Source organism: Tyto alba, unplaced genomic scaffold, assembly GCF_018691265.1.
Source record: "Tyto alba isolate M040663 unplaced genomic scaffold, T.alba_DEE_v4.0 Super-Scaffold_18, whole genome shotgun sequence".
In the NCBI taxonomy this organism is placed as follows: domain Eukaryota; kingdom Metazoa; phylum Chordata; class Aves; order Strigiformes; family Tytonidae; genus Tyto; species Tyto alba.
This window is the reverse complement of record NW_024881280.1, coordinates 4,115,022-4,237,616: the sequence shown is the minus strand read 5'-3', so window position 1 is coordinate 4,237,616 and position 122,595 is coordinate 4,115,022. Positions and strand designations below refer to the sequence as shown.

At 41.9% G+C, this 122,595-nt stretch overlaps 2 protein-coding genes across 4 annotated transcripts; both read right to left on the bottom strand.

Annotated features, from left to right (window-relative positions):
* Positions 1 to 10,162: 10,162 nt before the first annotated feature.
* EXT2 (exostosin glycosyltransferase 2) lies at positions 10,163 to 86,735 on the bottom strand. 2 transcript variants are annotated; one of them, XM_042790929.1, is made up of 14 exons: positions 86,640 to 86,735; positions 84,180 to 84,771; positions 83,918 to 84,007; positions 78,749 to 78,865; positions 75,028 to 75,223; positions 71,516 to 71,655; positions 70,549 to 70,642; positions 50,291 to 50,422; positions 39,426 to 39,615; positions 25,896 to 26,062; positions 18,794 to 18,937; positions 18,131 to 18,259; positions 16,833 to 16,915; positions 10,163 to 10,621 (listed from the first exon to the last, which is right to left on the bottom strand). In XM_042790929.1, the coding sequence occupies exons 2-14, from the start codon at positions 84,713 to 84,715 to the stop codon at positions 10,483 to 10,485; spliced, it is 2,157 nt and encodes a 718-aa protein (XP_042646863.1). In that variant the 5' UTR covers positions 84,716 to 84,771; positions 86,640 to 86,735; the 3' UTR covers positions 10,163 to 10,482. The 2 variants fall into 2 exon arrangements, with proteins under 2 accessions (XP_042646863.1, XP_042646862.1); XM_042790928.1 differs by having other exon boundaries at positions 84,180 to 84,739.
* Positions 86,736 to 94,738: 8,003 nt separating this feature from the next.
* ACCS (1-aminocyclopropane-1-carboxylate synthase homolog (inactive)) lies at positions 94,739 to 109,946 on the bottom strand. 2 transcript variants are annotated; one of them, XM_042791158.1, is made up of 16 exons: positions 109,197 to 109,946; positions 107,437 to 108,050; positions 105,884 to 105,943; positions 105,039 to 105,050; positions 103,181 to 103,251; positions 102,562 to 102,631; positions 101,340 to 101,406; positions 100,789 to 100,886; positions 100,125 to 100,202; positions 99,037 to 99,137; positions 98,238 to 98,327; positions 97,155 to 97,200; positions 96,887 to 97,028; positions 96,137 to 96,279; positions 95,602 to 95,755; positions 94,739 to 95,327 (listed from the first exon to the last, which is right to left on the bottom strand). In XM_042791158.1, exons 1-16 carry the CDS (start codon positions 109,831 to 109,833, stop codon positions 95,029 to 95,031), a joined length of 2,682 nt encoding a protein of 893 aa, XP_042647092.1. In that variant the 5' UTR covers positions 109,834 to 109,946; the 3' UTR covers positions 94,739 to 95,028. The 2 variants fall into 2 exon arrangements, with proteins under 2 accessions (XP_042647092.1, XP_042647093.1); XM_042791159.1 differs by lacking the exon at positions 105,039 to 105,050.
* Positions 109,947 to 122,595: the final 12,649 nt, after the last annotated feature.

Sequence of the window (122,595 nt, the reverse complement as noted above, 5' to 3'; positions counted from 1 at the left end):
GGCTAAAAGTAATTCTGAGCACTGAACAGGACAGGATCATGCTGACAGGTTGGAGGTGAACGTCACCCCCCACCGGGCACCCCAGAAGCCACCCAGGGTCCCAAGCCGCCCAGGGACCGGTGGCAGGAGACGTTTTCCTAAGGCACACTGGGGAGCATGATGCTTCCCAGGGTCAGCGGGCCAGATTCCCGTGGAGGGAATCCCCGAGCAAGCCCAGTAACGTTCCTGACAAGGCGGGTCAGCCACGGGCAGAGCTGAGGAGCGGGCGGTGGGATGAGCGGGCGCGCGGGGACGGGGCCCCCGCGGCCCGCAGGTACCCAAGGCAGCTCCGACAGCAGGCCGCAGCCATGCAAGAGCTTAGCTGCATTCCCGGCTGAAGTTAAAGGGCAGCTTTTCCCCACAGCCTTCCACGGGGCCAGGATTTCACCCGAGCTGTCGAACAGCCCAGAGGATTAAGCGCTGCATCCCTTGTCTTGTTAGAGAGGAGCATCCCCTGGCAGCAGGCTTGGCATTCACAGAGGCTCGGCCCCCGGCTTTCTCTCACCTTAAAACCCACGTGCAAAGCACATGTTGGACTCACTCAATCTATTTTAAAGGCTACTGTGCGTGCCTGGCCCCCCGCCTGCCCGAAAGCATCACCAGGCGAGGGGAAGGGGGGGGACGTCGTGCCCGTACCGGAGCAGCCCCCCGTGCCCACCCCCGCGGGCCACGCTGGCAGGCGCTCCCCTCAGAAGCCTCCCAAAGCAGCTATGCAGGCAGTTTGTCAGCTACCACGCATCTGTACTTACACACGTTTTTAAAATTAATTTAAAAGGGTTTTTTTAAACTAGCTGTTAAATTAACAAGAAAAACTGTATAAATATATATATATACTTATATATATATATATATCTTAATCTAGCCAACCTGCGGCTACTGCATTTCTTAAGGGTCACAGGGTCCGTGCTGTTCCTGCAATCTCAAAGTTACCATGACGATGCCTTTTTTTTTTTTTAATTGTTATTATTATTTGAATACCTTTCAACTCTATTTATGACTTTCTTCTCTATTTATTTCTTATTTAGTATTTTACTCCATGTCCCACACATTGAGTTACGATCCCCTGGCTTGGACTTGCCTTCGAAGCTGTGAGCTTCGTCCCCAGCCACCGCCAAAACGCCCCAGCCGCCCCGACACCCGCCGTGCCCGGGGTGGCATCCTCTGTGGGTGCAGCACCCAGCCAGCCGGGCTCACCCAGCTGCCTTCCCCGGCCTCGAGGAGGTAGCAAAACGTTTCTCCGGCGCAGCCCCGGCCCTGGCTGTGCAGCGGGGACCCTACAAGGAGGTCGCCTTATGTTGCCCGTGGTTAGAAACACCAGAGACATCCCCCGAGCTCCGAGACTGGGCCATAAAGAGCGAGAGCAACACGGGTTCCCGGCACCGGCATAAAAGCAGTTGGGTACCACTCGCTGCCGAGCACTCAGAGGTGCTTCTTGCCTGCAAGCGGTAGTTAAGCGCTTTGGTAGCAATGGTGAACCAGGCTTGGGCTCGCCGGGCCCCGCAGGGTCCAAAAATCTTTAAGAGCTGCTGTGCCTGAACAAGCTCACGGAAGGGAGCAAGCGAGAGGACAGGCCGGGCCCCGGCGCATCGCCCAGCGCGGCCACCAGTGCTCCCAGCCGGCTCTCCAGCCAGCGGCCCCATCTCGAATAGGCCACCCAGCTCGGGTCCCGCTTCCCTCCCGCGGGTAGAGCCCGAGGAAGGGTTGAGGACCGAGACGGCGAGGCGAAGGGCCAGGCGTTGCAGCAAGCTGCGGCCCCGGGGACCCCGGGCAGGGCTGCCCGCGGGGGTCCCCCCGGGGCGGGAGGCGTTTCGGGCAGGGGGAGGCACCTTCCCCCCATTCCCAGAGTACGCCCGGACAGGGCGGCACGTTGTAAAACACTCTCCAAACAAACAAAGGCGACAAGGTAGTTTCCTGGAAAAGGTCTGAAAAATAATCAAGCAGAGGCAGAGCCCTGTGTTTATTTTGCTGCTCTGACTGACACAGCAAAAAGCAAACAGACCAAAGGAGAAATTAAACCCAAATGGGAAGGGGAGTGGAACTGGATGGAAAGTCTTTCAGCCCTTCGCCGCTTCCCAAAGGGAGCTGGGAGGAGGCGACGGCGCGGCCTTGCACCCCCTTTACTCTTTGCTGGTAACACGGTTCCCCACTCCCCCCACATAGCTAGGTAGGTAGGTAGAGCTAGGACTTTTATACTACTGATTTTGAAGGACAGTTTTCAATGTATAATAATATATCGGTTTAGGTGTGCAGTGTTTGAAAGAGACTGGGAGAAAGAAAGAAAACAAACCTCAATCAATATTATTTTTTTTGTTGTTGTTGTAAAATATTGTAACCTTGTATAAACACAACCTTTTTTTTTTTTTTTTTTTTTTTTTTTTTTCTTTAGCTTAACGGCCTGGGGTAGAACATATTAAAAAAAAAAAAAAAATAAAAAAGCTTTAAAAAAGTTCAGGAAAAAAAAAAGAATAAAAAAAATCATTAAAAATGTTGCCATGTGAGGTTTGTGCCATGCAATGTTATTGCCTATGCAGCCATGTATTACCAGTTCATTACAGTGGAATATTAAAAAAGAACAAACAGTCTTGCAGCTTGGTTCTTTTTAACTTTTTCTGAAGTAAGTTATTGCACTTGCAGCTTTTTTTGGGGGGGGAGGGGGGCTTTTTTTGGGGGTGGCGGCGGGGAAGTGAGAGGGGGGACTGGAATATCTGGGCCCCAGTTTTTATTTTTCCAGTTTTCCAAAGGAGTGGCATCGTTAGGAAGGACCCTGCTTCCCAGGGGCCCTGGCCGAGGGGGCACAAACACTGTTGTTGTTGTTTTGGTTTGCAATAAACTCCTTCTCTTCTCTCCTCTCAACTGCAATCTGGCTGGTTTGTTCCTGACTCACGACGGATGAAATGTGATCAGAGGGGGGGCCTCCAAAAATCTCACGTTAATTGAAGTTGGCAAAAAATACTAACAGTGCCCTTTTGAACTGCTGACGCAGTGCAGGACGGATTAGCCGGGGGTAGATTAACAACAGGTGGCAGCTCACGGGCCGCTGCCTCTCCCGTGCAGGGGAGGTGGATGTCGGAGCATCCTGCCGGCGGGATTTGGGAAGGACGCAGCCGTGCCACGGTCACGCCGAGGGGGCTCCTGAAGTCCCGAGAATAGACTCCCCCCACACCCCCCCAAAAAAACCCGTGCCTTTCGCCCACGTTCCTGTCGGCCCAGTCTCACTGCTGAGCCCCCTCTCCTGCCGCGGTTCCCCCAGGCCGCCCGCCCGCAGCCAGGCGCTGCTCACCGGGCCGAGCTCTCGGGGCTTCACTTCTCCCCGCAGCCCGGGGAGGGCTTGCCTCAGCCCCACGGGTTCCCGGGGCACATCTCTTCCCCCCATCCCAACGTGAGGAAAAGCGGGTTCTGGGAGGGCCCTTTCGGCCGCTTTCGCTCTGTGAATAAACTCAGCTGTGACCCCATTTCCTTCAGACCCTGTGAATCCACCAGCGCCGGCACCAGTAAGAGCCCCAGGCCCTGCTACCCAGGTGCTCGGTGAACTGGAAAGAGCCCTTCGTGTTCAGGCAGAGCTGAGGTGGTGCCCAGCAGCTGTCGACAACCCTCCAAGACCCAGAGAGCCCATCCGGCCTTTCCACCCCTTGTCTGGGAGCATCAGCTCAGTTCAGATGGAGCATGGCTGTTTTCCATCTCACAAAGAAATGGATAATGCAGGTGCTGTTGCAAGCTTATCCATTCCTCTCACTTGTAGGAGAAAAATTCCTTCCCTCCCCAAGCACTCAAAGCCAGATTCTCCAGATGTTGGCAGAGTTCAGACTGCTGAGAGCCCAAAGCCAGTTTCAGTAACATCCTGGTTGTACGGGTTTACATCAGAAATTGCTCCCGACCTGAACATTGCCAAAGAGCCAAAAAAAAAAAAAAAAAAATCTCTATAAACTCTAGATAGTGGCAGGGCCCAAATTAGAAATGTGCATTCTTTTCTTGAAGCTGCATTCTCCTACTGGCATCACAGGAGTTGTTTAAAACACATGGAAAAATTTCTCTCTGGGCGATGTGGCTTACAGCACCTAGGTTAACGCGTTCCTTCTCTGCTGGAGAATATGACTCTGAGGCAGGGCAAAGTTCGGGCAGTTTTAATGAAAAACAATTTTTTCTTCCTGTAAACTAAACAGATTTGCCTTTTTTCTTCCTCTTTTTAAAAGCAGGTTATTAACCTTTAAGCAGATGGATGTATAATAATCTTCTCATTGGCAAGGAAGGTAACAGCCATGCAAGGTGCATCTACTTATGGCCAGCTGGAGCCCACATGTAAAGGTGTTGCATTTAATCTGAGACAAACAAGTGTTTATTATTTGTGAAAGGATCTTCCACTTTCCCTTGCTTTTCAGTTCGTAACTTACTCACAGGGCAAAGACAGATGCTCCGAGTTAGCAATCTGCTCCTTTTGCTGTAGCCTTGCTGAATTCCTGGATCTCATTTTACGGTCCTTTCTGCTCCGAACCTTTTCCCCTGCCTGTCTGGAGGAAGCGTGGCAAAGGGGGTGCTGTTCCTGCCAGCCCTCAGCTGAGGGCCCCCAGCACTACCTGTGCCTAGCACCCAGCTGAGACCCGGCCCTCCCTTCCCAAGAAAGGTTGAAAAAAGAAGGACCTTTAAGTCCTCCAACGGCCAGACCAGCAGGTGAGAAACAGCGTTTTTCTTGAGTGTAGGGCTATACAGACACGCGGAAGGGAACGGAGAGCCTTTGGCCTGACAACCTCACGGAGCTTTCCAAGGTTTATTTACCGGACGAGCATGAGATGCTCACACTGGGCAGGTGGATATCCCTAAGCGGCACCTTTCAGTCAGTCCCAGGCTTTGGCTTTCAGTTTTACAGGTTGCCGTTGCTGCACGGAATGGGGGGTAGAAGAGATGAGCTTCATCCCTAAAAGCACAGGGTACAACAGCAATCGCATCTCACAATCACGCATGGAAAAATTCATGCCGGTCTCTAGAGCCTGAGTTCTTCACACTTTTGCTGGTCAAATGGTCCAGCTTTCTCCTTTTTCCAGTCCCCCACCAATTCAAATTTAGGTTAAAAATCCAATGCATGCAACTTAATAATTAAGCTGGCATTATCTTTTTCTTACGACTCTGTAGAAATAGTCACAATGTGGATTATTTCTCCTTACAGACACCTGGCTCTCCCCTGGCCCATCTTATCTGTTGTCTTTCCCCCTGCACACAGTCTGGTACTGAGCACTGATTCAAATTCATAGACCTAATGAAATCATGGCCAAGTTGCATCGATCACAGTCCACAGTCACTGAGGAGCTGTCACGCTTGTCTGGAGCAGAGGCACTTCCTATTCATGCAAGTAAACAGGCATTCAGAATGAGTAAAGGAAATTTGAAGGAGAATTACTGGATCCTTTTCCAGACAAATGAAGACAGCAAACAGGCAACCTGGCAGGGAGAACCTCTGAGCTGCACTGTTTTCAGTCGGAAAACTCCCTGTGTGCTGCTAGCTCCACGCCACTCCACTTAATTGCCTCAATTGTCGCTGTTATCCTTTAATGGGAAACATAACTCGCTTTCAAAGCAACCACAAGAAGCTGCAGACAGGGGAATCCTGAAGATCAGCAGAGGTGGGACTGCATTACAGCCATTTCCATCAGGCTGAAATTACACAGACTGCACCAGGAATGTCACTAAATGGCTTCAAGCCAGGGCAGGCTGAAGCCTGCTGGCACTGAAAGTCAAGGCTAACGGTCCTCTACCTTGGTGTTGAGCTACCCAAAACTCCAAACAACAGTTCAGACAAAAGCCTGTCAGTTCTGCTAAAACACGGGCTTGGGATCCTGGTGTTCAACCCTGGGTTTACCCACACATCTCCCCAGGCCTTGGGCGGCCCGACAGCTCCTCTGCATTCCCTTTCCTGCGGTTACAGGTAAGAGGCTGATCTTCCCCAAGCAGGAGGACCACGGAGCTCAGTTTATTGTGCCCAGATGCAGCAGTGGCAGGCAGCATAAAAAGAACTTATGCCATCCTACATGCACTCCCAACAGCATCAGATACAACTGAAGGGTCCACGGCTCAACAGTAAAGCAAAAACATTCTAGCTGATTTTTCTGCCACCTCTGTCTACACACCAATGTTAGCAAGAAGTGGCTACCTGCTCCTGGGACAACTTTCAGATGCAAAGAATATGGTGTTCAGCATTTTCTGGCACTTTTGGACAGAAATTATTTTTTTGGGCCTAAAAACGAAAAAGAAAAGACAATGTAAGTGGAACACTTGCCTAGGATCTGCTCTGTTCTTCCCAACTCTTCAGGATCAGACTGAAGCTAGCAGCTGGATGCTCACTTTCTAGCATATATTTAATCTAATACAACTTTTCAGAATGTTTTTTTCTTGCTTTAAGCACATGCGAGAGACTACCCATGATTGCAAGAAGTACCTGTAGCTTACATTTCAGTTTACAAAAGAACGTGCTTTGCAGCAGTCCTAGTAAAATTTAAACATGCAAGCCTTTAAGAAGAGTGATGAAAAAATTTATACTCACTCTGCCTGATCTCTGGCTAGGGCACTTAAGATCCATTTTCTCATCAGCACCATCAATTTTACTTTTTCTTTCCTGCATTGTGCTGTAGCCCTGTTACGACAGCAGCTTCCATGTGAAAGGGCTGGACAGAAGATTTATGCAGCATCAATTAACCATTCTGAGGTCTTTCCTGGTCAAAAGACGAGAAGTACCCAGAGTACCAGACGTGCATTATGGAGAACACTCATGCCAAATCTTGAAGGCATTTTGAACATTAAAATTGCCCACCTAAATCCATTTTCATGTGTTTCAGTACAGCATTTTTCCAGAGTGCTCGGCACTCACCAATACAGCCTAAAAGCAAAATGAGTCAGAAGTACCGAGCATCTCTTAAGTCCCACCTCACGATTATTTTGATACCTGTGTCTCCAAGGCTCTCGAGTTTAATAGGCCCTCGAACTGATAAACGACAGGCATAAACCAGCTGCTGCAGTGAAGCATATTTGAACCGCAGCAGCAGAAGCACGCTGGATGGCAGGAGGTTCAAGAGCAGGAGCTGGAGATGGCAGGAGAGAGTACTTCAGAACATCGGGGCTTGGATCGGCACGTCCTGTCATGAGATAGTGGGGCTGTGAGGAAGGAAAGCGTCAAGGCATTGCAGGGCGAGGTGGTGATGCTAAAAGCTTCCCCAAGGCTCGCCACGACTGGCAGGGCAGGTGCTGGGGCACATCCCACCTCTCGCTACGCCCAAGTAGCAAGGTGCATCGCCCACACCCACGGCCCTTCAGCCGCACGCTCCGCAGGGACTCCTGCTGCTGGAAACACAGAGCTGCCACCACATGGCATTCCACAAGCTCAGTGACTCAGCCAAAGCTTGTTTCTCAGAAGCGCAGTTCTCTAACGCTTGCTGTCTCTCTTCACAAAAAAGAGAAAGGATCTGTTCCCTATTTCTCCAAGATAAATGCTACTGTCAAACCTTGGCAGAAAATTAGAGTAACAACTGCTCTCCCCGAAAAGGTGACTGGGATGAATTCGTGCAGAGCAAACTTCTACTTCAAAGACAACCGTCCAACTCCAGTTATGGAAAAGACAAAACACTGACAGGTCTTTCTAAAGTACACTGTGGATATTCAAGTTGCACACAGATTTATGTAGCAAAACAGCCTGTCACTGCAATTCTCCTGTCTAAGCGCATCCATGTTTCCTTGTGCACCTCCAGAAGTGAAATACAACACACACTCCTTGGATTTACTTTTTAATATTGCAATATTAACCTTTTTTTTTTTATATATATAACATACATACAATGGAAAGTTTAAAATTATCTTAAAGATTGACAACAAATCCATTCCAAATCAGCCATACAGGTAACATTTTACCTTTACAGATTTTGCATCAAACACATCACAGTTATAAACGTAGAGGGGAAACAGGCCATTTTACACATTTTTTTTTTTTTTTACAGTCAATTGCCCAATTTTCTCCATGGCACAAAACGGAGACAAATTACCACTGAAACAAGATGGCCCTGTAAAAGCAACCGTAAAATGCCAAAGGACAAAACATGATTGACGGGAGTCACTAGGCATTTTGTGGAAGGGGAATTCACTCAAGATGCTTTGGGATGTGGGCACAAGGACCTGTCGTCTTTTTCACTGACCTGAGACTATAGATCAGTTTAGGAGGGTCGGTTAGGCTGTTCCCACCTAAAAATATTCCACCAACTATTTCAAATCCTCCGTGTCTTTGAAGACTCTGTGCAAAACGTGCACTTTTTACTGGCTTACTGAGAACCAAGAAATCACAGCAGCGTCACAACTCTGTGTAAGGAGGATGTTAGAACTCAGTTAAAACTGCTACGGCCTGCCAAAGCTGAGATCAGTCCCAACAGAACAGCCAAAACTGAAGTGACTACTGTACTGTCACAGCTACTCTTTTAAAGCAAACATCTCAAGGGAAATACGCTGATATCTCCAGAGGCTCAAGCACCACGACATAAATCAATGGGAAGATTCAGAAAGAAAGTTCACGAGAATGAACCCGAGAGGCTGCAAAGGAGAAACAGTGAGCGACAAACCTTTCTCTATCTTGTGATACCCACTGTGCAGACAGCAGTTGTTGTCACTGCAACAGCTATCCTCCTAGCTCCCCAGTGTCCCCTCCCACAGCAACTCAGGAATGAAACAAAGACTGCAGCAAAACCCAGTTACTGGTAATTAAATGTTCCCAGAGAATCGGACGATACAGCTCACAGGCACATCCCAGGGAAGTTATGAAGTGAAGCATCCCCTCAGAGCTATTGTTCCAATATGATTTTCATTCACAGCACATCCACTGCATTGGGCAATAAGATAAGTCTTAGTGGGGGTGAGACAAATAGGAGCAGATGTTTCCTGTTTCTAGCCTGACTTTCATTTGGTTTCTGTCACTGCTGCGTATCCAGCTTAGGAGAGGGGGTGAACCGTGATGCCTAACACTTGTCCTATTGTTTGGGGTTTGGCAAAATCTGAGGAATAAGGTTGCTTGCAGTGTAACAGAAAAACAGCCCATCGAGTAGGATGTCTCTGTAACTGGCAGCAACGGAGATTTCAAAAGGCAGTGAAATCATCCGGTAACAAACATTTTATCAGTGGAAAAGAGATTCCCTTCTCAGCCCAACTCGGGATCATCTTTAATATCAACGGGCAAGAGTAGCAGTCCAGGCAATTTCATTCCTAATTTGGTTGCATTTAATTTTCTAATTCAGGTTAATTTCAGTATTGAGAAACAATTCCAATGCTCGTAAGAAACGGAAAGCTTCTCCAAAAGCCTTCCTGAGCTGTATGTTTCAGTGGCAGCCTGTGGCAATGGGCTCCTTAAATTACAAGCAAAGACCCCACAGTTTTTCCAACAATGGTAATTTACAGAGGTGTGTAACTGTGTGTTAATAGTGTCACATATCCCTGCACATTGAAGCTATAACTGGGAAATTTTTGTAAATTTAAGTGTTTTATAAATCAGTCCTACACCACGCTGCTTGCTGAAGAGGATTCAGCTGTGAAAAACTTGCTTAATAGCTGTTCCCATGTATGGCTACGATGTAAAACTGCAACCTGACCGCTGTCTTGATAATGAGAATAAAAAAATATAGTTAGACCAAAAGATAAATCAGCTTCTGTATAATATAACTAGTTTTGACACAGAGTCACAGACTCTTGCACGGATGCAGCAGAAACCCTGAGATTTACATGGGAAGAAGAGGTGCAGCAAATGGAGTTCTGTCCTGCAGGTCTCTGCTCTGAAGGAGACCATCCTCCCAGCTGCCTGTGTCTCAATTCGCATCAAAGTAATTTAACACAAAATGCTTTGCCCTTTAAACCATGTGACAACACACAGATTTTTGTTGCTGATGTTGTAAAAAAATAAACATTTGTCTCACTATGCAGAAGAAAACGCTCCTTACACAGTTACTTAAGCCAACAATTAAGCTCAAAAACCAGAGGCCCACCAACTGCTCAGGCAGTAAGCTCCCCCCAAAAAAGAGCAGCTACACATTGCAGCCAGTTGCTTTGAACGGATGGATGCTTACAAACCAGAGAGCTGCAGCACATTCGACAGAAGAGGTCAGTCACGCCAATCAGACCACAGAGAGATTCCGTTTTATTCTTCCAGGTGCACAGCCTCCTTTGGAGAAAAGTGTTGGTTTGACATTTCTGGGAGGACCCATGAATAGATTCAATCCTCTATGAGCAGCAGAGAAGCAGTGGTTCAGCTTCCCATTACATCTTTGTGCAATGCAAAAGGAAGACAACATACCAGAATACAACATTAATTCCCATCTCCCTCAGATGTAACCCACTCGCTAGTAATTTTTTTCTTCAGGGCCTTTTTTTTTTATTCCTCACAGCACCTTTTCAGCTGTTGTTTTCATCACTCAGGTTTGCCTCACAGCTGCCTTTACAAGCTGCCGATATTGGGAAAGCTCTTCAGTTTCTCAGGAAAGTCATCTTTGTACAGCACAGGGTCAGCGCGGTGCTCCACCACTTTTAGAGGCATGGTCCCAAAGACAGAGGCAAACTTATTGATGCACTCGGATCTGGTGAAAGGGAAAGCAGTGTAATTAAGAACCACAACGACCGGGCCGCCTACCAGCTCCCACAACAACATAACCGGTAGAAACCTTCCCTCTTGCGCTTGGAAGTATTTCAGCTGTGCTGGCTACTAATAAATAGAGAGCCTCACTGCAGAGAGAACTGAAGAGAAGCTGGTGTTCTTTGATTTATCCATTTAATCACAGAGACGAGCAAGGGGATGCTGGCAGCAGCACATGTGCACATGGAGGTCAAAGCTTCCCCTCTCCCTCCCCCTAGAATTCCAGTCATTCTTAAAGCAATGTACATGCTGTAAACCAGAACAGATTAACTGCCAACATGTCTCTTAAAGGGCCACTGTAGGGTCAATTTGACTCATAACAAAGGTTTTGCAAAAACCAAGTTTTTGTGAAAATGGAGCACAAAAAAAAAAAAAAAAAAAAAAATCTGGGTTTTTTCAGGCTTCTTCAGCAGCTCTGTCTTTTCCCACAAAAATAAACATGTCTCAGTGTATAGACAGCACTGATTGTACTGTAACTTAAAAGTGAAGCTGAATTAAAACTATAAAATGAAACCAACTGCTTTATTTTCCTTGTCTAAATAGAGAGCTGTTGAACAGTAAGGTACCACATTAGCACAAAAGAAGATTAGACCATTGATGGCTCTTTCAGTTTTAATAATCTCAGGTGCCAGTAATGCTGTGGAAGGGAACAACCACGTACTTCAAAAAAACAGCAAACAGATGTTTAACCTTACATTTCTCCTTTAACTCTTTCATTGAGAGGCACGGTACCTGTGGAAGCACGGCAGGGAAAACTTGGCTCATCTCACCTCAGCCCCCGCTCAGCTAACAATTAGCTGCGTACTTTATAAAAGCAGCCTTTAAGAACTTCAGGCACCAAGAATCATGACAACGGTCCCCAGCACATAACAGCACAAGAAAACAGGTCACGTTTCTTTTGCCGTTCGGGAAGGAGAACAAAAAAGAAAGGAGTACTTCGACTCGGCTGCAGAGGCTGGCGTGCTGCAGGCGGTCCCAGAGCAGGTCTCTCGCTCTCCAACCACTGCACCCTCTCCCGACCCCTTCGAAGGGTTAGGGGGTCACTATGGCTCCAGGATAATTTTCCTCAACAGACCCGGTCAATCACACCAACTGACTGTGACAGTTTTGTGATGGGGACTGCTCAACACTGCCCCAAAACACTCTTTTGAAGTAGATGGGACAGCAAGACTGGTTTTCAAAATTAATTCCTCAGCCTCCGAGCTATCCCATGGCTCCCTCCTTAACTAGACTAAATGACTGGAAAACACAAAGCCCAAGTTGTTAAAGTGCTACATCTCTACATAGCTGTTTCAAGCTACCATGGCCATATTTCAGGCCACTTTCTGTCCCGAGCAAACTGTCAGAAAACTATTTCATCTTGGGTGATGCTTGAATAAAATATTTATACAGGTAAATGCAGATATTTCACTTTCTGCTCCCTTCCCATCCCCTCATACTTCCTCCTACCTCCAGATTCAAATCTTTGGACTCGGAAACAAATGAAAAGGAATTCAGAGTGTAAGAAGAGACTGTGTGCAGTAGGAAGCAAACTCTAGACCTGGCATAAGGACTATCTGCTCCAGGGTAGCACAGATCTGAAACAGCAAAGGAGTCGTCAGTCAGGACTGAAGCAAGAAGACCCAAGTAGCTGTTTGGTGTCCGCAATAAGAAGGTGAGGGTGAGCTTTGGGCCCTGGGCACAGAAGGGTTACAGTGACATGGAGAGCAGAAACTGAGTGTTCCCTCCCGGAATACTAAGCAGTGTCTGTTGCCTCCAGGAGAAGCCCAACATGAGATACCTTAAAACACATCTAATTTTCAGATAAGGTCAGACTTCCAAATCATCTGTTACTTCTGAGAAACGTCCAAGTTGCATGTATGGGAGAAGCCTCGTGGCAGGGAAAACCGCACGCAGACTTCACGGGTGAGGAGGCAGACGCGCTGGGAGATGCGCGTGTGAGAAGTCTGCACAGCTGCTGGCCCTCGCTGGTTTCTGGCATACAAGAATACTTGCAGTCTACTGGGTCAAACCCTGCCTCTGCCAGTAATGACTGAAAGACATTGTAATGTAACAGCTGCCCAGTGGCCGGTGTGAAATGAATTCGTTATCTCAGCCTGCTGCCGGGTAGGCAGGTGTCCACATCAGATCACCACCGGGACTAAGCAGCACCCTCAGAGCAAAAGCCAAAACTGAATGGATAGCAGAGACAAAACCGACCTCTTTCCTCCAGCGGTTTTACTCGTAAACCAAAGATGAGGTCTTATGAGAAAATATCAAGATGGAATCCTTTTCCAGCCAAACTTATTCTGGTGGCAAGACCATTCAAGCATACCGCTACAGTATTTTTGACCACCGTGAAACCACTTCATTGTTAAAGAAATTAAAAAATGAAAAATGGAAAAATCAGTTATGTTCTAATCACTCTGGCTGAATCAGGAAAGTTAGTCCTCAGGAAACAGCAAATTCAAAAATCAGAAACGGGCTTTTTTAGATGAAAGAAATGTCATACACAAGTCACAAAATGTGTTTGAAGGAAAGTCACCTCTTTCCAAAAATTTCACCTCCTGCACTGAACTAAATCACTTGAATTCCGAAGCCTTTGCCACTTTTGGGCAATCTAAACCAGAAAGGATATCTAGAACATTAAACATTCAAAGCTAGGTAGCCAAGAGAATGTAACGTCACCTTAATGCGGAGGGAAGGTATTTTTCTTGGCTGTGTCAACAGTTTTGCAAATCTGTACTAACAGAGGCACATTTGCTTCCAAGAATTGTTTCTTGTTTTCCTTGTTGTACCAACAACATGCAGTTGTGCTCAACAAGGAATTAAGATTGTGTGAACTCAGAAATTGAAAGCCCTCTTGCCCCTGGTAGACTGGGTGAACTCTGGGTCTGTTAAGGTTTATCTCTCAGTTTCTTTTCCCTTATAAGCCAAATTATTTTTGGCAGAGTAACTCTGCACCTGCAGCCTTTGCCCAACTGTTACCTGGTCACTTTGTCTCTAAAGGGAATGGCTTCCTATTTTGACTCTAACATGTCCTAAACAAGACACTGCTGTTAATGTTGCTGCAGAAGCAGCTCAGACCTTTGTTGTATTTACTATACAGGCAGTTGCCCTCTAGGCTGCATTTTACAGAGTTCTCCATTTTTGAGAGCCAGATGCAAAGATGCTAAAGGCTGAAAACTTGTTGCTACTTAAACAGCACCTGTAAATACAAGGATTATGAGATCCTCCTACAGCTTTTTCTGTGAGCTGATGTAAAGGCTAACCTAGGGCATGAAGGGGATTCTTGGTTCAAAGCTTTCTTTAGTTAATGCATTTTCATGATGGAGCTCGATAACCCTGGGGACTGAAGTCTTTTATTTATGTCAGAGAAATTATACAGCAGGAAGAATAGCGGTGTTGGCTTTCCCGTGATGCGCTGTAAATATCCTTCAGTATTGGTCAAAAAAAATCCCTTAAGAGACAGAATACAACTGTGCCATCTTTCCTTTGTCTCTGATGAAAGCGCCAAAAGGCCTAATGTCCCTCCTGGACAGATCGCCGCAAGTGACTTCTCAAACATTTCACACTTACAGGACAATCATCAGGCAGTTGCTGGGCATCTCTCTGCTATTTCTGAACCAGAAACCTAACACTAGATGTTGTGCGTGCCCATAACAACCCTGATAAACTGTTTGTTTCACAAACAGTAGACTGATCCCTGGATATCCAGGCAAGTAATTAGCTCAGATTACCTGCTTACTGTTTCTGAATGCTAAAAACCAAGAAGTCAGGCAGTTTGGGAAGCTGGTAACGGCTCTTTCCCTGATACCCCAGGTATTGTTCTCAGTACCCAACGCTGTAAAGTTATCTGTACAAAGTTATTCCTCTATAATACGACAAGGAATCCCTGATGCGTGCGCTTTTTCCATTCAGCTTCTCTCCTGACCCTGAAACTACCTAGTGTGTGTATACATACATATAAGCCATAAAAGCCCTGCTCACTGAGAAGTTAGGAAAATTTGCTCTAGGAGTTGCTATCATTTACTATCCACTTAAAACAAATAGCTAGCTTAGAAGGTTGGAAAAAAGAAACCATTTCAGATTTTCAAATAACTCCCTTACATTGAAGGTAGATAATAACAACACAGGGCAAGAAGGCATTAGGTGTAGCATGAAGTTTCAGCATGACATTAATGATCTTCAAAATGAAGCCTGAGTACACCCAACCTGTACATCTCCCCGGATTTTCTCCTGCACTCGGACTCTATCCCAGCACGGACTCCTCTGGCTGGGCAAATAAAAGTATGTAGATTTGCAGTCAACCTAACATTTCCCACAACCCCGTTATCTCCACTGTTGGAAACTACAGAGAAGCAAAATGACAGTTTAAACATGTTCTCAATAAACTGTCAATGATACTTTACTCTGAGGATACAAGAATTGCTACAGACATGGAAATGTGACCTTTACCCTGCATCATAATGCACTTTGGAGCAAAAAAGCACTTTTTCATCTTCTGTTTTTATAGTGTTTACCTTAATGAGAACCTAGTTCATGACCAAAATTCCTATGTGCTGTTGTAATGCTACTAGTATGATCATAGGGAAGCTCAGCTGGCTTCAGGTAGCCCATCCTGCAAGCCAGCACAGAATTGCTAGACACAGGACAACCTCCTGTGCTTCCCCTTCAGCTGACATTTAAGATCCACAAAAAGCTTCCAGCCCCCTACTTAAGAAGTTTTCTGCAGAGTAATTTTTACCATCTTAATGGAGTGTTTTATTCCGATTTGCATACCTCTCTTTTAAATCAAGTCTAATTACACATCCAGTCTAAGTACTTTGTCACTAACCTTGGCGATCATGCTCTTCAATACCTGGCATGCTGCTTGGTTAATAATCAATCAGCAAGCTATCTATGTATGTGCTTGTGTGTGTTGTGCAATGCGTGTTTACACATCAGACACATGTATGCACTCTTCCTGTAAATAAGCCCCTAGCCTACCAAGCAGTTTTGCATTAGTTCACTGTATTATTACAATACATAAACATCACTGACATTGCTGAATGCCAGTAAATGGATACACTTTGAATTTGCTGAGTACTGAGGAGGAGGACAGAAAAAAGCTCACTGTTAAGATGATAACTGGTGCAAGTTGTCTTGCTGCAAATCTGAAATGGACTATTTTAAATGCAGGTCAGATTTTTTTTTATTTTGTCACCTCTTCTGGTAGTCTTCCAGCACAATGGCCACCCCTGCTTACCTACTCCATCAATTCTATGGCTAAAAAGTATTTTTCCCAATGTTTACAGGAGAGATGCAATGGCCCAAGAAGCCTAAGGTGAAATGCCTTTGTCAGTCCTAGATCTCAGGTTAACTCCATCTACTAACTAGTATGTACATTTATTGTCAGATAGCCCTTTGCAAACATGGGTGTTGAATGACTTTGTAAAAGTGAAGAAACTTTCCCTTATTTTACACATTCAGAAGTCAAGGCAGAGGGAAGTTCAGTGCCGTGGTCAAGGTTGGGAAGCCATTTTGCTGTAAAGCAGGGAATGCTACTCTTGTGCTTACCAACTTTCAGTATTTCACTCTAAACATTCACTGTCTTTCCAAATACATACTTCATTTCAAAATTAGTTCTCACAAAAATATAATAATGTGGCCATTGTTAAAAAACGTGACATGCAGTTGTTCAAGCAAATGTTCTTCATTACTGGAAGTAATATGCTTCACAGCCTTTGGAGGAAAGACAATGTACAAACATTAATTGAAATAACATTATTAATTTATATCCTTGTTACTCTCTGGTAAGCTAGCAACTGTCTGGTTTGAGAAAAAAAAAAAAATCTCATACTCATTACCGTTGATGTTCCACAGTAAAACAGAAATGTGGTATTACTCAAAGTACTGCCAACAACCTGAATTTCACGTGTCCTATACGCTTCACAGCAAAGCTGCTAAAAACTGTGCCCTTCTGAAGTCCTTTCTTGTAGTAGTCCAGCTTCCAGTGTCACACCATCCATTGCAGGAATGACTTATGTTGATCAAATCCATGTGACATTCTTTCAAAATTAGCAATTTACAGAAATACAGTCAGTGAGCATTTTTGATTCTAATTTAATGAGACACAGAGTAAGATTCTAGGGATCACAATAAGGCAATTAGAGGAATAAAGGGTGGTCACTCACCTTTCTACCATATGTGTCTGGTCCAGCGATAACCCATCAATTGCTGTGCATTCTGGACATTTGAACTTCTTTCGTGGGGTCACCTGCAGAAAGGCACGCCAGATATCATCAAATATCAACAGAAGGGACATTAATCTCCTTGCACAGAGAGCAGTGCAATACCTCTGAACATGCCTGCAGTGTAAGCTGAGCTGCCTCAAAAAGAAGGGGGGGGGGGGGAGGTAAAAAAAAAAAAAAAAAAGCCACTCCATTCCTCCATTCAGCTCCATCTGGCCTGGCTGACTGCAAAATTCACAGGGGCCCAATAAAAACGGCTTGGAGGGGTTTTTCCTTCTGTAACTGAAAAGAAGCGGCGATGACAAGCTCCTTAATTCCTGTTTAATGACTGTTTTCTCACTGCCAAGGTCCCTGTATAAACACCATTTGTTCTTGCAGCCATAACAGCGATGAAATATAGCTTCCCATACTTCACCGTAACGTTAATCCCACAGACGCTCTTTTGCTCACTCCAGTTAATAGCTGACTGGCAAACCCTGCAAGACTCTCCGAATCGCACAGAGGTGCCAAATTACTCTGCTGTGCCCTCATACAGCTCAAAAACGTTTTCAGCAAAAACACACACTTTATCTTCTGAAGACTTTTCTAGGAAATGCAGCCACCAGTCTCCGTAAATGATGATGGACAGATGGGAAAATGGACCTTGCTAATTGAAGTAACGCCTGGTGGCCTCTAAATCTCATTCCAACTTGACACACTTTGAAATGAATGTACAGAGTGAATGTCCAGACCTGAAAACGTGTCGAAACATGTCAGGAAATTAATTCAGGGATAAAAAGTTCATTTAAAGCTGATCTTGCAATTAACATTCTTGCAATTAACATTCCTATAAATCAGCTGTTGCCAGGCCATGACAGAGCAAGAGCTGTGGACAGTTGGCAACTTCTTTCCTCTAGTGATCTCAAATAGTCAAAATATATGTATGTGGGTGTGTATACACACACACACACACATATATATATATTGAGCTATCATTTAAATTACCTTTTTCATACCTCATCTAGATGGCTAAAAAAACTACCAGAAAAAACTGGTAAAAAGAAATTCTCTGTTCCCAGCTAGGATCAAAGTCTTACTGAAAGGGCTTTCCTACCAGGGGAGGAGAACAAGACACCATACCAGGGCGAAATGAGAGAAAAAGGAAGATTAAGTGAGATATTGAAGCCTACTAAATAAATTTATATGGAATATGCACGTCATGGTTTTAAACTCTGTAAAGCTGAACTGCAGAAAAGTCCCACCTTAATGACTGATTTGCCAGTGACATTTGCCACGAGAAAATTCATAGCAATATCTTCACAATTCATATGAGCATCCACCCAATTCTTGATGTCTCCAGGCATTTTGTAGGTGTAAAGATAGTTGAAATACTGCAGAGAGAGAAGACAATTTCAAATACTGATGCAGTAACTATAAGACTCTATAAAACTATTTCAGTCACTGAACAGCAGGCAGCCAAGGATGGATTATGGGTAAAGTGCGATACTGCCTTCAGCCAAGGACTACTTTAGCAGATAAAAAATAATTTTTGGGTGCTTAATTGTACTACTTACTCCTTTCCTGACCAGCACACAAATTTATTTACAACCAGTTGTCTTTTCTTAAACTGCTAGCTACAAAGCCACATTCACTGCAAAATCTGCTATGCAGTTACAGGTCATGCAAACTGTCAAGAGTTCTTCTGTAAGTTCATGACAGTAGTGGTTTTATTTTACAGGCAGAGACAAATCAGTTGTTTTCACAGCAACTGAAGGAAGCTTAGGGAAAGTCTGCGATCGGTTCTCTGATGTTGTAGAAAACATATTCCTGGCACCACCAAACACTCACAGAACAATGACAGAAACACATACAGTTCTTTAAAAAGGTTCACGTTGTACATTAGTATACCACAAGTTGCATATTACCTTGTGATAAAATGCTGCCCCAGTGAGCACCATTGAGACTTCGTTGGTCCATTCTGATTCGTATTTCCATTTGTTCATCTCATGGTCCCAAAGGTGGAGGCGGCCTGGATATCCAACCAACCTGTCAGGGAACTCACGCCAAACCTGGAAAGAAAAAGACGTGACATACTGCTAACCGGGCCCGCCCAGCAAGCAAACGCAAATACAACACATCTGCTTTGGGAGGGTTTTGTAGAGTTTCAGAGGTGCAAAGACCACTTCAATTCTTCCAAGTCCCAATTCTTGGATTAGGAAGATGTCTGGAAGAGGAACAAAAAAGCCCAAGCTTGCTTTGGAAGGACCCTACAACTCAGGGAAGCCATACCCCAGAGCAAAAGGCCACTAAAGCAATACTAGCTTCATTTTTGTAAAGAAATACAACTGATCATTTGAAAAGATTTTAACACTAACTAAAACCAAGCAGGATTAAAATGGAACTTTTGATGTTAACTTCAGTAGATATGGCTACAATCTAACTACTTTCACAGCTGGCTTTGGATCCAATCAACCTGCTTCCTTTGATAGGAACAGGCTTAAAACAGGCTTATAGTTTAATATTTCTGGTATTCTTTAGTGGGTGCTTGGATGGATCTACTGCTGCATGGAAGGCCTCTCTGCCCTTGACTTGTTCCAGACAGCTGGATACAATCAAGATACCATCCTTGTCACTCCATACATTATTTTGTAGCTGACTACAGGATCAAACATAGTAGACAAGAACAAGGAGAAGGGCATCATTAGTGCAACCCCAGTTCTCCACACTGCTGGCCACATTAAATAATGGACAATTTTTGCATTAGGAAAAAAGGAAGAAAGGATTATAATTACTGAGAAGGGTCTGAATGCTACTTGCTTGCTAAATACAGTTTGTCTTTTTGCTGATCAGTAATGAAGTTACTATTTACCTGCTTTATTTGCAGACAAATTACTCAAAATTTGTCCTTTAATCCAAATAACTGTTAGGTTTGTTGGAAGAATACAAGTCTTGACTCTCCGACACACGGTGTTAGGTCACAGGAGTTTCTCTTTCAGGTTGGTAGTGAATAAACAAACACATGCCCAAATTTCATTGTGTATGCAAGATCAACGACAGCAGCAACAAAATATCTCATAAATCCCCAACAGCCACTTCACTAGTAAACCTTCTTTCTCTGTACGGAAGACAAGGGAACCCTACAGTTGAATTTGCAGTAAAGAAAGTGTTATCTGGAATTCCCCCATCCTGCAAACCTCACCTTGTCAGCAGTTCACCTTGGGCACTTTTTATGGGCCAGTATGTTTCAGTTGGGAGGCCTGGACTATAAGGAATCTATTTTGTCAAAATAGTTACTGGCTTCTATATCTACATTTCTGTGATTCTGCATTACTATATACTTTTTCATCTATACATCTCAACACATTTTATTGCTGTCAGTTAATATAGCTTCGGAATCCCATGATGAGAGCAGTTATTATTTCAAACGTACAGATGAGGAAACCTGCCAAAAATCATACAGGAAACAAGAATGGGAACCAGATCTTCTGATTCCCCGACTAATATTTTATCCAGAAATCAATCTTTCTAGACAGTTCTAGGGCACAAGTACCGGGACAGTATTTAGACAGGACAACGCTCTAACACAGAGGGCTCTTGAAAGCAGAGATGATTTGGAACTCAAGGAAGAGAATTCATAGGATGCCATTACAAGTTGGTGCCATCAGCTAATTAAAAAAATACAGACTTTTGGCAGGCAAGCCAGCAAGGGCTTGAGATACCTATTTCAATATGACATCAAAAACATTAATAAAGAACACACACCCAAAGGTATGGCCACTCCCTCTTCCAAAACTTTATTCCTCATTCTCCAGGACTCAAAAAATTAATGATTTAATTTTCTTATTTTTTAAACCTATTAAAATGCCCATCTACCAGCTGTTGGAAGGCACCGCCACATAAGCTATTGAGGCTCAGCAAAGGATTTGACAGAACACTACAAATCTGCACCACACTGGGCTAAGAATTCTTGTAGGGGGAACGGCATGCATATTAAAGGCAGCTGAAAGGAAGATTAAACTCAGCTACTGCTTCCCAAGGGATTTCAGTGCCTTCACAACACAGAACTGTAGATTCATACCCCTTCTAGTTTTTGCCCTTGGTGTCATCTTCAAGAGTGCAAACAACATAAAATAAAAGCCAACTATAAGGCACGTTACTCATACAGCTGTCTTTGTACCACTGATCAACCCTACCCTGATTCTGGCCTCTGAAAATTGTCAGTGTGATGCATCGAAAAAATAACTTATTGGCTTTAAACAAAGATTCCTTTTAAAAGTAATGCTATCAAAGTCAGTTGGAAAAGCTTGGGTTTTTTCCATAATGTTCATCACTAGCTCATTCAATGGTAATTCTGGAAAGGCTCCAAATAACCGCATCCAGCTCATTGCCCAGATCCATACATGTATTTTATGCCAAAATTAATATATACAGCTAGTGCTTATAAGGAAGCTTTCAGAATAAAAATAGTAGTAATGATACTTATACTACTCTATTTTGTACTACCGTCCATTTTCTTGTTTGATGGTTGCCTATAATTTATTAGTCTGTTAGGAATACATTCCATTTTAGCTAGTGATCTTATTAGCTTTCTCAGACTAGAGCAGGATAGCCTGATTTAATACTGGTAAGGGACACATCTAAGGAAAAACAGATTGCCAAGTGAAGAGGAGGTATGCTTCTTTGCAGACAATACTATTCCAGTGACTCTGCTAGACAACCCTGAAGATAAATACTTTTGGATGAAGCATCTCCCTGATGAGAAGTCAAACAGAAGTTCTGACTTGGTAGTTTCACTGAAAATCTTGTAAGAGACACCAAGAGAAAAGGATAGTAATTTTGCTTCCAGGTCGAGTTCCCCAAGCCTAGCTAAAACACCCTCCAGTCTCACCTCTCCACAGCTCTTTCTGCCTCCCAGGTTCAACTACCCTGTGCCATCAGCACAGCTGCCACAACTCATTCTCCACGTAGCCAGAAGGACGGAGAAGCACTTCATTTTCCAGAATATACTCCCACATTTATGCATTATATTCATTAGACTATATTAAGTCACATGCAACTTCAGGAACTGGTTAATTACAACCAGAAAATTTTTTAATTTAATAAACGGAAAAGGAATCAGCATTTCCAAAGCTACCGTAGCAACGTTGTGAAAATGAAACACTGACTATCCTCTCCGAATGAAAGAAAACCGAACCAAATCAGTATTCCTTCTGTCCTCCCAGAGCCCCATCCACTCTTAATCCTCCTCTGGTCCTCAAAGGGATGGCTTGTGCTATTACTAAAAAACAAAGCAAAATGTAAACACCAAGCCCATTAAAAGATAAGCAATGCTTCACATGCACACAATTTGTAAAATAACTACAATTTGAAGAATAGCTTTGAATGTGGCCAGAAGTTACCCATGGATAAGTCTTTTGGTAAGCAGTTAGATTATTCCTCCTACAAAGGAATGCTGAAAAATATACTTTTAATAGTCAAAATGGGTATGGAGGAATTTTTCTAAAGAAGGCATTCAAACTTTATGATGATTTAAGCCTAGTGAAATATGCAATTCATCAGAGAGTTGATTTTTTTTTTTAAAGAAAGCCAGAGACATGAAGTACTGAAAACCAGCTCTGAGACAGAATAAGATCATCTACTAGCAGAAGGCAAAATGTTTCCAACAGAAAAAAACACAAACCTAACAATGTACCAAACAATGTTTTCTATGAACAAAACCCATGGACTCAGAGCAACAGTCCCAATTTAGATTATTTCTATTATTGCTGTAATAAAAATACTTTGTCTTTGTAAGGACAAAGTGCTGCATAACCACATAATAAGAAATCTTCATGACCTTCATACTTGGAAACTGTTATCCCCACATTTCAGGGTGGTAGAAATGCCAAACCGTCTGCCCGGAGGCCAGGTGAGGCGCGGAGGTGAGGACACTACGTGTGCTTCCAGTCTCATGGTCAAACACCAAACACTTCAGGAGTCAATGGCACCACTTTATTTTTTTAAGGTTATGATAATCTAAATACTTGCTCCTTTTCTTGGGTCTCGCTGATACTCCCCCTGTGAACAACACCGTGGGGAAAAAGTTGTCTAGCCCTAACAGTTTTTTTTTCCAGAACCCCAAGTCACACCTGTGATTTCATCATGTAACTTAACAGAAATATTTTTTTCAAAGTCAGAATGTCATGAGTATTCTTCTGCTACCTTAATACAGAAGCACACAGGGACTATTTTTCTACTTGCTCCAATAGATTTACGCAATGTCATAAATCACTGTAGGATAATAGTTCACTTTTAACAAGTAAAAAATGTCTGACACTTTGAGTGTTACTATAATTTTTTATGGCTGAAAGTGTACAGAGATCAAAGTTTTCTGGGTTTTTTTAGGTTTGCTCTATACATTCAGACAAGTCTGTGACAGAGGGGGTTTTGCCACATGTTTAAATGCAAAGTTTCAAGGATGTCAGGAGGAGAAAAGGAAATTACTAAATGTCACGTTTCCAGCCCTTCTTATGACCAAAGCAGACACAGACATACTTTTAAAAGAAAACTTTCTAGTAACATTATATGCTGCTACTGTTCCCTCTGGATTCCCCTGCAAATGAGTCAAGAGCTTGAGAGATACTTTTCTGGTAACACACATAAACAGATAAATAAATTATCACAGGCTGAGGACAATTTAAACATCTGGGAGCCAGCTCAGGCCTGTCAAGCAAGTCACAGACACTCAGGGACAGGAAAGATCAATCTTCAGCCTCTGATTTCTGGGCCAGAGAGTAGGAACTACATCACCCACCCTATATATGGGGAAAATCATGTATTTGTAAAATAATCTGCTGTGCTTCTGTATTCAAAGACATTCATTTATTTTACAGAGGGGGAAAAAAGTGCCATCTCAAAATATAAGGATTCAAACTACCCACAGCTTTGTCTCAACTATCTGCTCAATAAGGCGTTTTAATTTTCCATCGATGTGGATGTGTAGCAAGCTGAATTTCCAGAATCAAAAAGGAATAGGATTTATATTAAAATGCAAAAAACTGCAAAAGCAATATTTTTTAGTCCGCCAGACTAAACAATCTCGTGTCCAGCTACATTCACACATGGAATATAAGGACTGTTACTCAGATAGTCCCTGCAACCAATGCATATGGTCCACAGAAGGCCAATAAATTAGCCAGCACAGTCCAAGAGTTAGACCTGGGAATGAAGAGCTTTAAGTCCCAACTGCCACCTAATCACACTGGCTACGGGGGAATTCACGTCGACTTTTCTTTGCTTCATTTTTTTTTTCATGAGGATAACCCCTTCTGGCCTCAGTGACCAGACTCAATATATGTGGAATTACAGATATTCTCCACTGAGGATAGTTAAATGAATGCTTCAGGCACACAAGCCCCACAGTTCTACTTCTCACAACTTCTGCCTGACACAGCTGAAACTCAGCTGCAGTTTGAATTTCTGCTTCAAAGCCCTCCAAGCCTTCTTTGCCAGTAGCAGACACTCATTTGGAACTACTTACACTGTCACTTAGGTTTTTATAAAACTTATTTTTATTTACTTTGAGACAGTTTGATGAAAATGAACATCAAACTGCAGATGGAGCCAGGATTTACACAGCATGCACGCTGAGGATTTGCTACCCTTCATCCCATCAGTTCACCCACAAAACTAGCAGTTACAAGCACCAACACAGACAAAAGTAAGTCAACTTGCAGCGCTGGCAATGCTTGATTGCTCTGCTGTTGCAGAGCAGTGCTTAAAACGCTCAGTGTAGACAACAGAGTACAGAGAAGGCCTATGTGGCCAAAAAAAGCCCCGCTCCTTCAGTTGTCTTCTCTTCACTCCATCTTTCACACTTCACATACTAACCCGTTACTCTTAACCTGGCGAAGGAAGTATTTCCTTTCTGGAGACACACATGATAGATTAAACCTTTGTCTCCACTACTTAACATCTTTGTTATTACATCAGCATACCTACATTACCACAAGCCATTTCTTGAGTCCAAAAGCTCGTTACTTGCTAACAGTCTCTTTCACTTGAGAGGGAAAAAGAGCCCTATTTTATCACATATGCATTCACGTTAAAGAAAGACTTCTAACATCTCTTAAAAAAATACCTTCCTGTGTTAACAACTACACTTAGGATTGTTAAAAATGAGACAACTATAACATTTAGCTTGCTTTCTACCCTTTAGAAACATGGTTTTAATTGTTTCATTCAACTTACATAACAATTTAATGTTCTAGCTCTCACGTAGGAAGTTCAGTGTTGTTTTGCTTTTGATATCACATTTTCTAGTATTTCCAATTTATTTGCAAATATAGCATGTTTGTCTAAAATACACACATACATGTCAGATTATGGACTGTATCAGATACTCAAGTGCAAATGGAAGACAAAAATTAACTCATTCAAATCAGTGTTTTGGAAGGAAGACAACGGTGTTGCTTTAAGTAAGTGCACTTTTTAACAAATCAAATGCTTATGAAGACTGTCACCTCTTTGTACTGGCATGGGTAATGGATTTGGACAAACTGTCTTTTTGTTGATACCCTCATTACAACAGCAGCTGTTGAAGCTTTCCCATTTCGGGCATATGATACAGGCATCCCCTCCCTGACATTCTTCAGTTCCACTTTTCATTGCACTCCACCGTACTTCAGCTTGTCCTCAAGAGGCCTCCTCTGTTCCCAACACTTAATCTCTGAAACTTGTCTTGTCCATCAAGACACATTAACTTGAATAGCGCTTCTGATTTGTCTGAAAACTGCGTGAAACTGTTCAAAAGAACGCAATTCAGTCTCCAGACTGCTTCCATTATACCAACTACACAACATTTTCTGAAGTCTCTTGGCATTACTGTGCCAGTTACAGAAAATTATATTTCAGTCAGCATTGAACTGTTACGGTAAAGAGAGATGCAACAATGTGAATCAGCAGATTGTGCAGCAATTCCTCCACTTTATATCCATATGCAATGTTGAAGTGGACAGCATAGAGACGGGAAAAAAACAATCCTCTTACCTCGTAGCCAAACTGGAGTTCATCTGAGGTTAGCATAATGATATCATCATCAATAGCCAACACCGCTTCTGTTTCAATCTCATCATAGGGGAAGAAGCGGTTACTAAGTTTGTTTTCTGTAGTCCTAACAACCTTCAGGGGAACACGAATCTTTGGCCAGAGGGAATCTAGAGAGAAAAAGAAACAGAATTCAAGATTATACTTTTCTTCTGAACAAGTCTGCGCATCTGTTTTAGCTTCTCTTTTCTCTTTTATTTCTTCACATCTTAAACAAAAGCTTCTTAATGGCCCATTTACACCCGACCTTCAGTTAGGCAAACCTGCAAGCATATGAAGGCAAGAGACAGAACTTCAGCTACATCTCCCTCCTTCACTCCCTACAGGGAGCTCCACAGACACCTGTATGGAGGATAGCTTGCCCAAAACAGCAGTCTCTGATAATAGCGTAACAAGAATCACTGGTACTACGTATTGGTTTAGGACATACGGGGGAAAAAAAAAAAGATACTCCACTCAACTGCAATGATTTAAAAGAATTTGAAGCTGCAGTATATAACTGACTGCAAGTCGAGGGTCATAAAGAATTTGAAAAAGAATGTTAGCTCTATCAAGTGCTGAGAAAAATAAAATGTATTATATCAATTAAAAATCTAGATACACCTAACATATCAATCACTATTGACAGTTAAGGAGTGGATTCTGTGTATGAGTAATTTCTTTCATCTTCAAAATCCTAATTCACAGTGATAATTTAAGCTAGATAAATGCAAAAGGATTCTATTTGTGCCCTACAGCAACCTTTCAAGTAGAACAGAGCACTGGAGTACATAATCATGAAAATTGACAAACCCAATGATACTTTAACTAGCAACAAATAAAACCTGTAGGTACAAAACTGGATCCAATTCACTTTACAATGGGATTAGATTTCCATTTCTTGCTATATGTTTAAAATGTAGCACCTTAAGGGTCACATTAACAGTTTTTGCAGGCTTTTGTGTATACTCAAAAATTTTAAAAATCTTAATCTATTCCTACAAAAGCATAGAGCACCAGGCTGAAAGAAATACAACTAAAGAGCAAATATTAGACAGTAATTCTGAAGGCACATATTTAACTATATACATTTTCTAGCACAAAGCTTAACAGTAGCCATTATTATAGTATGATGCATCCCAAAAGCACCCATTTATCAAAAAGTAGTTAAATTAATAGTTAAAAAAGTCCAAAAGTGATTTGTTGGTTTATTCCAGCTTTCACATAAACATATATTTTAATGAGAATTTGAAGAAAAAGAGAGCATCGTAAGGTGAGTCTAAGTAACTTGTGAACAGTAGATAGATGAGCACTTGAGTTTCTCACACTGGTGAAATGAGGGGGATGACAATGGTATATGATACGAAAAATAAGCAAAAATACATTAAATCAACTACAAAGTGACCCCTTAGAGAATCTGTAAGTTATTCTCTGTGTCAAATGAAAACGTGTATAAGGATACACGTTGAGGGTGTATCTCAGCACTGGTGAGGCCACACGTGGAGTGCTGTGTCCAGTGCTGGGCTCCTCAGTGCAGAGAGATGGACAGGCTGGAGAGAGTCCAGCAAAGAGCCACGAAGATGAGGAAGGAGCTGGAGCATCTCTCCTATGAGGAAAGGCTGAGAGAGCTGGGACTGTTTAGCCTAGAGAAGAGAAAGCTCAGGGAAGGTCTCATCAATAGGTACAAATACCTGAAGGGAAGGTGTAAAGAAGATGGAGCCAGGCTCTTTTCAGTGGTGGCCAGTGCCAGGACCAGAGGCCATGGGCACAAAGTGAAACACAAGAGGTTCCCTCTGAACATCAGGAAGCACTTTTTCACTGTGAGGGTGACCGAGCACTGGCACAGGCTGCCCAGGGAGGTGGTGGAGTCTCCATCCTTGGAAATATTCAAAAGCTGTCTGGAGATGGTCCTGTGCAATCTGCTTGAGATGACCCTGCTTGAGCAGGGCGTTGGACAGGATGATCTCCAGAGGTCCCTTCCAAGCACAGCCATTCTGTGATGCTGTGGTAAGTGGAGTCTGTAAGAAATGACACTGGGCCTGAAGCCACTGAAATTTTCATCAGTGATCTGAAATGTATATAAATTGCCAGTGCAACCTGCAAGTGACACAAAAAATAGTGAGGACAGTAAGGTCATACTTTGACTAAGCAGATTTTGGACTGCTTAGTAAACTAGGTGCATTTGAACAAAAAACAGACTGACACAACTCAACACACAGTTAAACACTAGGACCAAGGCAAGGTAAGAAATGGCAGAAGAATGGAGGGCATTTTGCCTGTATGCAGACACAGTCAGATAGATGCTAAAACACTGGTTCTGGAGTTTGTATTTTTCCAAGCATGTTAAAACACTGGAAATGGTACAGGAAAGAACCACATAAGTTATTTGAGGGCAGGAGAAAATGCCTTACGGTGGAACTTGGAGATTAATCTGTTTAGCTTACTAAAAGGAGGAACAAAAAGTGGATTTAATTAACATCTACAAGTATCTCCAAAGGAAGAAAAATTCCACATATCTTCAACCAACTGGAGAAAGACATAACAAAAAACAATGACTGGAATCTGAAGCCAGGCAAATTCAAAGTATAAATAAGGCAGACATTTTTAATAGTAACAGTGGCTAATTCCTGGAAGAAATTAATAAGGACAGCAGCTGATCCTGTACATCTTGCCTTCCAGCTAGATTGGGCATTGTTACAGAAGATGCACTCAAGTTAGAAATCACTGGATCGAAAGGAAGGGTAATGTGGTGACTCGTGATTTACAGGTCAACTCAGATGATCTTACCACCCCTTCTGCCTCAAACTCGATGAACAGTGAGACTATCATCAGGATGAGAATAGGAAGCTTGAATGTAAACTGCTAGGACATGGGGAACAAATACAGAAATTCAGAAGAATAACACGAGGAAATAAGATCCTTGCTTGTGTGTTTTGAGAATGAAGAGGAAGGTAAAATGAGTGTCAGTGAAGAAAGTCACTTGCAAGGGCCAAGACAACAGAAATCCTGAGAAAATGGTTTTAGTTTATAAACAACAATATATAATCAAATTCTGGAAGTGTTCTCAGAAGAAGGATCTGAAGAATGTTGGATGACAGACAACACCAAAAATAAATGGGTTACAACATGACACAATTATGCACGCACACTTCCAATTCCATAATAAACCAGAATCAGGTCTGCTTCCAAGACAGCATTGCCCTCTTTCCACTGTCAGGCTGTTGCACTAAGATAGTTACTACCAGAAAAGAAGAAGAGCTGCTCCATTCAATCATGTATAAGTCAAGCTTGCTCCCCGGAAAGAGTGCCTGTGTCCTCATTGCCACTGGGCCTCTCAGTTTTAACAGCTCACACAACACTCCAAGAAAACAGAGTTGCATGCTGCTTAGACACACCAGAGTCCAAACACTACTTCACTGGGAAAACAGTATTTCCAAACCACAGTAAAAGTCTTCAAAAAGCCAGTTTTTCTTGGAGCTGTATTTTAGAAAGAAGGATTGGCATGCATGGGTGGCCAAAAGAAAGGAGAAGAAATACAGAGTGATATTTACTGGCAAAACTTGTATTCAGTTTCCTACCCCGAGGTTTTTCCTGTGAGATTGAAAAAGTGACTGTAAAATCTACCTTTATCTGGGTGGTCTTGTAGACCATGGCCTGTATTTGACACGTGTGCAGGTTCTTGTCCAGTTTTACTCACCTCTTCTCCTTCTATCAGAAGGCAAGAGGTATCAGCCCAAACACTGATGCACGCTTGAATGGCCTGCAATATTGATTAGCAGCCAGTTGGAAGGATTCCACCACGTTACTGATGGGCTTCAGTGGAAGTCACAGTCAGCCAGCAGCTGTGGAGGTACAGCAAGTGCCTTGGGGCCACAACAAAAATCTCCAGGAGCCACGGATTCCAGCTACAGTGCAACAAGCTCATTTTATTCTCAGCATTGTAAGGTCTTTGAAATCCCCTGCTTAAACCATAATCTGAAACAATGATTCCAGTAGGCCACAAGTGAAATTCCAAAAATTTTCATCTTACTAGTCATCCCAACCTCAGGAGGCAGTAACACTGAACGGCTGGAACTCTTTACTGCAAATTAGTATTCCCAATTCAACTCACTGTTTTTTTACTGGTTTACCATACTACATGCATATCCATATTTATAAGACAGCCTCAGGTACCTCAGAAAGACACAAAGACACATATCATGGCCTCAAAGCTTCTAGACTGTTTAATGTTTGCAAGCTACTTAAAAGACCATAGGCTAATTGTCTATCATTCTCCAATTACAATCCCAGTATGGGTATCAAATAATTTTAAGCAGACTGTTAGATCCCCAAAACATGCTACTGTCACAAGTGTTTCAGTAGTAATCAGAATTGGCATAAGTATGGGCCCATTTGTAAATTTGTATTTATAAGTATCAACAAAGTTTACATTTTATACATGTTAAGCACTCTTTTATTCGTGCTTTTCTTCCTTTCACATCTGCTACACATACCAAAAAAAAGACAACCAAATTTCAGCAACGATCTTATTTCAGTGCAGGAATACACTGAAACAAAAATTGAAACTGAGAAGTCACTAAGATTGAAAAATAATAATTCATGTCACTTTAAACTCCTAGCTCTTCAGAAAATCAACTATTTGATTGTTTAGTAACAGACATGCCACTCATAAAATATGGTAACAGAAGAAAAAGTAATGAAAAATATATGAAAAATGAAGGTGTAATCTAGTTATAATCAGCATGCATCTCAGATGTCAGCAAATCCTGTTAAATCCACATGATTTACTAAGGTCTCGGAAAGTGTCTCAAAATGACCAATTCTCAAAATGAGGTATGTGACTGTAAAATATCTGTGCTTTGAGAAACAGACTACAAAGTTCCTGAAGTTGGACTTAAATTAATGAACAGAAAAATACCAACATTTTGGAGAAACTCTGAATAAGACATTAGGGTACCACTTACTCCACAGCACACAAAATAAAGTGTAAGACTACTTGCTGCCTTGAGGCTGATCTGATACTGAAGGTTGCTGTACCGTCAGAGGTGGAAGCGCATGGGAGATGTCATGACATGACGACACCTGGGTAACCACTTTGGCAACTTGGGCAAAAATGACAATCACAAAGGGCTGCCGTCTCCACTCAGAGATCCAAGTATTTCCAAGTGTTCAAAATTAGCCCTGCTGCAGGAACTCCAAAAGAAATATACAGTCAATAAAAAAAAGACAACAGCTACTTCAGAAGTCAAAGTTTCAGAATCTATCAGGAAGGTTAAAACCAGCTATATATTTATTTTTAAAAGACCACAGAAGAAGAGTATTTGTACTTTTCTTTTTTACGCACAGGAGGAAATGTGTCTTAAAGAGAAGCCAGAGACAGGGTCTGCCACTTCTTTAATACTACGCTCTGAATTTTCAGATACTGCTTGGAAAGTTATAAGAAACTGCAAAGCTAAGAAAACATATATATGGGAAATTCTCAGTTTAGCAGACTTTGTTATAACCAAGGTAAAAGCCCATGCTTTACTCTTACAGTAATAGGGCACTGCATCATTTAAGAGTATGACAAATATAAAAGAAGCCCAAGACAAGGAGGCAGATGAAGTCTTACCAGACAGCATGAGAATTTTTAAGCATACAAAAGTAAAAACGAATGTTTGGAGTGGGAATTATTCTTATTTCTTTTAGAACCAGTGAAGACTTTCTGTGATGCAGCAGGAGACAGAGGTAAAACATGAAAATAAAGCTCTCTGGACTGTATAAAAATCTACATATATGCAGAGTCTGAGGGGAATGACAGGCACCTCCTATTGCACATCATACTGAAATAATTATGAGAGAAGAGTGTTTGAATAACACTTACACTTGCTCTTTGGCAACAAGACTCAGGGCATTCTTGGCACTCTGTGGTATTTAGGACTACTGATGCACTGATTGCAGAAGCTGCCCACAGAAAACAGCACGTGGTCTTCTAAACACAAAATCAGCAGTTTCCCAACTTTGCCAAATGCAGCTTCTGATCCCTTACGCCCACATACCCGGCTGTATTTCTGGCCAGCCCGCAATCCCACCATTAAGTCCTGCAAGTCCACATCTCACAGCAAATCTTTCGAGCATGATTTCAAGATGATTTCCACAAACTGCAGGATCAAAAAAGTGCCATAATCACCTCTCCATTTAAACCACTCTTATACGGAAGAGCAGCAACACCCCCCCACCTGCCCATCCTGTAAATATGCATTTCTCAGCTACAACTCCCAGTGAATTACATGAAAGACATAAGGAAGAGAAGGAAGGACAATCATGAGAGAGAGGCAACTTCATTTTAACCTAAATGAATACCCTCTCACACCAAAACACCCTTTCAATTTCCACGCCTCCCTAGGCTTGCTGTCAGATGTTTGTAACAAAAATGTCAGTAACATAAGCTTGCAAAAAAATGAATTCTTATTCTGAAATCCAGCCCTGTTTCTCAGCTCTAACTGAACTGTTACATCATACATAAGAGGGATCGTTAAAAATGACAGAGAGTAATATTTCTATCTTTTTTCAAAGAGAAATGGCACTGTTACAATGTTAAATAGCACCATTCTCTGTATCCTTGCTTCTAAGAAACTGGGAAGTTAACAGCACCCGAAGGGGTCCTTTAGCAGCAGATGCATTGCTATCTATCTAGTCGGCGGACAGAAGTGTGTTTAAATAGGAAATTACTTGCTCTAATTATTAATCATCCTTTTCCAGTTTCAACATTCAACCCAGGGAAAGTGAGAATCAAAACAGCTGCTGTACAGAGCTAATCAACATTCGTGGGACACCCATTCTAAGTAGTATCAAGTTCAAAAGCAGCAGGTGATACTTGAATGCGGACGGTCTGTTGCATTTGCAATTGGAAGCAGCAGGTAAGGATAATGAGGAGCAGCCAGAAATAGTGTATACTCTTGATGGAAAGAACTGATTGCTTGCTAATATTACGAGCAATGTGAGAAATTAAAATTTAAAAAAGATCCACTCATTGGCTAAAATAATGCATTTTGATGACTTATACAAAAGATGCTCATACAAACATGCTTTTCCCATTTTACTTCCCCTGTAACACCAGCTAGAACTATCTCATGACTGCTGATAGCCTGGCACCAAAGCATTAATTTGTACTAAGCTCTGACTCCTGTGAAGCCCACTTAGAACTATAAAAAGGAAAAACCTTTCCAGAAATTGTGCAAGGTAGACTGGGATCAATAAAAAAACTGGCAGAAAACATCTCTAAACACGCTCCTCTCTATGCACCTGCAGTTGCACAGAATCCTATACACCATGCTCAACTCTCAGACCTGATCATTTATAAAATCTTTCATTTGATGCTCATTCTAATTGGTCTGTAGTAGTCTGTGTGAATTCAACTAATTGAACATGGATGATGGAAGCCTAACAAGTACTTTTTCAGTCTCAAAGACTGAAAGGCAGAACTTAGTTGGAATCTGAAGTTTCAAAAAACTGCCAGAAACAACATCATCAAGCATATTACATGAATTTATTACCAGAATTTCTTCAATAACGGCTGACTGACGAAGTCTGTCCAGGAACTTCAACTGCTTCAACTTCGAACTACCTGTTCAAAACAGGTGCTTTCTACTTACATTACAATGTCTATATTGGTCAACAGCAATGCACAGAATTCCTCTTATATATAACTGAATATTGCTTTCTAGGGCATTATTTAGAGCCCTGTTCTGTTAAGCTAAATTTCTAGACTTCCTTGGGAAATAATATTGTGAAAAGTTCGTAAGATGGATTCATGGAAGACTAAAATCATCATGAATTAGTTCTCTAGCTAATCAAGGAAAATGGCATTAAGTCAATCCTCAAGAAGCCAAATTAATTTAAAACCTAAAGAGAAGTTCAAACAAACATTCCTACCAGTGCTCACTATTACAGGTACAGTATGCAAAAAAACCTAACACTGAAGATTTTTTTAAATTATTTTTTTAAAGTTAACACTTTCTTAAGATACAGTGATCCACAGGATATTCAAGTTCCTTATCCCCAGTGTTTTATATCAATGTTGTCCATTAATAACATCAAATTGAAATACAAAGATGATTATTGCAGTAGTACTCGTAAGCCTTATGGTCTGTATCTTCTTCCAAATTTATCAGCAACTTAGCTTCAGGAGCCACTACCAATACAACTACACAGAAAGTACACATTCTTTAAAATACACTTTTAATTTTTCTAAAACCGAGCCTAAAAAGGAAACAAGGTATCACACACAATTTGTAGCTTGTTGCCTACTTACTAGCAGAAATGCATTTATATATTCTTATACCATTTATGTGGTAGACAAAATGGTTTCTTCGATTGTCTGAAACAAATGTGATGAAATGTCAGTGGAAATTTCTATCACGGACTATTTTCTTGAATTTCAGAACTAGCAATTTAGACAAATACAGATGAAAGAGCAAAAGTATTTGGCTGATGGAGAAAATGAAGAACATCCTGTCTACCCAAATATTCCCAGCAGCAGGCATTTGGACCACTAAGTTTATTTTAATGGATGCAGAGTAAATGAGGAAAAAAAAAATCATTTTTTAAATGTAATATTTCAAAGCTTTTGATCTTTTTATTAATATTACACATGCAGTCATGGGCCTGCTGATATTACTTCTGGGTTGACAGGCTTCATTACTCATATTCTGGGTTCAATATAAAAAGATTAGACCCTTGGTTTCCAGTCTTACCCAAAGCACAGTGCTCCTACTTTAGTGCACAGATTCAGCAATGACCTCAAAATACAGAGTAAAGCTTCCATCCCTTTACCCTTTCCTATGTCTGTGATACCACTCACATAGAAAGTATGGGAAAGCAGTGTGTTCAACTACACAAAATAAAGGCCAAAGCACAGGACCTTCTTGAATCAATTCCTTGCCCTGAATTACTGAGTGGTGGTGAAGACTCCACTTCTGCGTACCCCAGTTTCTAAAGCTGTAAAATGGGAATAACCAGTTAATCTACTGCTCATATAGCCAGGATATACACATATTTGTAAATGTTTTGAAGGTACTCAGATTAAATTAAACCTATAAAAGCAGTTTCCTTCATTATTTATAGTTTAATATATTGATATTTTACTTGGATTTCAAAGTAGACATTAACTTTCTAATTACAAATCTTGGCATTATCTAGTAATAATGCCATGAATAATGCTACTTACATAGCCATTTTAAGCTACAGGTCTCAAAGCATTTTATCTAAAACAATCTTGCATTCATTTTATGAACATGGAAACTAAGGAACGGTAAGAAACAAGTTGCTTCCATTCAGCAGGCAGAAGTTGTGTCTGGTCAGTGTTCCAGTTACAAGAACTATCTGCCCCCCAAAAATCAACTGAAACGTTTTTAGTGCTCATTAATTTTTGGTTATTTCTCAAGAACCTTGTGAGACACCCTGTGTGTCCTTCCCCATGTTCAGGTACTAGTATGGCAAACAAGTAGGAACTCACAGCAGACAGTTCAGGGATGAAAGATCAGTCATTTAAGCTTGTACTAGTCACCTTGTGTTTCCTTCATACTCACTGGAGGAAAAAAGTGTACTTCTGGAGGGATGATTTAGTTTACCCTAACATAAATACCTAATGCAGGCTAGATGGAGGTGCATGTTTCTTTCCGCTGATTCTAAAGGAAATGCAGAGTGACGAGCTCAGCCTTACATGAGTAGCTCTGAAACATTCTAAGTTATGAAAGTGCCCCTTGTAAACTCATAGGACAAAGGGAAAAACAGTCTTTAAATTGCTACAGATTTCTAGCCCATATACATTTTCTCTAACTTTATACTTCTGTATGTTATTTGGGTGAAAACCTTCCAGTCAAGCGTTCAATTAATTCATTGCCCTCTTAGCTGCTTGCTTTATTTATTATCAGCTGATGTGACAAAAAATTTGTCCGTGGCATCAGAGCTGCATCTGCCCTGGCAGGCCTAGATTTGCACGGAGTTTGTTTCCATACACCTTGCACACTCCCCACACTTGTTGCTACTCCACAGTAGCCGAGACCAGCTACTCAGGGATGCTCAGCAGTACAGATGGCAGAGTGACCACAGTTCAGCCCCATCATTCATCCGACAAATAATCACCAGGAGTTCATTTTCAGGGCATGCTGACAAATATATCTTTTCACTCAAACTTTACTAAATGCTGAGGACAAGCAAAAAAGGAGTTTTATCTTAGGGAATGTCACATTTGTTGAGAAGTACAGCATCTTAAATTCTGTACAATATTTAGAATGGAATATTTAATTTTTATTTTGTTTTCCTCTTAAGTCCTGAGTTTGCCAAGTTTCATTACATAAAGGTATTATTACAAGTACATAAGCATTCATTAAAAAACAAAACAAAAAACAAGGTTAATTTTAGAAATTGCATGTACTTCAAAACTTTCCATTCCTAGGGACAGATTCCCTCTATTTCCAATACATATTGCTTTGATAACAATAACACTTTCAATTATAACATTTTTCTGGTGTTGACGGAGGAAAAAAAGGAGCAGCCACGTCATATTTGTGTGGCACTATTCCAGCTACATCTCAGGAGACCTGAATCCAATTCTCAATTTACCACATGATCACTAAGGAAGACAGCTCGCATGTCCTTCACCCAGCCCTCCCACTTGCACATGCAAAACAAAACAAACACACAAAGGGTTGCAACGACAAAAGTCAAGATTTGCTTCTGTACCAAAACATGTGCCTCACACAGAAAGGATGAGGAAATACAGCACTTGATGCTCTAGGAGGTTAAGTACCTCAGCTTTACCATAACCAATTAAAAGTGAATAGCCATAAAAGTGCAGATCCTACTGTAGGGTAATAAACCAGACTTTATCAGTGACAGTGGTGCACATTACAAACTTCAAACTCATTCCTTGCTCTAATCCATCAGAAACTTCCTGGCTTTAACAGGCTATAAACAGCAGAAGCTTTGAAGTCCAAGGATTAAGATCACTAATAGACAGACTGAACGAGAGACTGGATGAAGAGCCAAGTGGAATGCCCTGCATGGATCTGGAATAAAACAAGTTAATTTAATCAAACTGACCTCTCTCTAGCCATAGGCCAAGAGATTACAATGGCTATAACAGCAATAAAGGGACAAGGAACACTAGAAACATATAGTTATTTGCTTCAATGCGATGTTTAGGCCAGTGTTAAGGACAAAACTTCCTATGCTTTCAACTGTGATCTCAAAGCCACAATTTTAAGCTACACAGGCAAAGGTTTTTTTTTTTGGTTTTTTTTTTTTTTAAAAAAAAAAACAACTAGATTTTTTACTGGTAACTGAGGCAGAAAAAAGTTAAATACACTTTAATTTTCGACAATTTCTAAATGCAAGATTAATAGAATGATTTAACAAAAAAGATCATTCTAATGATTTATTTGCTTTGAGTCTCCTGTATCTCAAAACTCACTCAAGGAAAATGTGGAAATAATCCATTTGGGTTAAATACACCTGCATTCAGACCTCACATAACTGAATGTAACTCTAAGCATTATTGCTTTTAGAAAAAAAACTTCTTACTGCAAAAATTCCAGTTATCCATTTATACGCAACACTTCTCACCCCAAAGGATTGCAAAACATTTAATAACCCACTAAACCTGAGGTGTTCAGCACAGCAGTATTACAGAAGGCTTTTTAAAGCAAACAATAAAGCTACTCTGCTTTAAAGTGTAGCAAGTTGCCAAAATAGCAAATGAGACAAGTGAATGGTAGCAATAGCTTGGCCCGGAGAAGCTGCTAAAAGATGGTAAATGGAGACAAGTGGTGAGGGATTAATTTTTACATTGTATCTTGACACTATGCAGAATAGCTAAATTCGAAGAGCAGAAAGCTGCAGCAGCTGAAGCCTCTGAAAAGAGAAGGACAAAGTGAGGAGTCCTAACGACATGCTTCATTCGCTACCGAAGACAAAAGAATCCACAATATGGCATATTTTTCTTTGAACACATTTGCCTAGAAGGTAGCTTCTCTCGTCCCACAAGATCACACTTTCAGATGAGAATGACAGATTTATACGTACAGCATACAGGAAAGAAACTCATTTACAGCTACTACATCTACAGTATTTAACCAAGAATGAGAAGAGGCGGCTTTAGCTGCCTGGAACAATGCTCAGGATTTTAGTACTAGTGTTTGGAACTTGGAAGAAGCTCAGGATAGGAAGCAATAAGCAAGGAAATAAAACGAGAGGCGCTGGAGTGGCTGGGCTGGCACTGGAGAGGATTACCACAGGCCAAACCTAGCTACCTTCTTTTACATGAGGCAATGTCTCCTGGCTCTCCCATTTACTCCGTGGTGATTTTGTGAAGGAATTCACCGATGTCAGGACCTACGATCCAGCTGCAGGAGAAGAGTAAGAGCAGCACGGTGTCGCGGGGCAGACAGCCCGGGGCTGGGAAAAAAGGGAGCGGGCGGGAGACAGAGCAGTCACGGCGCGTGCAGAGCCATTCCAGGGAAGGAGATGGAGAAACACGGGATTGGGATCTTGGGTTGGAAAAAGCAGGCAGCAAGCTGTGAGGACTGGGAAGCCCGAGGGTGAGGTCCTGGCACAAGGGGATACAGCAGGGCAGCATGCCAGGCCAGCAGATAGCCCTGCCAGCAAAGCACACCTCAGCTACTGAAAATTAAACACATTAATTCAGAGATTTACAGCACCGAGTTCACACCGGAGTCATTAATATACACTTGAAACCAAATCTTCTTCCAAAAAGCTACACATTTAAATCATTTGGGAAAAGGTCTGTGAATGTGCCCTCATTTTACAATAACCACGAATTCAAAAAATTTAAAATATCATGCAGACTTCACCAGACTAACTCATAAAGACTATAAAGAGCAACATAGTACCATATGTGTTGGAAACAGAAACATGTTTTAAAAAGTCTTACTAGGCTAGCTGTAGCATTTTCACAGGAGATTCTGGTGATGTGGGAACTTCTTTTCAGACACCCAAAATATCCTAAGTTTTCATTTCATTAGTCAAAATATTCACTGATTTTATAGCTCCAAGCATTCAAACTACTTTACTGCTTTGAACCACATTTGCCCTAGAAAACAGTCTAGCAGAAGTAGTATTCACTGCCATGAGAGGGTGTCTACAGAGAAATAAAACCAAGCATTGACAAATCAAAGACGGGTCTTGCCTTACCACTCCCCAAAACAAAGTTAAGGACAGAAACGTATCTGTAACTACTGCACCCGTTACCTTTGATTCAGAAGTGAGCAGCACAACCACCGATACGCTTTTTTCTTTTAATCTACTTTGGCTTTTCTCATTTCACTTCCAAAAATATTGCCACCAAAAAAATCCCAATGTGTTATTTCAAAATGAAATGCTTTTCAAAGACATATTAACAAAGTAGAAGAGAGGTCATTCTCTGACAGGCGCAAGGAGGCATGCTATCTCCAAGTTTCACCCTCCTCCACCACACCTACCAGGGGGTCTTACCTTCTGGGGGATTCTTATTCTGGTTGTTCCAGACAACTAACAATTTGGATAGACTAGGCACTTTCGACACCTCCGTGATGACTCGGAAAAGGCTCTCCACCCGGTCATAGGTCAGAACTATGGCTGTGAAACCTTGGGACTGAGGTGGGATCAGTGGAAGGAAGAGTGGGTTGCTCACACTGCTCCATTTCTGAAAAGGAAAAGAAGAAAAACAGGAGAACAATTTGATTAAAGTGCCTTATTACAGTAGGAAGCAACTCACATAGCCAGGACCTAACGATCAGATTTGGAATTTGCTCAGGTCAGGCAGGCTGACTCTCCAATTCTGGCAACACTGGACTTCAGCAATTTCTCAAAACCTTTATTCCAATCTCTTTCTTAATTCAGTTTTCATTTTTGCCTGTCTGTAACACTGAAAATAAGAGGAGCTTTAAGCAGAATATAAGGTGGAAGAGGCAGATAGATTTGTGGAAAAGGAAAACCAATGTGAATTTTGAACCCAGCTAGCATGACTCAATTCTCATTTACTAATCACTATTTCAAGACGTTTATATTAATAGACGGGACTCAATAAACAAAGAGAAATTAGCACAACAATTTCAGGAGGGAAAAAGAGTTAACAACAACAAAACCAAAGCAGCAAAAACATAAACCTGGCATAAAACTCATACCCAAGCAAAAATAGGCAAAAACAGGCACTAAAAGGAATAATGTACTAACTTCCACAAAACTCTGTTTGTTCAATGGTGAAAAAAACACCTATTGCATTAAAAAAAAAGAGGCACAAGATGCAAAGATGAATTTCAGAGAGTTATCTACTCCTCATGAATTTTAACTAGGGCATCCCTTTAAAGACTTTAAAGGTCTTACTTCAATACACTGCCAGCATAAGGAAGCCAGCTCCGCTGGCAGAAGACAAGACAGACAACTAAATTCTCACTGAATGTGCCAACCTCCTTTGGAGCCGACAACGTGGGGGAGGAAGCAGTGAAGGGACCATTCGGCAGGAATGAAAGCGCCGGCATTTCAGTCTCAACTTTTCCATTCCAGCTGACGTTCCAAGCAGGGGTCGGACAGAGAAGCAAAGGGAAAAACAAGACCTTTTGGGACGAGGTGAAAAGGGGAGTTGGGAAAGCAGAAACTGAGTGATGCTGTTTTGCAGGGAAATCTTGAATCCCAGCCTGTAAAAACTATGAACGCTCGTAAGAGGTTATTAACTGCCAGCAGTTTGCAGAAATACTGCAAGAATCTCCAGCTAAACTCATACCACAGGCCTGCTTGTATCAGGAGGAAAGCAAGTTTTACACAGTCAGAGTTATCAGCTCATACTTGCAGGAAATAAACTTTACAATTTTCCTTTTCCTTATTTAGTCTTTGGGTTATTTTATACACCCAACAATCACCTTCCTCGTGCTTAGTGGTTAGAGACCTCTAACTGGAATAACTTCGAGGCCAAGAAAGAATAGAGAGCCTATTTACTAAAAGAGATCATAACTTTTTGACCATTTTGGTAAAGGAGGAAAAAAATATGATGTGAATATGATTTCCTTCTACAGAGAGACTTAAAGTTAACCATAGCACTGGCACACTGTTTTATCCAGGATGGTCCAGGGGTATGTTCCAGGCAAGGATCTGGCAAATAGGACAAATACCTGAAATAGTTGGAGAGACTAATTTTCAGCTACGCATCCTTTATCAGGTCCGGTACAAGCAGCACTCAACATAAACTGTTTGCAATGTTCCTACCAGAAAGCACAAATTTCTAGTTTTTATCTCACAGGAGTAATAGGGTAATGTAGAAGCAGTAACAGTATAATACCGAACTTCAGCTCATGAAGGGGACATGGCTACCTGTGACAGCAGAGGACTACACTCAGTAATTCAGAAAATATACATCTATTACTTTAGCAACTGGTATGTGCAGAGACAAATCTGCTTTCAGGTTATTACATTTTCTAAAATTAAAGCTTTTATACATACTTTTGCTAATTTTATAAGACAACTGGTGGCAGATGGGGATAGCCCTCTGATTTTGCTTCTGCTTCAATAATTCCCCAGCAAATCACAATCTAAATGTTACCAAGAGCATAATCCATCTCATTAAAGCTTTGCAGACTTGTTTCCACACAACCCCCACCCCAAGACTGCTATCACCCAAATGACCCTTGTAATGTTGAGCAGCTTCTTAAAACAACTTTCAGAAACCTATTTTCATTAATATTTGAAGCAGAGGTTTAACATCATGCTCAGCAGAGTGCCAGGACAACCTTACGTTTCTGCCCTACAAGAAGAAATAACCGGCAATCTACGGACAATGTTGTATTTACTACTTATGGGTGAGTATTGCCACCTAAATTAATGGCTCCCACTTGAAGTTTTTCTAGCAATGTTTTCTTCTCTGGCCACAACATTTCCTAACAAATTACTTGCTACAATATCATTGGGAAAGGATTATTCATTTTTTATCATCTAAGACTATTTTAGGTACTTGCAGAAAAAAAATAGATGCACACGTGTGAGCACACGCATATGTGCCAAAAAAATTATTGCGCTTTTTCTTAAAAGTCTAAGGTTTAGGTACATTACTTAAATTCCAACTTTTACCACTTTTAGAAAGACATGAAAATTCTCCCATGCTAGTTATAACTTAGGAAAATAAGGCAACTTTTGAGGTGGTTTTGCTCATGCATCTACTAAAGGATGAGGGAGGGAGGCAAAAGCCTGTAGACACACACTAATGGATGGGAGAACCGTGCCTCTCATTTGAGAAAAACATTTCAAAAAGGCAATTAAGCATCTCTCAAGTGCCATTAAGAGCCAACCCCCTGCTGCCTGCCTGAAGAGTGTGTCTACAGTCTGAGACCTATTGACCCCACTTTCTGCAGGAAATCGGGCAAATTCAAGCCTCCATAATTTGCTAAAGTCTTCCAGATTTCTGCTTGGGAAAAGCAAACCATACAGGCAATTAATTCAACAGCGACCTAATTAAATCTCCATTATGGCAGCAAAGCATGAAATGGATAATGACACAGGGATGAGTTCTCCCAGTCACTGCTCAAGAAATCAAGTGATGAAGGAACATTTGCTCCAGTCCCATTTTTATTAACATTCTTGATGGAAATTCACAGGAACTTTCACTCTCAAAGAGAAGAGCAAACAGCAACAGCAGATTGATCATCCATCACCTTTCCTTAACAAAGTGCTGACACTCAGTTATGGATAAGGCAACCCTTCACTCTCACCCTCCCAGCTAATATCATTAGAAGATCCAGGATAATTAATCTAAGATGAATAGGTTGTTTGCTGTGAATCATTTTTATGGGCAAAAAGGATCAAGTTCAAATGCCAATTTCCTAAGAGCAATCTCATGTCACTTAAGTCTCACAGTCTCAGTTGCCTGACAGCTCTTTGCAGTTCACATGAAAATTCGAAGTAGTGGGACCTGAATGACAGTCAGAATCCAGGAATAGCCTGAAGCTGGGGAGAGAGGAGAATTCAGGAATGGGTATGTATATAGGGAGGGATTCAGACTGCTGCAGCGGTCCTGTGCATGCTTTCCACAAGTGTGCATGTGTAATAATGCCTTAGAAATAAGGCGGTTTCCTTTACTATAGATACATCAAATATCTCCCTCCCTCTTGGTCATTAAAAACAACCTGATTCTATTTTAGGAAAAGTTAGTGTATTAAGGACAAGGTATCAAGGGAGTTGAATTCTCATTATGTGGGATGTTTACGGTTGGACTCGATGTAGAGTCTTCAGGTTCAAGTTAGCAGAGAAGTTTCAGATACCATTCTTAGCAGGATAAAGAAGTGAGATAGATGGGAGTTTCAGGACATCAGTGAACACAGCTGGACTGAGAACTGGCCAGTTACAGTAAGTGCTGCAGAGCCCCACAGGCACCGGTAGAATACCAGACATAACTAAGACAGGATCCTACCCCGAAACTTCTTATTTGGGTGTACACTGGGTATCACTGAAAGAGACTTGAAAAAAGACACAGCAGCCACACTACAAACTCCATCACAGAACGGCCTCTAGGAAAATAAGGCTGTGTAAGATGTTGCATATTATAGAAAAGAACTTCCCCAGCTATCATTCAGTGGGAAAACTCAGCAACAGCACTTCAGAAGAATAACATTTCACTGCTCCCATGAACAAGACAGTGGGCTTTCCTCCTTGTGTATTTTATTTCCAACAACTAGACTGCTTGTTGTAACCACAAATTAGTCAAATCACACAGTGTGAAGAACAACTCACTGTCTTCTAAAGGAGAGGTAAGGACAACGCTGTCCTGAACTGAAACGGTAGTTAGGCAGTTCTTCTATACATCTAAACAAAACAGAGATATATCCCCCGCCTCTGTGGGCAAGGCTTTTTCAGCTGGGTTGTTCTGAATATCAATCTAACCTCAATGTGGTTTCAATTATGAATTACCAGACAAAAAAAAACGCCTTGATTTATTCTATTTTGCTCCAATTATTCATGATACGTTTCTATTGAATACTTTGGGAAAGTATTTCATCATGCTTCCCATCCTCAAGTGGTCAGAGGGCAAAACCAAAGGAATTAACCCCCTCTACTTCTCCAGAGCCAACCATAGTGCTCACACTCCGCAGAATCACAAGACAAGTTGCAGTGGCCACCATTTTATGTTTTGATGAAGATATTAAACCCTCCTCAAAAAAAAAAAAAATTTTAGCCACAAGACACACAGGAGTTTCTACCTATTGCTTCTTGAGTGATGAAATACCTTTCAAGCTCCCAAAGACAAAAAAAAGACAGGGAGAACTGAAAAGTTGACTTGTGGAATCCAAAGCAACAAAGTCCCACCCCCCTGCATTTTTTTTTTTTTTTTTTTTTAGTTTTGTTACAGTTAATGACTCCCATTACATACAATAAAGCTGCACAGTTATGTAGCCGCAGGAGGCACCAGGCACTGCAGCAAACAAGGTAAGAACAACAGCGATGAGACCCTCACCTTTGGCCAGCAAAATTTTTCCTTGGGTGCATCTCAAAACCAGCTCTACTAAGATTAAAAACATGTCTCACTTGTATGTTTAGGTTCCTACTTCTAAGCTAAAGACAAAGCTAAAAGCTCTTAGAGAAAATAAAACCCAACAGTACTAAATGGTTAGGTTTAGTCTTAAGAACTGAAAAGTCATTCAAGTGAAATACATGAAATCCAGTTTCCAGTTCTGTCAACAAAATAAAAAAAAAATGTTGTTCACGTCTCAAATGATACCATTTCCAATGGAAATAAACCTACATGCCAAATACTAGCCACACAACACAGGATAACTGTGAGGTTATCTATCAATGTGTAAGGGAAAAATCCTAATATCTGGGCAGGTAAGTTAAAGAACAAACTATTAAATCATGTTTCACAAAAAATATCAATATTTATAACTGAATACGTGTGGTATACTCGTCCATAATCTCAACACTGGAAAAACACATCGATAAATCAAAATTTATTTATAATAAGGAAGAATACCTACCTTCTAACGTAGTAAATAAAGCAAAATTTCACCCAGCTGATTCAAACCATGGCACAAGGTAACTGGAAATACAGCAGGAAGAGAAACCTAATATTGTTCAATAGAAAAAAAATACCAGATGTGCACTGCCCAGAAGAGTGCTAGCTTGTTGTCATTTAGAGGTAAATAAAAAAAGCATACATTAATATTTGCTTAACTCTCTGAAGATGAGCAATGGTACTAGGATGGAAGCACAGTTATAACAGTGGCATTATCTGGAGCCTGAGGCCTATAAAATACTAGTCAAAGAGCTCAGAAATAGTATAATTGTTCAAGTGTCAAGTGCCTGGTAATTGGCAGAAGCCCACACAGTATTCTGTAAATGAAAATCCTACTTAGGCTTTGCTAAATGAATGGCACTTTTTTGCACTCAGTTAATTTGGCTATTTTAGTTTAAACTAAATGATGGTGCTGCTCTCTGTCTCACTGGGAGAAATGAAATCTGGTATGTTTATTGTTCGGCATAGTGATATTCTCAAGTGATTATTAAACTATGGTCTGTATCATCCAAGGTCAAAGCTCAAAAGCAGCCCCTGACAAAAAACCCTCTAATGTTTTATAAGTCTACATTATAAACAGGCTTGAAAGAATTTCAACAAAACCAACTAAAGAAATCTTGAAAAACCCTGTCTTACTCATTTTTCAGAAACCCATATATTTGAGTTAGGTATGAGGCCAAGTAAGAAGAGAATTTAAATAATCTACAAAGAAGCACAAGTGAGAAAGCAATTTACGTCTATTAGAGCATAACAAAGTACTTAATTGAAGATAACAGATCACTTCTCAAACCCAGGTCATTAGTTCTAAATCCAGCCCAAACTGGTAACCATCAGAGTGCACACGGCAGAAGCGGTCATTTTCTGGCTTGTTTGAACGTAACTGATTGTCCCTGCCTAATGGATAATGGCTGGGCCAAGAAACACAAAAGGCATTAAACTCCCATGCTTGTAGCAAAACAGTGAGACATAAAAGACTCAAGTGGTCCTGGAATTAATTTCAGGCCCCAAAAACATCATTTACCCCTCTTCATTAACAGGAGGAAATATCTTCTAGTGCATTTTTATTTAAACTACTATTCTATAACATACTAGCATGTTATATGCTGCTAGTCTTCCACTTCCTCAAAAGGACATTGGACAAGTAGGAAAATAATCCACTTTACCATGTATTTTTTTCTTTAGAAAAGGCCAAAAGTCTTGAGTCAACCCATACAAACACAGAGAACTGCTTGAATCACTTCCTCAATGCAATGGACTAAGTACGGAGTTAACTGCATATGCATTTGTCTTCTGTGTACCTAGCACTCCCACTCCTGATGGAAAAACACCCTCCTGTACTGCTGCTGTATCCACACTGTGGTGAAGATACTCAGGCAGTAGTCTCACTAATATTTTAAGCCAAAATAAGCCAAACTAACGCCAAAAAAAGCAGCCTTCCAGCAACCTGGTCCCTCCCTTGCCCTGCCACCCCCTTTTTTTTTTTTATTTTGCTGGTTAAATTTTACACACAGAAAGTTATTTCTATTAATTCACCAGAAGTGAATTAGAAAATTCAAAAAGAAGGTAGCAGACGGAGAAATCATCACCCAACTGTAGAAGAGTGCAGGACTGCTTCTTTAGGCAGCAGTACCCATTTATAGCAGTTTAAACTGTTTGGGAAACTACAGTGGAAGGTGGGCTGGTGTTTTTTTTTCTGTTGAGACTTGAGAAATACCTGGGGAACAAGAATAAAGCTTATCTATATGCAGATCTAGCCATGAGCATGCTTCACTGATTTTAAATGCATCAATATCACTTTCACGCTGACTGTCCAAGGTAACAACCATTCCCTCAGATATAAGAATCAACGTAATTTTTCTGGAAAGAGAATGTAATCATTATTATGTTTGCAGATATGTCCTGATTCCTAATTTGAAGTCTCAGAGTTCAAAATAAAGCAAAGATAAAATCTGCAGAAAATAGCCCTAAATCCCTACTAGACCTGCTTTGCAAGTGACATCAAACTTGAGGCAGCCTTTTGTGAAAGATGCAGCTTTCTCTTTATAGGTGCTACCGCTACAAATTTACTTAACTGAATATTTGAGGCCCCTAAAAATCTCTTTTATCTAGCATACTTACAGGCTGTAATCTGTTAAATGTTTGCTAATTCAAAATAGGTTCAATTCTACTGTACTAAATCAAAATAATAGAAGGCAGTACTACACAACTTCATAGGAAATAAGACTGAAATCAGGTGATGAATCTTAAAGCTGGAAGCGAACTCATGAGACTGCAATAGCTCAGCAAAATGCAGAGCAAAATGTGCACCCTGAAGAGTCATCAGCAATCCTAATTGACAAAGTAGAAATAATGTTTTCACTGCTTTAATAAAGCACTTGTAACAATAGAGCAGCAAAACAATTAGCAGCCAGGGCATTTTACCTAGCTCTCATTTTCTGCTACTTCTCAGGATCCTAGTGACATGCTAAGCAAAATTAACCCATATAAGCACACAAAGAAAGAGAAACCTTAATCAAGGAGACAGGCAGGTAAGCAACCATGACCAAGGATCCTTTCTAGCTAAGGATTCTCCTCTGTATAACAACCTTGCACAAACAGCAAGCTCTTTTTTTCTGTTAGAAAGGTGTATTTGTCCTAGCAAATAAACTCATAAACCCATTAAAGATGGCATTGTCTGTATAAATACTCCATAGGCAAATCCATGCTCTTGTTTTCAAAACCTCAATATTCAGAGCACAGGGATCTGAACTCTATTAACAGCCTTGTACTGACTAAAGAAATCGCCGGCTAATTGCAGTAACCCCATGGCCTTAAAATGGTGATTGCACCTCTGCACCTTCTGTTAATCTGCCTACAGCTTCCACATACTCTTTCTGCAACTCCATGTTCCTATCCAAACCACATAACAGTTACAAAAGCGTATAGAAGAGCACTGCATTTAATCCTTGCTGACCATATCATCCCCACATGAACAATAAGCAGGGCTAGAGGAACTGGATGCTGAGCCAGCTGAGTTTGAAGGCAGAATACACATGGCAAGTTCTGGAGGTACAGCTCTGGCCCAGTTACTCAACATTAACACCAGTGCAATGTGCAATTCGCAGGTGCTTCATTTTAGCAGTTACTTATATCGTGGCCCTGGGGCCAACCTGAAATAATTTTCTTTAAAAGCTTAGGTCTTGGAGTTTATTTACAATTTCGTTGTAAATGAGAAGCACATTCAAGTCATTTTTAATTATTTTGTCTTCCTATCAGAGTTAGTGGGTGCAGCTGTCATCATCTGCTACCTCAAATGTACATATGTACCTGCTTTCCAACTATAATGCTTTTTTATGTAATATGCTCTCACCTCAAGGAGATAAAATATATTCACAGAAAAAAAAATATAATTCTCAAAGATAAATTGGAGAAGGCTCCAGTTATTTGCTTCAAATGAAAGAACAAGAGTCAAAACCGAACAGTATTAGCTGGCTCAAACAAAAAAGAAAAAAAGAAAAAATACCCTAATGGAAGGAAATTTCACACAGAGTAGCTATCAAAAATCCCAGTTAAAGATATCACAGAATTGTGTACTGCTGTTCTACAAATTTAACCGCCCTTCAACAATTCCCAATCTGAATTCTGTTTTCTTTAACTGACCCTCTGAGGAAGGGTCACAAGCACTCTGTGTTGCTGGCTAACATGGAGCTTACACAGCCCATAAAGGAACTTTTAATGACATTTCTGTTTCATATTGAAGCAAGAAATGAATTCATGCACATATTAAGCAATTTTCATAGACTAGGGTAAACATCAAATTCTTTCAACTGAGACATAAAACCACCAAGGAACTGACCATTCATGGCATGAGAGAGCCATGATACGAGGTGTTAACTCCAATGCCCTGGACAAATTCCAGCCTGTCTGGTTGCAGCCAACATTCTAACTTTTCCTTGTAACTGCACACTGATACAGTACTCCTGCCTACTCCCTGTACCACCCAGCACCGTATTCCTGTTACATGTTCCTCCACAGTTTCAGGGTTCTGGTCTGTATGTTGCCATGTCTGTGGTCATAAACCTCCTGTTTAAGAATCTCTAGGTTGGATGACTAATACAAATATTTTTTCCAAGGATATACTGTTAAAAAAAAAAAAAAAGAAAAAAAGCCTGCTTGTTGCTCAGAGTAAGATTAGCTTCCTCAGAAATGGATAGGTTTCCAGTATAGGAGGGAACCCAGAAGAAGATGGTTTTTTTGTGTTCCCTTTAAAGATGGTAAAGCCATTTCCTTCATTTTACTAGGTGTTTCAAGGTGCTTGCTTTGCTAGCATAATTTAAAAGCGCTAAAAAGTCCTGATCCCCTTTTTGCATACTATCCTGTGCAGCTTAATTTCTTCCTTAAATACTGACAAGTGCCACATTTTCTCTCTAGGAGATGACAACAGTAGATTATTAATGCCTTTGGATAGGCAATGGAAAATCATCTTCTGAAACCCAGCAAAGAGCTTCTCTTCGTCAGCAACTGTTCACACTCTATTGGCCTGAAGAGTTTAAAGTGAAACACAATCTATTCCTGAGCACTCCCACACAGATTTCAGAGAAATGCTCTCTAAACCATCATAAAGGGAAACAGTTAACAAGTTTGCTTTTATTAGTGAAAGAAAACTTTTTTTTTATATTTTGACACAGAGAAAATTAACTGGGTATGAGTTAAAATCATCTGCAGGCTTTTATATAGTAAAAAATCAGAACTAGCTGCTTGGTGCAGAAGGTTAATTAATGCTCCAGTGCTTCTTATCAGAGGTGGCTTCAACCAGCAAAAAAAATATTTTTAAGAAAAAAAAAATATCCCAGCAAAACTTTTATCATCGGTTTCTGCATAAGAACATAGAGAAAATTGTAGGTATAGGAATAATCAGCTATCTCATCAGAATTACATGAAAGAGCCTTACAGATTGTTTAAGATCTTCAGTATTTCCACTGTAGTTGTTCATTTTTAAGAGCACTAAACTCACACAAAATTCAACAGAAATAAAGAAGTATGTGTGTATGCATGCATGTAAAATAAATAAATAAGCAAGCAAGCAATTTAGTGTGTGCAATGGCAGAAGTTTAAAAAACTCGCATTTCACCGCCAGGACATAAAATGAACTGCTAGTTATTTTGTCAGTTGTCATAAAATAGATTAGCTTCATCTGTGCAAGTTACCAACACAACACATACACAAACACACACAAACAGAATTATTACCAAGTTTCACAGCACATACCTTTTATACAAGAAAAAAAAAAAAAAACAAAACAAACCCACAATTTGTTTTTATAAGTAAATCTAATGAATTTACTTACCACAGCTGGAGGATCATTCCATTCTTCATAAGAAATGGCAGCATATGGGTAAATTCTATCATTGATAATCTGAAGAGTAGCAAGAGCAATTGCTTTCATCGATCGGAAATACGCTTCCCAGAACCACCTTGCCTGTCAAGAGAATAAAGTTCACTTTCACACTGCACAGATCCAGTGCTTAATAATTCATTTTGGTTTGCCATGCACAATCTGTTCCATGCAGTCTGCACGTCAGGTGGAAATTAAAATAGGAAGCATGTTTATTGTAACTAGGATATTTCCAGGGAGCCTAAAAGATTCAAACTCAAACTCACCCCCCGAAAAAAACAGGACTTAGAGCCAATAAAAAGAAGCAGCAACGTTACTTTGTAAGTGATTAAACAGAATACTTGAAGGAATCAGTTACTTTCACACTTTTATCGTATGTTTTCCTCTTGAAAAATGTCAAAAGCAGTTTGATCACAGAACAGAAGAAACTGCTGTTATATGCAGTTTTTCCAAGACAGAGGAATCCACAGTGCAGCTCAATAGCCAGATAAAAGCATGCAGCCTATAAGGTGGAACTCAGAAGTCATTTTTGAACATCAGTATTAGCCAGCTGATCAGCTAGAGAATTCCAGTCCTCATGAACCCTACCAAAGTAATACCTTCCCAAGTCTTCCAAAACCCAAATATGATTTATACAATATTAAGATTTTTACATAAAAGTACCTGCACATGCCAGTCTGTTACAACCATTAATCTAGGCTAATTTACAACCCAGGCAGTGTAAAACTGCTGAAATGAAGCATGTGATTTTCTTATACTCAGATGCACTGAATCTCACTGATGAGTCATTTTCAAGCTAAGATCCTGTATGGCAAGTTTTAATCTTGTCCCAGTTTCCGTGTAAGACAGAAATGGTGGAAGAAAAGCAGGGTTTGGAAATGAAAACGCTGACTTATCTAATTCTCTGTTAGAGACATAAACACACTTTTTAAATGCCTAGAGCCATCGAATGATCCTGCAGGATCCCATCCAACCCAGAGGGAAACACGCTTTGCCAATAAATGTAGTTCAAGAGTTTTGGCCTAAGAAATACGAATTTTTTCAACCTAATTTTTCTTCAGGAAACTCCAGCACCTTGAAGCATCCAGAAGGTAATTTAATTTGCAATCTCCTTATGGTTCAGTGTCATCTATAAGAGTATGAGTTTGCATCTAGGGAGTAGAACAATTAAAACAAAAGACATTTGTTTCATTAATTGGAAGCTTAAGAAGCTTTCAGAGCCAGAATACAACAACTGAAGACAACACACAAATCTGGGCAAGTGCTATTTTACTCTTGCTACGGATTCCTTAAACAGCAAAAAGGCTCTACACACAGGCCAGTTTTAATCACATGCTAAGAGAATATTAATTAATACTATTTACCATATTAAGTTATTGAAGGCATACCAATCTTTTGGAGGTACAGACTTTAGGATGAACCAAAAATAACACCCATTTATTTTTTAGTTGCCAGTGTCTCTCACTCTGCAGGTTGTTACTTCTTCTTACTAGGAGACAGTGATTCCTACATGTACAATTTGGGCTGGAGCATTCCTAGGCTAAATAACAGTGTACAGGGAAGATTACAAGTAGGGAAAATGCAAATTCACAAGCAAACTTGCACATATTCAGGCATGTGCCACCCTGTGCTTTACTCTGAGTGTAAGCTTTGGGATTCAGAACTAAAGACCTGTTGCTGAAATACTGGCCCTAGAACTCTACTCTCTGGGTCGTTTGTAAAAATAGGTTCTTCAGAATAGTTCTGTAAATATTTAAAATGAAGAAATCCATGTTACAGTTAAAAAGGCAAATTAGGAAAGAGGTAAGTGCTCTCTGGAGCACTACTTTTATTGTGAGAAAACATTAACAACCATAAGCCTTACTATTTCAGAGTATTTAAAAATTTTATTAAGGAGACTGATGAGTATGTCCAAAAATTACACTTCTCGGGGGCATTTCATCTAGAGAGACTGCAAAGTAATTTCACTGTAGAATGGAATCACTCTCCTTATTTCTCTCCCTGGTAGGACTTAACAGCTGGATAACAAACCAATTACCAAGAACACAGAACAAAATTAATTTTGCATTCAACTGTAAAAGCAGAAGAATTATATAAACAGGTAAGAATAAATAATGTCTGCCATCCCAAAATACCAAAAAGTCACTAAGTAAAGCAAACACCACACACTAAGCAAAGATAGAATTACTTTCTCCACGCCCCATTTCTTAAGAAAAATCTATTATCCAGAACTCAGCAGCAACTGATTTAAAAAGAAAACCAGAAGCAGATTAAGAATTAAAATTGACCAGAACAGTTAACTTCTCTATTCAAGCATCCTAAATAAACAAGAGTAAGAACACAGACTTCAAATTTCATTTTCGTATTAGACAACAGTTTAGAACTACTGCTATAAGCAGCACGAAGTAGGAAGGATAAATTATTTTATGTAGTCTTCTAACATATAACTTTTTAAAGCAATAAAGTGGCTATTAATTGCGTGAAATACACATTAGACTGTGTATTTCATTGTTATAAAATGACAGCATTCCTATACCATACTAACTCTAAGATTGTTTATTAATACTGTAATATCTATGATTACCTAGCTTCATAACAATCAAAGCTGGTTTTCCTCCTTCAGCAAAACTAGGATGGATCTGATCTAGCTTCTCTTTGCCAAAAAAGAATGCTTGCAATGCCAGGCAAGATTACACCTTCATACCAGAAGCTAAACTGAAGAAGAGGGCAGAGAGCATTTACTTTTTATAAACTAATATTTATGTAATTAATTTTTTGTAAAGAGCTAGAAAATGTTCCCACAGTTGGTTGTAATTTTTTGGAGTTGTGTTTCTTTAAGGCAGAACTCAAAACCTTCTAAGGGGATTCAAAGTCTCCAAACAGATGTTTCAGGCTCTCATTACTTCCTCCCCACCTTGTTTGCTTTTATAAAGCAGAACTGATTAACATGGCTTGCTGGTGTCTGCTGCTCAGCATGCTAAGTTACTGGACATTTTCGGAAAGTTTTCTATTGGGAAGATGTATGTCAATTCAATTTGAAATGTATTTTCTGCTCTGCTTGGTGTGGTTGAAAAGCTTATGTTGGAATGTAACAAATACCTAGAGGGGATAAAAATCCTGTGAACATGTTTGGGATACAGGAGAAAGAAACAACAATAAAAAACAACGAACCACCCCACCCTCCACTCCTCCTTCCCCCCCCCCCCCCCCAAAATATATATATCTGTTCCTGACTCCTATGCCAACTCTCTTAGTATTCCTACACCATTTTTCTCAACTGTCCATTTCTCTTTTCCATATCTATGAATTCAGAAGACTAATGCTTATATACACTCTACAGAGTAGCTTTAATATGCTGGGTAATGTTTGTAAGGTATGGCAATTGTAACATGCTAATTAGAGCTACCTGAAAGCCTTTCAGTATCTTGAAATAAATGACCCATAATTACAGATCTTATCTTCCACATAGCATTGATTATACACAGACTACAACTATGATATGGTCAGGCAACCATTCCTTTCAACTTCAGCTGAAATTAACTTCTAGTACTTTAGTAGTCAGCTTGATGAGGTTTCAGAATTTTCTAAGGTAACACACTATGTGGACCACAGACTTGTAGAGAATGCTAACTTTGTATATACCTAAATATTGCTTAAGTCACAGGCAATCTAAACTGTAAATCGAGATCAAACACGTACTTTGTAAAACTGCCAAAACAACACAATGAATGGATGTTAACCTATGGGATCTTGTTCTGGGTGTACAGCTTACCAGGAATTGCAAACAGGTATTTAAGAAACTTAGCTTCTCTTCCCCTTTCTAAAATTTTAGATAAATAGAAAATCCAGGACCAATCCAAGATAAAAGACAGAAAAGCATTACTTTCTATAACAGTTTTACCAACATGTGGAGGAATCAAATGTACAGTACAGAACGACTTGACTGAGAATGAGAAACACATTATATTACTGGGTGGCCCAATGGATTGGAAGCGACCGGCATCTCTTATAATACAATAGATTCTCCATGAAATTAATTCACCTCAATTCAATTTCTGCAGAAAATTTTACAAAAAAACCCCACAACCTTTCCCCTTCTGCCAAGTGGTGAGCTCTGCAGACCAAGGTCACAAACAGGGGCATGCCAGTAAGTAGTTCTAAGCTGTTTCCCTTCCTTCCTCCCCTGCCTACTTTCAACTGCTGCATCCTCACTAGATCAGCCAAGAAAACTCACCGCTTTCTGCAAAGGCTAGAATTGCTTAATATAATGTAGAGGTATTAACTCATCTCTCTAAATACATGCACACCTCAAGGAACACTAGCAGTATCTGTAAGACAGAAGAAAAAGTTTAGAAACGTTGTTTTCTTCCTTGTAACTGTAGATGGTATGGGAAATTTTGTGTTCCTTCAACCAAGTAAGCAAGCACCCAAATGAAAAGTTCAATTTCACTTGTTTTCAGTTCCACGATTTTGTTGACATGGACTACGAAGACTAAACTGACAATCACTCCACAATGGTACAGGCAAGAGCTAAGGATGGAAGCATTTGCAGTCATTTTCACAGGAGACAACAGGCAGCAGCGCGCAGCAACAGGGTAGCCTACTCACAGAAAGTAACATTTATTTAGGTAAGGTGTTATTTTCCTTAGAAATAAACACACTTGGGGGCCTAGCATCTCTTTATAAGCTCTTTACAAGCCAGAGTAGCATCAAGTTACAGAGCCCATTCATATAATGTTTATAAGTTCTAGTGTTAATGCCACTAATGGTGCTCCAGTGTAGAGTGCAAGACAGATCAATGTAAATCTTTTGATTAGTTTGTGAAAAGAAAAACACTGGGCATGAGGCAAGGAAAGGAATACTTTCTGTAACATTTAGATCAAGGGGAATACAGTTCACAAAAGGATCTTTCGAGCCTCCTGTCTTTTCACAGCCCATGACTTGGTGAGAGTTGGTAAAGTTAGCAAAAGAGGAAAAAAACAAGATTCGCAAAAGAGTAGTAAAAGTTAACTGCCCATAAACCACCACTTCTCTCAGCTTTTAGGTCAGGCGCCATGATGCTGTAAGATTTTGCCCCACTGCGGGAGTTCAGTGTTGTCAAAATGCCTTGAAAAGGTTTACGAGGCCTTGAAATATAACCATTTTCACACTGGCTAGGGTGACTCTACTTAAACGCTTTCCCTTCCCAATGGCTCTTGCTATTCCTGGTTTTTCCTCCCTGACCAGCTGGGTTAGGGAAGTCTGGCCAAAGAACAGAGCACGGCCTAGTTGCTGCAGCAGCACCGACCTGGAAGCTCAGTGATTGTACTTTTAATCCTGGTTCTGTTACAGATAAATGCTTGACATTAATTTGATTTATTGCTTCTGTTTCAGCCTTTCTGCAGCATGTGTAATATTCACCTCACAGACATGTTGTGAGACTTAACCACTCTAGACTTTTCAAATTTTGGGGTGGATAGAACAGAAAAAAATTAACTTTATCCTCTCTTATTATTTATAAAAAGAAACCTTAAACCAATAAAACTAATATTTAGCTAACCAATGCTACTGCAGTAACTGACTATGGCAACCCTTTGCTAAAACGTGTACTTTCAGCAGAGATATAAAAGGTATTACAAGAAATACCTACGGCTCTGGGCACGGAAGTTCATCCACTAAGACCTTCAGGCTCTGAAGTTACATGTGATGCTGTAATATAATCAAATACTTTTTTACATTACTGAGACCTAACAAGTTATTGCCTATCAAGCTACTATAATTGGTCACAGGCAACACCCTTCCAACCCACTCCCCCAACCCATAACCCCTTTCCATTGTGCAGTAGGATTAGACAGGATAGTGAGGTTCAAGATAAACTGAATTAATATATATTTGACTCATACTAAAGGTGCATATGAGGATAGCTGATGATATCTAATAATTGGATAGCACGCTTGAGCTCTCAAGCCCCCTACTCCTCCCTAAGGTAAAATGGGACTGAAGAGAGAACATAAGCTTCTCTTTTGGAGGAACAAGCATTTTGTAAAAAGTTTCCCAAGGCAAATTTTGGGTTCAGACTGAGGACCCTATAACCCCAAATTCCCACAGCTTTCTGCCTATGATCCTCTCTTTCTGGACTGATTTACTGTTTCTACAGCTGGTTCCCTGCTCCAACAACTTCCTTGCTGATGACACATACCACTTTTAGTATGCAGTTCTTCAGCAAAGATAATACCAGAGGGGTCAGCTAAAACCAGTGCCATCTTTGTTTCTTTACACAGGCTTATAAGAAGTCCTCATAAGACTTTATACTATTAAGAATCAGTCAGTAATTTGTTCTAGAAAGTAATTTGTTTCTAGAAAGCAATGAGAATTTGGGTTAAAGAAAAAAAGTGCTTATTTGATTTAGGACCCTTAGCAATATCACACAGTCAAGTTCAACACACCTAAAGATGGGTGGCTCAATTTTCTCTCTGTAATCAGTGTGGGAAGAAAAACAGGGTCATTCAGAGGGAAATTTAGAGCTCTGGTACCTTAAAATACCTCCTGAACAATCTGTTCTCTTCTTATTAAGGGAGCAGAGAGGGCTGAGTAAGTGACTAGCTGTGGGCCATGATCTTTCTTCCCCTTAAAGTGCTATCTTCAAAAATGGTCTGAGGGCCCTCTCATTTTCCTAGAGAAGTACAAAGATTTGAAATGAGAAAAAACAAGAATGTAGGCTACATTTTTCAAAAATAATTGATGTGTTTCACACTACGGAAAAATGTAAGACAGCCATGCTCTGAAAAGCTGGCTCACTTTTGGGGTGCCAGTACAATTACACAAAACTGGAGGTAAACTCTTTAAAAATTGTAATCTGAAAAGTAAAAATTACATTCTTGTCCCCATACATAGACTACTACATAGGAATTTTAAGAGTTAATCCATTAAATCAATGGAATACTGGTAAAATCGTGCTAAAGTCTTCCAAATTATTTTCCTGTTTTATAGAAGATCAGATTAAAAGCACCTTTCAAATTTGACCTAAGGTGGTTGCGTTGTGTCTGTTTGTCAACAAGGACCTATTCAAGAAAAGCAGTAGTGTAAGCTTTGTATAAAGAGTGCTCATAACATTAGCATGACACTTTGAAAGTTAAAAAAATGGGTGTAGCAAGGAATTGCACTTTTGGAAGTGTCTGATCACCTCTGATAAAGACTAATCCAGAATTCAACATTGGGTTTTCCCAAAGCTCAAACCAGAAGTTTTTCTACAAGGGAAAAAGAGGAATGAGTAGTAGGACAATACAGGGCACATACAGTTGTTTCCAGTTAACTAAAGTTTGCTTCTAATGGAAGATGACAACGTCCTTTTAATATTATTTCTGAATTTTCATTCCATCTTTCAACTCTTGTTTCTGAGCTACGCATGATTCCCAAGTAAAGCCCTGAAAATATTTATCTGTTTAATTTATACAGCTTATATGAGTGGCCTACAGAGGAATATTCCTTAATTACAAGACAATTCTGCAGGATGAGCAAGCAAAACAATAATTTGTATCATTACAGGGCTGTATTTTCAGAAAGAGAATCTAAGTAGACATTCTGTGGTGCTGTTTTTTATTGTAATTCAGTCTCAAAAATATCTCTTCAAAGTTAAAGGAGTAGTTAGATTTAATCACCTAGCTTAATATTCTCCACTGTAGTAATTTCAGCCATGAAACAAGCACATTTGCTTACTTCAGATACAATAGAGAGTGAAAACTAAACCTTTTCACTATCCAAATTTCTTTTTTTCCTTTTTCTTTTTGAAGCTGCCGATTCATAAGGGGACAGAGGCCAGAGTTCAAAATGCTAGTCTTACTCTTCAGATACCCGTCACTTGGGAGAAACTCACTTCCAAAGGCTCTCAGTTTTATTGCTGTAAACTGCTTGACAAATGCTGACTCATAAGAGCTAAGGGTAAAGAAAAATGTTAGTGCAAGCTCAGATACTAATCTTAAGCTTCTTGCACTGCAGTCCTCCTCAGATTCTCTTTGGTGCTTTAAAAAGAATCACTTACATCAATTATAATAATCCATATGTACAATACCACATACTATGCATGAATGAAAATGGTTCTTTGAAGCATATCTGTTAAGTTAACATTCTGAGTCTTGCTTCCATACTTTCACATAATTTGTGAGGGCTTGGGGCTTTGGGGTTTTTTTGTTTGTTTGGTTGTTGTTTTTTTCTTAAGGTTTTAATCTTCTGTTATGGACAAGAGCCTAGTTCTGCTTAAAAACTGGCTCAAATATATGACACAGAAGAAGCTATTTTCAATAGAGCTGTTCTCATTCCCTCTCATGAAATGGTAATTTTATATGGGTTTGAAATCTCGCATTATCGTGACCCCAAAAATACAGATTTCCACTATTCCTTGTCTTAGTGATAGTAACAGAAGACCTGAATAGATAAAATTACCACTTAGCACTGGTGTTCTCCCCCTCCCTCCGTATATTTCTGTACCTCAAACTTGCTTCTTTGATTAATGACTGTGTCAACTTCACAACTCTGTTGCAGAAGGCAGCACTGCATCCGCCAGGAAACCTGACTTACTGCCCTGGCACCCTACAAATCCACTGCCAAATTACGTTTCAGTTATGGAGCCAACAAATAGCTATCAGCACCACAAGCAGCAAGGAACCACCCCATCCTCAGCTGTGGATGGGAATACTGCCGCACAGCACTGAGACAGAGCCCACAAAGAAAGAAGCAGGACGAGGAAAAAACAGCAAAGTTTAGAGCGTTAAAAACATGTAATGTAAAAATGGCTACCATTTACTGAATTCCCTTTGCTCCCAAAGGCCTCTCAGTTCTGTCTTCCTATTTACAGGCAAATGACGTGTGTTGACACCACAGAAATAACACAGCTGGAAGAGAGTAACAGAGATCCTACTCTGGCTTCCAGACAGTCATATCCACATAATCATCACTGATAACAATGTAAAGACACAAAACATAGCCCAGTCTCTTCCCTCCAACTTCCAGGAGTTTGCAGGGCTCCCTAATTGCTCCAATTTCACCAGGCTGTTACTGTGAAGGGGCAGGCACACCTAGCCTGAGGAGCAGTCAAAATTACTTGGATCTGTATCATTCTTTTTATGACAAGTCGGTCCTTTGTACACTCCCTGTTAACAACGTGAAACCAGACCTACAGTGAGCTAGACTTATGCTATCTTTGATTCAACAGCAGTCTAGAAAATAACAGAAAACAAATACGTGTATGTAATTTCAGGGAACATTCAACTACTGTATGACCACAAGTTGGGGGGTGGGGGAAGACGTTTTAGCCACATTTCTTGACAAATGATGGACAGCTCCTGAAACTGAAAGCAATAGGTTTCTAGTCCTGGGGGTATTGCCTTCAAATATGTCTATGTTCTCAGGGTAGATCAGTTTTCCCTGCTGCAGGCATCCTGCTGAGAGGTGAGGTCCCAAGCAAAACACAGGAATCTGACTGCAAGCCTTTGAGGTGGCAGGAGCCAAGGGAGGTTCAAAGACAAGGCTGGCTGGTGGGCAGCACCTCTGAGTACTGCAGAGGTTAGAGGTTAGTAAAGCAGGAGCCACTGGCCAATAAAACAGTGTTTGGAGAGCCCACTCTACAGATAAATTGGGGATCTGTTTACACCTTTCCCAGCTTTCTGAGTTACACACACTGATGCTTCCCACTGTGATCTTGTCCTATGTCCACCAGCATCTCCCCTCCTCAGCAGCTGCCCTGCTCTCTGCTGGTTGGCTTTATAACATGGCTAAAGGATGCTTGGAAACTTTTAATCAGCATCCAGCATCAAAAATAAATAAATAAAAGCACAACTGCTTTTATTTGTGTCAACTGCTGCAACAAGATCTGTCTTGTTTGAGATTTCCCATGACTGCTGTACTAATGCTGGGAGAATAGAAGCTTAAATTCCCTTGATTAGAGAAGCTAAACACAAAGCAAGCCCAGTGCCAATCACACACATGAAAGGACAGCTTTTTGAAGCAAGAAAAAAAAAAACGTAGGTAGGGTTACCACCATATTAGAGCAGTCAAAAATCAGCACATACCTCAATTTCAGAGCTTAAGCTCTATACCAGGAAGAACTTGTCCTTTTGATGAAGACATGTTTTGCTCAGTTTCCTGTAAGCTATATAGTTCTATTTTATATAAGCATAAACATACACATACCTCCATACACGCAGTTCTCAACATTGGACAACTTTAACCACAGACGTTACTGCCAGCATTGCTTGAATACAGATATATCTTACTGACTTCTATAAGGATAAAAGCTGAAGGACCAGCAGTCATGAGAGTTTTTTATATCTATGGGAAAAATTCAGTTTAGGATATGGTGCTGCTTCTTTCCTCCACACCTTCAAAATAACTGATCTTAGCTCAAGCTATGTAAAAATCCTTCCTCCTTCATGATTCAAACTGTGCATGGCTGTATGGCTGTTTAATGAAATAATAAGGTGATTAGTAATTGCTGATTGTGATAATACTATGTGGTGGTCACACTGCAATGGAACAGGATTGAAAATTATTTCATATGGACAAAATCACTGATAGACATCAACAAGCGCTATTTGTTTTTTCTTGGCAAACATCTGCAATAGCATACTAAAGAGGAATACTCTTTACTGCAAGAAGCCAAATTTTGTAAAAAAGAGAAATAATCTCAAAGATAAACATTAAAGCTTATTACAGAAGTCCCTGCTACCCCAAAAAAGATGGAACATAAACCACCGACCAACATTTGCATATTTATTCTGCATTAATCTTCTGCTTCACCTGAACAATTAAAAACACGAGGAAGGAGCTGTTTTTCCTCTCCCCCTGATACTTACATAACATGGCCCCTGCAACAGAGAGAACTCTCAGGAGTTCCCTGAAGCCCTGGCTATTAAACACAGGTAACAACAGATGAGAAACAAAACAAGTGGTGAGCAGAAGAGCGCAGAGCCGGGGCTTGGCGCTGGTAGCTTACTGAAGCACTTCAGGCAGTTGGTTCCTGGGTGTCACATTCATGCTCAGGCTTAACCTAATCACCAGATTCAGGATCAGGAAAGCTTTTCCCAATGCTTCACCGGGTAACATTGATATTTTTTGCTTTTGTTTGCTACAGGGTTGGGAAGCATTTTATGGTAGACTGCTGTGGGGTGGGGAACCAAGATGAACTATGCTGTGGATCCCCTGGGACCAGAATTCCATTACCAGCTGAGTCCAGTTGCAGGTAATCATTTCTTAAGCTTAACTATTATCTAACAACTTCTATCCATGATTCCTACTCCACTATTAGTATCCTGGAATACGCACGCTTTCTGTAATCCTCTTCTGGAGAGCATCTGCACAGATTTAAGACACCAGGATAGAACTTGTATTCAAAGACAACTAATGCCAGGTGCCATTTTCATTTCTAAAGAGCATTCAAAATTGTCAGCTAATAGAGGGGGGAAAAAACAAACAAACAAACAAACAAACAAACAAACAACAAAAAAACAAACACAAAACCAAAGAGGAGCAGAGGGGAAAGGAAGCAGCCAGCCCCCAGGTACAAGTTACACTGTTTGCAAGCCAAAGACCCTTACCATATATTCCTAACACAGCCCACTTCTCCATTTGAAACAAAGATACATAGTTTTCCTATGTACCAGCACCTAATAAATTGTTAGATATATCTCGGCAATTTACAAAGATTAAAGGAAAAGCTATCTAAAGATTATCTGGCAGCAGATTGCTTCTCTAGAACATGTAAAACCTTTGTAACTTAAAAGCCAAACTTTCCTACTGTGTTGTATGATACATTTGATTGAGTGACTAAAACAGGATCCAGGACTTCCAAACTCCATTACTAATCTTATGACTTGACCTTGTACAAACTATTTATGCCTCTATCCACTCATCAGTAAAATGGATGCAAGACCAACGTGCAGTTATTACTACTATTTAATATACTCACATGCAAATTATTACAGCAACGTAGTATATTTATACTATACAGGTAAATGCTAAAGTTGTAACACTTTCAATAATGGTGGGGGTTAAGTGGAACAAGTGAATTTGATAAAGAAATGTGATGTGGTAGAGACTAAGCAGCAGCAGAGGGAGAGCACAGTAACAATGAGTGGAACACCAGGAGAGATGCTTAATCATCCATCTATCTGCATCTTCATGTGCACGGCACAGAACATTTTCAAATATTCTTTCTAAAAAAAGTTCATGCCTTTCCAATTTTTGGATCATCTAGATTTATCTGTAGCCCATCCAAGCTGCATGTATCAATCTGCCAAGGATAAGAACCAAAAGTCTACTTTGCAACAACACAGAGTCTTAAAATTTAACCTTAAAGCCAAAAAATAATATTGTCTTAAATAGCATAATTTCCCTTTTACAGCTGAAGTTTAACTTTTTGTTGTTTAGAGGCTGCAAACCTAGCTACAAAGGCAGCACAACTGCATCCTATAAAAATTATTCACTGTGGTGTTGATTACTCTCAAATTTCTGAGCTCTTTCACATAGATGCCACGAAGACCACTCTGTAATACGACAAGCATGAAAACAGTTTTTTTCATTCTAGAAAGCAACAGGGCAGGAGAGAGAACAGGAGAAAAAAAAAATTAAAAATCTAGGGTAAGTATACTCTCCACAACAAATGAAGAGGAGAGGGGGGAGCAATGAAAGTCACATATATAAATGCCAAGGATTCTACAACTCCCCTGGTGATCCTGGCAGTAAGCCAGGAAAAAGTCTTCTCCTTCCTTTGCTGTTTGCAGCAACAAATCTTTCCTCTGGGGGAGGGGTGAGAGGGCTGGAACTAACTTCACTGCATCTGATAAGATGGCAAATTGTCCAGGCCTGACATTTATGGGGGACCCGGAGCTCCACTGAAGCACTCCGGGAGGATTAAAGCAGGGTTAGCTTCTCCAATCACATTCCTTAAAATGCTACAAAAGGCAGACAGATGAAAGTTCGTTTAAATTTGATAATGATGAGTCTAAAGAACGCCGAGACAGAAGCTGTCCCCTGTCAGGAAAAGAACTGCAGCTGGAAGTTGAATATTCTCATTGAAAGGACTTGTTAACAAACAAACAAAAAATAATAATTAAAAAAACTGAACTATGTTCAAAGAGCTTCCAGTGTCCAGATATTAAATGAAGTTCTGTTTAATTGGCTAACAAGAACTAAAATCCCATCTCTTTTAGGTAAGCTGCACCACCCACAGCAAAACTCCACCACCCATTTGCTTTAACTCCATCCAGGACTGTTCCACTGTAAGAAGGGGATGTTTCACACGCCGGCAGCGATTGCCTGGAGCCAGCAGAAAGGCTCATATAGCTGTCAGCAAGCTGATAAGAGCTGAAATTACTCTACAGAGCCCTCTTTAAAGAAGAGCCAAAGAAGCACATTAAATGAAAGGGAGGAGGGGTCAGAAAAGCCAGCCACTCATGTTGTTTTAACGTGGCACTAAAATAAGTCATTGATTTATGCATGTGTCTTCAGCTCTATTTGACCCAGAGTTTGAACTTTTTTTCAGGTCAGGGCTGAGGCACATGGGAAGTGCACAGAAAAACCACAACAGCTTGTCCAGGTATTCCTGAGTGTGGGAACAAACATTTTCAACTACGTGTTTTCTATCCACGTTTTAAAAACTGAACTTATAACCCTTTTTAGCTTTCAGTTGTCCACAGGAGCCAAAAAGACAAGAGGTTGTGATTATCTAAAACTAATAACAATCAAGAACCCTGCGTGGCCACTATTCAAGAGGGTATTTTGTGGAGCTTCAGGAAAGTGAATTATCCATTCATACAAAGGAGGAAACTATACATCACCCATCACAGTCAATATTCTCTCACTGAAGTGTCTGGCAGCCCGTGAAGTTCAGATGCATTTCAAAAACCACCGATGACCTGACAAGGCTATTCCACAAGGCATTATCATACCAAGGTCTCCTGCAAACCCAAGTCCTGAAGTTGCATCACCACGAGTGCACCGGCTCTGGCCTTCTGCTCCTGTATTCTGGCTCGCAGCAGGTACCTCGGGAACCCCCCCCCAGACACAGAGAGCCACCACCTCCCCAGAGCACCCTCCGGCCTCCACAAATCTGCAACTCAGGGACTTCCTAAAGCAGAGGGAATACTTCTGCATTCATCTCTGACACATTTTTCTTCTCTGGATTTCTTCATTCACCCTTTACATCAATAAAAACCCTTCAACCAACACAAAATGCTGAAGCAGTGAGTCCCACGGACTACCTACTAGTTTGGGAAAAATAATCTCCTCTTTTGGTTTTTTTGTTGTTTTGTTTTGTTTTTTTTTTTTTTTTGTGTGTGTGTGTGTGTGTGTGTGTTTCTGTTCTGTTTTGGTTTTGGTTTTTTTTTTTTTTTTAGACCAGATTTCCAATAATAAAAGCCCTAGGGAACATCAAATGAAATTGTACCAAACAATGTACAGTCATGCCCATTCACTTTCTTCATGACATAATTTTATAGTTCTGTATTATATTCTTGCTCCTCATCTTTTCCCCAACCATTCATATTCAAGATCAAGAATGTTAGTGTTTAATCACTCTTCTCCTGAAACCTTTGATCACCCTTGCTCTATTATATCCTTTTTAAGATAGGAGAACCATAGCTATGAACTGTATTCAGAGTGCAGACATATAGCAGATTTATTCAGTGGCATAGTATTTTCCATTTTGCTCCTGACCTCTTTTCTAAAAATTCTTTATATTACTTTCTTTGACCACAACTGACCAGGAAACTTCTGTTTTCACATAACTATTTATTACAGCTCTAAGAACTCTTTTCTAAGTGATTACAGCTAGCTGACAGGCCATGACTGCCTATGAAAAGGCTGTTTTTCCTTTCATATATCCTCTTTCTTTAATCTGTAGTGAATTTTGTTTGTCACTTTATCCTAGGTCATTTTATACCTGAATTTCTTTAGCCTAAGATGTACCAGTTCCAAATAAAACCCTTCCCAAAGCAGAATCATTCATAATGGGTGGCTGCAAGAAGTTTTTCTATTACTGTTCGCTTGAGCTGCCAATTTTTCCTTACAGGCCATGTTTTTCTGGGGTGCTCAACTGCTACACAGCTACCTGATTTCATGGAATTTCTTATCTCCAAGATCTCCACCTCTGTAAGTTTGGCTGAAACCGGACAGTAACAGGAATGAGAAATCAGCATGCACATCGTATGTGATCATACCCTTGTTTCCCTAGGAAACCAGGATGAAAAGAATTCCTGCACTCAAGAACACTAGGTCTTCATTCTTGTACCAGTAGAGCTCAAAGTCACACAATCTCCCAGACTAGATATTAATTACAATTTTTTATTTCTGGAAGGTGAGGAGTGTTGTAAGTCAAAAAGGAACCGGCACATAAAGCCTTTTTTTGAAAATAAACTCCTTACCTAAAATCCATTCAGTGAGGAGAAAAGACCTAAATAAACAGAGGAATAACTCTTCCACTCCCATTGCAGAGTAGTTTCATGTTCTGATCTTATGCCTATCTGTGTTAAAATACTTCTGAGTTGTTGACATTTAGTGAGAAAAAACATTCACAAAATGTCTGTATATTCAGATAGACAGATTCATCTCATAAAAAGGGAAGAAAGGTACAGAGGCTCAGATGTAAGTTGTGGAAAAGTTTCATACAAGTTAAAGACATTTATGTATCAACTACAGTGGTGAAATATGTTTCTAGAGATCAACAGGCTTTCAAAGCAAAACACTAGAAATACTCTCTTGGGAGCAAAACTATACAAGGCATGGGATAAGCAAATACCCGCAAAGTTTTGTTTTGCTTTTTTCTTTACCTAATTTACTCTTTTTTAGAAGCAAGAGGAAATTTCAAACTTCAGTCTCTATTCTACATGGTCTGTTACGTTTACTGCTATTTCTTGCCCCTCCGCTTCTACAACTTTGCTAGTACTTTGTGGTGCAGAGAAAATGAAAGCATAAGGATGCAGCGTCAAGTCTGCTGGATCAGTAGCGGTGCAGCTGAGCTGCTTATTGACTTGCCTCTGGGCACTTCTGCCAGTGTTTCAGCCTCCATATGGAACTGTTTGGGAGAGGGGGATGGTTCATGAAAGCTTCAAAGAAAACGAGAATGACAACATTACTGTAGAAAACAGACAAGACAGCAATCCCAGAGATGCATAAGTTTCATCCAGACTGCTATTAATTTTAGCAGCTCAAGTAGCAGAGGCTCTTTTTGATGGTCAATATGTTGGAGTTTATAAGAGCTATCAGATGCAAGTCTCCAGTTCTCACCGACACAGACAGTACATGTAGTATTGAAAATATGTAACAATTTTTCACCACAGTACGGACTAGGCTATGAGCACAGAAACTGTTCCCTTTTGTGAGCAAAGACAGAAAACTGAACCAGGAATTGTTGAGGGCAAAATGTTCTGCAGGTTTGAACAATAAAAGTATAAGCTAATATGGCTAATCTCCAGAGATCTCAGCACAATCAGGTATAATACAGGACAGTAGAAATTAAATCTGCTTTCCCACACTCCAGCTCTGTTTAAACCAGTAAATCTCTTTCCTGGTTTATACCATGGAGCAGGTACGGGCAAAGCACGTTTCACAAGTCTTTATCAAAAACATATTGTCACCCCTAGTGGAATTATGTGCCACAAAACCAGTTTTGAAATAAAACCTAAACACATCCTAACTGCAAAGGAAACAGTGAGATGTTATAAAACAATTTTCATATAAAAGCTCTTTGCAAAGATCACTTTTTCCTCATTTTAACATCAGCTATGGACCAATCTTTTTGTAACTGTTTTATCAAACTCCAAGTGTATCACAATGTAAAAACAAGAAAGAACATGATGACTGTGGTTTAACTATCTTAATTTCCACCTAGATAAGACCAAATGCTCAGCAAAAACTAGAACAGACTGGAAAAAAACCCAAACACACCACAAGACCAGTTTCAGTCAGTCACCTTCCACTTGACAAAAATGAAGCATCATAATACTGTGTATTAAGTGTCATTAGCCCTTAAAGTTGAAGCAGCAAAGGGAAGTGCTTTAAATATTATTGAGAAATATGGGTTACTTGCAAAACCAGAATATTTTGAAGCTTTTGTTGACCTTCCATGGCTAAGCAGAATAAACAACTGCTACAGATGAGATCTGAAAACATGCATAAATCACTCCAGTTCATTTGCAGATTCTATAAATGGGCATTTGCTGAGTTTCATTTCAGTAGTTCCTTGCTCAAGAAACAAAACAGAGCACTGATGACAAATTCACTTTGCTTCTGAACTACCCTTAGTACCAGCCTCCTTAAAAGGTTTGTTCCAACTTCAAATTCTCTCTTCTCCTATAATCACTTTAGCTTTATTTTTTGAATCTTTATTCATTCATTCCTGTACGCTGTCGCTGAAGTGAAAACGATGAAAAAAAAACTGGGAACACATTTTGACTAGCCCGAAAGTCTTAAGATACTTTCCCAAACCATTTAAATTGAAAGGCAACAAGTGTGCAACTGCTCCCTACTGTGACACTGATGAAGAGGAAGGAAACAAAAATATGTAGCACAGGTGGAATATTACTGCATATTTATCAGTGAGGAAAAGCCATCAGGTTACTAGTAGCCCACACAGTATCAGTCACTAAGAGCTTTTTTCACCATATCAGACAGCTAGAAAATAGAACTATGTATCAACGAGGGAATTTCACAGATGCTTACCATGGGACTTTGCCCTATAAATAAGGCTGACGGGACATGAAACGCATGGATAACATGTTTAAGTATCCTCAATACGCAGACAGAAATAAATTCACAAAGACAAGAGAAAGACAGACTTTGTAATTTCATCCTGATACTCCTTCTACCAAAACACACAACTATAACCTAAACAAAAGCATGAAGATGGGAGAGGAAGCTTTAGAAAAACATACTTCCCACCTTCAGTCAATAGAATCACACTCTGCAATATGTTCAGTGATGCGCTTTGGACCGAAACCATCTCTTATCCAAAAAATCACTCAAGACAGACTAGAATTGCATTCAGGGTATTAAAATATCTTCTATTCTAATCTAATTTTATGGAGTTATAGATCATCTGAATTAAGGAGGTTTTTGCTGGTTTGTTTCATTGTGAATGTTTGGGGGGTTTTTGTTTGGTTTGGGGGTTTGGAGAGTTTTTTGGTGTTTTTTTTTTGTTTTGTTTTGTTGTTGTTTTTTCTTTTTTTATCAAGTGCATTCTCTGTAGTAACAGCACACTACCCTGAAATTATTATTGTATAATATTAGTAAAATGAACAACAAGAAAATTTTTGCACGCTGTAACAGACTATTAAGGTCAGTTTTAAAGCTTTATTAGGCAAAACTCCCTAAGCGTTAACATCTCTGCGCTCATGTCAGAGAAAAAGAGAAAATAAAGCAAGATCACGTTTCTAGGAGGTGTAACAGCAAAGCTACTTTTACACCTGCCATCGCTGGTGGAAGCTTGGTGCTGCCAGGGGCCCCACCAAAATGGTTGATCTGTGTGGAGGGGCCGAGAGGAAGGAGACCCCTGATGGCTGCCGCCATGTTTGCAGACTGCACAGGCAGCGGCGCTGGCAACAGAATTTGGGCACGGAAATATATTTACCGTGAAATTTGAGAGTCTACTTTCTCCACACATGCCCGGTATTAATATAAACTGTGCAGCTTTTAGTACTGGCTAGGTAGAAATGATGAGAGGGTTGTAGGCTAAACCCTGAAAAAAAACGTGCCTTGGGTCACCCCTTACAAGGAGCACATAAAAGATGTTTTTTTCACTAAGGCTGTGTAAGGGAATTTCAGACACATGCCTTCAGAATTCTTGTAGAAATTCAATGACAGAAATACCATGTGTCTTTAACAGGGACCTGAGATCAGAACTTAATTTTTGCCTACATACCTACCTCTTACTTTTCCTATGCCTCAGTTCCTGATCAGGAAAAGCAAAGGTAACAGTATCTCCCTAACTTACAACAATATATGCTCAGGTACAGTAGGTGATAAGGATGAAAGATCCTAGATACAAGTTTACAATACATATTAACATCTTAATTTGGCAAAAAATATTATCTATGTATTCCAACCAACCAAAGAAAAATATGGTTGAATCCTAGTCCCTAATCTGACAACAAAACTCTTCACATTTTGTGCAAATGCTTACACTGTATGTGTGAGCTCTAGAATTAAAGGAACTGATGACAGCGTCCATAACAGCAAAGCTAATAAAAAACAAGAATCAGCATCAACTGGAGTGAACAAGAAGAGTTTTCTTTTTGACTATACACCCAGACAACACACACTTCTTTCACGAGTTTGCACAGTTCATGATCTCAGGTCTTCCAGTCACCAATTAAGTCAAATTTCCCTCTCAGAGGAATTGTCAACTTAGTTAAAATATTTTAAACATTTTGTGCTTAATGCTTCCATCACATTTTGACCAATTAGAATTTATCTACAAACCAAAGCTTCTCTTGAGATAAAGACATACTCTTGAACTTCTTTAATACAATTTAAATACCATGTAGAAAAAAGAAACAAATATACACTGTGACTTCATCAGAAACACATTAATATATGAGAGGAGGCAGTACACCTGCATTCAGGGAGAGCTTCTAACTCAGGGTGCATTAAGAAAGCAGAGAGGACACAAGAAAAAGTAAAATCAATGAAAGTGGAATTTGACTATTTTGGTAGAAACTGGCAGTCTCCACTCACGGCAAATACCACGTGATCTGTACAAGAAAAAGCAGACAGTCAAAACCTCAATTTCATGTTTCAGGAGATCTGCTGCAACCCAGGATGGGGAGGCTTTGATCACTGTGGGTGCTAAAGATCCTACAATGTATTTCACAAAGGCATGTGCATTAACATAGTAGATTGGAGAAAATCCACTCTGAGTAACTGAAGTCTGCCTACTGAAGTGTTCTTCTGCAATCGCAATCACATGCACTATCCTTAACTTCCTGACCTGGTGGGTAATGTACTGATAAACAGCTGCTGTTCAACACATTCAGCTGCACCACTGATGGCCAGAGACACAACACTGAAAAGTAATGGTGAATGAGTATGTTTAGCACAAAGAAAGGTGAGGCTTGAAGAATCGAAATATTGACATGAGAGTCCTATGGATGCTTCTGCATTCCAACAGATTTCACAGTAAGGCAGGTGTATGAACTCCAACCACAAATAAAGGAAAATAATTTAAATACAGTACATTATTTTACCTGTCTTTGCATCTCTTCAATCTGTCGCTGGGGGACACTTTGCAGAATACTGTACATTTCAGGCATCTTTTCTTCAGGGATGACAACAGAGGCCCTACAACCGAAAAACAGAAAACAAATGGTAAGACAAAGAAGAAAGAAGTTCTACATTGGAAGATGTCAGCAGCTTTTCCAACCCAAACTCTTGTTCTATTTTAATAAGACACATTCAGAAAATATTAGCAGAAAGAAACAGTTTTCTCTCAGTGTAATTATTCTGTAGCAGTTCTTTCACAATACCAACCAGTCTGCCCACAGACAACGCCACAAAAGTCTGTGAAGTGATCTGTACAGACAATCTAATAAATATGGAAGGGACAGAGACCCAGAAATCCTGAATTCTCATCTCTGGATTGCCACTGACTTGCTGTCAGCTGAGATTTTTGGAGTGAACAAACAATAATAGCATATCCAGTGCTATGTATACAAACTAGTCATTTTCGTATGTATTATCCTAATATCGCCTAACTGGGCATAGTGCACGCATGGAAAAATAATCTAAATTCTAACACAGTCTACTCAGCTACAAAATAATTATACCTCTTAGTCTCAGATGAATTTAGGAATACAATATAGAGAATTTAGCATTTACGTGATGCAATTTTTAGCATCTCCTTGGCTTAAGAGAGCCTGAATGGAGACCAGTCCTCACTGAATTCAAGCACGAGATAATAAAGCAAGTCTGTTTTAGAAAAAATATCATCGGCTACAGGATAACCAAATGCTCTGTCATCTCTCCCTCATTTGTTTTCCTCTGCTATTTTTGATGATTAATGTATCCAGGGCAAAGATTGCACGTATCTTACTCTCTCTTCTATTCCCTGTAACTGCCACTACACTTGGTTCACCACACAGATATTATCGAAATCGGTGAATGCAATGAAGTCTCTTGTGCAGTGATTCGATGTACAACAGTGAGGGTACAGACCTCTTCCAGTCCAGAACCTCAGAGAAAGGTAAAATGTAGGAGTCAGCAATGATGACTGGGACACAGCCAGCTTGAAGAACATCACTTAGCACAGCCTGTCCCAGACGGGCTCCCCGTAGAACCACACAGAATGTAGACTCCTGTCAACAAATGACATCCAAGACACAGATGAGATAGAACAAGAAAATGTTAGATTTGCATCATATGTGTGTGTGGTTATGTATATATGTATGCATTATGATTTTCTGCCCTCCCCCTCATAAAAGAAACAAGTCAAAAGGAAAATAGGCTTGCTCCATGCAACCAGTGCATTCTGAATTACTAGCTAATTCAAAATAATTACATAACTTCATCTTCCAGAGGCTCAAAAATAGCTCAAAAAAACACCTAAAGGGACTATTCTATAGTTTACTTTAATGGCTGAGGATCAGAATTTTAATTGAGAAAATTCAAGGGGAAAAATAAGTTAATCATTTTGAAAGTTTGGCATAACAAGATGAGCAACCATCAGCATGAACTTACGGAGCACAAACTGTATGAAGCCAAACTAATTTTCTTCCATTATAGGGCAATCCAGCTCTATGGATAGCAGAGAAGTAATAGATCTCATATCTCTACTTTAAAAGGCATTTGACATCATCTTTGATAGCATTTTCAGAGGCAAATTAAGAAATCATGGACTAGATAAAGGCCTCATAGGCTTTATAGTTACATAAACTATAGTTACAGAACTCTTAAGTATAAAGCAGTCAGCAGTGGCTCTCAGGTAAAACAGTGATGGACTAAATCTTGCCCCAGGGACAACAGTATCCAATGTGTCCCTTAGTTAACCCAGTGGCAGAATTAAGACCACATGTACTAGATCTGATAATACCTATGATTTTGTAGGATTAGCAAGCGTAATGGATAATGGGATTAGAGTTTGACATTATATAGATAAATTGAATAAAAAAGTACTGATAGATATAGGGTTCAACACTTAAATAACCAACTGCACAAATATAAGGCATGAAGCAACTGTCTAGTTTTTGTACTTTGCAGAAGAGGACATTTCCTACAAAAGGACAGAAAAATAAAGGGCAATCATGTGCCAGCAATGTCATGTTCTTGAAAAAACAAACCACTCCACTCACGGGCTGTATTAGAATGCAAAAAAATACAATCTAAGAGACCTGAAGGAATTAGTCACTCTTCTCAGTAATAAAAAACCTCAGAGCAGTGTGTTCAGTCTTGGGCAATGCAATTCCAGAGGTAACAAAAAAAGGATCATCACTTACCTTGAAAGTATGATCTACAAGGAAAGATTGACTATCTCAGTGCTACTTATTCTGAAAGGGTGAGGGCAGGAGGAAGATGGCTAAAGGGAGCTTCAAAGATATAAAAAGTTGTTGCAAAAAGGAAGCATATAATCCATTTACTCATGTCCACCACAACACAAAAGGCAAAGCTATGAGTTTAAACTGCAGCAGAGAAGACTTCTTGACTATGCTGCACTCACCCTGTAAATAGGGACTTCAGTTCTCACCACCAGTGAGGGATCTTGCTACAGATTCAAGATCACAAAATAAATGCTTGTAGAGTTCAGCTACACAAACAAGGAAAAAGCCCAAGTCAGTATTATCCCTAAGTCTAAGGAAGAAAAATTATAAAGTTGATACAGGGACTCCCACAGATAAGAAAATATCTGTCCAGCTCGCATTCTGTGGCCTGAGGAAAAGGAGCCAGGAGGCTCAGCAGGGTAGCAAAACATCAAACTGGAACTAGGAAATACAAGGGGGTTTGCTGGCTCTTCACTTGTTTCCTAATGCCATCGTAGAGTACTAAAAGGCTTGAAAAATCTCCTCCAAGGGAAGACTGCAAACAGGAAGCATTAGCAACCCAGAAGCCCAAGAGCCTGTCTAGTAGGAATTCTGCAAAGGCAGCGCTGGAAAGGATGGACTGTGATCACAGCCCCGCCTTGCCCGACTCTCAGACAGGAAGAAAAGGGAAAGAAGGGTGCAGGGAATGGAAGAAGCAGGGAGAACAAACACACATTTTAACCACTGACTCACTAGATCACACAGCAGCAGGTGGAAGAGACTCTAGTAAGGCCTGGGAGAGAAAAAAAAGCAGCAGCCCAGATGTGGACACACATGCTCATCTGCCCAGATAACCATTTTTCCTGTCTAGACAAAGGTTACTATAAATACATCTCCTCGCATCACCACTGTTATCAGCCAGACATTCCAAAGGGAGACGCAGGGCTCTGCAAAGGAAAGTATTTTAACAACCTCGGCATGTGTCAGCTCTCTTCTGAGTTATAAAATCACATATAGCAAGATATAGATATAGATTCCCTGACTTGCTATCCTTGAGCAATTCACTTTGTATTTTAAGAAATAAAGCAAACTTTTTTTTTTTCCCCCCTTTTGGCTGAAAGTTTAGGACTCGGGGTGACCCTTTCCTCCTTCTCCCCCTCCTCCACAAGGAATTTTAAACATACTTCCTACAAAACATAACAGAAGGGGTGGAAACTTTGCTTTTCCTCAGCTTGTTTGTTATTTTATCATCATTTGCTGAAGTTCAAAGACAGATTATGTGCTGGTGGCCACAGACAGAGCACAGTGGCCTATGGCATAACTCACTTCACCACGCTGCATGCCAAAGCACCTCTCTGCTAGTGAATTGCCAAGAGACACAGGGGTCTGAGAACACTATCTAGTTTTATCTTCACTGACACATCAAAAGGCCTCTGGGAGTTGGGCCAAGGCCACGAAACATATTTCACCTAGATGTTTTCATAGCTGCATGCTGACAAGTCTTCTAGCTCAGTCTGTCATATCTATACAGAGAATTTTGTAGGGTTTAACTACTAAGCTGCATACAAAAAACATAATTTGACCAACTCTCCTTAAATGCAGCACTCTTTTTTGCCCCCAAATAAATCCACACGTGAGCTCTTTAAAGTTAATTTTAACCTTCCCTCCAACTGACAAAGACATTCTCTGTTACAAGCTTCATCTAGCAAAGCTTGGACTTTCCTATGTGAGAAATCAATTCCAAATTAATGCCTGCTGAAGGTCATTTTGCCAGTTATTCTGAAGGGTGTAGATTCTACTGTTCTTCCCCAATTTTAAAGTGAGCAATTTTGTCTGGCCTCCAAAAGTTTCTCCTCCCATTGCTGCTGGATTTGGCAGCATCTTTGTACCATTTTTTAAGTTTACATGACATTGTCACGTGTTACTAGAAGACCATCATGACCAATCTCATGAAGTTGTTATACATCAGCACTGTTTTCAAATTGTGGCGTAGCGTGCGGATCAGTTTGAGTACACTGTTCCTGGCCCTCTTAAAAATTAGAATAAAGTTAGCATATACTATCCAAGCTAACATGATGAATTATACAGTTTCAAAACACAGGCAGCAAGTTAACTAAATACCAGGAAGTACCCTACCAGTGATAAAACAGGAAGAGCTCCACAGCCAAGACAGTCACTGAGGGAAAGAGAAGTTTGCAGGATACACAGCCTTACCTGAAGAACTTGAGGATAATCAAAGACTTGGTTCTTGTGACAGCGTTTGCGAACAGCAGGGACCCCATCTGACAGATTTGTACATTTGTCTAGGATCAACACTGATTCCCCGTTCTCTGCATGAAGAGCTTCCAACTCAGACCGGTATTCTGGGTGCAGAGCCATTTGAGATGACAGAATAAAATACCTGCGAGGACTGAAAAACCACAGCAAGGTTATCTGGTAGCACTGGGTTTACTTCCAAGATGCTCTAGAACACATTTCCTTACATCCTGGAAGAGCAGAGCAAGATTAACTAAATGTGGACACACTGCCAAGACTGTGTTTTTAGACAGGGCTGGAAAGGGTAATGATGCAATATAATTAAATCTTGGAGAGTTAAGTAGCTCAGTATTACTTACAACTTTGAATAAATTTGTACTTGGAAAGAGCACTTACTACATTAGAATAGGCATTTGCATTATAACCTCTGCTATAAACTGAAATAAACATTATTTAGCTCGCTACTGATGGCAGGATTGTTCGTTTGGTGTTTGTGTACTATAACAAAGTAGATAGGACACTGAATGCTGCTGCTCATTTCTCCTCCCACGTATTTTCTCATCAACTTTAATTGAAAAAAGATGCTGAACTGATAACTCAGCTACCCTGTGCTTATTTAGTCTTGATATGGTGACAGCAGCAACAGGACAAGCTCATCTCATTAACTGTGATTCCGTTCTGTTCCTTTTGGGCAACATAAAGGCAACATTTCCAGGACAAAGTTGAAGGCCTGCGATCCCATTTGCTCTCAACTTCTACCACGTTCCAAAAACAATAATATTTAAAATGTGCCTTAATACTGAAGTGTTTCAAGACACTAATTAACGCTGGAGGTAAAACACACAGTCTCAAATTAGGTGCTCACTGCTTTAAAAAGTTATGTTAATGCTGGACAATAGCATGTCATGTAATTGTTATACTCGTTCTCATCTACTTTGGTTTTCTTTTTAAATGGGTCAGCGAAATCAGGCTGCTCCACCACTCCCCACTGAAAGGGACACACAGTGAGTGCCTGCCCTCGCGCTGCCAAAAGACCACAGGAAACACGAGGCCTGCACTTAGGATTCCAGCTCTACTCCACGTGATGCTATCTTTAATTTACAGCTCTGAAAACACATACAAACACACACTTTATAAAGTCAGACCTCTCCTGCTGCTCTTCCCACCTCTTCTATTCATTTTCATGCTGGTCACTTTAGCTGATCCAATTAACAGACGAGACTTGTATAGAAATTTTTTTAAACATTCTTTTTCCCAAGCCTCCAGCTGCTACCAACTTGCTACCATCAGCTCTATAGAATATATATTTCTAGCAGAGGTGGATTTAAAACATTTTAAGCAAGCCAACTAAAAACAGGAGAGTAAATCAAAACCCCTCAGTTCATCTCTGCAGGAGGAATAAAAAAGGATTTACCTCAAAAAAAGGAAACACTGCTGAAGATGAGTGGCAATAAATGCCCATAATCAGCTAAAAATTAAGCAGGTTTGCTCGTGTATATGTTTAAAACCAGATTTTGCCTTGAAATTGTCATCATCCTATGACACTCAAAATTTAGCTATCAAATTTTGCTACAAAAGAAAGTATGTCGCAGCTCCCAGGAAATAACACATTAGTGTAGTGGAATGTAATAACTTATCCCACACAAGCCTGATTTCTAAGCATCCTTCCCTTGTCACACTCCTCCTTCATAAAACAATCAAACCTGTGACTGCTTCTCAATTAATAATGCTAACTGGCCACTAGATGGTACTCCGGAGACTGCAGTCTGCAACTCACCAAAAAAAAACACAGAAAAAAAAACAAAAACAAAAACAAAAAAAAAAAAAAAAAAAAAAAAAAAAAAAACAACAAACAAACAAACAATTTGGAAGATCCAACACCTGATTGCATCAGCTCCCACAAAACAGTTTCTGGTATCCGACTTAAAACCAGACATAGCATTTAGCTGACTACATGGATGTGAACAATACGCCAGCATCTCTCTTTACAATGGGTTCTACAGGTGCTGAAGCCTATCATCACATCCATGCTTTCCAGACAGAAATACAAAGCACACTTTCACTCTCTGTCAGACTGCAATAATACTTGAGATCTATGAAGAATCAATTGGGATGCAACCAGATGCCCTGACGCTGGCCTGGTCCAAGAACATCACAAGCAGGAACATAAAGGGTGTGAGCAAAGCAAACCACTGCTGCACAAGTCTGTCCTGTGACTGACTGCGGTGTCTTACTTGGAGCAGTCCAGAGCAACAGCAAGAGCATTGCCCTTAGCAGAGGAGAAGACAACAGAAGCCAAAGTACAGTAACTTTTTGTGTCTGATAGTGGCAGCACCCTTTCAATCACAGTTTTCAACTGTAATAATTCATATTCTATATGGGATGCTGTCAGAAAAAAGGGCCTAAAGTTTCTGCATTTCTAGACTTGATCGTCACAATCCACAGACATGTCATTTACCCCCACTGCCTCAGCCTGTCCACCTTTTAAACCATAACAGAGGTAAGACCTTGCTATGGTGAAACATTTTCAGCTGTGTAATTGAGGGGCTTACAAAATACTAAAAGAACAGTCTGCCATAATCAATTAAAACACGTCTTCCAGACTTATACCTACTCTTGTTCTGAAGACATGAATGGATTAGAGAAACCACCACTTTCCAGAGTAGCTTATTTAAATGGCTAATTACATTCCCTGTTAAAATTAGTGCTTTGTTTCCTACTTGTCTTGCTTTACTGCCAACTACAAGGTTGGGGGTGGGGTTGTTTGTGTCTTACTCCATTGCTGTAAAAATTGAAAAAAGTAAAATCAGTATTCTGAGCTCTGGATGTAACTATTCCCATAACCAAATCAGCTCTCATTCTTCTTTTTCATGACCTAATCACACTAATCTTCTTAAGATGCATTCTGCCAGGACTTCTTCCCTTTGGAGCTGTATTAACAGGCTTTTCCCATTCCAAACTCTCAATGTCATTTTGAAAGGACTTCGGAACCATAAAAACATCTAAACTGACTTACAATGAACGTATCTGTAAGACACAGAGAGGTAAAGATCACGTCCTCCCTCCTGTTCTCCTACTACTCATTCAGTTTGCACTGACTGATACTACCTGAGGCACTCGTGCTAATCCCCATGATCCCTTCTATCTCTCTGTAGTCACAGTGGAGGTATAGCCCACTTCCATCATTGCAACAGTGACCTTTCGTCATTACTTTCTTTTAAGTATCCTAAAATAAATTGTCTGAAGCGATCATTTATTAGGGAGTCTACACTGCTTTGAATTATTGTCCTGCTTTACTTACACTTCAAAGAAACCAAACACATTAACAACTACTTTTATTTATATCCAAAATATCTTGTCAGCTCACTGGAAATACAGAATCTAATTCTACTGGAAACACTGTCGTGCTGTCATATTTCACAGTTCAGTTTCTGGAGTGGGAAAACCAGAATCAATCCTAAAAAATCTTTGGTTTGTAGCTGAACCACACGTTGGTAGATGAGCCAAGGCCATTAGCACCTGAACCATCATATATTTTAATAGCAAGAACTATTAAAAGCAACTTTTATGAAATTGCCCAAGCCCACCAACAAGTCAGCAGCTACATTTGTATTTTATCAGCATCAATATTAAATGTGATATTGAATATACTTTGCCCAATTCACGGGAACTGCTTTACCCTGGTCCTCTTTCTGGCAGATCCACTTCCCCCGACAACGGGCTGTAAACAGGAATACTGACATCGTAGCCTTGCCGATACGTCCACGTGGAAAAGCCTCCACCAGCCAGCAGAGCTCTGGAAAAATACAAGAAGGTGACTTTAAATAGAGTATGTATACCATTCAAACTTGGAGAGCAATTTACTGACTGTCATTAGCAGAATATCAAGAAGATGCATGTTCGGAGATAAGTTTTTCCCTCAGCTTTTGTCGGTGGCATTTTTCATGCAGTTTTTCGGTTCACTTTAGTTTTTGTGAACTGGGCTTACTGCCAGATTGGATCTAGTCATCAATGGAATGCTTAAGACTGCGTATGATCACTGAGGAATGGACCATTTTTGCATTAATATAGGGAAATCTAATCTACTGCAGTCACTATGATAATTTGATATTTTTGCAAGCTTACATGTCCTAGGTCGTTTAAATTAAAGAAATACATTCTTAATTATTTATACTAGTCAACATATTCCCGATACCCACACTAAAATAGGGTATAGGACAGCTCTCGAAGTGTTAGAGAGAAGCTGTATTACAGAAACAAGTCTAGCTACAGCAACATATTGGCAGCTTACAGTGACTCTGGACTTTTCAGTCTGGAAAATAAAATGTAGTTATTTGCAACTGTATTTTCAAAGTGATCATACAAACTAGTGAAATTTATTTCATTTTTATAGTACACAAAAAATGCTATAAACAGAAGACACGGCAACAAGAAGTCTGTATGTTCTGAAACCAACTTCCAACAGTAGAGGCTACTTGGGTCACTATGTGCTAGAGAGCATGGGAATCAGCAAAGGTTGATAAATCAAGATGTAATTCAACATCCCAACAGGATGACTCTGTCCGTGGCTTTTCCTAGACGGGACAACCTGTTGCCACCCAGAAGAGAACAATGTGTACAGAAGCAAGCAATGCATCATTCACAGTGCCAGAAAAAAATGGGCTTGTTACTATCTCCTAGCCCAAATCATGCTTCTTTGAAACATGCTAGTAGAGGACATCAGCTTTTCAGTGGCCACTTCATCTCCAGTGACCAGGTGGCACCATGAACACATCACCCTATTTCCAGAAGAAGCTCAGATTCAGCTTCTTCAGTGAGACTTCTCAGAGAGCTGATCAAACTTTCAGTCCCCTGTCACCAAACAGCAGAGTGTGCTGTACTTTGAATTGCCCTGGGGATACTGTGCCTGCTTAAGGTACCATACAAAGTAGTTTGGAGAAAAATATTTCTCTAATTCCAGTTTCTCTCCTTCCTTGCGGAAAGAAGCAGAATGCAAATATGCCACTGCACTAGGCACTACAGAAAGGGACTTGAGGAGCTGTACGCCCTGTAGCAGCTATGACTACAGCCAAAAACCTTATTATCACAAGCTTGCATACTCTCACACTTCAGACTGGAGCAGGCACATGTCTCATCAGTAATCGGAACAGACACATCAGAACAAAAAAACCAAGGTGAGACTGCAAGAGGCACTAACAGTCCATTAGCTGATATTCTGATTTTCAGGTATCACTGAATGAAATCCTCAGTATAATGTTTGGAGAAGCAGTTTTTCCACAGCTGTTATACAACAGATCATCGTTATACTTAACTATCATCCAAGACCTATCATTTTTTCTCACCAGAACATGACACCCGAGATAAACACTGCCTGCTCTAACCCCTGTCAGATGTCCCCCAGGATACTTCACTTCCTGCTCTGACCTGCAGCACAGTTGTTCAGCATTCAAACACCATGATTACACTTTGCCATAAATGTGACTTCACCCGTGTAGTCAAGCAAGCAATCCAAAACGTCATTTAAGAAGCAATTTGAAAATCCCAGGCTCTGGATTACAGATGCATTTCAGCTTGATGACAATTACAAAATCGAAACAACTTGCCCTTTATTACTCTTCACTCACAACACAAACTATGGTGGGAGCAGAAATCAACTCGAGAACAGGATGATAAATCAAGTATGTGCTGAGTGAGAATTTACGTTCCAAATCAAGTGATTATGTTGGATTCCTTTCCAGTGCCCCCCTGCCTTGATGGCACGTACAATGCTGCTACGACTTGGTCTCACTCTTGAAGCTGCATGTTCCGTGTCTTAGTCATACTAATTCAGTTACAAGCAGGGAGACAAAATTGGCTTGGGTGTTGCTGTTCTTGCACTTCATATCCCCCCCCTCCTCTTTTTTAACCCCTCCTAATTGGAAAACTACGACCAGATTGTTTTAATTGGATCCAGTGAAAACATGGCAGCACCTCATCAGCCTTGAGAAAGGAGGTGTGTGTCATGCAGACTTTTACCTAAATAAACCCACAGGGAACCAACACCAGTTAAATAACTCCACTCAGGTTTTCATTGTACAGTGCAGTAAGGGAGTAGAGATATTAACTCCTAACATACTCAAGAGAAATGATCTTTAAGTTGTACTGATCAGTGAGGAATGAGCCCATTCCTGAGCAACTTTTCACCACTTTCCAGATATTGATCCTTCTTTCTCTCCAGGAAGTGCCCCAACTGGTCTGCTCTCTAATTGTTTCCACCCAACTGTCATCAGCAGCAGCAGCTTTCTGTCAAATTTTGCAAGTCACTGAAACCCAATTCATCAACTGAAGCAGAATGAAAAAGTATCTTAGTTTATATGTTCAATTTTAGGGCTGCGGAGTAGCTTTGCAAAAGAAATCCTTTCATCCTCATTATTGTACCAAATTCAATAGTACTTATTAACAAATAATAAAGAGCTTATTTGTTAAGTTTTATGGCACGAGATTACATATGTTATGGCAGCTAATACCAACAACACAGCCTCGATGCCCACAAGGCAGACTTCCACCTCTGAAATTATGGAATAAAGCGCTTTTACACTGTCTTCAGAAATAGGATTTAAAGATTTAACAAATAACCTCTTAGTGAGGTAACTTAGACTTTTCAAGATGTAAGGATATATAACTGAATTCCCTGTTGTGTATAAGGTCTTATTTTACCTGGGTTAATATTCTGCAGTAAATCAACAGAGCACAACTCTGTCAAACGATCCACTACCATTCAACTACGTACGATCTCTGATATGTGCTGAACAGAGAAGGCAGGCCCCACTCCTGAGCAAAACTTCACAAATACCACCCACCTATTTCACAAGTGATCCACAAAACCCCGCAAATCCAGTCTTTCACGGAGTTGTGCTGCTACACTTCAGACCAGGCATTCAAAACCAACTGAACTCTGCCAACGTACCTTTGTTTTGGCCTGCAGCCTCTCACCCTGCGATGCTACAAACAACTGTTCTCCACACTTTGTTAACTACCCATTCTGTAACACCTGTGGACGTTCTCAAATTAAGAAAACACACCCTCATTCTGTTAGAGGTGAACTAAGACCTCCATAGGTCTCCAAAATGTTACTGCAACCTCATATTGTTACTGCAACCTCATATTGCACCACTCAGGCCCTTCCAGGACTTCGGCCACGCTACTGACTTTTTCACAGATCCCTTGTCTTCCCACCTGCACCTGTAGTACAGGTTCTGTACTACACTGAGTACAGTCCAGCTGTTGGCTGCCTACAAAAAGGAGTTTCCACTTTTTCTCCGTCCCAAGCATTGTTATTGCCTCTCTTATGTATTGCAGGTAGTGATCATACAGCCGCAGGGCGAGCCAATTTGGCAAGCTACGACAACAGCTGTATGTCAAAAAAAGATTTGATTTTTTTATTCAAGTTACCTGGCCTTCCAGGACAAACACTTCGAACAAACACCTACCAAAATAATACATTTCCTGCATACTAAGCCAAGACATATAAAGCCAAATATAAATGGACATTTGACACAAAAAAGTAAAAAAATAATGTAAGAGTTGTGCAGCGTAAGAAACCTACTGCATCCAATTAATAAATCTCCTTCTTCAACAGATACCTGCATCCACAAACACGCAGTACCAGAGCAGTCCACTTCATTCAACAGATCACTGTCAAATGAAAATTCCCCTTACGAAGTATAAATCTAAAGATAACAAACACAAGTATTTACTAACAGATGAACAGGTTTTGTTAGGTAAGAATGATGCTTGACTGCCATCTTCAGGCTAACCCACATGCATATAACATATTTCATCCAGAGAAGTAAAAAACTAAAGCCTTACTTCACAGTCAGTGATATAATTACAATGAGTAAACTTACTCTTCGAACATGTCCAGAAAAAACATGCTCTGTTCTGGCACTGAAGGATGTTTTAACTCATCTTTGGTGCAAAGAAATCAAGATATACTCCATACACAATCATCTTAGCAAAGATCCTATATCTCAGGATGAATTTTGTTGACACTGGGCAGAAGAAAGTTAACCTTGACCTTCAAGAGAGGGACTGGTTACACGGGACCTAACTCAGTAGAACTAAGCACATACAGGCTAACCTAGTAGAAACATATGCAGTAACAGTATCTAAGCTATATTTTCTTTGCCTCACAACCTCCTTTCCTTTTCCAAAAGTAAACTATTCTGTAAGTGAAAACCACGCTCAGGATTCATGCCTTTTAAGTTTCTGGCAAATATTTTCAAAACACACTTACCAGAAAATAACTAAGAGCATTTGTCCAATTAGTAATACAATTAAATTGTTAAGATAACAAAAAGTACTGAAATTCATCACAGTTTGTCAAGTAGAGCAGCTGCTTTAAAATGCCCTTGAAACACCCGACTTTTGTCAGAAAGTTGCAGCTACAATCGCCTCTGAACTTCTAATTTGCATCAAACGGGACATTCTGTAAAACATTCAGGTTCAGAAACACAAAAGATATCGGTATATATATATACTGATATATAGAGAGAGGAATATATACATATATATTCTTCAATATTCTTCATCCTTACAGCAAGCTCAACAGCTAAGAGCAAACGCTGTCAGCGACATCCCATATAAAATTAAGGATGGGGCTAAACTGTCAGATTTCAGGAGCAAACACTTGCCCTAGACAAGACAGGGACTTCTCTACTTCCCATCCTTGAGAAGAGAGGAAGTCATATTCCAGCTCTGTAAAGGTTAAGTAGCCCATCCTTTGCTATTAGCCACACTTCTGAGCTTGCTGCTTCTTCCATGGCATTTAAACTCAGATCTGCACATTCAAACACAGCAAAACACATACCTATCTCTAGGAACATCTAGGGCCGTGTTATAATCTGGTGGCCCTCCAGGCAGCATATTGAAGAGCAAGTGATTCGTGCCTCGATCCCACCTAAGGCAAAAGAAGAAACAACGATTAGAAGGGTATTCTCTACACAGACATGGTAAGTTCTGCCAAAGCCTGGCTGGGGCATTGACTTACTGCATCCTCCCCTCCTGCATTAACCTTACGTTTTTCCCACTTTGTGTCCTTTAGATTCACACACTGAAGTTTCAGTAAGTACCTGGATAACTGTGCTAAAGCTTGGGCCGTCTCCTTGATACGGAGCGCGTTCTGATTGAGGACATCTATAGATGGCACAAAAAGGCAGGCCCGGTTAACATCATCAGTGTAGAATTCACTGTCAGAGATGGCAGTTAGCAGCTCATTGTATTCCCTGGAAATGGTGTTGCTCACCGACGTCCCGTATTCATCCACATACTTTTTCAGCGAGTAGATGTATACCTTGATTTTGTTTTTGGGATTGAAGCCACAGCGATAGACATCGAAGCAGGTGTGCATCCTGCAGCTGAGGTCCCCCCGCTCAGGAATGGGGCTGTCAGCAGGGAGCTTGACCACAGGCACATCGTGGACACTGCGTTTTTCAACGGTCCAGTCACTGGACGACTCGATGGAGTGAGGCCAGAACTGGAACATTCCTGTGGCGATTAGGCCAAGCAGAACTATGGAAAAGAGAGTGATGTAGTAGATGCGATGCTTGGTTTTCATCCTTGGGATGAGGGCTGGACCCCGGGTGTTGTATTTGGCCGACGCACACATAATGGAATCAATTATCTCTTGTCTCTACAAAATGGAGAGAGGGTTTAGGATGAACTCTGGAAGAGACACATAGTTAACACAATTCAGAGAAAGATCCAGTTAAGCTTTTCAAGACAGGTTCTTTGCCTTGGCAGATTACATTAAAATTTCTTCAGATGCTCACATGTCCCACCGGAACGTAAGATGCCAACCGGGACAGCAGCTTGGCAGGACAGCATGAGGCCGACCTGCCGGGCCCGGCTGTAATGGCATGATGTTGGCCACTTAATAACCCAAAGTCAGAAAAGAACATGCCTTGGGCAGTGAGGGGAGGAAGAAACCTCGCACACTCCAGAAGTAGTGAGTCCTCCTAGGTGCCACTCCATCTACGTCTAAGTGTATTCACAGTGAATACTAGTGAAAAAAAAAATAAAATGCTCATCTACAAGTGCAGAGAAGCCACCTGGGTACCCCGCAAAGGGCTGAGAGCGGGGCATCACACAGAGCTCAGGATCGTGCTTCTGCTTCTAATGTGAAGGTGCTTTCAGACTGAGTTTTACCCCACCATATCCAACTAGAATGATGCTAAACTACTTCTGGCAAGAAAAAGGAATTCATTTGTCATCTTTGTCAATATGCCTTCTGGGACAAAAAAGTGTTATATGAGCTGCCACTGCAGCCACATTAGGAAAATTATGTAAATAATAGTTCACTGTAGTCCGAATAATGCTTGTAGTGAAAAACGTGATGTAATATAAAGTATCACAGAGTCACCCAACTACTGTCATCTTTGATTTCTTACAAGTTTTTACACACAGACTTGTGGTTCCAGCAAGAAGTAATTCATATTAACTACAAATTAAGGAATCACCTACTTGTTGCATGTAAAAACCTCTTCAGGTTTTAAGCTAAAGCTTCCACAAAAAATAAATCCAACCTGAACTTTCCACGGTGGGAATTTTTAAAATGTATTAAGCATGTTTTTCCTGAAGAAGAACGTGGGTGATATACTTCCATGTTTCTGTTTTGGATAAATCATCCTTGTGAGCAAGAAAGAAAGTCTGACAGCCATCTGTACAGCAGACAACAAACATGAATCAAAGGAGTATCAATAAGGCATTAAATGGTCTTCATAACAAATCAGGTGATGTTTACTTAACAGTTCTTAGCAAAACAATGTTAAGATGGGGGGGGGTGGCTAATGCATGAAGCGACTGCACTTGCGCACAGCAGCACAAAAATAATCTTAGATGCTAATAAATTTGCCGGTTTTAACAGCTGCTCTTGTAAATTTACATTCACATTCTGACTCTGGAGACAGGTTTCAAAGCCTACGGTAGGAGACCATCCGTGGGCGATGCTGTTATCAGGACAGGTGCCAGAAAGGCCAACACCTCTCAGTTTTTATAACTAAAAACTTTCCACGCGCTTCTGTTCACCATGTCAGCCCTCTTTCCTGATACGGCCCCTGAGCCACTCCTATTATGACAAAGATTAGACATTTGCAGCAGGCATTTGAGTCACCCCGCCTGGACCTGAGCCTGAGGGGGGGAAAAACCTCAATAAAACCCATCCACGGAACCGTTTAATCACTTTTCCACAGCGCACAACTTCCCCCGGGCGACCTGCCGGCACAAGGCCAGGCCTGCTAGCCTGTGGGGTATTAGAAGCAAGAGGAAAAGGACAGAGCAGCCAAAAAAGAAAAAAAAAAATAAATAAAGGGAGGTGGGGTGGGGCGGGGGTGTGACCACCGCCGCGGTGACAGCCGCTTCTGGGGCAGCTTCTTTCCCTGCCCACCCGCGACAGCCCACCGGGCGGCACGGCCGCGGCCACGGAGCGGGAGACCCGGGGCGCCGGCCCGACCTCCCCGCACGGCGCCGGGCCGGGCCGGGCCATACGCCGCGTCCCATGTCCCCTCTCCCCCGCCCACACCGCCCACTCTCACCTCCGCCCGCAGTGGGTCGGGCCCCCACGGCCGCGCCGTCGGCCCCACGCTCGGGGCCCAACCCGGCCCGCCCAAGCGCAGCCGCGCCCCTAGAGCGTCGCGGCCCGGCCGCGCCCCGGCCTAGGCCGCCCCCGCGCGGCGGGAGGCCGGCACTGAAACGGGGAGGGGGGGGGCGGCACAGCCCGCCTGTGACACCATTTTGGCCCAACCGCCGAGTTTAGCCCCCCCCCCTTTTTTTTTTTTTTTTTTTTTTTTTCTAGGGGTAGAAACCCAATATTTTCAATCTGCAGACATTCCCAGGCGAAGGGCGCGCCCGGTTCCTCCTCCTCCTGCCTCGACAGCCCTGCCATGCCGTGCAGGCTCCTCGCCCTCTGTGTGTCCCGTCGTCCCCCTCCTCCAAACGCTGCTGTACATTTTGGGGAGTTTCCATGTCTGTTGGTGACTTTCCTTCCAACATTATGCTGGATTTAGCCCGCTGACTGAAGCCTGGCTGCAGGATTTAGGAAGGCCTCTCGCCATTTCTGCCATCAGGAAGGGCACGGGGACCGTATTCGTGCTTACCTGGCTGTACAAAATTTGTACCGGTGAGCCCGTGTTTTCCATAGATTTGCATTCCTGGCTCACATTCTTCCGGTTCTGCTCACCTTTCCAAAACTATTTTGGGTTTTCTCATTGACCCTGGGTCGTGTGCCACTTTCTTGCTGGATCACTACTTAAGAGAGAAAAAAAAAAAAAAAACAAACAACCCCAAAACAAATCCATAGCTTTCCCAAACCATTCTCAAGAGTAACCTGAACCATCCCCACTCCTGCCAGAAGACAGAGCAGAACAAACTTGTTGCCCAAAACTCCAGCTGTGCAGGAATCACAGACACTGGTTTCATCCCCCCAAAATGGGCACTAACTTGGTTCAGTAGGCAAACTGACCATTTCCCACTCCCACCCCCCCCCCAAAAAAAAAAAAAAAACACCAACCAAAAAAAAAAGTAGGTGAGATGCTGCAGCTGAGCCACGTGCACTGCAGTGGTGCAGTGGGGCCATCTCAGCGGTAGCATGTGGCACCCCTGTTCTTCACCTTTCTCCGGTCTCTCAGCTGATACCAGCAGACCCTGAGTACGTTCAGTGCTGCTGAGGTGGAAATAAGGATGACTTTACACCTCCCATCCGTAAACAGTTCCCACCCGTTTACTGCATCTCCTCTCCCACCAAGCTGAGGACAGATACAAGCTGTTTGAGGAGTAAATCCTCTGTCTTGTAAAGCCGCAGGTCTCCAGAGACTGTTGCACCAGCCATGGAGCTCCGGGAGCTCAGCGACGTCCTGCCATGCTCCCTTCTTCTCCTGCAGCCCCTCGGTCGCCTGATTTCTGGGCCAGAAGCATCTCCGGGCTGCTACCTGCTCTCTGCTGCCTGGGATAGCAGGCAGGCCAGCTCTGGTCCTACCCTATAATCCTTGGTAGTTTAAAAGACTCTTACCACAGGTATCTCACAGTGTCAGCTCTTGCTGGCCTGAAATGTATTATTCCCCTCTACAATTTTGCTTGTATCCATTTTTATATATTTGGTAGCTTATGTACAATGGTGAGGTGATGGTGTACTATTGTAAAGCGTGTTTGTGAAAGGATGGGGGGTTTGTACCTGTCCCTTCTCTAAACCTTTGAACTGAGTCTCTCTCTCACGCACAGCACAGTGTCATTAAGCCATCTTGACTGCCAGCAATGGGTTATTTCTCTTTCATTTCACCCGCCCTTGGGAAAACCTCTTTCTGCAAAGCCGTCCACACACACGCACAGAGGCAGCTCGGTACTCCCACAAGAAAGGAGAAACGCTGTCACTGCAGTGCTTTCTCTTCTTTCTCTCAACCCCTCCTCACGCACGTTGCATAGCAGGTGATGCAGCGTTCTCCTCAGACTCCCTGCTGCCTTCTCCATCCTGTCCGTGACATTCAAAGCCAACAACAGAAAGGACTCACAGACCTTAAAGCATCCTTTCCAAGTGCTGGTACTAGCCTTTTCCTCCTCCCTAGCACAAGTTACCAGGGTTTGTTAGAGCACGTCATGTTTCTGGTTTTAACCCAGCAGCTTGAAATCGCTGCGAGCTGCCCTGTTCACAAATCAGAGGCAGGAACTCTCCTTCTGGGGGGTGAACAGACCGTGCCTGATTTTGTGAATCAGAAGGGACACCACTGGTGTACTGGGGCTGCTGGGGCGAGCACTGGATCTCTGCAGGCATGGGACTGGTCAGCATGAGCCGTGCCTGGATGTGACTGAGTCCGGGGAGCGGGGGGGGGGGGGGGGGGGGGGGATGTCCCCAGCCACCACGTGTGACAGGGACACTGGCCGGCCCACGAGTGGCCAGGGGGCCGTGCCAGCCCATGCAGTGCCCACGGGGGCTTTCTCTGCCCCCCTGCTCTGCCAGGGAGAAGAAGGTGCATTGAATCAATTGTAGCTGCAATACTCAGGGAGGCTCGATGATCATTTCATCCCTGCGGGAAAATTTGGAAAGCAGTGCAGTTTCATTAAAAGCTAGAATTAATGAAGTGCAGGCAGTGTCAGCTATTTTATTTCAAAATAGCAAGAAAAATGGAGGATGTAGCCTGTTTTGATAGAGATTTCCCTGAAACCACATCAGGGAGCCTGTTTATATTCCAGTGATGTAGCTAAGCCAGACAAGTCTGCAGCACAGCATCTATTTTTAGACTCCAGGTTGCCATTTATAGCTTGCAAAAATATTCATCAGCATCTGTATAATGGGCTATCAATTTTTATAAATGCACAAGAGAAATCAGATATTTTACCCTCTCTTTGATTTGCCCTTTTATGTCCTGCCTTATATGACTCTTTGGGGGTCGTCTGGGAATTTCTGTTAAGAGCTTTACCATCACGCCATACATTTGCCTGCTGTCGCATAGAGCATCATGTATTTTCTGCTGGGGTGATCACTTTACCGAAGAGAAAGAAATGCTCGGAGAGCCTTCTGCTACTGTGTCTCCAAACACGTGAAGCAGCTGCATCTGAGGTTATGGACACAGCACATTCTGAAAACAATTTTATAATAAAAGGAGATCATTTTAAAAGGCAAATATGAAGGGGGAAACTAATGGCTTGGAGGCATCTTTTCCACCTTATTTTCAACCTATGACATAGCATAACTAAAAAATCATAGCTCAAGTTTTTTTTCTGAAAAAAATTGTTAATGGCTACTGCCAATATATGAGGTACTGGACTAAATGAAAGAGTTTCTAGTGTAAGAGAAGGCAGGATATTGTAACAGCCAGGTCATTGCCTGGGTTTGCTATTTTGGTTTATGTCTTTCAACCTAATGATGCCCTTATTTATAACAGTTGAGTTTATAATTAGTCTGATCAATAAAGTGTATCTAGCAGCCGATTGCATTCTGGTTTTATCTCTCGAGCCAGTCTGCCGCACACCTGCCGTGCTGCTGGTTTGTGACTGATGGCGCTGGTCAATACAGTGATCTGCCTGATGTCTGTAACTCCATGTCCTCTACTGCCTTCCCGAATTGAAAGGAAAAAGAAACATAAATATACTTTGGAAGTCTGCTGCTATAGCTCCCACTGAAGGCTGACGAGGCATGAGGAAGTTTGGCTAAGAAAGTGTTCCCCTCAAAGAAACAATAATATGGCAGAAACATGCAGATAGGAACGCTCTGTCAGGGAATGTTCCCCTCTCCCTAAAGCTTTCAGCTGTCATGGTTTGCAGATGCATTAATCTTTAATCAGTTGAATGCTTTCTGCAGTGAGGTATTCAGGGAAGGAACAGGTCATGACAAGCGTTCGCCTAGAATAACCGAGTGCTCGTGCATGAGCTGTGCCATCAGACCTTGCTGGATAGCAGCAGGGAATAGACAGAGAGCTAAAAATAGCCTTTCCTTGCAGTGTTTTTCCAGACTATTTTTGATTCTTCATTTTGATAAGGTCGACTGGCTATTTGCTAAAAATAACCAATCCTGGCAAACTGAGGACAAAAAGTAGAGTATTTATAACCATCTCAGACTCTTTAGTACATTTGTCGTCTGCAGATAATCTAGTTTTATGTAAGTCAGTAATAAATAAAGCATTAATTGGAATGAAGAACGAGTGTATCTTGCCACTCTGACTTTCTCAGATGGAATACACATCTTTTTGTATATATATCCTTGTAGGTCACCTTGCCCTGTTCTTCATCATGCGGTCTGAATTGCTTCAGAAGGGACCAAAACAACCCCCTGTTAGGTCAGCCAATCTTACGAAAATAGCCGCATATGCAGTTAAAAGTGCAAAAGCAGCTTTACCCTTTTGCACATCCGATGCTTTAGATGCAGAAATTTTCGGGGGGGGTGTGATTCCTGTAGCTTCCTCCATGAGAAGGTTCATTTATCCCACCCTTGTGTGCCACCATCTCTCTGACGGGATGAAATCACCGCTCTGCCAGCAGCACGAGAGCAACAGAGGAATTCTGTAACCAAGTAACTGGAGGAGGACTGCAGAGAAATTGTCAATAGACATGATAATTTGACCCCAAGGCAGGTTTTAAGAAACAGGGTGGTTATGGGGCTGGGGAGAGCACGCAGCAGTCAGCCCAGCTGGATGCTCTGTTTGATGCATCCTAACAGAGAAAGACAACAATTACAGTATTAGCATTTATTTAGAAAAAAAAAAAAAAGGTCTCTCATGCAGTACATTTGAGCAGCTGCCCTTCTTCAGTTAAGGTGCAGAACTATTACGTTAATCATTAATATTTTCCCTTACAGATATTTTGTTTGGGATCTATTCAATTTCTGTAAAGGAAAACTTTCTTCACATTGGTTCCATAAGCATGCATGATCCCTCCTAAATATTTATCTAGAAAGGGCCCCACCTATGCAGTTTGCTTAACTGCAATGTAACCCAGGTTAAGAATTTGGAGATTCACATATTCTCCCTTCTCACAAACATGGACACATCAAGGGTAGACCTGAAATGTATGTTAGGGAACGTTCTACAACCAAGAGAAGTGCTGTACAGGAAATTCCCACCTCTAACCTCAGAATGCTGGACATTTCTCTGGAGTAGAGAGAGAAAGGGGAAAATAAGAGAGTGACTGGAGCTTGTGAAGGACTATGAAACCATCTAGGATCCCCTCTGTGTTAAAATGAATGACAACCTGAACACAAAAAATTATATGCCAAGTAGATTTTATCATCTTGTTTAATTACAGTGGACGCAAGTATTGAAGGCACGGTGTTATACTCATCTTGATACCATTTCTTATTTTAGATGAAATGCAGCAATTTTTATAATATAGACCTGACTGGCTTCATCATTTCAGGTACTGGTCTGTTTGCCTATTGCTTGACAAACTGGTAAAAGAAAGAAATGCTGCAGGGGGACAGTCCTTAATCATTTCTCTACCAGGTTGCTGTTGTTTCTTTTTTTTTTTTTTTTTTCTGTAGAGATTTGCCACACCCACAGAGTAAAGGCCATTAATAATAATGATGAGAAGTAGTGAGCAGAGAGAACATCTAACATGGAGGTAGCAGAAGGAACAAACAATTTGTGCAGGCAGAGCCTGTGTTTTTTCTGTCAGGGTGTTCTTACAGCAAGAGTAAGACTCTTTCTAAATGTTTACTGGTTATTTTCAACCAGTAAAGGCCATTTTCAAAATTTATTGGGTTTGTGCAGTCAAAACAAATGTTAATTCCAGCAGCAGACTCTTCCCATCACGTTTCTCTCTAACCTCATTTTCAGTTATATTTTGAGTTTCTGTGACCAAGCTAACATTCCTCAGTGGAGAGCTCCTCAGGCAGGTGTTAAACCTGAAAAAAAAAGCATGGAAAATATTCCATGCGACGAAGTGTGTGTCTGTCCTGTTATTCTGAGTTACAGCAAGATCAGATGGAAGTGACTGTGGGCCGTATTACATTAGCTGTGAGGATTATGAAAGCGTATTACACCCTCTTTCCTACAGAGAGGTGGGGTTTACTAGCTGCTTCCACACAGAGACAGTACAATAAACCTGCTTTCTGAATAGTAAACATCTACAGGTGAAAACCAAATTTTATTAACTGTTACTGTTGGATATTAGCATACTCCAACCATAGGAGCGACCAGAACACCAAAAGAACAGAAAATTCAGAGTAATTGATGGGTTGATTTTGTTATAGGAATCCCATGAAATATCACTTCAGTTAATGCCCGTACAGTCTCACTTGGATCTTCGTTTCAAAGGGCTTTCTCCCTAAATTTTTGTTGCTCAGACCCTCCTTAGGATACATAAATAAGAAGGGGCAAACCGCTAAGTCCATTTTTGTTCTGGCTGTACACCTCACCTCCCGTTCCATTACAGAGACCTGTCTTGTGCTATAGTTTTCTTTGTGGACACCCGAGAGCAAATGGAAAATAAATAATAATAATCAAAGAATGGACTTAAAAATATTGTACATGGACAAATGCCAAACTTACAAGCAAATACGATGCTTACAACTATCCCTTATACTCCTCCTACCAATCACCTCACCAACCTTGCCTGATGGCTGGCATCTGAGAGAAAAAATAGTTACTTCACCACATGCAGCACCATCTTCTCCTCAGCCACTGGTCAGATTCTTCTTCTCGCTGTCCAGGCAATTCTCCACCATCACCTCACCAAAGTGAGGTCGCATTAATTATTTGCCACCTATGCCTTGGTAATTTGGTTTATGATAGAGACATACATGCTTTTGTCACTCGTTAGAACATGCCCATCTGCCCAAATCTGCGATGCCCAGGAACAAAACCAACAGAGGCACCAGGGTACCGCTGTGAGCCATCGAGCACTGACATCCCACCTCACAAAGCAACTGTAAGATGAAAGCTGGTTTACCTGAAGATTGAACTGAAGAATTATCTGAATCTCCTGTTAACTCTCAATACTACCCTTCTCCTAAATGATCTACAGAGAAGAAAGCTAAGCAAGATGCATGTATTTCATGGAGCCAAGGATTTTTTTTCCTGCCTTTCCAATTTCATATTGGAGGCTGGAGCAGAAGAGTAGAAGACAGTTCTTCAGTTGTGATCAGCAAATTCCAACTGCTTTGACAGCACAGAATTTAGCCTAAGTTTTATCTTTCACCTCCCTAACTCATTATATAAACCGATTCCATCATGCCACCAGGATGAAACTTGGTTATTATTAGAACAAATTACAGGAGAAAGGCACACTTCCACAGAGTTTTCACGGGCAATTTTCTTGACCTCTGGATTAGTACGTACGGACAAAAAACAGTTTACATTCCTTTAAGATACCTAAAATTCTATAGTACCAGAAATTAAAGAGCTTTGTATCCGTGAAAGAAGCTTTCCAACTGAAATACTTGATCATTATCATACAGGAAACAGTGTCTTTTAAGATGGAAAAGAAAGGAGGGGAGACTGAAGAATAGCATTTAATCAAAAAATTACCCTGCAAATTGACAAACATGGCTAAAAAATTGCCTTAATTACCCTGATAACGGTGGAGGGTGCCACCTTGGAAGCCTGTGCGCTTAAAGTAGGTAGACCTGGCGTGGTGGCAGAAGGAACAATCTTCTTCATCGTCCTGCCAATATACCTCACTGCTAAACCAGCAGGGTTGGACTTCCAGGAATAGGAAGGCTGCAGAAAGAACATCTACTTTCAGTCGCCTCGCCCTACTCAGCGCTTTTGTGGACACTGTGCCAAGAGGCCAACGGATGCTGTTTATTTAGATGAATACAAAAAAGAAGGATAGAAACAAAAATGGGCATTTCACCAACTGAGGGTGTTGGATACTGTCTGATCTGAGGTTAGACTGGAAACCAACTCAAAATGAAAAGCTTTACAGAACTTAGACTAGATGACTGCTCTCCTAAGAGCCTCACCCATGCAGACGAACCCATACACACGCTTATTTACCCTTAGCTGAGGCTAAGTTAGGGCTGACACTGGGTTCTATCTCCCAAAAACACCTCTTTCCAAAAGCAGTCATCTTCGGGCCCCGGAATAGTTAGTTACATTTGATCATCATTCAGGAAAAGGGAAACTTTACACATGTTAACAATCTCAAGTCTCCGTCTTCCCAGAAAGTGTGAAATAAGAAGCATAAAAAATGACACCACGGGACCTTGTAAGAGAGTTAAGAGCATATTCATTAGAAATAAAATACAAAATACAATGATGCCGCAGGACAGGGGGCAGCAGGCGAACAAAACCCCCACCATTCCCTACCCTCACCCCAATCCAAGGAATGCACCTATATAATACAAATTAAAGATCTCAAACATGGGGAGAGGAGGGTTTTACAAAGTGATTTTCTTGCTATACAGAAAATATATTATTTGCTGGAAGTCACTGCTGAGCTGTTAGGGGCCCAAGGTCAGTCACTGCTCAGGAAAACCCCTGAAGGCACACCGACCCCTTACTGCTTCCCCACCAGTCTGCTGAACACATCGTAGATCTCTGGCTTTTCCTGTGCAAACTGCTCGGCTGTATTTTTCTGTAGCCAGTCAGATGAACGCATCTGTTGCTGCAGGAGGCCAATGAGGTCACCAAGGTTGGAGCTACTGGCACAGGTAGGCTCCTGGTGGCGGGACACAAAAATGACTTCATCTGTGCTGTCTGCTTTGCCATCCTGATCTGACTGACAAGGCTGCTCCTTCTCCTCAGCCAGTATCTCCTGCTCACGCTCTTCTAAAACCTTGCGGATCCGTTGCATACCTGCAGTGGTGTAAGGAGGAGAAACACCAGTAGATTAGTTTAAGCCACAAGTGTCCCCAAACCTGTCAGATCCAGAAAAATTTGGAGGATGGGAGGAAAGGGAGGAAAACTGGAGAAGACAAGAGGATGATGATGATGACAATAATAACAACAATAATAATAACAACAATAACAATAATAACAATAACAATAATAATAATAGGATAAGTTTAGGATTAAAAAGAGAACTGCAGAAATGCTGGTGGGAGGAAAAAGAGAAGAGAAGGTTACTCACCTAACTGCAGCCGGTGGGTCTTGTCAGCAAAGATGATGCGGAACCATCCGGGTTCGCTGCATTCAAAGGCTTTACCACAGGACAGGAGGACTTTGTTATCCAGAAAACGCCTCCAGAGCAGCATCTCCTCCTCAAATGTGCCTGTCCTAAGGTACTAGGAGAGTCAGCAGAAGGGCCAGAGGTTAGTAACATGTAGGCAAAATCACTGAGATCCTCATGAATTTGTGATTCCCATGAGGTCTGCAAAGGCCGGGGGAGACACCTTTTACCTCTGAAGTACAGCAGCTGTGATATAAAGGAAGAAATGGGGAGGAAAGTAGCTCGAGAGCAGTAAGATTCCTGCAAGGAGGGAAACGCACAGACAGACGAAAGGAAAAGAGCGGAAAGAAATACCAGGCAGCCCTTCCCTCTGCTCATCAGACAACAGATTTGTTAAAACAAGACGTTTATCACGGGGTGAAACTTTCCTCTAGATGCCGTTGCACCACGTGCCTGCCCTCATCCCAGGAGAAGCCTGCCTTCCTAGGCTACCAACCTTTCGGAAATCAATCCAGACAAAGAAGCCTGCATTGCGGTTGAGAAAAGGAACTCCAAGTGTCTTCAGCTCATCTGTCACATAGGTATGGGCAGCTTTTAGGCGGGCATGGTTGGCCCTCAGGTACACCTGGTTGATCCAGTCTGACCAGAAGGAGAAGATAAAGAAAAAAAAAATCACAAACTGAGAAAGAAGTCACATCTGTTCAAGCTTCTAAAATGCTCAGAGTGGCTTTTCCCATTTCACCCTTCAACTCATCTTTTGGTTTTCTTTTTCCTCAAATAACAAAAAGAGGGGCAAGGATGATTTAGCAGTTTCACATCTGTGCAGAAGAATACCTTCTTGACCTTCCTGAGGAAGTTTCCCTACATTCATAGCTCTTGGTTGTTGTGGACTGTTAGCACTCCATCGAGGGCAGAGCTAGAAATCCAGTTCCATTTCCCTCATCCCACAAGCCTGTACTCTTTGTTTCTGCTCAGCTGGTTCTACACAACACTGGCTATTTCTATACAAATAGCTATCGCACTTCTTCACAGCTGCCTCTCTAATTCTGCTGATCAGGAGCTCTGCAGATACGGTCCTTTTCTGCAGAACCGCCAACCTCGTGTTACACGGGCAGCTTCTGGATTACGGAAGACTGTATGATTAAGCTGTACAAACAGAAGACCACTTGGGAAAGTAAGAGGGGGATCCCCCACGTATCAAGACACACAGAACAGCAGAGGATCATACATGGAGCTACTGACTCACCTCTGTCTCTAAGCAGCTGTGCGACCTTGTGCTGGACAGGTCCACAAACCCCGTGGAAATAACACAAAGAAGCCACTGCGTTGGCAACATCTTGGTTCTCTGTATATAAAGTACCAAAACGAATCCCAGAGACAGCAAAGTCCTGCAGAAGACACAGAGACTGCTTCATTACACGGGAAGACCGGGATCCTATTACTACTGCCTTGTTCTTTCCAGCACGAGGAACCTGAGGCCACCAGGCCAACCCTACCAGCCGGGAAGCACTCACCTTGCTTATTCCCCACATCACATGAGTCCGCTGGGGATCGGGCAATCTGTATGTAGAAGGATGCAGATGGGCAGTTAGTGTCATAGATGCTGAAGCTTTTGGATCACCAGTGCAGCATTGCAGAAACAGAGAGGCAGCATTACACGATGACAGACAGTGCAGCACGGAACATCAGTCAAGTAGGGAAAATTCAAACCCGGCCTAACTTTAGAAGCTAGCAACTCCCTGGAACTAGACACAGTTTTTAAATATTTCAGATACACAGCTACTTGTAAGTGCTATACTTCACGCGCAGATTTCCTGCACATATGAAGTTTTACATATAACGCTAGAAATCAGGCCTGGGCCAATATATTTGCCAAGAATTAAAAGTAAATTCTGCAATATTTTGCAGAGTGAGATAAAGTTCTTGTTTTGTGATGTTGTACATCCAAGCCCAGCAACAATGAACTAACACTTCACCTAGTGTATTTGATTTCATTGCAATTGAGCACAAAAAGGAAGATAGCATCACTGGTGAAAACTAGAAATAAAAAAAATTAAAAAAAAAAAAAAAAAAAACAAAAAAAACACCAAAACCCCACACCATATTTTTAAAAGGTGAGATTTGAAAAGTTTTTAATCTCATTAAACTGATACCTAATAAAACCCATTCTCCCGTCTAAATAACACTGTGATCCGTGACTAATGTATGAAAAAAAATAAACAGCAACAGAAAGTCTTTACAGGCATCAACAGAAACATGGGAAAGATATAACAATGTTTAGGTAGGAAGAAAAGCCTCACTTTCAACAAATTAAATATGTGTTTCCAGTTTTGGGGACTGTCTTACAAGCAAATACCGAGGCACACATTGAAAAGTGTACCACAACAGAAAACCAGCTACCTATTTTTACTTGCTAAAGTACACTTGAGAAAAATCATTTGCCATTCAGAAATTACAAAAAAAAAAAAAAAGAAATCAGCATAAGGCAGACTCAGAATTTGCTAGCTCATGACTTAACTTCCAGTCACAAGTTCTCAGCAAGGCATCATGTTGAACTGTCACTGGAAGATGGCCAGGGAAGTAGGAGCTGATTTTACCTGTCCATGCCTAGGACACTGTGAAACGTGGCTGATTCATCAAAAACTGACAGCATGTAGATCTCATCTACTATCACATGCAATTCATGTCTGCAAAAGGACAAAATGGAGATTACAAGACAAGGCTGCTTCTGGTTTAGAAGCAGAGATAAATTCAGGCCTGCAAAGACTTGCTCTGTACAAAGAAGAGGAATGCCAGATTTTGCAGAAGTAAAACATTTTTTCCACAATTCAGGTCTACTGTGTGCACACTGAAGCGATTTGAGATATATCCACCTGTCACCCACTGCAACTATATAACGAGATAAAAATTCAGTCATTTCCAATGCACTAGTGAAAATTAATTCCTGTATGTGCTACCCATCTAGAATAAGTTGTATCATCATCCGCTCAGAATCTCACGGATTCTGAATCTCAAGAGAGTATCTGTGGTCCATGACAAAGCTGGGAACCCATATCCACATTTTTCTTTTGTCTTCACACATACAGAGAAACTGGGAAAGGAACTCAGCTTCCTACCAGAGAAGCACAGCACCACAGTGTTTGCTAGGACTACTGACAAATAAAACTTGCATTCCTTGATAAAAGTTGCTTTGCTGTGCCAGATGGCTGCATGGTCCATGTTCCCTTGTCCCCAGAATGCCCCTCTCCTCTCTTAAGCCCACCGCTGTGTGTGAAGCATAGACTGCTTGCCTAACTTAAAAGATATTCACAGATAAATTCAGGGACGGAGATTAGTCCACCAGATTCTGGAAGCTATATCCGACTTGGGATGCCTCAGCCTTCCAAACTGACGTACCTTTTAGCAAATTCCAGGTAATCCCGTAGCTCTGACAAGGAGTAGATGTCCCCAAGGGGATTTTGGGGATTCAGAAGAATTAAGGCCCTTACAGTGACACCCTGCAGAACACAAATAACACAGTATTAAGAAATGCCCATCATGGGATAGATTTTCAGTCCCTCTACTTGAGCAGTGAGCGGGACACAAGATTCCCCTTAAGTTTCCACCATGACTTTTCACCTCAAAGGTTACATTTGGATGAGAAAACTTGTAGCCACAAATTAAGGTTTCTTTTACAATTATATCACTTGCAAAGTGAACTGAGGATAAAGATTATAGAATGAATCTAAGATTTTAAGAAGAGGGAGTCTGCTACAACCACTGCCATCTGGTTAACCAACTGATAAGATGCTCTCACAATGGAAAAAAAACTTTCTCTGAGCTGTATCGCTAATTGGGAAGTAACAAATTACTGAAAATTGCCAGTGAATGAGGCAAGAAAGATAGGAATTTGATTTATGTAGATGCAAATTGTTATCCTTTAGGGCATACTTGGCTGGAGATGTGAGAGCCCATAATGATCTAAAGGCACAGCTAAACATATATAGGGTTTAGGACAATGTCAAAACTTACAGACTAACTCTTCAGAAGGGTGATACTCAGCTGCATTTATCCTTTGGATTTGTACCTCTCTCCCTCCTGCAAAAATTCTCACTGTTCTTAGTGGATTCATCTGCACTACTGTGTAGAGCTGTCAGTTTTGGGGTAACTCAGCTGGCCTTTCTGAGGACAAACCCTGGATAGTCCTGACTTTTTAGGGCATGCCCAAGTATTTTTTTTTTTTTTTTGGTGATACGAATGGGTTCCAGTGCTTTGTGAGTGGTCTGGTACTCCTGGTTTAGCCTTTCTGCTGTGACCAAAACTGGACAGATACGACACCAGTGGCTTCCCTCTAAGACTGCCCCTGAGTTTGCAAGCAGCCTAATCTCATGCGGTCTACAAGGACAACCGGAAAGCCACGTGCTAGGTTTTGAAAATGTTTTGAGACGTGCCATCTCAAACACATTGTAGACTTAACTGGTAATGTGAAACTCTGCTAAACTCACCTCTGCCCGGGCATCCTGCAAGGCTTTTTCCAGTTTTTCCACTGTAAGCTGAAAAGGCCGAGTGCTTGTTCCAGTAATCTGAAAGACATCACAAAGATAATAGAAGCCAAGTTATTTCAACAGGGTCTGCCTTGAGTCAATCCTCTGAGAAAAGCTCCCCAAAAGAAAATAAACCCTCAACAATAATGACCTCGCAACCATCTTCTTATCCTTTTATACTACAGAGAGAATCAACAAATAAATAAAATCAAGGAAATGTTTATCATAGGCTGGCCACACACAGAGAATTCTCCAGTTATCCTTGAGTAACTAAAACAATGCAAGATTTCCATCTGCTCTTCCACCCCTAGGACCATCTCCAGTAGGACAGTACATACTTCTGTCTCCAAGGCTCAAAAGACCCATTTTTTCCCTCCCAAGAGCCATTATTAGAAGTAAGATGCAAGAAAAGGACAAGACTGGAATCCAGATTTATGGTCTCGAAAAACTTTCTTGCAAATTATGCGCCCAGTTTCCCACCAACAGATTGGGAAAACGTCCACGAGCTTCAGGCTCTCCTTGTTCTGAGGACTGCCTTCAGAGGTTCCCAAAGCTCGCTCACCACTTCCCAGTATCAATTATTTTTTAACTACAGAGGTTGGTATTCCCTTCCCTCAGATCTTACCTTACTGTCTAAATAGGCGTACACCAGCTTGACATTACCATAGAGGAAGACACTCTGGGTAATACCACCGTAAAAGGGAGTAGCAATCAGAACAGCTTCTGGAATAGAGAAAACGAAATTGGTTGTCAACAGGTCACAGTCCTTCTCCCTCTTCTCATGTACTTCAGCTACACAGGAAAGCTTTTTAACAGCTGTGCCCTCTGGGAAACACTGTAATGTTACCGCCGTTCCCTCTGCTTTACTTTTACGTTAATTCTTTAATCTTCTGCAAGAAGCCAGGAAAACATGAGTATAGCTCACATTTAGTCTAAGAAACTGAAACAGAGCACCACAACAACAGTGAAGGCAGACAGGACAAGACATCAAGTGTGAGTGCCTGACATCTGCAGACCATGGAGATGATAAATTTCACAGCGTAATCTTGCAGGAAACAAGAACTTTGAAGTAGGCCAATGCCAATTCCACTACTTCTGTCAAACAATATTTAAACAGAGTAATGTTATTTCCCAGCAAAAATCAACATTAAAAACATCTCCCAACCATCCACTTACCCCCTGGATCACAAAGGACTGTAGCTAATGCAGAAAATAAAGAGCCACAACCATTTAAAACAATCACCTACAGAAGAAAGAGAAAGGCTAGTGATAATTCTGTCCATAGAAACACAACACTATAAAATAATAATTTCTGACTGTACCACTAAAATATATTTTCTCCCCAATTCTCTAGCAAGGACATTCTCAGAATTTTCCTGCTGAAACCACACTTCTACCAGAAATAACTTTAATCCTGTTCTTTGCTTCAGAGACACTTTGTCCCGGTGCCGTTCTTGATTCTAATACGAAGTTTAGAAAAAGACTAGGCTTTAATTCTGGAAATAAATAGGGAACAGTTCTGAACTGCTAGAAAAGCAAACTACTTTTTATCAGTTAATACGTGTTACTGCCTGTTTGTGGTAACAGCAACTCTGACCTCCTGCCAAAGTCGCACAAAAGTGGAAACCACTGTCTCGTACACCAGCAGGTTTGGCTCCTGCCTCTAGAAAACAGATGCCCACAGGTCCCGTGAGCTTCGCTCCAAGAATCAGGCAGAATCTGCTGCCCTGGATCAGCACCGACCAGCAGACTGATCGGCGGTCACTTCAGTTCACGAGCAGGACGGGGCTCCTGCTGAATTCCCGTCGCCAGAAAAGCGGTGGCCGCACCAGCTCCCGCTGCCTGCAGCACTGGGCAGAAGCAGCAGCCCCCGACCCGCGGGCACCCGCGCCCTCTCCCAAGCCAGCAGGTCCTGCAGAGACTCGGGTCTTGATGCCTTCCTTACAACACTGCCACGAGGATGAGGAAGGTCTGTTTTTACAGGCTAAAACTACTCTTAGCTCAATTACAGATTTTTGTCCTGAGGTGTAACAGTAGAGCAGGACAAAATTAAACTCGACTGAAACAATGAGCACTCTTTGTCAAGGCTGAGGGATACAGGCACAACAGGTCCCAGAGCTGAATAAGGAGATGAAAACATAAAGCCCCACTGAGAGCACTACCGTGAGGAGCTGGCACACAAAAGTAAAGCATGAGGTAAATATACAGTAGACCCAAAGTGTTTTGGCTGAAGTGTGCGTCGAAAGCTACTGAAATGGCTATGAATCAATCTCATTTACATGATAAAAGGCTGTCATTTTACCAAATCATTTGTTTAAAAAAAAAAAAGAAGATGAAACTGTTTGACAACAAATGGCAATACATTAGAACAGACACCAATGGAAAGTGGGTTACCCACATTTTCTGCCTTAAGAGGTGCAGGGGCCTTGCAGTAATAGGTCAAAAATCGAGCCACTTCCTCCCGTAAACTGAGAAAGACACAAAAGCAAATATTGATTCAGCTTATTCTCCAAGAGGACGGGCTTCCCCAGGTCCACATCTCAGGAAAATAAAGCCAGGGCACAGTAAAGTCTGGTGAAAATATCTGGAAAACAGGATAGCTCAGGCCCATGCCACAGACATGACTTTTACACATGGCAAAGGTGTCACGGATAATGTCTATAATGGTGCATACATTTCTGATGAGCTTTAATTGAGGCACAGAAGAGAAAGATTAAAGTCCCCAAGTGTTCACTATGTTTCAAAGAGCTGTTTGGAGTTACGTAATTTGTCAATGTATATAGTGCTTTTAAAACTGTGTTTGCTTTAGAAAATGTGCATCTTCTCTCACATAAAAGGATTTTAAACTGGATTAACTTGTTAGGGCAGCTAATTTACAGTTTTGCAAAGAAAAAGATGATTAACCAACCTAGAAAAGTTTTAACTAGAGAGTGTAGCTGAAGCAGTTTGTATTCATCCATTCTGCTTATCAGACAAATAGTCAAAAAGAGAAGTGTTGCAGAAAAGAGGAGACTTACAACATATGTCCCTTCCAGTCAGGATACTGAAGCAGTGGGGGCTCCATCAGATTCATATCGGTCTGTGTCAGCTGGGAGCAACGAGAAGAACCGTTAAAGCACAATCACTGATATGAGAAACATGGAGATAGGTGGGATCCATGTACAGGTACATACCTGCATAGACACACACACACGTGCAACTTCACCAGTGGTAAAACTGGATTGAGAAAGCCGCTGACCATCAAAATTAATGCAGCTTGGAAAAGCAAGGACCAGCAAACTGATCAGTGGTAACTTCAGGTTACGTGAAGTATGGGCTTCTGCTAAGTTATTGCAGCCAAAACTTTGCTGCGGAGATCAACAAAAAGGATGCAGAACGGGCAATACACCCAATGCCCACAACCAAGATGCCTGCAGAAGACTTTTTCCAGCAAATGAAGCAACCTAAAGAGTCCCAAAGAGTGTTTTGCCCAAGCTCTGAGGACAACAGCTTTCAGCTGGAAAGTAAGCCCCAATTGTGAAAGCTCAGGTCTGAACTGTCAGACAGAGACAGAAAGGATTTTGAATCACAGTCAGATGCGTATTTTCTTTAATCAACATTCAATATATTAATTTTTTAATGAATTCTAGCTTTCATTTGTATCTGAGTTCCAAGTTACTGCAGCTCCTTCAGATCTGTAACTCTGTTATGTTTTGGTAAGTGTTAGAGCATAACGGGAGCTTTCAAAACACAGAAGACAAATGAAATTATCTTGATAATTCTTCCCCGGGGCAGCCACTTTGTTCCTTATTAGAAGCTCATTCTGATCTCAAAGACAGGTTCACCTGAACTGCAGAGCCCTTTTTAATATTTCTATTTAGATAAAGTATGCACGCTGCTTTTATCTAAATATTTTAAAGGTTGTAAATATCAGGGTTTCACATAATCCAGTTCTATGAAGTTGCAAGGGAAAGCAGAGTGGTGATAAGCAACTAGTACGGACAATGTACCTTCCAAATGTTTAATGGCAACCAAATCTATGAGTTAATATTAAAAAAGGTGAGAGTGGGGGGAGCATAACAAGTAGGTGATAGTGCAAGGGAGGAGAGAAATTCAACATGCAGTGTGAAAGTTTCTCACATCATAAGAGAACCACAACATTCTGTACTGGTGTTTTAATAACCGGTGCCAAGCTCTGGAGTTTAAAGACACTGTCCTTATCCCATGCAGAACTACAACCTGATATTATAGAACTAATCAGCTGTGGATGTTCTTGAAGCCTATGTAGCACAGAACTGTGCCTCCTTAGATCTCTCTCCTAAACTTATCTAGAGAATGCAACATGAAACATATCAGCAGACTTGGCTGAAAAAGACTATGCAATAATAAAGAGGAGAACCCTTAAAGGTAATGCATCAAGGGCTAAGGAAACCAGACAGGACAACTGAACGGAAGACCATCTGCAATCTCACGCCACAAAATATTCTCTGATTTAAGGGTGAAAAGACAGAAATCTGATTCATTACTTTATCCAGTGGAAACAGTAAGGATTTATTGTCCCAAATAGGAAGAAATTATTTGCCTACAGTCCCAGCTGGCACTGCATTCAGTGAATCCGTACCGCAACGCCAGGCTGCGATGTCTGAGGAACTGGCAACAATACCTTTGTTCAGCCCGTTGCCACGGGCCCGACGGCCCCTCTCACTACAGCCAACGGAGCCCTAGCTCGTTTTCGTAATCAGGCTGATTGAGATGCAGCTGACCATCTCCCTCTGCACTACTTACTGCAGGCTGGGTGTTAGTTTTAAGGGGAAAGGACAGAGAAGGAAGGAAGGAAGGTACCACCTGCGCAGCCTAGAAGGCACCTTTTTCGTGCAGGCCGCAGCCCTGCCTTACCTGTTCTTTTAGCTGGAAGGCGGAGTGGTGGGGTACCGTCCCCCAGAGTCAGTGGAGTGGCGGGCAGAAATAAAACAAGGAATATTTTGAGGGTGGGAACTGGCAGAAGGGGAGCAACCACGAACTTCAAAGCGCAGAGGCCGGCTGTCCGGCCCCGAGCCACCTTCCCTCCCCGCAGACAACTTCAGGGAGGAGAAGCTGCCACCCGCCCGCCTCGCTGGCTGCACCCCGGCAGTCATTTTGACGGAAATCAAGAAACACTCCTCTACAGCACGGTTCTGTCGCCGATCTTTGACTTCTACTTTTTGAGATGTGCTGTGGGTTTCGTGCCTCTCCCTGGTGCAGCTGAGCAAAGTGAGCAGGTAGCAGCTGGCCCAGCCTGATTTTTCCAGAAATTTCAAGAGCGGCCACCCTCACACATTTTGGGTAAGGTCAGAACTGGGTGTCCAAACTGTGTAACTTTAAAATGGACAGATGTGAAGATCGCTGGAATTAAACAGAGCTCAAAACTAATTTCAAAACCTCTGTATTAAATCAACTACTGTCAGCAGGAAAAAAATAAAGTGCATCTTCTCTTCATTTAGTTTTCTGAGACAAGTACCTCCCCAAAGGGAAACCCATCAAGAAGAGGAACAGGAAAACACCCTTGTTCCTATCCTCCTGAAAAAATAACATAAATAAATGTACGAATAGCTGGATTCAAAAGTGACTTCCAACACATAAAAAATATACCACAAAAAATTGTATCAGAGAAACCTGAGCAATAGCAGTAACTCAAGGAAGGTGCAAGCACTGAGGGGGAACTACACAGGAAATTCAGCATTTTGTTTTGTAATAGGACTTACCCGCTTAGACATCAGGTCAAAGCAGAGTTTATTCTCACTGGTGCCAAAGTTTATTATACCCTAGAAAAATAAATAATTTATTGCTTATCGACACGAAAGCCATGTGCATACATCACCTTAGCTACCACTTCACTAAATTGCCTCCAAAAAGCTTACCAAGGAAAAGTCAAAACATAGTTTACATAAACTTCACCATATATAACTCGAGACACCTAACTACGTGTGTGTGTTTACATATATATCCCAGGCACTCAGCTTCCCAGTCAATAAACTGTCTATAAATATGTACTAACGGTTTATTCTTCTTTACAGAGTATGTTTAACTTAGTCTTGAATTCACTCACTGGTACATATCTAACTACAAAAGAAACACTAAAACAGTTCTGAGAAAACTGAGGTTTACCCTTCTGCAGCAGTTTTAAACAAGGTTTTGGATACATTTCTTTATCTAAAAGCATCTGTTTATCAGTCATTACCATTCCACTCCACTGATTGGCTCAGAAACCACATAAACATGTAGTCATGAAAAGTGGTTAAAATAACTAAATTTTCCCCTCTGGAGAGCTGACCCTACAGTTCCAGGTTTAGGATTTGGCCCTGCTTATTTCATACTTCATCAGGTCTTGATGAGTTCAAGTCTACTATCAGATTTTCACAATCGGAAGAGGTTGGTAAATAAAATTTTAAGAATGTGAAAGCATATCTAATTAACTGTACGTTTATGAAGTTACCAAGTCTAATTCTAGATACCTGTTTAAAAACCTACCTCCTACATAGACAACGGTTGGTAGAAGACGTAGTTTGCGCCTCATGATGCACTCTGTATCACAAATTTCACTGTGTTTTTCTATCTTAAAAATTTGGTTTTCACCTCCCAACACAGTGTGACTAAAGTCAGGGCTAATAATGAAACATTTTAAAAGTTTCAAGTTGTTCGGTATTTGAATGCGGGATCTATTTAAAAGTAATCCACATATAAATCATTATTTATATTTAGTATACTTGTTACTCAGTAATAATTTACCATGAAGTATCAACGCTCAGTCTTTGTGCCACAAGGGGGGTATGATGAGCTACTTACAACTGAGCAGCCGAGTGTAAATACGCAGAAAAAGTGCTGAGTGTTAGTTAAAAGTAATTAAGAAAAAAAAGAAAAAAGTCTACTACTTAGCTGTTGTATCTCCTGCCTCCATCACCTGCAATAGTCAGATATAATCAAATAATCAGAGATGGGCAACAGAGGTGAAAGGAGGAACAGGAGCTCTGTTCCTGAAGATTTCTTACATCTTTCAAGGTCTACTACTGCTAGTATCTCCCCGACAGGGATTTCAGAGCGTGCAAACCTCAGCTGAACACGGCATCCCTCTTTGGTACACAGATGACCTACAAAACTACTTTTTATTTCTCTTCCTAAAACATCTTGACCCGCCGTGTATTACTGAGACCAAAAAAAAAAAACCCCCCACACATCTAGCATATCTGTCAGCAAACCTGTAAGAACGCTTTTTTCCCTAGCAAGAAAGCCAGGAAAACACTTTGAGGTTCTCACTCACGTTGGGGTTCTTGTCTTCATCATACTTGTCAGCATGATAAGCTTTGTACCCTTCCTCAGTGGAGCCACGAAAAATGTTGGCAATGTTGCCACGAGCAGAGAGGTAGGGGCTTCTCTGGAAGTCCCCAGGGTTACAGAAGCCGTGCATATCAACCTTCCTGCCGGTAAGCGGCCGAGCCCTCATCTCTTGCAGGTCGCCGCCTCCTCCTCCCATTCCCGCAATTTCGGACAGTGCCTGGCTGAAGTCCAAGCCCCGAGGCATCGCAACGGAGGAGGAGGAGCCACTATGGCTCTGCTTTAGGATGCTGAGCATCTGAGCAAAGACATTGAACATGCGGAACTCATGCTCCCGCTCCAGTTCAAACCGGCGCTGCTCCAGTTGCATCCGACGCTCCTCCACGTCCAGATCTCGCTGAAATCGGCGTTCTTCCATCTGCAAAAAGCGTTCTTCCATGGCCCGCTGAGATGTGAGGGTCTTCAGCAGGAGATCATCGAGCGGGTCCTTCACGCGCTGGCCTTTCCGCTTTTTTCTCAGCCGGTGCAAGGCAGAGAAGCCGGGCCGGGGAACCACGTTCTGGATCCGTGATGAGTTTGCCATGTTGGGCTCGCTGAAACCTGCGAACACATAAAAGCATGGAAGAAAAACTAAACACGCAGCAAGTAAAGTGGCGCAGACATGCTTTGCTGCCTTCCCCTGCCCTTCCTAGGAAACATCCTTCAACCTGCTGTAGGGTTTTACAGCAAAATCAAAGTAAAACCTGTCAGGTACATCTGGAAGTTTGCAAGTTTTTTTGAAGTCTTTGTTTAACTTCACACATTGGGCACCCCATTATGCTGCCAGCCCCAGCCCCGCACTCCGCCTCTGAATTAACCTGAGCCATCGTCAGTTCCCTCCACTGAACTAACTACGCAACCATCATGGTCAAGAGGACGTAAGATTTCTTCCTGACCTCAGGCATTAACCTCACACTGGTTATCATCTCTCTTCTTCCCCATCATGTCATGCTCTTCCACCAGCCTGTCCCAGGCTGGCCTGAAATCCCCCAAGATTTCCAGACTGTACCCTTCCGGGCAGCCAAGCAATGGCCAACTGCACTTTCAGTGCAGGAGTCTCATCTCCCGTGAAGAGATATGCTGCTTCTGCCAGTGACTTTCAAAAAGATCTTTTTTCCAAGTCCTAATGAACAGCTTAGAAAGCCAGGCAACGATTACTCCCAAGCACTCTTCATTGCTGAGTGTCCTAAGATATTAGGTCCAGAAAATACTTTAAAAAGGCGGCAAGGAAGGTTTCACCTGCAGGTTTATAGCGTAGCCATGGCCGAAGAGGGTCTCCTGATACAATTCAGCATGAGGACTGCAAACAGCCCTGGTGATATTCAAACGATACCAAAAATCATTCCATTTTTTAGATTTTTTTTTTTTTCAATAAGGTAAGTGCTGTCAGCTTTATCTGCAGAAATCTAACAGAACTGCCTAGCCCAGCTTACATGCCAGCCCTTTGGATTTCATACACAGTATTTAGCCTAGCACAGTAGTTTTAGATTTTATTTACCTGCAGCAAGATACGTTTCGGGAATGGCCAGAAGACTATGAATGCAGATACCAGCCTTCTACTTTAAAGCTTTTTGGGACGTGGAAAAATAAAGATCCAAACATCAGTGCGAAAACCAGGTGTCTATCTCTGCACCAGGAAAAAAAAAATCTCTCTTTCTGGAAAACCAGGCAGAAACCTTATGCTGGAATGTAAAAGGCTATCCCTACCTGAAGGTGAAACACTGGTTTCAGTGGGAATCTCCACCCTGGAGATGGGAGAGTCGTTCTGGGCCCTCTCCAGGAAGGCTCTCTCCATCTCCTGTTCTTCAGGGGAGCCCTGCTGGTAAGACATGGCTGGTGGGGGCTCTGGGGTCAAGCAGTGCTCATCAGAGTTCACCTCCTCACATTTGATTTCCATCAGTTCAGGGTGCTGGGAGTGTCCAAAGGGCAGGGCCGAGGAGGCGAACTGGTGGTGGTAGCTCTCCACCATGGTGCCCTGCAGCACCTGCTGAGCCATCATGCTGCCGCCCAGGGAGCCGTAGGCCAGGGCCGGCCGGCTGGTCAGCACCCGGTCCATCACCTCGTAAAACTTCCAGGTCCGGCCGCCCCGCGGGGCCTTGCTGTTGTCCTTGATCCGCCGGTACTCCAGCTTCATCTTCTTGATCTTCTCCCGGCACTGGTCGCCCGTCCGGTGGATGCCCTTCTCCCGCAGCACCTCGGCGATGCGGTTGAAGACGTGCTGGTTGCGCAGGCAGCTCTCCAGCTCCATCTGCACCGACTCGTCGGCCCAGAGCTGCAGCAGCTCCACCACCTCGGGGTCCGACCAGTTGCTGCCGCGCTCGTACTTCTTCCCCCGAAAATCCATCGCTCCCGGGCGCCGGCCGCGGGGGAGAACGGCGGGGTACCAACGCCCCCCCCCCCCCCCCCCCTCCCCGGGCCAGCGGCGGGAAGGGGCGCCGGGCAGGCGGCGGCGGTACCGCGGGGGCTCCCGGGGCGGGGGGCGCCGGGGGTCCCGCCCGCCGCTCGGCCCGGCCCGGCGCTGCCCCTGCCCCGTCCCCGCCCGGGGGGCCGGGCCCCCCGCCGGGCCGGGGCTCTCGCACCGTGACCCTGACGGTGCCCGGGCGGCCCTGCCTGCGCTCCCCCCCCCCCCCCCAACTCCCCACTCGCCGCCGCCCCTAAGGGGCTGCCCGGCCGCCGGCACGGCTCGGCGCGGCTCGGCACGGCTCGGCGCGGCTTAGCCCATCCGCCGGGGCCGGGCGGAGCGAGCTAGCGGGGAGCCGGGCCGACATGTTCACATCCGGGGTGACGCACATGCGTGCAGCCTTATTCCGGGATAACTTTAGCCCGGGACAAGCTCACGGTGCCGCGCCCGCTGTCACACACACACCCCCCCCCCCCCCCCCCTCCCCGGGGGCCGGTTTACTGGAGGTGCGGGGTGCCCGTGGGGCGCCCACCCGGGTCACGGCTTGGGGACAGGTCCCTGCCCCGCTGGGCCGCCTGGCCGCCCGCAGCCAGAGAGCTGAGCGAGGTACAGCGGGACCAGCCGTCACATCAGCTCTCGCACCCCTCATCGCTTAGCGGCAAGGTTCAGATCCTTCCAAATACACGCGCACACACACCCCCGGCCTCTGCTGCGGCCCTGGGTGGGGTGGGGGATTGCGGGGAGCGAGCACAGGATTTCTTCTTTTACACCAGCCGCTCAGATTCCCTGCAGGGATGTGGCTCTGCACAACTGGAGTCTCCGCGGAGCTGTGCTGCTGCATCGGCCACCGAGGCGGCCGTGAGCACGGAGCGTGTCGCACCCTGACCCATCCCTGTGGCAAGTGCAGCCTGAGCCTGCCGGGGTAAGGACTGAGCCCTGAAGGCAGCGAGTATGAACATAAACCCGGTCAACTGATGAGAAAAAGAGAGCAAAACGCAGCGTGTGCACGTCCTGTGTCACGGTCCTCAAGGGTAGCGGGCAGGTTGTGAAGCACGCGTGAGGTTTGTGATTCTCCTCTTAGATCGAAAGATCTGCTTCATCGCAGTGCCGTGGGGGGTTTATCCCACTCTTATTAACTGCCCTTGGGATTTTAATAAATCACAGCCTCTGTGATTCCATTTTTCAGTCTGTGAAATGGAAATAAAAATCTTGATCTTTAGATTTTGTGAAATACTTTGAGTACTGTCTCTAGGGGGGGGCGGGGGGGGGAAAGGAGACTAGACTCAACTTTAAAAATACTACCATTCCTAATAACTTATGACCAGATCATAGTTTGGATTTTTTTCCAGTGGTCTGCTTAACTAGAGTTTGTACTTCCACACCTTCATAAGAAAGATGTGCTTTTACTTTCCTAGGGTTTTTCATGGCAACAGCACTCTATGTTCTACAGATACAGACTTAATTATATAAGGACGTTTACATTGACTGTGTACCGGAGTACACAAAGTCCAGGGCAACAATGAATAGAGCCATTGATGATAGAAGGTTAATAATAAATATAAATAGATTAAAGGCAGCAGGGAATAGTCTTTCTAAAAAGCTTTTCAGAGAAGCCTGAGAGCCTGGTTGCAGCCTGTTATACCTGAGGGCCATAACTTAGCTGAGCATCAGTACAGCGTTCTCAAAAGTAACTCAACATATGCCCTGGCTTCAGAAACAGCCACTATTTCAAAATGTAAGCATCAAAAGGGATGGAACCTAGATTCATGATATAAAACAATAATAATAAATCTTGGAACTATTGTTCACGGTTCAGTTGTTTCTACCTTTTTATGCCACATGAAGCAGAAACATGATTTTTTAAATTAAGAGCTTCCCTTGCAATCGTGTCAGGCACACGTGGCATTGAGAACAAACATCACATCCTGTTATATTACTGAGATAATGGTTTGAGCAGCTTTTCCAATTCAGATGGAAAAGAGGACTGACAGGGACTGTGTTCCCAAAGTGCAAGGAGGGATGGTGTTGAAATGAGCACATTGTGAGCCACTGAGAACTGCAAAACCAAAACACTTTATTTTCTGAACTGGTTTGTACGCTTAATTTTAGTGACAGAAGTGTAGGTGCCACCTAATTTGATGTATCTAAAGCAGGCCAATTCTTTTAACACTCTTCTGACAAAAAACCCTCTCTACCTTTCCTTTTCATGCACCAAGCTCAGAAGTCCAAACTGAGTGCTGCCACAGAGTATGTTTTTTATTTTAAGAAAATTTCTTGCCCCGGTTTCGTCTGGGCAGATGACAGCCGAGTGCCGCAGTTACCGGGCATTCCTTTCTCGAACAAACTGTGTACCACAACTCCTTTTCTAACAAGCCGTGGCTTGTGATGCTGAAAACAGCCCCTCTGAAAGTGGTGTTTGGCTTCACTAACTTGCTTAGTTTATTACAGGTCTCCAAATCATTGATGCAACTGGTTGACAATCAGCTAAATCTTGGACAACAGTGTTTGCCCTACACATTGCAGGCCACCGGCACGGGGGACTGTGCTCTCCTGCCAGTGCCTGTAGGCAATGATACTCAAATTTTCATTAAATGTAGAATCTAGTTTAATGGCATGGTCACAGACAGCACTGAAATTAAAGTCCTGGAAGCTGAAATTTCTGTTTATTTACAGTGCATTTGTAAGCTGAGCGGAAGGGGCCTACCGCACGTCAGGCCTTTAGCTGGGAAATGTGACAACCACCACGGTGGTTTTGGTAGGGAAAACTTTCCCAAAAGCAGCCGGAGTACTTGCAACTCAGTTGAATGTCAGATGGTAACAATAAAGCCTTTTGTTGTAACTACAGCAGCTTTTTTTTTTTTTTTTTTTTAATAACTAAAGGAAAAGCCTTAAAATTAGCCACCCTCTTCGCAGCTTGAAGGCCTCTAACAAGGAGCAGCAGTTTGGGTTAGCATCTCCGCGATCGGTCTGCTCTCCACCCCTCTCCCAGAGAATGTCATTCGCCACCCCCTCCCTGCGGAGAGGAGATTTAGCAGTTCCCACTGCCCACCCACCCCGAGACGAAGCTTTGCGGAGCCAATTCGGCCCACGACCCTCTGCGGGAGGAGGGGTGGTGGGATGGAGGTGTTTGGGGCAGGCGGCTGGGCGGTGATGGGAGGAAGGTCCCTGCAGAGGGTGCTCCAGCCCCAGCTACCTTCCTCCGGCTGGGCCTGCAACCCACTGCGGGTGTTGGTGGAAACCCACGGGTGGGAAGGCACAGCGTGCAAGCAGGGGGACCCCTTGGCAGGCGGGGAATGCACCAGTGAGAGATTTAACCGGAGGGTCAGCTGCCCGGCTGGCCTGTTTCCCAAAAGTTCAGTACACGGTTCGGTATAAAAGGAAGTTTCTGCTGCAGTTGAGTAAAACACAACTCTCTTCAACAGCCTCTGCTGTGGGAAGGGATGCTGGTTCGGCTCTTACAATGCTGTAGAGCAGAGGAAGGTTACTTCCCTGGGATGCGTAGCGGCTGCTGGCAGCATTTTACTTAAAGCCCAGCAGCACCATGACTGAAAACGCAACCATCTGATGCCTCTTTCCATACTGACTTGGAGTCAGATGAGCTGAGCAGACTGGGGTCTAGTTCCTAAGAGATGACACCGGTAAAAATTCTTTGCAATAATTGCAGATTAAAGTCCAAATAGACCGTTGAGAAAAATACATTCTTACATCTCCCTAGTTTGTCAGGTGGTATAAATAAATACGAGATTTTGACATGTTATTGGACAAACCACAACAAACTGAAACTCTCTCAGTTCTACTGGTTTCTCTGGATCTGAGCTGATGTCCTGGCCAGAGATGGTGTGGCAGACCCCTAGGTACTGCATCTCATTCCCCAGCTTGCCAAGGGGCACTGAGCAGCTGAAGCCCTCAAGCAGCATTTATTTTTACACTCTTTAAAAACTGGCCATTGTAGAAAAGTGCTGGAAAACACCCCTTCTGTGTCACAAAGAGTTTTGGATGTCTAGATCTTATTAGTAATATTGATTATCCACTCAATCCTCCTGAAAAACCCCTCAGCCCAGCCCCTGAAAACCACAACATGATGACTAAAATAAAACACCTAAACCAAAACTAAGGCAGTATCTCGTATGTACCAGGATCTTCCTTCCTAACTCATTATTAATTTTTCCATCGTGTCTGTTTCTCTGAAGATGAGTTTATATCCCACTGGTTCTCAGCACAAGCAAGCCTCAACAACCATTACAGCTGCCTTCTCTTAGTCTCCCTATTGCCTTGGCAGGCACAGCAGGGGTACAGTTGTCCTTGTTAAATTAAGACATCATTTTAATAAGCAGCTTCAGCACATTGGCATGAGAGAAGAGAAGCAAAGGCTCCTGAAGGCCTCATGCTCCCAACACATGCCCAAAGGGTTATTTAAGGTACTTTACAGTAAAGCCCAAAGAGGGCAGTAGGACAGTCTACACAAACTTTCTGTAAAGCAGAACTGGACAAGGAAAAGTGCAGAAGAAAGGAAGAGTTTGATTATTAAGCATCTAGATTTTCTGGGGCTGATTTCCCCCACCCCCCACAAGTATCAATTTTGTAACTGATTAAACAGCACATTGCATTTTCTGTGAAAGTCTGGGCAGACACACAGGGCCTGTCCCATTGTGAGCAGAGGGAGCTATTGGAAGTGCCAAGTATTTCCCGCCCTCACAGTCAGTGTAACATCCGCACAAACAACTAAGAAAGTGTGTTTTGCCTACTTTCTGTGCAAATTACTTTGACAAGAGCCAGGCCTGCTTACTCGTGCCATGCAACTAGATAGTGGTGTTCCCTGTGGTAGGAAGCTGTGATGGTGTTGGGGGTGTTTTAAGCACTGGCTAACCCTAACTAATAACAAACAGAGATAAACTGAACCTGAGTGTCTAAAATCTTCTGTTAGAAGGATTCAAGAAAGGGAATGGATCCCGATTTCTATGCCCAAGCCTACTTCTGCAATCTCAGGCCTGGACAGGACTAAACTGAAGAGAGACCAATTCTTTTCTAAGACATCTAAATTCCTGGAGATTCAGCTGCCATAATACAATTTCTGTAAGCTGTGACTGAATAAGTGTCTATGCTACAGATGAAATGGTGACAAATTTCAGGGCAGGAGTAGATTGCACTTCTGCTAAACTGATGAGCACACCATAGTCAACGAGGGAGTGACAGAGTCTGTCGGTTTCTTCTTCAAGGTGAAGTGGCTGATGCCTCAGGCAAGAAATCAAACCCAATGCGTCTATTAGGGCAAATAAATGTTACTTTCTATATGACACTGACACCTGTCATCCTATATGTAGAGAAAGTTCTTGCAGTGCTTCACATCCCGTGCATCCCTCTGCTAAGGCTTGCCAGGCACCTCATGGCCAAGGCAAGCAAAGGCACTCATCACTTGCAGGTTCACATGTACATTTAATTTTCTTGCAGGGCTAGCTGAAACCTTCCCTTTCTAAAGGCAGAGATTTTTGCATTGCCCTAGAGAAGGAAACCCTGAGAGGCTTCACCATGAAGGACAGACGCTGTGGCAGCTGACAAAGTGACCTCTGTTTGCAGCTTCTTCATGGTCGCTGACACTGGAAGAGGACTGCAGGGAAAAACCATGTTGAAAAGAATAGAGCAAAAGAAGAGTTACTGGCTCTAGCTGAAAACGAGCACTCAAAGTTGTTTCCCTCTTGACATGCTGTTTATATTAGCCAGTCATGCATTTTTATTTGTCTGGTTTCTTTCTTTTTTGGCCATTGCTCCTTCTTGGGTTGGCTCTGCTTTGTACTGTGAGTTCTTTGCAAGGAGACATGCAAATGTTTTCTCCCTCTCTGCTGCCAGAAAGCAGCACAGGTCATTTTGGATTCCACAGACACAGAGCCAAGAACCCCTCAGCCCTGTTTGTGACCTCCAAATTCACATCTGCAGATCACAGAATTCTCAGCTTGACAAGATAAGATTACTGTTTTTATCACAGAAGGTTATGTGTTTTGATGGTATTATCCTTTATCCTGAAAGAAATATTAAAAGGGTAGCTAGCATGCTTGGGAACAAAGCGACAACCTGCAGGGATATAGGCGTTGCTCTATTACTCTACAAAATCAGGACACGCTAACACCAAAATTGCATCACTGAGGTAAATACAAGAGATAAAATTCTCTAGATAATGACACAACAAAACCAGGTGTAAGCCCATATCCATCTCTGCGGATGGCTGGACTGTGCCTTTCGGTTGCCATAAGGTTTTTTTGTCCCTTTTGTTTCAAGTAAGGCATATTCAGGATCTGTCACCATTTGCCTTAAAAGAGAAAAGCCAAAGGGAAGGAAAAGAGCAGGCTAACTGGCCGTTATCTGATACTAAAGATAGACACAGAGACCTCCATGTTTGGTCTGACACAGAAAACAGCTGGGATTAAATTTCTACATAAAACCATGGGCGAGAATTCTTCTGTGTTTTCATTTATAACAGGAAGGCATTTACACTGCTTCTGCCCGAAATAACTGCATGAGCTGAAATCGGGATCTTGCTTCCTGTAGCATGATTAAAAACCAAGCAGGATACTTCTACTGTGCCCCCAGTGAGACCTGTTCATTCACAGAGTCTTTTCTAACCCGGGGGGGGCGTGAGTGAGTGTAGTGTTTTGCAATTACAGGAGAAATACACAGTGGGAAACCATGTACGTAAAGAAGACTTTCCCCCAATGCTGGCCCACAGCACCCACTGCTACAGGTGTCCTTGGTTTTCACGGAGCTCAGCCAGGGCAACTCAATCCCAACGTGCCAGAGCCCCACAGCTATGCTGCTCCAGCCTCGCTGCGCTGACAGCAGATCACCATCCTCATCCTGACCTTCTTTTCTGCTTTGCCAGGCCTGAGAATAACAAACGATGCTAATGTTTACTGGTAGCCTTGTGTCTGAGGCCACAAAAACCCATATCGCAGCTTGCCTTCAGCAGGGCAACACCAGGGTACCCATCCAGCTCAGCTGTGCTCAGCTTCTGCTTTCCTGAACCAAGCATAATCCTCAAGAGGGAACTTTCCCCTCACATACCATCAGTCCTGTCTGTCCTTTCTTAGCAACTTCTAATAAATAGTCTCTTTTTTTTTTTTTTTTTTTTAAGCTTTCCTGGACAGCAGGGGAGAGGATCCTCTTGTCCTGACGGTTGTGCAACCTGTCAGTATTTGGAGAATAAAATAAGGCAGAAACAGTCAACAAAAGAAGTGCACAGTTGCTGCTACTACCTTTTTTTCCTAAAAGGACTGCCAAACACCTCTTTTCTTCCTTTCTTCTTGAGCAATTTCTCCTGTCCCTGCTGCTTGTCTGGCACAGACTGGCAGGGACACCGTCTGGTCTGGTCCACAGCAGGATTACCAATAGCTTCAGACAGGAAGAGAAACTTATTTGCCCAAAGGTTTGTCTGGTTTTCACAGCTATACTATCTGGGTTTTCTGTTGTTCTCTTTTCTATTATTTCCATCTCTACCCGTGGCAGCACTACCGTGACATAATTCCTGGAAGATACAAAGGTTTTGAAATCTCTCGTAAAAGATTCCCAGCCTCCCTAAGCAACTTCTTCAGTGCTTCATTACATTTGGCATGAGAAGGGCTTCCTAATGCCTAACGCTTCTCTCCCTTGCTACAATATAAGTTGCAAGGGAGATTTCTTGTCCTGTCTACCACTGACACAGAAAACTGTCTTCTTTCTTTTGCATCAAGCTGAGAGGTTAGCATACAGCCTTCTCAACAAACTTAAAAAACGTAGAGAATATCTTCTCTAGACTTCTGATTATTTTAATTTTTCTTCTCTCAACTCTCTTAAACTGATCTACAGCTTTTGGGAAATCTGGCATCCACAGTTAGAGATAATACTCGAGCCAAAACCCCACCAGTGCTAAAGCAAAGAAAGGAGACTGTTTCAGAGCCTATACTCGTGTCTGTCCGAGGATAATGTTGGTCTCTTAACAGCAGCAAAGCATTTGAAACACATTCATCTTGTGATCCCTTATAATGGCTAAAACCTTCCCTGCCTGGTGTCCTGCAAGCCATTGCCTACCTTGTATTTGTGCAGTGGATTATTCATTCCTATTTTGTGCCTGTCCATATCGAATATTTTTCCCTTTGGCCCTCCAGCACCTGAAGACCCCTCTCCTTTGAATTCTAACCCTGTTCTCCCACGTGCTGGCATGCCCCCTGGCACGACACTGCCGTCAGGTTTGATAAACATTATGTCTGTTGCACCGACGAAGCCAATAATGACAAGACCAACGAACTGGGGAGAGACCCTGGAGTCCCCTCACTGCTCCCTCCCCGTTTGATGCAAAGCTCCGAGGGCTGTTCAGGCTGTGCACCCATATTTCACAAGTTTCAACTAGGGTGTATGACCATAGCTGGCTCCTGATAATCATGTGAAGAAGCATGGAAAACTCTACTCAATTTGGAATATAGGACATCTCCTTTTTCTTCCCTGGTTGGTTACTCTGTCAGAAAAAAAGAGGGCAGACTGCTCTTATAGGATTTCTTCTTCACAGGCCTGCATGCCTGCGACTTATCACCTTGTTATCTTCTATATGCTTACGCACGGCTCATTTGTTCCAGTTCTTCTAGGAATTGGAAATGGGGTGAATACTACCCAGTTCTTTTCACTTCTTTTTCTCCTTTCTTCAAAAACCATCATTATGTGCACCCTTCTCCTACGTTTTGGGATCTCGTCCATTTCCCATGAGATCTCAGAAATAATTCCTAACATTTCTGTGGTGTCTCAGCCAGTTTCCTCAATGCTGGACTTGATGAAGTGAACATGAAGATCTAAGAAGTGCCTGAGCAATCCTAGGATTGCTCTGCATGCCGGGTGGTGCTACACAAAGCCAGCTCCAACCTATCAGAGGTTCCCTCCAACACTGGTCCTGAGCCAACCCAGTCCTTGAAGTAGCACGAGCATGTCTGTGCAGTACCAGGTGTGACCTCATTATTTCTGCCAGCCCCCACTGTTTCTTCCCACTGCTGCATCACAGTGTGTTACGGCGGTGCAGACCCATCCAGAAGGCTGCCACAAAGGTAATTAGATCTGCTGGTCCTGAGCTGGTTTGGTCCAACATGCAGCTCCTCCATCCCAATATCTAGCATATTCTCCCCTACCTGACAAATAATGGCGAGCTGACTCAATGTCATCCCACTACACTGGTCCAGTTCCAAAAAAGTTGGCAGAGGGAAAAATGTTACTCTTAGAAACATAGCTGTTGGTCATCCCAATCTTGTTTTCAACTGTAGAATAGGCAAGTGCCTCTTGTGTTTATGCCTGCAATCATACAACACAGTCATACAGCTTTGCTCCCACTTTACATCTAAGAAAGAGAGGCACAAAGCAATTCAGTAACTTGTCACAGGTCAAAAAGAACATGTGCAGAGAAGTACCAGCATGAGATGCTGGCTGTCTTCTCCAAGTTCAGTGCCCCGCAACAAAAGCAGCATCATTTATCCAGAACTAGGATACCTCAGAAATTAACTATGCCCATTGCCTAAAGAAAACAAAAATATTTCCCCACACCTTACAGCTGATGCCAAACACAGATGGAGTAAGATACTAATATTTTGCTCTTACCTGTACTGGCAGGAGTAGAAATGGGCTGGCAGGCAGACAGTCAGTCAGGTTTTGCCTTAGGATCCTAGGCACAGCTGCAGTTATAACTCTGGCAAAAAGGCTGAGGAAGTGTTCTTTTTTGTGTTTGTTTACTTTCTCAGGTGTGTTCATTAGACTCAGATTGCATCAAGGAGCTCCCAGAAAAGCATGTGTGAGAGTCACACCCCCCCCTTGCAAGGTTTTCCCAAGCAGAGGCCATGTCCTTGTACCCCTGGCTGGGGTCACGTGCCTTCCTCGTAGTATTTAAAGAGCAGCATGTGCCCTGGTTATCAGTCATTGGGTGTGAGCCTTCTGGGGTAGAAGAGGACACTCTGAAATCACAGCTCATTGCTAGAAAGTTCTAAAAATCTGAGCCTTCAGAAGCTGACAGGGGTTTTATTGCATTAAGGAAGAGAACGGGGTTTGTTTTGCAGTTTTTGGCAAATCTTTTCTTTTAAAACTCAATCTCTGTTCAAACTGTACAGTGTTCAGTCATTTTAACTGTATGATGTTTACTGAGCTGTTGTTAAACAGTGATTCATTTTAGGGAACTTCACAAAAGGATCTAAAAACATTTTAAGAAAATCATTCTAAATCTTCAAGTGACAGGCTGTTCAGCTACTCACTGGTCCAGATGTCAATGACAATCAGATGTCGGTGCCTTGAAGAATGCCAATTATAACTATTTTTCCAACTCCTAACTTCGGATGTGCAAAGACTACAGGGTTTCTGCAGAGATCACCTCCTAAACTGAGACTGTCACAGCAAACTCCCATCCCAGAGACTGAGGGAATACTTCAGACCTCTCTTCCCAGAGCTAATAAATCTCTGGCGAGTTGAGGCCCAGCACCTTTTGCAGGGTTTCGCAAGCCTGCTGAAAGCCAGTCTCTGCTGCTGACATGTTGACATCATTTTCCAAATATGATGCATGGTGGGAGCAAAGGAATCTGCTCTGGTTTTGTAAGTAATTTTTAAAAATAGTATGTAAATGTAGCGCCAGTGAACTGAGTCAGGGTACTCATGGCCTGAATACAGCCGGAAGGGACATGTCATGCTCAGCTGACAAAGGAAACTTTCCCCGTGCTGCCCTACCGTTGTTGCACAGCTTGAAACTGGAGGGTGACTGCAAGAGATGAAAGAAATTTTTTCAGTCTCTATTCTGAAGTCATCTCTAGTCTGAGGCCATCTGGCAAGACTTCAGAAAGGGAACTGCTTTTGTGCCATGGGAGTTGTGCAGCAAAAACTGAGCAGAGGCCAGTTCCACCCAAACCTCCAGTCCAGACTACTGGAGCTTGCCCAGAACCATCACCGTCCTAGCTGACACAGGAAAGGAAATGGAGATCAGCAATATTAAAGATGTGAGCTGCTTGGCTTGAACTTGAATCAAGTGTCTATAACCAAGACTGTAGCAGCAACCTCCATCCTTTGTAAATCAAGGACAGGTGGAAGAGAGGAAACATGACCTCACCTGCAGTACTAGCAGAGCCTTACAAACAAGACCCTTCACATTACATTCCCAATTTCTCCGCCTTTCATTCTGTCCTGTTATCATCTGACTGTACACTCCAGGAGTATATTTCTTATCCTTAAGAGACTTTGCTTTAATTGAACTCAAATTTGAGTCGACCCTTAAAAGATCATATAACTGGCCAGATTTAGTTCATCTCCCTTCACCCCTTCTCATCTGCAGTTTTGGATCCATTGCAGCTGAATAGGGTAATTATCAAGGAAAACACACATAAACATTCATTTTGAAATATGTGCATTATCACCATCTTTCTTCTCTCTGTTTTCCCATTTTTCAGTTTGACTGAAACTACTTTGGGTTCAGAAGTGACCAAAATTATGGTAACTTTTGTGAAAGAAATTAGTTACATTTCAAGCCAGTTATTTTAAAACAATGAATACCTCAGAAAAAAACATTAAATCTGCTGCTGGCCCAGAGGTCATGACTGAAGCAGGCTGTTTGTCCCACCAGGAAACCTGCCTCTTTCCAGTTGCAAGCAAGAAATATTTGGGCAAGCAGAGGCAGCATACATGGAAGTGTGTTCTGCCTGTGCCGAAGCTGCTTCAGTCTGACGGATGGGATTTCATTCACTCTAGCTCCACAAAACTTATTAAACTTCACTAAATTCAAATATGCAAAAAGAGAGAAATCAGAGTACAGTTATATTCAACAACAGCACAGATTTCCAAACTGGCTTTCCTCATCAGCGCACTTTGAACCTCTTTGTCTGCAGACAGAAGGATACCTCTTTCAGAAAGCACAACAGCCTGTTTAAGCTAATATTAATCTGCTTTAACAGTAGTAGCTAGTTTTAAACCACTCCAAATCTCGTCTGCATTACCAACCTTTGAGGCAGAGGCTTTCCTAAAGGGCAGTGGTTGCTCAGTGCCCAGGAGGCAGCGTCATCTACCACTTACATCTCTCCAGGAGCAGAAGGCACCGGCGTGGAAGACCTCCTGCGCCAAAGCAGGAGTCACCTCTTAGCCATGCTGTCTCACCGGGCACTTTCCTGTGCTCCAAACCACTGGGGGAAGAGTGAGAGATCATTGCTGTCTCCCTTCCAAACCCAGGTACAAGCCACGTGCCCGTCCCACGTGGAGAACACACCAGATGCTCCCAGGTGATGCTGGGGAAAAAGCACAGGTGATCCACCAATTAAGTGGTCAAGGTCTGGCCTCTGGTCCAAAACCAATCGTAATTATTTACAGAACAATTTACAAGAAGGGAGGAAGAAAAGAAGTTTCATTTACAGCTTTCATAGATTTTTCTCCATCAGGTGAAAAGAAAAATGTGTATATGGATATACACAAAAATAGGTAATTCCCTCAGGTCTGTGCATCCCCCATTCCAATTAATAAAACCAGAAATTAAAACCAGCATCTGTTTTCCACCAAAGATTTTGTTATCAATAAATTGAGTTAGTAAACTTTCAAAAATAGTCATCCTGACTTCCCTTTTCCAGGTGGCTTGCCTCAAAGCTCCAACTTTTGAGAAATAATAATAAAATTGGTGTTTTTTCAGGATGTTAGTGAGCTTAGACTCACTCCACTTCTAGCTTCATGCTACAAACACAAGAGCTA

What these genes read in the sequence shown, in the direction of transcription:
- EXT2 (XM_042790929.1), bottom strand. Translation starts at nt 84,715, where the DNA reads ATGTGTGCGTCGGCCAAATACAACACCCGGGGTCCAGCCCTCATCCCA. An exon ending in GAATAAGAATCCCCCAGAAG is followed by an intron (nt 26,063 to 39,425) that starts GTAAGACCCCCT and finishes TTTTCTCTCTAG; the next exon opens with ATTCCCTCTGGCCAAAGATT. An exon ending in AACTCCAGTTTGGCTACGAG is followed by an intron (nt 18,938 to 25,895) that starts GTAAGAGGATTG and finishes TTTTCTTTCCAG; the next exon opens with GTTTGGCGTGAGTTCCCTGA.
- ACCS (XM_042791158.1), bottom strand. Translation starts at nt 109,833, where the DNA reads ATGGATTTTCGGGGGAAGAAGTACGAGCGCGGCAGCAACTGGTCGGAC. An exon ending in ATGAAGACAAGAACCCCAAC is followed by an intron (nt 105,944 to 107,436) that starts GTGAGTGAGAAC and finishes TTATTTTTCTAG; the next exon opens with GGTATAATAAACTTTGGCAC. An exon ending in ACGCCTATTTAGACAGTAAG is followed by an intron (nt 100,203 to 100,788) that starts GTAAGATCTGAG and finishes GATGTCTTTCAG; the next exon opens with ATTACTGGAACAAGCACTCG.